Source organism: Cibotium barometz, chromosome 16 (assembly GCF_041138505.1).
Source record: "Cibotium barometz isolate CiBa-2024 chromosome 16, ASM4113850v1, whole genome shotgun sequence".
Lineage (NCBI taxonomy): Eukaryota > Viridiplantae > Streptophyta > Polypodiopsida > Cyatheales > Cibotiaceae > Cibotium > Cibotium barometz.
In genome coordinates this window covers 48,037,317-48,162,540 of record NC_141061.1, presented here as the reverse complement: position 1 = coordinate 48,162,540, position 125,224 = coordinate 48,037,317, and the positions used below count along the sequence as shown (strand labels likewise).

Below are 125,224 nucleotides of genomic sequence, written 5' to 3'. Positions count from 1 at the left end.
TCTCCACAAAGATTTGACTCACATCGCACACACCTATACTAGTCTCGCAAATATAGTAATTATTACCTTTTCACACACGGCCTTTTTCACCAATAAGGATCTTTAAACTTGAGTCCAAATGCAAGATTCTTCAAAGAATTTCACTTCTAGAAATGGGATGCCCTTTTAATCACCCAAAAAGATGAAAAATTGCAAGCATTAAACTTTGATTTCTCCCTCATATCACTTTTTGGATTGAGCATTTTGTCCTAAGCTACTCCATATGAGTTCATCTTTAATGCACATGATTGATACCGATTTTAGGTTCAATTAAACTATCAATATAGCTTTCTCTTGATATAGAAAGCTATTAGAAATTAATAAGCTCACATTAGAAATTAAGTGAAAAATCAATGAGATAAGCATAAGATGAGCTTATTGACACAAGGTGTTTCCACTAAGCAAGCACATAGCCCTCTCTTGTTTTAACAAAGAGCTCTCCTATGACCTAGGTAATGATATCGAGGGTAACAACATTAGACTTCATAGTGAAACAACCTTAGACTTCATGTCTATCTATATTAAATGCTAAGGCTTAATGCACACGTGGATGCTAGATCACATAGATCTTTCAACAACGACTGGTCAAACATCACCTTTAAGCTTTGTGGTCATTGATTATGTTCTTGATAATCTAGTAGCATTGGTTACATTTATGACGTCCTTGGATATATTTGTATTTGTATACTAATAACCTTCAATATATTTTAGTCATAGTAATTTATATTCAAATTTGCATGTATAGCTATATCAAATGTGTTGAAATATACTAACCCAACTCCCTATGTCATCATTTACTGCATACATCTCATGGGTTGTATATATATGTCAACATTAATACCATGCATAACTAGATATGTATGTTTCTCTACTATTCTCTGTGATTTATGTTTATTTTCTTTTAAAAAAATGTGACTTAAATATTAGCTTAGTGGATGACCCTATGGTTAAGTAATGCTTAGGTGCCTCACGATTTAATCCTCCTACTTAGATGGATTTTTAATCTCCTTAACATTGATGTTGGCTCTTAAAGAGAATGTGGGGGAGAGGGAGAGCTTCAAACCCTAGCAAGCAAACACACACACAAGAGAGAGCAAGATACAAGAGAGAGATGGATAGCTGAATTTTCTTCTATCTTCTTCTTCTCTACTTAATCAACATAACATAAAGATAAGAGTACACACTATATGGGTTAGTACTCTACTACTACAATATACAAGGGTCGCGGTCCATAATGTAAACCCGACTAAATGAGTTGGCGCTAGAACTATGCCAGTCTCTAGTAATCCAAAATGGCTGTTTGTCACACAACTTGTCATCCCACTCTTGTCATCCCACTGGCCAAATATCACCCATAATCTCACCAACCATGCCAGTAGTGTAGATGCAGAAGCTACCACCTAGGCGGGTCATCAATGTCCGCTAGCACTAGTTGAGCTCGATATCTCAACACTCCCCCTCGAGCTCAACTCCACACACTGCACTCCAAGTAAGCTCCTAAACCGGTGGAGCTTCTCTGTGCCCAATGCCTTCATGAAGATGTCAGCCACCTGATCCTCTATGCTGACATATACCAGATCTACATCTCCTGCTGCTAGAACCTTCTCCCTCACAAAGTGATAATGCACCTCAATGTGCTTAGTTCTAGCATGATTTACTGGGTTATCGGCCAATTGTATCCTACTCATGTTCTCACAATATATGACAACTGCCCTATCCACGGGCTCTCCCATGTCACCAAATAGCTTTTGAAACCAAGCTACCTCATAAGCTGCCATAGCAACACCCCTGTACTTAGCCTCTATACTCGACAAGGCAACTATTGGTAGCTTCTTACTGCTCCAACTCACAGTAGCACTCCCAAATGAGAACATAAACCACTGGTAGATCTCCTGTCTATAATACTACTAGCCCAATCAGCATTTGCGTACCCATGCAACTATATCTCTGTACCAGCCTCATAGAAAAGTCCACAATCAACTGTGGACTTTATGTACCTGAGGATCTGTCTAGCTGCATCCAAGTGTGGCTTCCTAGGGGCCTGCTTAAACTAACTCACAAGTCCAACAGCATAGGTCAAGTCTGGCCTTATAATGGTCACGTAGATCAAACTACCCACTATGCGTCTTTATGTAGTGGGGTCCTCTAAAAGCTCACATGTATCTACGGAGAGCTTTGTGTTTTGCCCCAATAGCATTGAAATAGGCTTACAGCCTGTCATACCATACTTGGACAACATGTCCAAGCCATACTGCCTCTGCAATAGCAAAATGCCATGAGGTGATCTCACCACCTCTATGCCCAAGAAATACCATAGCTCACCCAAATCCTTTATCTCAAACTTTTGCTTCAAAAGCATCCTAACATCATGTATGTCTACATCACTATCACCCAGTGATAATCAAGTCATCCACATAGATGACTAATAGCATGATCTCTCTATATGTCTTTCTCACATATAGTAAAAAATCTACAATGGATATCTGAAATCCAATGGTAACAAGATACTCCCCGATCTTGTTTGACCATGCTCTGGGTGCCTACTTCAAGCCATACAAGGCTTTGCGTAACCTGCACACAAAATCTGGATGTGCATCACTCTCATAACCTGGTGGCTACATCATGTACACTTCTTCTTGTAAATCACCATGCAAGAAAGCATTCTTTACATCCATTTGATGTAAAGACCAACCCTTCCCTACAGCCATCGTAATGACAGCTCTCACGGTTGCCATTCTTACAACCGGGTTAAATGTCTCCTCATAGTCTATGCCATAAGTCTGCGCACAGCCCTTGGCAACCAATCTTGCCTTGTACCTGCTCACTGAACCATCATCATTATGCTTGACTTTATACACCCACTTACCTTAGGCAAAGGCACTAACTCCCATGTTGCATTTGCATCCAATGCTGCCATCTCCTCATCCATGGCATCTTCTCAATTCTTATTTCCAATTGCTTGCTCAAAGCAAGTGGGCTCAACCTCTTGTATTGCTTTTACCATGCAAGCATAATGATGGGCTGTATATCCATCATATCTCAACTTGTCAATAGAGTATCTAACCCTCGTAGACCTGCGTACACCTGGTCACTACCAGGTGTCCTCAAAACAGATATGAGTGACTTGCTCTGACAGATCAGGCACAAAAGGTTGATCTATCTTTTCCTTCCCTTTTCGTGATACATGTGTATTTGCATCATTCCTCAACCTGCCTAACCATGGGTGAACATTAGATCCACTGCTCGAGGACTCCCTAGGTCCACTCACCACCTGTGATTGTTTGTTTCTGTAAATGTGGTGCAACATCAGCACTTCTTACATCTGCATCTTCTATTTCCTTCACTTCTGGTGCATACCAACTACTCATCTCATCGATGACAACATCTCTGCTTACCGCATCTCACGAGTGGTAGGGTTATAGCATCTATAACCTTTTTGCTCCATAGCATAACCAATGAAGATGCATTTCTCTGCCTTTGGATCCAACTTTATTCTCACTTCATCCAGGAACATGTATATATGCAATACACCCAAACACTTTCAAGTGAGACACATCCGGTCTTGCGCCTGTAAACTTTTGTTCAGGAGTCATACCATGAACAACTGCAGTGAGTGTCCTGTTCATAATGTACATGGCAGTTGCTACTACTTGTGCCCAAAAGTAATGTAGCATATTCTTTTCAGCCATCAAGGCACGTGCCACTTCTACAATGTGCCTATTTTTCCTTTTTGCAACACCATTCTGCTGTTGCGGAGTGTACCTACATGTAAATTGCCTCTTGATTCCTTGCTTTCCCAGGAAATCGCTGAACTCATTGGAGAAATATTCTCCCCCACCATCTGATCTTAGGCATTTTATTTGCATGCCTTTTTCCTTCTTGACCAAGGCTTTAAATCTCTAAAAGTGAGCAAACACCTCACTTTTCTCCTTCATGAAATAAACCCACACTTTCCTAATGTGGTCATCAATGAATGTAACATAGTACCTACAACCTGCAATTGTTGCAGTCTTGGTCGGTCCCTATACATCTGAATGTATGGCATCCAATGGCCTTGCACTGACATGTTTTTCATGTGGGAAAGCATGTTTGGCATGCTTACCAAGTTGGTATGCTTCACATACCTAATGCATACCATCAACCTTAAACTTTAGCATACTTGCAATAATATTTTGGGCCTGCATAGACTTTAGTCATTGTACATTCACATGACCAATGCACTTATGCCATATATCAACATCTGCAAATGACACATGTTCCATGCACAAACATGGCTGCCTTTATCTCAGGCATGTTCACATCCAAAGTAAACATCCTGCCATTTCTGTTAACCTTTGCAACCAAGCGACACTTAGTTTTGAAGTCTTCCACAAAACATCCTTGAGGATTAAACCTCACTTGCAGACCCTGCTCAACCATCTGTCCAATAGAAACCAGGTTCTTGTAATATTCAGAATATGAAGTACATCAACCAATTACTTCATTTTGCTATCTTGCATAGACAAATGGCACTTTACCAACATGCATAATGGGATGCACAGTATCATCACCTGTTTTTACATAACCTAGTTTTTTCATTTTTTGCATATGTCTAAACCACTCAGCATGACTGGTCATGTGGTTAGAGGCACCAGGATCCACATACCATATATCTTGAGATCCTAACACATCCCCTGTTATGGAAGTAAGCATGTGCTATATGACAAACAGCTGCTCACTTCTGTCATCATCTCTATGTTTGCTAGATGATACATAGTTGCCTTGCTGCAACTTCCCACTTTTAATGTCATTCTGCTTTTTATAGTAGTCCTTTGCCATGTTACCTGGTTTGCCACAGTAATAGCACTCTATGCTATTTGCATTTTGATTTCTTTGCCAACCACCTCGGCCTCTTTGGCTCCCCTTGTCTCTAGACTGGCCTCTTCCACCTGTGTATGATTGTTGTTGTGAATCATTGACTGTTGTTGTCCAAAATTCTGATTTTCTTGTCGGTCACCACCTTGGGTTCGACCACGGTCTCTACCTCTACCTCTACCTCTACCTGAATTAGAGTAGAAAGCCTGTTCCGATATGTTCTTACTTTGTGAAGAAGAATTCGCACCTAAATCCTTTTCTTCTATGATCAGCATAGATATCAAGTCCCAAAAGTTGGGAATATTCTCCCTAACTGCAAAGGATGTCTTGAATGGCTTGTACTCTTTGCCAAGCCTATTTAGACAGACACTCACCAAATCATCATCCTCCATTGATACATTGATAGGCCCAAGGGATTCAACAATACCCTTGATCTTTAAGGCATATTCATTGATGGATATGCTTTTATTTTCCATAGTATGCAACTCTTGCTTTAACTGCAACTTCCTTGCCTTTGTGTTAGTCTGGAACATTTGAACCATATTCTGCCATACAACTGCTGGAGTGTTTGCATCCTGTATGTGTCCTATCATAGTGTCTGTGACACTAATTGAAAGCCAGTACATGACTTTTCTTGCACCCTAATTCCAATCCTTGAATGTCTTTATATCTGCAAGAGTGGCATTCTCCTCAGATAACTCTGGAGGCTCCTCATTGTCTCCTTCAATATAATCCAGAAATCCTTTACCCATTAGAAAATTGGTCATTTTGAACTTCTAGGCATGGAAGTTATTTATCCAGCTTCTCACTAACAATCTGATTAATTTTGTCAGACATGTTTTCCTATAGTAAATTAAATAACTTACAAATAGACAACTTCTGTATACAACTTGTAATACAACAGTATCTCCGGTAATAACTACTGTAGCAAGCGATACTTCAGCAAATCCTGTGTGTCACCAAATGTGATCAGAGTACATGTACATACACCCAGTATCAACAATACATGTGCAAACCCTATCTGCAGTTCCAAATGCACTGCTTAGTGCAATAACCAGATTTCGAGAAGAAATAGTTCTCTACCAAAACTTCCGAAAAACTACCCGAAAATACCCTACAGTGATGAAACGAGCCCGTAACACGCCCGAAATGCGAATCTGGTAGAAAAAACAACTTTGTCCAGTAGGACAATATACCTGCCCTATAGCTCCGCTCCCGTGAAGACAGCTTCTCAATCGGAGATGTGTAGCTCCCAAAGCTAATGAGGCGGTGTTGTACCTAAACCAAGAAGGGGAAAGATATGATGGTGCTCTTATTTGTGTAGTACCGCTTCCTTCCTTACTTGTTCTTACCTCTTGCTTGCCTCCTTAGCTCTCTCACGAACCAGGCTCTGATACCATAAAGAGATTGTGGGGGAGAGGGAGAGCTTCAAACCCTAGCAAGCAAACACACACACACAAGAGAGACCAAGATACAAGAGAGAGATGGATAGCTGAATTTTCTTCTATCTTCTTCTTATCTACTCAATCAACATAACATAAGATAAGAGTACACACTATGTGGGTTAGTACTCTACTACTACAACATAACATAAGATAAGAGTACACACTATGTGGGTTAGTACTCTACTACTACAACATACAAGGGTTGGTCCATAATGTGAACCCGATTAAATGAGCTGGCGCTATAACTATGCCAGTCTCTAGTAATACAAAATGGCTGTCAAACAGCCTGTCATTCCACTGGCCGCATATCATTCATAATCTCACCAACCATGCCAGTAGTGTAGATGCGGAAGCTATTACCCAGGCGGGTCACCTCAATGTCCGCGCCATAGCACTAGTTGAGCTCGATATCTCAACAGCTCTCACAAAGCATATATATTGGTCTATTGTTAAATACATAAGCTTGATGGATTTATAGTCTCCTTACCATTGATGTTGCCTCTCACAAAGCATATCTATTGGTCTATTGTTAATACTTAAGCTTGATGGATTTATAGTCTCCTTAACGTTGATGTTCACTCACAAAGCATATCTATTGGTCTATTGTGTTAAATCCTTAATCTTGATTGATTGGACTTGTCTTGGCCTATGTTGAAATATACAAGTGAATAGGGTGTGTGCGGGAACAAGCCCTTGGTTAGAGGCTATAAAAGAGAATGTGTAAATGTGAGAGAACATGTGAAAAGGTGAGAAGAATCTACTGGGAGAGAATAAAGGGTAGCATGAGAAGATTTAGGAAGTGTGGAGATATTCTGGGAGAGGTGAAGAGAATCAAGCAAAAGAGATGGAGTGAATCAAGGAGAAATCAGTGGGAATAGATGCTTGGATGTAAACTCTATAAATTGAGGCATTAGCCTAATGAGAATTTGCTGGTTATTAATTATCTATGCCTACATTAAGCTATTTGTTAATTGCTCACTAAATTACGTCTTAATTATTTGCTAATCACTTTGTTAATGATGTTAATTCTAGTATTTGATCCACCATAGATCATCACATTGCTGTAATTTCAACATGGTATTAGAGCCATGCCTAGAATCCATCATTTTGTGAGCCCATTATCTTGCTAAGCATTTTGCTAATTAGGATTAGTAAAAAATTATATTTTTTCACTCTTTTTTCAACTAGTCTCTGCACCCCCAGCCAGTGGAGGAGCTCCCTCTCCTTGCACACTCAACCATTGCCCAAACCCTTCTAGCCCAAGATAGCTAACCCAATGATGCTCTAGCAAGCGCAAACCGTCGGCGCGGCAGAAGGAGGAGAAATCGTGTTTTTAGGCAGCGTAATTTTTTCTGAGAAATCTATAGATCTTGTCTTCATCCAATCAAATTGCTCTAATTTCTCATAGCTCCAGGGGTTTTCAAGCATGCTCTGCAAGCTGGTGAAGTCAGAATTTAATTTGATCAAGTCTACGGTGAGATCCAAGCTCTTCATCAAATCTGCAGGTGACTTTGGTAAAACAGAGATTAAGCATTCAATGTTTGGTCAAATCTTATGTTTCTTGGTTAATCCTCTACTAGACTCATTGCTATTGATGGCCTTGAAAGCATTTGAGCTCATTTGAAGTCTAAGGCCCCAGATCTGGGGTCCCCGCATACTCTGTTTTTTGCACACAAAACAGAGGATTACTTTGCTAATCAATGATTAATCAGTGCTAATCACTGTATTTTGGTACAATTGAGGGTTCAAATCAACCATTAGGTATCTGATACAAATCCCTATAACTTCAGATTGCAAATCGAAGTTGGTTTGATACTCCAACCATTCCGTACAAATTGGTTACCCTTGATTTGATGTAATTTTTGGTAAAATTGTGCTGATAAATTTGTGGTAATCATCATTTTGCATTTAACCCTTGGTTAATGCATGTAAATCTCACTCAAATTCAAGATTATTCATAGCCAGAGTTGTATTTGGAATGTGCATAAGAATGAATGCTATACGCATTACATATTGGGCACATTACATCAGTGTAAATATGGGATCAGACACTGTCCTTGTCCAGAATAAGGCAAGAGGTAAGACCTCCCGCATAGATTTGGGTTTGCATTGTATAAAGATACAAGATAAACATCAAAAGCCCAAAAGAACTATCAGCAAAACATTTAAACATGTTGCTCACATCATGGAGCAAGAAGACCTGAGTGATGGACAAGCTCATGGCCCCAGCCACCAGAACATCTCTTTCCAAGAGAAAGATCCACACCAAGAAAATCTAAAGGAAGCATTAAAGGAAGACATGGACACGAGAAGAGAAGCTGCCACACAAGAAGACTAAAAGAAGACATGGACGCGTGAAGAGAAGCTGCCACGACAAGAAGACTGAAGACAAGAGAAGATGTGAGGCTTCAAAGAGTGAGGAGCCATGTGAAAATCTCAGAGAGAGAGAGAGAGAGAGAGAGAGAGAGAGAGAGAGACCCCACAACCCAATGTAACCTGCCCCAACAAAGTAAAACCACCTCTGAGCCACCGATGATGTAGGCCACGTGGTAGATGTATGTGTGAACACTTTAGTCAAGGTCGCGGGCACTTGTAGTAAGCCTTGGACACATAGAGAGAGAGAGTGTCAAGGACTATGAGTTTAGGGACTTGAGGCACTGGTCGCGGGCTATCAAGTAAGAGAGAAACTTGGTACAGGGGAGAGAATCAAGCAAAAGAGGTGGAGTGAATCAAGGAGAAATCAGTGGGATTAGATGCTTGGATGTAAACTCTATAAATTGAGGCATTGGCCTAATGAGAATTTGCTGGTTATTGATTATCCATGCCTACATTAAGCTATTTGTTAATTGCTCACTAAATTACGTCTTAATTATTTGCTAATCACTTTGTTAATGATGTTGATTCTAGTATTTGATCCACCATAGCTCATCACATTGCTGTAATTTCAACAGCCTACCTACTATGAGTTTTCATTGGACATGACATTGGTTTATACTTGTACTTACAAGATGATTATTTAATTATGCATTTTAAAGCTTTACTCCCCACTTTAAGATTGTGTGTTAATCATTTTATGCAAAGTGTATAAACATGATTTAACTATTTAGAGTGAAAGTTAGTCTCTACACCATCCATCAATCTTGACTTATGAAGTTATTTCACTACTTATTTATATGTGATCTAGTATAGACCCTACACTTAACATGACAACATGAGACTTATAGTCCTTGTTACAAGACCCTTCTCTATTTATAGGCTTGATTATTGTATATCATGTAAGATTTTGATGGCTTATTCAAGGCCTTCTTGTGAACTTAGGTGGATAGTAGGTCACTAGATGATAACCTATTATCTCACCTAGTGTATGTCTATACTATGTGTAAACACATACTAACACACTTGTTCCTTTGATACCCATTTTGAACTTTCTACTCCTACCTGGCTCTCTACCAAACATGACCTTTCTCTAATGTTATCATTCGTCACTATTGTAAAGTTGAACTATAGAATTCAACCATTATCATATGGGTTCCTTTATACTCATTCATGTACACATGTCATCTTGACATAACTTATAGTTGCTTTCTTTTTGCTACCTTACGCGTGATCAAGGCTATAAAAGCACAAATAGTGTGAGAAAATGCTAGCAATGCCAAAGTGTGCGTGAATCAATGCTATCAATGCACAAAATGCACTTTGCATGTGAACAAGCCCAAATAATACATCGATACATGTGACACACCGTGCATACATGAGAAATCACCAAGGGAGCTCAAGGCATGTGAATAAAACCCATGATACGCATGTCGCATGTGAGTACCTCAAAGCAACATGCTAAATACTCGGAGAGGTATAGGACTCAAATGTGTAAAGGGATACACAAGTAAAATACAAGTGGGTAGGATGCAAGATATGGACAACTGGGTGTGGGTAGGTCAAAATAAATGTCCTAGTGTTAAAGGAAATGGCCAAGTATTTAGATGTGGGTGGGCAATAGGGTAATGTGGTTTGGACTAAAGGTGTGAAGAGACTAAAGGGAAAAAAACCTAAAGCTTAAGGGTAAGAAAAAAAACTACTATTCTTTGTTTCCTCTCATGCTGGTGGTTTCCCTCCTCTTCTACACACACAAGTGGCCAAACGCTGAGAGCTCAAAGAGCTCTAGGATGGTGGCAGCTCCTCCCTCTTTCTCTCCTCTTCTACGCACACACATGTGGACAAACCCTTAACTGTGAATCGCCTTCTCACAATAGTGTTAGAGCTTACGAGTCGACTATGATATGTCTTTTTTAATGATACTCCAAGAGTCAAGATGACCAAATATCATAATATGTCCAAAAGATATAATAGTGGTCCATTTAGCCCCCTTCTAAACTTGAGCTCATGACCAAGGTCCTAGACCTAATCTAAGGTTGTTGCTTCATTACATGAACTAAAAGAAGGCACTATTGCACTTAGCTTATTTTCAATTGAAAAAATAATAATTGAAGAAAGTGAACCTAGCATCACCAAAATGGAGAAAAAGTTGTATTAGTATCCTTATTCATACACTTAGGAAGGAAGACATGTATCATAGTGACTTCCCACATGTTATACATGTCTCACACTTAACAAGATTCTTTTCCAAATACAAACACCAGTGTGTAAGTCTCAGAAGTTACGTAAGTAATCCATGAGGATGTGTTGAAATCCACATTTTTTATTTTGGTGCTGTTAAATATAGGCAAGTTGACTTACATTAAGAATGCGTTATTAGTTAAGAGTAATTTTAAGCAAAATGGTTCAAAAGAATTTGCAACCATGTAAAGTATTCATAAAATTTTACAAAATATTAATACACTGGAATCTTGATTATTTGATTGATCCCATGTGGTAAGTATTTTAATAAAATAAGAAGCAATGTCCTTTTAATTTGGACCATGGAAACCATGATATGGAGCCACAATTTCATATGGATTAGATCAAGGATGCACCTTTGATAGCTAGACTTTAAAATTAATAAAAGCTAAGGAGAAAATTGCAATCTATAGGGAGTAGTGGTTTTTGTAGAAGTTTGGCAGACTATGACATAATGCAAGGGAAAGAGAAGAAAGACTTACAATTATGACTTACAATTGGTAGAATCATGAAAATGTCATATAAATAGCCTTAGATAGGGACCGCGAACAAAAAAAATATTAAATAGGTAGTCTTAGCACATTGTGGGCTTGTCACATATTCGGGAGATTTTGTGAGTTTGTTTACTCACCTTAGGCTTTATTGGTGGTTGTTCACATGCAACCATGGGTTGTTATTATTACTTTTAATAGCAAGAGAGTTGAGCCTTATTAGGTGCATCACGTCATATCTCTCTCTCTCTCTCGTTTTAGCATCATTTCTCTTTCGTTTTGCATTTCCACAGAGACGCTCTCTCTCTTCGTTTCATCCATCTCTCCTCGTTTAGTATGGCTACCTAGCTAAGCTCAACCCAGCAGTGTAGGCTATCACACGCATCACAGTGAGTGCTTAGCTTAGTTCAGTTCAGCAATGCAGAGTTTTAGAAAAAACAAACAACTAACAAAAGAAGACGACGAGGAAATCAACGCCTTTTCTGTTCCTAAGTCCCAACAGCGTGCGGAGTAAGAGAAAAAAAAAAGCTAGCATCGTTGAGCTAGCAAAATTTCAGCCTTCACCACTGTGAAGTTTTTTTTTTAAAAAAAAAGCATGGCCACCAATTAAAGCCATCGCTTGAGGGAGAGGAGAGAAAGAAGAGAAAAAAAATTGCTCAAAAACAAACAAAGCTGCTGCCAACGTAAGTGAAGTTTTTTTTTTATAAACTTAGGGTTCTTACTTTCTCACCTATCCATATTTTGTCCAGCCCTTACCTCTTCACACATATTTGGACCTTAGGGAGATTTAAGTGCTGGATTTGTTTGGGCTTGTTCACATGCTCTTACGTATTGTGGGTTTTGTCCACACGATTTATGTTTTGATAGGTTTGTTCATGTGCATTAATACACTATTTGGGTTTATTCACATGCCTTGGGCTTCCTTGATGAATTTTTTATTTCTTGCGTGCGAGGTGTGTCACATGTGTTGATGCATTATTTGGGCTTGTTCACACACATTGAGTGTGTTAGTTGATGTTCACAAGCTTATGTTCCTTTGGGACGTTCACACGTGATGTGCTTTTTTGTGCATTGATTAGTTTTGATTCACACACACTTTGGCATTGCTAGTGTTTGCTCACACTATTTGTGTTTTTATAGCCTTAATCATGCGTATTAGCACATTGTGGGCTGCGTATTAGCACATTGTGGGCTTGTGTCACACATTTGGGGATTTGGTGAGTTTGCTCACATGCACCTCACACTTTGAGCATTTGGATGTTCGTATGCCACCAAGATGCAGCATTGTGTATGTATGCCATGCAGGTAAGCTATATGCATATCATGATTATCAGATATTTAGTTCGAATGAGCAAGCAGCATTATCATGCTATTTTGATGAGCGTAGGGATATGTACATGTGTGCATCTTTACATCCCTTTGTATGGGATCAGACGAGGAGCTATGGTGTCTACTTGCATTTTGTTGGTGGTCGATTTGGGACCCTTTGCACATACCAATATTTTTGGAGGAGTGGTGCACGCGTAAGTATGGGTTTGATCCATATCATTTTGCCGAGGATGATGATAATGTTCGTGATGCGGCTTTGGATAATTATATGGGTGATGATGATTATGGTGATCATTTGTGGGATGCATTTGTTGAGTTGTGGCACGCCAAGTTTGGATCCTTGCAGGATACATATCGAGTTTGCTTACACTTTTGCCACTATTGTAATGGTGTTTCCATAGGCCTCGATAATTTTTACGACTCACCCATGACATTGACTAAGCCATCATCTCATTAGTTCTCATTTACCTAGACCGATTCATCGGACTTGAGCTTTCCTTTTGACCCAGGAGCTATTATTACATTGGATTTGAGGCTCCATGTTGCATACTACATTTATCCATTTGAACCAGGAGAACTCATACCTAGCACCGTCTCAGTGACATTGGCTTCCTGCATCTCCCATTTGACCTTGGGGGATATTCGGCTACCTTCTCTTACACTTTCCCTTCGATCCAGGGGGAGATTTCTTAGCTTCATCATCGACAGGAGTCCCTCATCCTTTCCATTTGACCTTGGAGGTCATACTACTCATGTTATGGTATTTGGGTCTTCCATGACAATGGCTTATGTCAAGATTTTTGGCTTCCATACATAGCCTTTTGTATATGTTTGATTTTTTGCACGACCATCCTTTGATTTCGAGGATGAAATCATTATAGGAGGGGATGGTTTGTGATGAAACAACTTTTAGATTAGGTCTATGACCATGGTCATGTGGGCTAAAGCTTTTATAAAAGGGGGCTCATGGGACACTATTGTATCTTTTGGACATCTTTTGATATTTGATCACTTTGACTCTTGGTGCCTCTTCGAGTCTCTTGGCTTTCATACTTTGGCTTATGGAAGGCTATTTCTATCCTCTTGGTGAGAGGTTAACTCACTTAGGCATCATGGCTTTTGTACGAGATTTTTTTCTTAATCTTGTATTAATCCATGGTGATTATCTCATATCTCAGGTTTATGATCACTCGATTTCAGCTTTCAAGCACAAGTTCTCATATGCAAGAGATCGGGTGGAGATTGTTGCATCTTATGTACATGTGAAAGTCATCGGTATGATCCTCACCAGGCACCCAATAGACTAGGATTTTGGGGGATAGAGATAATGTGATGTTTGGAGCCCCCTTTTCGGCACTAGACCTTAGGGAGGATAATTCAATTGTGATAGAGAGTTGATGCCTTCTTTTAGACATTGACTTTCATTGTGGATAGACATTGGCTTCCAAAGATTGTATTGGGATCTTGACAGCTATTAGAGTAGGGAGGGACATGATAGGGGGTGCGATCGATCCATATGAAGCCTATGTGAAATGGATTTTGAGACCATGGGTTGTACTCGACCATTCCACTACAATCTAGATGCCTACTTCTACCTACCATTCATTCACAAGATATTAAGCAGCTCATCCACTATGACCTATCCGCTCATCATAGACTCATGTCACATGGCTAGACCTATTTTTCAACTTCCCACAAATATGCAAATTTTTTAGCATCACACATGATGGTTTCATTCAAAAGCCTAGCTATCTTCATAGACACACGTCATATACCTTATGGATAGTGAGATTAAGCAAATCAAAGTCTTGTTACAATGTGTCACATAAACACATGATAGTAGAGATTGGGATGTTGGAAGGCATTGTAAGGGAGGTAGACTCTCTATTCTCTAGAGGTCGAGACATAGGAGCACTATCTTGCATATTATATTAAGAGACACAAAAGATGTTCCAAGGTCTCTCATCTCCACAATCTCTTTTGAGATGGATTTGGTCCACTCGCTCGAGTCATTATCTTTTCAAACCATTGTTGTTTGGGACTCTATGTAATAAAGCCATGTCAACAATAAACTATGCACAAAGGCTCTGATACAGATTCCAAATACCTCACAACTACTTATCATCTCACGAGTTTCTTTCTTATGAACTAGGATGCAGGGTCCCTAGATTCATGTGACCTCACTTGATGGACCAAGTAGCACACATCAACATTAATGGAGCCACCCTTGCCCCTAGTTGCACAAGCCCCACTCTCAAGGCCTACTTGGATGAGGCAACCCTTCCATACGATCTAAATTTGTCTACAAACATAGGCACGGTCCCCACCACATATAGTGGATATAGAGATCTTTTAAGAGGTCATATATGCTAAGCCTACACATTGATCCCCACATACAAAGGACATATACATATGATAACTTTTATGAGGTTACATATGCTGAGCCCGCACATTGATCCCCACATACAAAATACATATACCTATGAGAACTTTTATGAGATCACATATGTCGAGCCCACACATTGATCCCCACACAAACAAAGGATAAGGTACTTCATGGATTCATTATAACACATTTGATGTGATAAGCTATTTGGTCTTCTGTAGGTGTTAATATAAAACTATCTCTTTGTGTAAGGGGTTGATAGCAATGCTCACATAGAATTTTTGCTTATAACCACTAGAGAAACCTTTCATTTGAAAACTGTAGGTGCCTTCTCAAATTTTACCATTGAAAACCTTCAAAACATATTATTTCCATTTTAAAAAATAGTTAACATTTCATTTTAAAATTTGGAACACTAAAAAATATGTATTTATACTTTATAAAAAAAAGGATTTCATTTTGAATATTGAAGCTAAAAAATATGCTTATTATAAAGATAAAATGGCATACATTCTTCATCAATGTTAGAATTTACAAAGGTAAAGGACATTAATCTCAAGGCACAAAGCTTCCATTTATGAGTTCAAGAAGACCACACTTAATTAATAGCTTAAAAGGAATCATATTAAGATCCAACAAAAGACACTTGAAGAAGATAGGTTAACTAATTTCACACATGTAGTTTTAGGATTGCATATCATAAGTTTGTGCTTAATGGTTGTGACATATGTGACATATATTGACGTCTCCACCATAAAGCATGCATACATTTATAATAATCATTTAATGTTTGTGTAATGATATAATTTTGTATAAAACTCATTAATGATAAAATAGTCATATAAAAAAATAGAAGTTGGCTTGATTAATTTTATAGGTAAGTTTGTTTTTTCTTAAAAGAATAAATTAACACTGGTAAAACTCTTAACAACGGGTCAACCCCATAGTAAGGCTTTTCACATGGGCTTTGATGGATGGGATTGCAAGGCAAAGAGGCGACTCTCTCTCTCTCTCTCTCTCTCTCACACACACACACACACACACACACACACGGGGGATTGCAAGAGGCAGAGAGGTGACTCTCTCTCTCTCTCTCTCTCTAACTCTAACTGGTGTAGAGAGCATTGGAATTCCTGTAACTTACAATGTATCAAGGTCCCCTCTAGAGGGTAGATATTCTCGCAGAAGAAAGCGGGCATGGGCCTAAAGGATGGACGAGTGGAAGCCCTTGGTTTTGAAGGGCAACCCTAATATATATTTCATTTGACGTGACTAGCATTTTTTTTCCCTTATAATTTTGAAGGGCAGTGGGCATTATCATTAGCCGGTAGCTCAGATGTTAAGGTGGTTGGTTGATATGCTTGAGTTTATGGGTTCAAACCCTGCTGGCTATCGCAAATGATGCTACCTTGTATTGTTGCTGGGGCTTGAGAGGAGTCCTCTCATCAATTAGGAATTAGTTGCGCAATTTTTTTTAAAAAAAGGGGAGGGGGCACCTTCACTAATTTTTCAAATCGAAGCATTTCTTTGGAAGGGTAAATTTTTTGATGCATTTCGATTTTCCTATTATTATTTATTGTTAACAGTGCTTTCAAACCCTTCACTGTATTTAGCAGAGCCGTAGGTGTTGTGTAGCTCGTCCGTCATGATCGCTCTGGGGATTGAAGGCTCTGCTAACAAGATTGGGGTGGGGATTGTGAGGTTGGATGGCTCTATCCTGGCCAATCCCCGCCAGACCTACATGACACCACCTGGTCAGGGCTTCCTTCCGCGGGAGACGGCCATACACCACCAGCGCCACATTCTGCCGCTGGTACACGCGGCCCTGCAGGAGGCGGAACTGTCCCCGGACCACATCGACTGCCTCTGCTACACCAGGGGCCCCGGTATGGGCGCCCCCTTGCAGGCTGGAGCCGTGGTGGTCCGCATCCTCTCGCTGCTATGGAACAAGCCCATCGTGGCAGTAAACCACTGTGTGGCCCACATAGAGATGGGGCGGGTGGTAACCGGAGCTGTGGACCCCGTGGTCCTCTACGTCAGTGGCGGCAACACTCAGGTTATCGCCTACAGTGAGGGCAAGTACAGGATCTTCGGGGAGACCATCGACATTGCCGTGGGCAATTGCCTGGATCGTTTTGCAAGGGTCCTCAAGATCTCCAACGACCCCAGCCCTGGCTACAACATAGAGCAGGTAATAACGGTCGCGCGTTTTTTGCTTTGCTTACGTATGCCTGGCCAACTAAGAAATGATAACTGATTGCACCTACAACTTTTAGCACTTTCATATCTTCATTCGCTCATATGTGCACAAGAGTCTTTCCTTACAATTTCTTGTATAAGCTCGCAATCAGGGGCAAGATGCATCGGTGAACAGATTTTCATCACACCAGATAGCTTGTTGTAACTCTTCAATTTGAGGAGATATTGAAGTTCCTTCTAGGTAGGTTTTTTTTAAATTTTAAAAGTGAGGTCTTATTCCATTCCTAGTTGCACACGGGAATTTCACTCGTTACACACACACACACCATACTAACCACATACACACCCGAATACCGCAAGGTCCTTCCAAATATTGGCCACTTTGTAAGCAGTGGATAAGCCGCGGGACGAACCCCATAAGTTAGTCGCTCGATCGATTCAAGTAAACACCTTGCACAACTTTGGTAGATCTAAGGGTCGCAAGTTGAGTCACGATCTTTGATGTCCATTGTAACCATCGTCCCTGATCGAGAGTGTGAGCTTTGGACTTTCTATAGGAGGTCTTGGGTTCAAATCCTCTTGGGGACATCTTATACTAAGGGTGTGTTCCTGTGCAAGTGGGCATGTAGGCAGCCATCCACACACCTTAGGTTGTCATTGTTCGATCGTCATGGCGCTTGCTTCTGCCGTCCTCTTTGATGATCCTACGGCGACAACAGTGTGCAATGCTCCTCCTAGGTAGGTTCTTGCTTGTATGGATGACCTCAATTGCATGGGCGAGACTTGTCCTTGAATTGCTTTTCATCAAATCAAGTAGTTTGTTGTACCACACAACCCTTGAATTTGTTGTACCACATAACCCTTAAATTTGAGGAGATACTGAAGTTTCTTTTTGCAAGATCCTTGCTTGTACTGTGAATCACCTGTTGAGGCACTAATGCCTCTTGAAGACCCCTCTTCGTCCACTAGCTGGGGCTCATCTTCCTCAGGCAGTGAAACCTATGGTACTCTATAAGACTATGTGAATGAAATACCAAGTGCATCTTCCAGGTGCTTGATAACTCTAGCTTAGAATGACATGAATGAGCTGCGTGATGATGATCTTGAAAGTACTCTTTTCGTTTGGAAGAAACTTCTCCCTTTGTTTGAGCCTTATGTATCTCTTCTCTAATTTGCCACAATATTTGATATAGGTCTAGGATTACTTTATTTGCACCATAATGACACATGGAAGTCCTAAGTGCTTGGGTCATCGGGTTAACAACCACATGATTGTATATCATTACACAAGGAAACTCAGTATCTCCGGAGCTCTGACAGAAACTGAGCACATAGACCTTTGTATGAATGTATGCTGTGTGTGTGTGGTGTGTGTGTGTGTGGGAGCATATATTGATACCAAGTTCTACACCCACACTGATGACGTTAGTTGGGATGTTGTAGTATCTAGTCCATACTATGCATGATGGAGTTGATGGTTTATTGTCGGTGGATGACTACCATGAGAATATGAATTACACGAGGGTTTGAGAGAGAGAGAGAGAGAGAGAGAGAGAGAGAGAGATGAGTGTGGCGGAATCACACATACAACACACACGAGTTCTGAACTGCTGCTTTGTATTATATACAAGAAAGAATAATACGACTGAAATTCAAGTACAAGATGTGGTTGAGAATGAAGACGTCAAATCACAACCTTGTGACCTACTGTTCACTCCTGGCTAGCACCACACCTACAAACAAACGCTTTGTGAAGTACAATGTTGAGGAAAGCAGATGAATATGATGATTTGGCTAGCCACGTATATATATGCACCGATGCTCCTAGTCATCTACTAGTAGCTGTCAACTAGCTTCACTCGCATGCCACTGTTAGCATTCATCTCCTGTCTGTACCATATTACATTGTAGGGAGTGAGGGCCAGTGATGTGGGTGTGTGCACTCTTATGAGGACTCTTTGATCATGTTCTTGATTTTTTCCATTTTTTTCCGTAGTCGGGGAGGGGGGGGGGCGTTTTTTTCCTTGTCGGCCGGTAGGATTTGGCTGCTCAGGAGGGGCCCATCATTTACTGCTGGCCGACTAGGTATTTTTTTGGTTGTGGGCTGGCCGACTTGCCTATTGGTTGCCGATTGGATTTATTTCTAGTTGTGGGCCATATTGGGGCTGTTAGCTTGTTTTAGACAAAGGCGACTAGATTTATTTCTAGTTGTGGGCCATATTGGGACTGTCAGCCTGTTTTAGACAGGGCCGACTGCAGCCCCAGTCCATATATATTGGGGCTCTTGTCCTCCCACAATTTTGTATTGGATATACTCTTTCTTGTATATAGTAGAGTTCGGCACCTGATTGGAGAATAGTTGGGCTTTACGGGACGTGGAGAAGCGGGTGGAAGGCGGGGGACATTGCTGGATAGCCACCTTGCAACAAAGTGCAGCCTCTTCTTCAAAATTTTTTCCCACCCACCCTACCTTCACAAGACCATGTGAACCCCCGAGATGGCAGATTTGCTCGAGATGGCAGAGAAATATGTGAAGATCTTGTCAAATCCCCACCGGATCTCCTCGTGGAACGCTCCTGGTACGAGGCTCGAAACCTGCAAACAAACAAACAACAAGGGGGTGCAGGCCTGACTCACCTCCCAACCATGACAGCCGTGGGCAAGCCCACAGTCTTGGCTGTCCCCCCACTGAGCCACGAGCTGAGCTAACTAGGTTGACGTATTGACCAAAATCCTCCTCGCGACGTCCCATACCGCCACGAAGCTACCCTCGCGGGTCTCGAGATTGCTGCCGGCCTCGGCTGCGTAAAGTAGGTGCACGTCTGCACTAGATCCAGGCTCCAAGACCATAGAGCTCTCACAAATCTCGTGAGACTCTATATGACTAATGACTAACCTTGGCCACCCTTTTATAGGCTCTTGGCCGGTCATCGGGCGTCCACACTTGGACGCCCGCCCGTCCATACTTGGGCCCTAACTCAGCTCGCCAATCAGCCTGCCTAGCTCCAAGTTTCCCCAAACCTCGAAGCTAGTCTTGTGTGTGTGTAGCACACGGTAGATACACATTGTGCACATGACATACTCCCCTTCCTCTAAGAGCTCACTCCTGAGCTCACTAAAAAGCTAGGGTAATCTCTCTGAAGAGTAGTCAATGCCTCCCATGTAGCGTCCTCCTCAACACGATCCTTTCACTTGATCTTGTATTCCGTGAGAAGCGTATTACGCAATCTTCTTTCACGAAATCCAAGAATCTTTTCAGGTTCGTGCGGAACAAATGTCATGTCCTCGACATCTATAATTTCTTGAAGAGTAACTAATTGGTCTATTCCACCCAGCACTTCCTTAAGTTTACTGACATGAAATACAGGATGAACTTTCACATGAAATCCAATTCATATGCAACTGAACCAATCCTTCGTGTAATAGAAAATGGTCCACAGTATCTAGGGGATAATTTCGGAGATCGACCTGTCCGTAAAGTCTCGGAATCTTTCGGAACTCGCAAATACACCATTGTTCCTTCAGAGAACTCTCTGGGTGAACGATGTCTATTAGAATAAAATATGTCTCGGTCTTGAGCACTTCTAATAGATTCCTTCGCAACTTGTAACATTTCCTGCATATCTTGTAAAAAATTACGTGCTGCATCATGCTGAAGTCTTGAGAATCCTACTGTAACAGGTGATGTAGGTTGAAAACCATACATAAGCATGAAAGGACTAAAACCTGTACTCGTATGCTTAGTACTGTTATATGTAAATTCTAACATAGGAAGATAATCCTCCCATGAACTCTGTCTTTTGGATACATATGCTCGAAGCATATCATCCAAAATCTGATCCACTCTTTCAGTTTGGCCATCAGATTGAGGATGATCGGAGGAACTTAAATTCAAAGTTGTTTCTAACTTCTCAAAAACAAGTTTCCAAAAATCACTCGTAAATTTAAAGTCCCTATCACTAACTATGTCTTGCGGTAACCCGTACAGTCTAAACAATTGCTCGATAAATTGTCGTGCTAATTGCGTAGCTGTAATAGTCTTCCGGGTCGGTAAAAATCTAGCTATTTTTATCAAGCGATCTACTACAACCCAAATAGAATCGTGGCCTTGATGTGTTCTTGGCAATCCGGTAATAAAATCCATGGAAATACTTTTCCATTTATTACCTGGGATTTGCAAAGCGTTCAGCTTTATTTGCGTGATAAATTTGACACTTTAGAACATAATCTTCTACATACCCTTTCATCTTTGGCCAATAAAAAGTGTGTTTCACTAACGATAGTGTCCTGTGTACCCCAGGGTGTCCAGCAAAAGGGGCGTCGTGACACTCCTTAAGAATCTTGGACTTAATGTCCGGGATCTGTGGTACACAAATTTTGTCATTATGGAATAGTAAACCATTCCAAATCATCCATTGGCCTCCTGCAGCCTGAATGGTAGACTGCTCAGTCATTGAGTCTTGGTCAATCAATGAGCTCCCGTCCTGGATCTTTTGCCAAAATGGACCAAAATAACTATCAGTCCTGCAAAGCTCTCTCAATGACTGAAATAAGTCAGTAGAAATCTTGGTGAACGACAAAGTATTCATCTCTCTAATTCGACGAAGCGCATCTGCAACACTATTCATGGACTCTTTTCTATAACGAATCTCAAAATCAAAATCTTGCATTAACTCAGCCCAATGAGCTTTCCTTCCTCTCAAATCATCCGCATCACAAGTCAATACCACAAACTTGGAGCCATATAAATAATGTCTTCAAACGTTGAGAGCATGAATCACAGCATAAAGCTCCTTCTCAAGGGTTGGCCAACGAGATTGAGTGTCGTCTAGCTTTTTACTTTCAAAAGCAAGCAGTCTACCATCTTGAAATAGAGCAACCCCGATGGCATAGTCACTGGCATCAGTTTCAAGAACATAAGTGTTGGGTTTTATGCTGTGTATGCACCCAGAGGAGTGCTAGTGATCATCAGTAGGTTACTGGGGCACTTTTTACTTCAGTTAGTGGAGGTTTTTTCCCCCCAGTTTAGTTCAGTTTCACTTATATGCAGTTTATAAGTGTTTTGGTCCACCCGGCACATTTATGGTCGGACATGTGAACACTTATCTTTTAGGGTCACTATCATGTGGCTATTGTACTTGATTTTTCTAATCATTGAAGCATACAACAGTCGTGTTCACTCCTCTCTCTTGGTTTCCACGCCTGATTGCCTTCTGTAAACCCTAACCCTAATCCTTGAGTGCCTTCAATTGGTATCAGAGCCATTGAAGCTCTGCCTAGCACTGCCCGTACTTTGCCATAGTTGTGTGCCATATTAAGGTCTCAGAACTTGCTGCCCGTACACCCACTGTGCGCCGCCTTCAGTCGGCCTTCAGCCCGTACACCTGTGCGCCGCCTGCATTGCCTTCAGTGATTGTACCTGCCCGTACAGTCAAGCGCAGCCACCGTACAGTCAAGCGCAGCCACCATTACCAGTGCGCCTTCAGCTACACCTTTGCGCCTGCTGCCCGTACACACCTTCTGCATCTGGCGACTGTACACACCTGGCGACTGTACCTTCTGTGCGCAAACTGTACCTGCTTCGAAGACTGCGCCTCTGTACAAACCTGCGCAGGACAGTATTCAACTGCAGTTTTAGTCTTCTTCTTTCGTACATGCTTCCGTACAGCACCTCGACTGAGTTGCTGAGTACCTGCACAATACAGAAGTGGTAAGCGTAACATATTTTGAATATTGGGCATTTTTATTTTCTCTGTGAAAATATACAGGCACAACAGGCAGATTTTCTAGCAAAGAACAATACAGGTTTTTTTGCACAGTTTGGGTGCAGCAAATTTGGGCATTTTTGGGGCATTTTGGCATTGTGTACGCCATTTGCTGCTCTACTTAGTCATTGGTGCATTGAGCTGCACATTCAGAGGATTGAGAGTGCAGGCAGATTTGGGTGAACTGTATTCAGTGGAGTACAGTTATTATCAGGGTTTTTGCTATTGGGTTTCTTGGTAAACAGGTACAACATTGTGCGTAAAGCATAATGGCAAATCAACAACAAAGTGATGTATTCACATATTTGTCTAAGGAAGACAAATTGGATGGCACGAACTACTCCTTGTGGAGTTTTATGCTGAAAAATGTGCTTGTGGCAAAAGGTCTTTGGGATTTTGTTAGTGGTGATGAACCACGTCCAGGTCCATTGGCTCCAGAGACTCCTCCCCAAGGGGGTACTCGTGGACGAGGACAACAGGTACAGGCTCCAGGACAGCCATTGCCTGTTCAGAGAACAAATGCTCAAAAGACATGGGATGCCAGGGATGCACAAGCTTTGTCACTCATTGCATTGTCAGTTCAGAGGTCCATTATACCTCATATTCGTTCAGCTGGCTCTTCACATAATGCATGGGTGACTTTGGAGCAGATGTATGCTGCTCGTAATGAGGCTAGGATCTCATTTTTGAAAAGAGAGCTGGAAAATCAGAAGATGAATGAAGGAGATGATATGTCTAGCCACTTAAACAAGCTGCAGGATTTGAGAGAGCAACTCATCAATGTGGATGAGATTATTCCTGAGACACAGCTTGTGTCCACCATCTTGCACTCTTTGCCAAGATCTTACTTGGCTTTCCATACCTCTTTGAACCTCAGCATGAGGAATGCTGTTGAACCCCTCAAGTATTAGGAACTTGTTGCTCTCTTACTACAAGAGGAGCAAATGAGGAAGAATATGAACATGAACACAAATGCTGAACAAGCATTTACGACAGGTCAAAAGGGGAAAGGAAAAACTCAGCCAAAGAGTGCAAATCAAAACTCAGGTGATGGTGTTTTTTTCACAGGATACCAAGAAAGGTGATGGACAGCCCAAGAAGAAGGGCAAATGTCATTACTGCAAGAAGCCAGGTCACTACATCACGGAATGTAGGAAGAGGATTGCCAAAGAGAAGGCAAAGGAAGCTGGGATGTCAGTTAATGATACTTCTAAAGCTCCTCCAGAGACTGCTTCTTTTGTTGAGGACAGGGATTACTGTTTTTATACATGCAGCTATGATGCCTCTTGGTCTTCACAGGCACTCAGTTTGACAGAGCATGCATGTACTTGGTATTTTGATAGTGGTGCCTCAAAGCATATCACATCTCGCAGGGATTTGTTTAGTCATGTTGGCCCTGCCCCTGTTGGCAAAACTGTTCAGTGTGCCAACAATGCTTCATATCCAGTTCGTGGCATTGGGGAGATTCAGCTCACAGCCATTGATGGCTCCATTCTCCGCCTTACAGATGCTTTATATGTACCAGGGATAAAGAAGAATTTGTTGTCCATTTCTTCTTTAGCACATTGTGGAATGCAGGTCCACTTTGATGATGATAAATGCATGGTCAGAGACAAAGCTAATGCCTTGACCTTGATGCTTACTGGTACATTATGTCATGGACTTTATCAGTTGGATGCATTTCAGCCAGTGGATCAGTCTGCTTATCATGCATTCACTCTTACTCCAGCTATGGTTGATGCGGAGTTATGGCATGCTCGCATGGGGCATGTAAATTTTGGGAGTCTTATGCTTATGCAGCGACATAATATGTTTACAGATCTACCTCTCATGGAGAAGCCTCCAGATCATATTTGTGAAGGATGTATTTTGGGAAAAATGCACAGGTTTTCCTTCCCACGTGATCAGGCTCTAAGAGCAACTGCAAAGTTGCAACTTATACATAGTGATCTTTGTGGTCCCATGCAGACAAAGTCATTAGGTGGTTGCTTTTATTTTGCAACATTTATTGATGACTTCTCTCGTATATGCTGGGTCTATCCTTTGACACAGAAATCACAGGTATATGATGCATTTTTGGCCTTTGTAGCACTTGCTGAGACAGAGTCAGGATGCAAAGTGAAGACTCTCCGTTCTGACCGAGGGGGGGAATATATGTCACATGTGCTGAATTCCTTTCTTGGGAGTAGAGGTATAAAACATCAGTATACTACTCCTTACACTCCACAGCAGAATGGGGTTGCAGAAAGGAAAAATCGGTCACTCATGGAGATGGCCAGATGTATGCTAAAGGCAAAAAGACTACCACATATCTTTTGGGTGGAAGCAGTAATGTGTGCTTGTCATATTTTGAATCGATGTCCCACAAAGGCATTGGTTTCTATTACTCCTTTTGAGGCTTGGCATGGCCGCAAGCCTTCTGTATCGCATTTTCGTATCTTTGGGTGTCTTGCATATGCACACATACCCAAAGAGTTGAGGAGGAAGCTGGATGATAAAGCCACAAAATGCATTTTTGTTGGGTATAGCCGTGAGAGCAAGGGCTACAGGTTATATGACCCACTATCCAGGAAGATATTCATCAGTCGGGATGTGATTTTTGATGAAAAATCAGAAATATCCATGGCTGGTTATGAGGCAAATCAGGCTGAAAATGATGTGTTTGAAGGTCTACTACCCATGGAGTTTCATTCCACAGTTGGTGATCCAACTCATGAGGGTACAAGACAGCCAGCAAATGATGTAGGTGGTGCAGAAATTCAGCAGCCAAATGAGCCAGAAGCTGAACCAAATATGGGACAGTAGGCACCACAGGTCAGATATATATTTGAGGACATTACAGGACAGCCACTTAGAGGGTCCTCTTGCTGGTCGTACTCGTAGGGAGACAAGGACCAATGAGCATGCACACATCATGGATTTGAATCTGGTTATGGCAGCCAGTTTACAGGATGATGATGAGCCTGATTCATTTGTGGATGCACGCAAAAATAGATGCTTTTCTACTCACTCAGGGATTTGTGAACAGTCCATCAGAGGCCACTCTGTATGTAAAGAAAGAAGACACAGATCTGCTGGTCATCAGTCTTTATGTGGATGATCTCTTGCTCATGGGATCAAATGATGACAAAATTGCAGCTTTTAAGGAGATACTGCAACAGACATTTGACATGTCTGACTTGGGCCTTGTACATTACTATTTGGGCATACAGTTTGTGCAGGATAACAGAGGCATTGGGTTGTTGCAATCACGCTATGTTGCTAAACTTCTGGAGAAGTTTAAATTTCAGGATTGCAAGCCTATTAGTACTCCTATGGAGCCTGGGATGAAACTGTCACTACAAGATGACAGTGTTTCCTTTGATGCCACTACATATGCTCAGGCTGTTGGGTGCCTCATTTACTTGTGTAATACAAGGCCAGATATTCAGTATGCAGTCTCTCAGTTGAGCAGATTCATGCACAGCCCACGGTTGTCACATTGGCAAGCTGTGAAGCGTGTATTCCGTTATTTGCAGGGTACCTTGTCTCTTGGGTTGCTTTATCCTGAGGGGGGTGACATGCAGTTACACGCTTACAGTGATTCAGATTGGGCTGGTGATTTTGATACCAGACATTCCACTAGTGGAAATTGTTTCTTTCTTGGCTCTTCATGCATTTCTTGGCTAAGCAAGAAACAGACCACAGTGGCCACTTCGTCTTGTGAGGCAGAGTACAGAGCAGCCTACACTACTACTGTTGAGTGTGTTTGGCTGCGTCGTCTCATGACTGATATGGATATTTCAGTGGAGGAGCCTACACCTATCTATACTGATAGTCAGAGTGCCATTGCTGTGGCCAGGAATCCTGTGTTTCATGCTAGCACGAAACACATTGAGATTCACTATCATTTTGTTTGGGAGAGACTCCAGGCAGGAGATATCAGTCTGATCTACTGTCCTACAGATCAGAATGTGGCAGACATCTTCACCAAGGCATTACCACGTCCGAAATTTGAAGCATTCCGCAATGCTTTGAATTTGTTTCCTTTTGGTGGATGATGTACAGTGATCACATATCACTCCAGGGGGGTTTGTTGGGTTTTATGCTGTGTATGCACCCAGAGGAGTGTCTTGATCATCAGTAGGTTACTGGGGCACTTTTTACTTCAGTTAGTGGAGGTTTTTTCCCCCAGTTTAGTTCAGTTTCACTTATATGCAGTTTATAAGTGTTTTGGTCCACCCGGCACATTTATGGCCGGACATGTGAACACTTATCTTTTAGGGTCACTATCATGTGGCTATTGTACTTGATTTTTCTAATCATTGAAGCATACAACAGTCGTGTTCACTTCTCTCTCTTGGTTTCCACGCCTGATTGCCTTCTGTAAACCCTAACCCTAATCCTTGAGTGCCTTCAATAAGGCCGACTAGGATCAGGTAATGCTAAGATAAGTGCCTCCTTGACTTTATCTTTCAAAAGTCTGAAGGCCATATCCAAATCGTTATTCCAAGTGATAGGTTGATTTGACTTACGTCCACGACCTTTCAATAAGTCGTCGATAGTGTGAGCTGAGAGTACTCCCGCACAGATTGTCGAAGAAAAACAACAAAACTGAGAAAAGAACGAAGTTGTTTCACTGTTCGCGGTATAGGCCAGCAGTCCATAACCTTCTGAACTCGGTCATAGTCAATGCTCAATCCATCTCTAGTGATCTTGAAACCGATCCCGTCAAGTGGGAAAGACTCCGTTGGACACCCACACGCTTAATAGCACAACTTTAAAACCACACCAACACGCTTAATAGCACAACTTTAAAACCACAAATTTGAAATGGACAACTTAAAACAACTTGAAATTTAAATGAAATGAAATGGAGAGATGGACACCTGCACTGGGGCCGGAACGGGCCGACCCCCCCTCAATATATGATATATTTATTGGGAGTATTTAATGAATACAATGCTCCATGGGTTCCAAGAACCAGATAATGTCCATGTACATATGAAAACAGTACCAAACAAATAGGCTCGAAGTCGAATTTCGATGTAGAAGCTCGAAGCAGAACGACCACTAGTGTGGTCCAATCTCTACGGTCCTGTGCTTTCACTGGACTCCGCGGAGAGCGCCTCACTGGTGTTCCGAGACCACGCACAAACAGGCGCTCTCGTACTAACGCCTGGCTCTCCCGATCTCAGCACCTTTGGACCGAGGTTCGCCAATATAGCTTGGACAACCCGGCACCGAACGGGTGTTGGCCGAGCGGGATGAATCCCTTATCAGATTTAAACATAAAATACTTTATTGAAATCTGAAATCCACTTACTTGAAGGTTGCAGATTGTAGACCAATACCCGAGGTATTCGTGTGTGTAGCTACTTGAGTGGGATACCAAGTTGTAGCCACAACAGCTTGACGAGGAGGTTGAGAAGGAGCTTCTTGTGTAAGAGAGACACACAGCCTGTATGGTTGCCAGGCTACATGGAGAAGAGAAGACAGCTTGCAGCCACCGGCCTGTAGCGCATCGTTTGCGGGAGAGCACGCACACTTTGTGAACAGCCGCCTGCTGAAGAAAAGATGCGTTGCTACTGGAGAGGTGACCCACGATGGCCTGCAAAAAGGAACAAGCAGCGCAGCCAGCAGTGATTCTGTCGCCTGTAGGAGCAGAGGCAGCACGCTGAGTAGAAACAGTCGCCTCTGTGTGCTGCTGTAATGGCCTGGCTGCAGTATACAGTCGCCTGTGGGAGCAGCTACAGCACTTCAGTGTCGCCTGGAGAGGTTAGGCGCAACAGTTGTCAGCAAAATACTGGCCTCTTCACACGAGACACCGGCCTGGCCTCAAGTGAACGAGACGCAAAAACTGGAGATGGACCAAATGGTCGGCCAATTGGTGACAGATCTTGTGTCCCAAGTAAATGATGCCTTGTCATAAAAAACTCACATTTACATTTACTTAACTTAGCATATAGTCGATTCTGTCTTAAAATAGATAAGACAATCGTGAGGTGTCTAACATGATCCTCAAGAGTACGACTATATATCAAAATATCATCTAGGAGCACCACCACAAATTTCCCCAAATGTTCACGAGAAAGATCGTTCATCATTTGCTGGAAAGTGGCTGGAGCATTGGTTAACCCAAAAGATAATACGAGAAGACTCACATGAAAAGCATTGTGAATCTTCCAATGAGTAGGTCGAGCAAGCTTGTATGACACTTCATTGATCTTGTGAATCACCTTGAAGGGTCCACAATAGCGAGGAGAAAGCTTAGGATATGATCCTTCTCGTCCTGGCCTCTTCCGAAGCCTAGCCTTCTCAAATTTCAGCAATACCCAATCACCTTCTTTGACTTCCATGTCCCTTCTATGCTTGTCAGCAGCCATTTTATGCTTATCCTGAGATCTTGCTATGGCTGTCCGCACCTGACCAAAGGCAACATCTAAGTCACGAACATATTCATCAGCTGCAAATATCTCATCCTTTGTTCGAAGGATAGGTGGCAAGACCACTCTGCCATAAATAATCTCAAACGGAGCCTTTCCTGTGGAAGCATGGATCGTATTGTTGTAGGCAAAACTCAACAAGTGGAAGATACTTCTCCCATGCACTCTTTTGATCTGCCACATAACACTTCAATAAATCCAACACGGCTGAATTTGCAGCTTCACTTTGGCCATCCGTTTGGGGATGATAAGCTGATGAAAACTCAAGCTTAGTACCCATATTATCAAACAAAGCCCTCCAAAATAGGCTTGTAGTCCTGGGATCTCTATCCCCAACAATGGATTTAGGCATACCATGATGCTTGAAAATATTAGCAAGAAAAAGCTTTACCATATGATCAGCTTTAATGGTTTTCTTGACACGCAAGAAGCGAGCTTGCTTGCTAAACCTATCAACAATAGTCCAAATAGCATCATTCCCATGCTGGGATCTAGGCAAATCCATAATAAAATCCATCGTGATACTTTCCCAAGGTTGCGAGGGAATAGGCAATGGCTGAAGTAAACCTGGAGGCTTTTGCCTATCAAATTTCACCTTTTGGCAAGTAATACATGCACGCACATAAGCCTCAATGTCTTTACGCATGCTCGGCCAAAAGAAATACCTCTGAATCATGCGAGTAGGCATAATACCTCTATGACCAGCATAAGGTGGAGCGTGACATTCGTCCATAACCTTTGGACGCAAATCCTTTACCACACATAGGCAATTATCCTTCATGACATAACCCTCGTTGATAACATAAGAGGCATGTGAATGACCAGCCATCAAATCAATCCATATATGGCAAAAATCAGCATCCAAATGATACAAATCTCTCATAGCAGATAGATCTCCATGAGAGGCCACTGAGACTGCAGCAACATAAGGCCTCCTAGATAGTGTATCGGCCACCACATTTTTCTTTCCTGGAGTATGCACAATCTAAAAATGAAACATGGAAAGAAAGTTTGCCATTCTCATCTGCTTCTCTGAAAGCTTGGTTTGAGATAGAAAGTATCTCAAGCTTTGATGATCTGTCTTGACTACAAATTCAGCCCCAAGAAGGTAGTGTTTCCAAATCTTTAAGGCGTGAATTACAGCCAAGAGCTCTTTCTCATAGATATCCATATGAAGCTCAGCATCATGCAAACGACGGCTCTCGTATGCAACTGCATGTCCTTCCTGATTTAGTGATGGGGAGAAAACAGCAATTAGGGTTAGAGTTCATTCATGGGAGACATACACAGAGAAGCAAGGGAGAGAGAGAGAGAGAGAGAGTTGTGGGGATAAGTCAACTCATGAGGCATGAGTGTGTGGCTCCCCTATCACACATGTATATTGCACTAGTACACATAGTGCACTTAGTACATTAAAAGTACTAAGTGTACTATGTACTATAACTTATGGGCTTGTACACACTATAAGGGTGGGCATAACGCCTTTACCCCAACAACCTCCCACTTAAAGGCAAAGTGCCCTTAAGTAAAGGAAAAGAAAAATCAGCATGTACATGATAATATACAAGGCCATATCAAGGCTGAAAATGGCCTCATCCAATGCCCATCAAGTGTCTGCAATGAGCAAACCGCTCCGGAGGCAAACTCTTTGTCAACAGATCAGCCGGGTTGTCATCCGTATGAATCTTAACAAGCTGAATTTGCTTGTTCTCTATCACCTCTCTGATGAAGTGATACTTCACATCCACATGCTTCGTCTTTGCATGAAAGACAGGGTTCTTTGCCAACTGGATGGCACTCTGACTGTCACAATGCAACAATGGAATATCCCCTGTATAGCCCAAATCAACCACTAACCGAGATAGCCATAATGCCTCCTTGCAAGCCTCTGTGGCTGCAATATACTCGGCCTCTGTAGTAGATAAGGTTGTGCACTTCTGCATCCTGGATATCCATGACACAGCACCTCTTGTGAATGTAAATACATAACCGGTAGTAGACTTCCGGTTATCTGGATGACCGGCATAATCCGAATCAGTGTAACCATGCACTAATGCATCCTGTTTGCCAAAGCAAATGCACAAATCCTGTGTGCCCTTCAGGTATCTCATGACACCTTTTACTGCTTCCCAATGCTTCTTGCCAGGGTTGGCCATGTATCTAGAAACCACTCCCACTGCAAATGCAATGTCCGGCCTAGTAGCAACCATGGCATACATGAGACTGCCACAAGCTGAAGCATACGGAATCTTGGCCATATCAGCCCTGTCACTATCTGACTGTGGGCTGTCCATAGCACTGAGTTTCACATATGGAGGCAAAGGAGTACTAGCTTTCTTCCCCCCGTCCATATTGAACCTCTGCAAGACTTTGCCAATGTATTCCTTCTGAGACAAATACAACACATGCTGATTTCAGTCCCGAAGTATCCGCATACCCAAGATGTGATTTGCATCACCCAAATCCTTCATATCAAAGGTTTGATGCAGCCTCTGCTTCAAGGCATCCATCTCTTTACGAGATTTCCCGGCAATCAACATATCATCAACATACAAAATGAGAATCAAGAGACTGCCATCCAAAGCTTTCTTGGTGTACAAGCAGTGATCTATGTCACTTCTCCTGAATTTCTGAGTTTTCATGAATGTATCAAATTTATGATACCATTCTCTTGGTGCCTGTTTGAGCCCATAAAGACTCTTTTTCAGCTTGCATACAAGCTTCTCCTTTCCACTCACTGCATAACCCTCTGGCTGCTGCATATATATCTCCTCATGGAGATCACCGTGAAGAAAAGCAGTCTTCACATCCATCTGAATCAAGTCCAGATCATCATGTGCAACCAAAGCCAACACAGCTCTAAGTGTGGTCATTTTGACCACTGGAGAGAAGATCTCCTCAAAGTCCACACCATATTCCTGCTTGAAGCCCTTAGCCACTAACCTGGCTTTGTCTCTTGGCTTTGCATCTGGTGCAACTTTGAGCCTGTAAACCCACTTGCATGGCAAAACCTTTTTGCCTGCAGGCAAATGCACCAACTTCCATGTTCCATTTTTATGCAGAGAATCCATCTCTGACTTCATGGCACGCTCCCATAGAGCTTTGTCTGCCCTCTGTAAAGCCTCCTTGTAACATGAGGGCTCCCCACAGTCAGTAAGCATCAAGTAGTCAACCCCTGGAACAAACCTGTCAGGGGCTCTGGAGGGTCTAGTGGACCTCCGTACCCAATGACCATCATTTGCAGGTTGCTGTCCAGCCTGCATATCACCCATTGGTGGCTCCTGTTCCATGCCATAAGGCTGAAAAATCATGCCCGGTATCTCCTCCAACTGTGGTATATCCATAGGGATATCTTCTGCCATGTCTGGCTGTCCATTTGGACCATTTTCAGCACCATTTAAGGGCTGGTTTTCCTGCTGTAATGGCTGATTTACAGCCCTTTGTTGTTGTCCATGATGTCCATCATCATCAAAGATGACTCTGCCAGGCTCCTGTTGCCTTGCAGGCTCCTTATACATGCATGTTTCATCAAAAATGACATCATTGCTGCGTATGATCTTTCTATTCATGGGATCCCAAAGTCTATACCCCATTTCACCTCTGTCACCATATCCTAGGAATATGCATTTGTGAGACTTAGGATCAAGTTTGGTGCGCATTTCCCTGCGTATGTGCACGTACGCAACGCAACCAAACACTCTCAAGTGCTTGTATGACGGAGGCTTCCCTGTCCATACTTCTTCTGGCACTTTCCCACCAAGCCTCGTGTTAGGTGACCTGTTTATAAGGTGAACGGCTGTCATAACAGCTTCAGCCCAAAAACCATGAGGTAATGCAGCATGTGACAACATAGAACGGACCTTCTCCTGTATGGTCCTGTTCATCCTCTCTGCTGTCCCGTTTTGTGGAGGATCATAAGGAGTAGAGAGCTCCCTCTTGATGCCTTTAGCATCACAAAAGTCCTGAAACTGTTTGGACATATACTCTCCACCATTGTCGGAACGCAAAGCCTTCAGTGTTTTGCCTGTTTGATTCTCAACATGAGCAACAAACTTCTGAAACACTGAGAATGTATCACTCTTCAAACGAAGAGGATAAACCCACACCTTGCGTGTGGCATCATCTATAAAAGACACAAAATATTTTGCCCCTCCCAAAGAAAGCTGAGGCATCTCACATACATCTGTATGCACAAGCTCTAACTGAGCATCTTTCTGTCCAAGAGCTTTCTTGTGGGGGCATTGTAGTTGCCTACCATATATACAATGCTCACAAAACTGAAAACTTGAAAACTTTAGAGAGGGCAAGTAACCCAAACGAGACAATTGCTCCATTCCTTTGACACTCATGTGTCCCAACCGGCTATGCCACATAGAAATTTCCGGCAGCTCGGTTGCATTTACATTAGCATGGTGACAAACACCTGCATGCATAAAGTAAAGAGTGTCCACCTTAGAGCCTCTGGCAACAACCAGTGAGCCCTTACTAATTTTCCACTTTCCACTACCAAATGTGGTAACATAATCAGCATCATCAAGCTGTCCAGTAGAAAGCAGATTCTTCTTGATCTCAGGCACATGCCTGACATCATGGAGCATAAGCTGTGAGCCATCTGAAAATACAAGCCTCACATCACCTCTGCCAAGAATTTTGCATGCATGGTTATCACCCAAATAAACCACTCCTTCATTGCCAGCAGTATACCTGACAAACAAGTCTCTGCAACCTGTGACATGAAAGGAGGCACCTGAATCAATGATCCATGAGTGCATACCATGACCACCTGTAAGAAGTGAATGGGCATCAAGTGAAGACGTAAATAGGACCTCATCCTCACTGCCACCTGCATGTGACACATTGATTTCTTCGATCTTGACTCCACTTTTGCCCTTTGGCTTTACATCTTTGGCTTCATCTTTCTCTTTATCTTTGCCTTTTCCCTTTTCTTTTTGATCATTTTTCCATTTGTAGCATTGTTTTTTGATGTGTCCCTTCTTGCCACAATAATGGCATTCCAAATCCTTTTTGGAGCGAGACTTGCTCCTTCCCCTTTCTTGGCTTTTCCCCCTTTGCTGGGATCTCCCACGTGCATTCATTGCATTGGACTTTCCAACAGAGTTGTTTTTCCTGTTCATCTCTTCTTGAAGAAGAGCACCCTCAACATCTGCATATGACATCATAGCATGCGAATTGCTAGTGGCTGTCCTGAATGTGTCCCAACTCTCTGGCAAAGTGCATAACAAAAAAGTGGCTATGAACTCATCGTCCATTGCCAACTTTTGATTGATAACTTGGCTGACAATACCATTAAACTCATTTAGATGGGCTGTCATAGACGCCCCTTCCTTCATCTGAAGACCTATGAGTTTCTTCAACCAATACACTTTGCTTGAGGCACTTTGCTGGGCATACAAGTCCTGCAATCTCTGCCACATTCCCCAAGCTGTCTTCTCTTCACGAATGCTGAAAAGTAATGAGTCTGACACAGACAACATGATAGTAGATCTTGCCAGCTCATCCATATCTTCCCACTCTTCAGCAGTAAGAGAAGCGGGCATCACACCCCTTTCTTTGATAGGCTTGTGCTGCTTTTTCTGAAGCAACACATTGTAGCACTGGGTTTGCCAAATATCATAATTATGCGAGCCTTCAAGCTTCTTGATGTGAAGCAATGAAGAGCTCTCACCTGTGGTTGCCATAGCAAAATGCAACCTGTCAATGCCTGACTCCCTGCAAAATGTGCAAACACTGCACCAAAAGCACACAAAGTGCTCACAGTTTTTCTCCCAAGCTTTATTTCCCACTGCGGAAGCAAGAATGCAACTTTTCTCCCACTGTATGTGATGAAAACACCAAAATCTGGTTGCTGCAGATTTTGGACAGCACCTTAAATGTGCTCTTTTGCCCTTCCAAAGTACTGTACAGCAGTACTAAGTGCTCACCTGTAATGTACCAAACCTGTACCGGCAAGTACAGCAGCTGAAATTGAACCTTTTGGTCACTCAAAACAGTGTACAGCCATGCCAAAACATGCACAAAGCTGTGCCAAATCTGTACCAGCAGGTACAGTAGCAATAAATGCTCTCCTGGCTGTCCAAATGAGTGAAAATCAGACTTTTACAGTCCTGTACACTGCATAAAACAGTCCCGAACAGAAATTGGGCAAAAGCCCCTTGACTGCAAGCTGATTTCTGAGGATTCAAGGCATAAATGTCTTGCCTGCTGCTTTGCCAAGCTCAACAAGCATACGAAACTTGAAAAGCCCCTTGATTTAAGATCAATTTTTGATCATACATGGTACATTGACGCACATGAAGGCATCCAGAGTGTTCACGATGCTTCCCCCTGGCCACATATACATCCAATACATGAAAGCCCCTTGATTTACAGGCACATTGAGTGCTTGTAAGGCATCAACACATTATCCACAGCATCAAATACGATTGCCTGCATGCAAATCAACCAAATCGGCACAAAAGCCCCTTGATTTGCACTGCAATTTGCTGCAATTTTGCCCAAATGTGCGATTTCTCACATCATACAGCATGTATGAGTGCTTAATTGCACAATTACATCAAAAGCCCCAAATTTCGACATACAATTTCCTGCAAATTGATCCTGATTGTGACCAATGTCACCCAATTTTGCCAATTTTGCTCAAAAATTGAGCAATTGGGCACCTGTACCTGCTCAATTGTTGATTGTACTTGCTCAATTGCAAGTCCCAAAAAAAATTGAAGCAAAATACCTTGTAATTTTCTGATTTTTCTCTGATTTGCAGGCGAATTTGGTGCTGATGCTTGATGCTGATGCTGATGCTGATGCTGATGCTCCTGCAGCTGTGCAGGTAGGGACGGCTGGGTGACAAACTCCTGGTTTACCCTCTGCTGAAGAGCTTCAAGAGATTCCAAAAAAACCCCAGCTTCGCTACTGTTAAAAGCGAGCAAAAGAGGCAAAGGAGTAAGGAGATGAAACCCACTCGTGCTGTTGACGTCCGCCAGCTACGCTCCTACCAGTGAACGAAACAAGCTGCCATGAAAGGGTTTGGATGTGTGAGGTCTGCGAGCAGGCTACGGCGGTAGTAACCTGCAAAGCCGATGCCGCTTCTCTATGCTTCGCCTGTGACGCAGACATCCACTGTGCTAACCCTCTGGCCAGCAGACATGAAAGAGTCCCTGTCCTGCCCTTCTACGAGTCCCCTGGCCTCATCAAGCTCAACGCTATCGCTTGCGTATATTACTCGCTCACGTCGTGTTCGCCTGGCTGCTTAGCCTCTACACGCGACTTGGACTGGCTTTCACTTTGCTTCGCCGTGCGCCTTCTACATAGCTGTCGCCGACGCTTAACGCCCGCCTCACGTATTCGCTTAGCGCTGTGCGCTTCGCTCGTTGCCTCAGCCACGCTACACGCTGCCTTGTGGTTATGCGCCTTGTGGAATGCTACACGTAGCTCGCTCCAAGGGGGTTTCAGCAGGCGACCAGTGTGACCCTCACAATCTCAGCCTCACACTTCACATTCAACTTCTGCACGCATTCTATAGACTGCAGAGCCGAGCTATGAAGGGCTGCCATGCGAGGAAGCAAGGAAAGAAACCCCCCTTGTCAACAGCGAAGCAGAGAAGGACACAATGAATAAACCTGCGGCTCGCCTTCGCAAGATGCTATCCCCAGCTTCATCAATGGAGAGAAGGGAGGGAGGGATCACTAAGGGCTCTGATACCAGTTGATGGGGAGAAAACAGCAATTAGGGTTAGAGTTCATTCATGGGAGACATACACAGAGAAGCAAGGGAGAGAGAGAGAGAGAGAGTTGTGGGGATAAGTCAACTCATGAGGCATGAGTGTGTGGCTCCCCTATCACACATGTATATTGCACTAGTACACATAGTGCACTTAGTACATTAAAAGTACTAAGTGTACTATGTACTATAACTTATGGGCTTGTACACACTATAAGGGTGGGCATAACGCCTTTACCCCAACATTTAGGACAGCTCCTATGCAATCACCACAAGCATCACATTCAACCACGAATGACTTGTGCAAGTTAGGAACAATCAATACTTGACCACATATGATCGCATGCTTGAGGAGTGGTAATCATAGCAAAATGCCTTATGAAACGCCTGTAGTACGAACATAATCCCAGAAAACTACGTACTTGATGTACGTTTTGCAATTCGGGCCAATTCCGAATGGTCTCTATCTTTGCAGGATCCATTGTAACTCCATCTTTGGATACAATATGACCCAGATAATGAATCTCTGAAAGGAAAAACTCACTTTTCTTGGCATTGACGAAAAGTTTATGCTTCCGCAACTCTTCGAACACTGTGACCAAATGAGTTCTGTGTTCCTGTTCATTCTTGGAGAAAACCAAGATATCATCAAAGAAGACTCCTGTAAACTTGCGATGGGGTCGGAATATCCTATCCATCATACGATTAAAAGTAGCAGGAGCATTGGTGAGACCAAAAGGCATTACCAAGAATTCATATAATCCGAAGGCTGTCCTGAATGCAGTCTTATGGACATCTTGTGGTACCACGCGTATCTGGTGATAACCACTCTTCAAATCAAGTCTGCTAAAACAAGCTGAGCCATCAAGCTTATCCAAGATATCATCAATACGTGGAATTGGAAATCTGTTCTTGATGGTAAGCTTGTTCAAAGCTCTATAGTCCACACACATACGGAATGATCCGTCCTTCTTTTGAACAAGAAGCACAGGAGAGCAGTAAGTTGAGGAACTGGGCTGAACCAAACCTTTCTCTAAAAGCTCGTTTACCTGCTTCATAATTTCTTCTTGTTGTGCTGCACTCACTCGGTATGTGGGTTTGTTAGGAGGAGAACTACCTGGCACAAGATCTATACGATGATCTTCGGGCCTTTGGGGAGGTAATTCACCTGGCAACGAGTCAGCAAAACAGTCGTTGAATGCATTAAGAAAATTCAGCCTATCATTAGACATAGCATCCACATTTTGTTGATTTGGCACAAGACTATCACGCACAAAAACCAAGTACGTAGAAAGAACCTCTTTTTCATTGCTTTATTAATTTGGATGTGTGATACAAGTGGGATGGAATCCCCTTCTTTGCCAGCATCAATAAAATGCATGCGGCCTTTATGCATAAAAGAAATCATATTGGACTTGTAGTCTTTGCGGGGCTCAAGCCTATGATGCCACGGCTTGCCCAACAATACATCACATCCATTCAGTGGAGCAACTAAGAAATGCTCATTGTCAAGGTAGCCCTGAATATGGATACGCAACTTCCCTATCAAAGGGGTAACGTGCACCTCTTTACCAATAAATGCAGCTTCGGCTTCAATCTGAGGTCCCATGTTTTCAACCTCAATACCCAATGCAGCTGCCATTTGCATAGAGATGAAATTGTCAGTTGCACAGTCATCAAACATGAAGAGTGCGGGCTGATCCTTGATTTGCCCCCAAGCCTTGCAAACCATACGCTCTTTTGCATCATGACCTGTATTACCTTGCACATCAGGAACTGCATGTACATTAGCTTTGGTGTGCTTGTCCTTGTGCTTTGATTTGCGATCTGGGCATTGTCGGAACATGTGGTCTTTGCTACCACAAGAAAAGCATTTTCCATCCTTGGCATATTGCTCTCTTTGCTCCGGGGTTAAGCCGAATTTGTTCTTCCTTGGGCCCTGTTCTTTAGATGTGTTATTTTCAGCTTTACCACCCTTGTAAGGCTCCTGGAAGTTCTTTTTAGGTGGCTGTCCACCCTTTTGCTGATTTGGGACAGCCTTGTCCTTCCCCTTGGAACCTCCTTGATCCTGCTTGATCTTGAGTACCAATTGCTCCGTAGCAAGGGCAGAAGCTGTGAGTTGTTGCAACGTATGTTTCGGGTGCAATTCAATACCCGATCTATATGGTTGCAGTCCAGAACGAAACTTCCTCTTTCTTTCATCCTCAGTGATTTGCATGAAGGGAGTCACTTCCAGCAACACTTTCCAGAATTTGTTAACATACTGTTGCACACTTTCATTGTCTCTTTGTTCCAGCCTGTCCCACTTTTGAGTGAGAGTTTGCTCTGCATTGGGTGGCAAGAACTGAGCATAAAATCTATCCTTGAATTCCTTCCAAGTAGAAATGGGATCCTTGGTGATCTTTTCAGTGATCCACCAATGAGCAGCAGTCCCTTTCAAAAACATGCTAGCATGGCGCACCTTTGACTTTTCTGTGAAATCCTCATCGCTAAAAGCAATGTCGAACTGTGCCACAAATGCTAACACCTTAGAAGCATCATGCTCACCATGAAAAGCATCAAATTTAACAGATTTATCACCTGCTTTGAATTCCTTGAGCTTCCTGGCATGAGGCTCATGGTCTTCTCTTTTTCTTTTCCCCTTATCCAACGGGGCAGCCCTGTCTGCATGGGCTCCATGGGCCATCATAGAAGCTTCATGGGGCACGGTGGCATGTGCTCCACGAACTCGAAACTCAGATGCATGCGACTTACCTGCATATGGCATTGTCTCTCCATGAGACAACTTAGAAGGCAAAATTTTTCTGGAAGTAGACCTGTCACCATGAGATACATGTGTTGCATGCATGTGACTTTCATGCCCTCCATGAGCACTGGCATATATATATCTGTCAGGCTTAGTGCCTTGGGGAGAGGATGCATGACGAGAGGTGACTGTCACCTCTTCCTTTTGCATAAAAGATTTCAGCCTGTGGGATGCGGGATCTCCATGCTTCAAACGAGGTGGATTTCTGAATTTCAGCTCTCCGTCATCCCCCTCTTTGATATCACCTTTACGGAGGAGGTAGGCAAGTGCCAACTCCCTTGGTTTCTTGCCCACTTCACGAGCCATTGATTCAAAAGTTACATCTACCATAGCATCAGCCTTCCTGGCTTCAATAGCACTTTGTAGATGGGGATCTTCATGCAAAAACTTTAACTCTTGCTCTTGAGCCTGCAAAAGTTTTCTCATATGTTCCATTTCAGCCTTCATAGCATCAGGCTCTTGTTCAAGCATAACTGTCTTTCCTGGAGACAGTTGACCCTTGGATTCACTATCCATAACCCTTTCAAGGGGCTTGTGTCTTCCTCGCAGGGCATCAGACCCACGAGAGGCACTAGATGGACCCCTCGAATTTGGCACTTCCAAAGGGTTGCCTTGGCTGTCCATTGTGTTTTAAGTTTGCTAAAAGCGGGATGTCCGGTACACAAGTTCGTTTCCCCACTAGGAAGAGGGAAACAACCGTGCTCTGATACCAATGAAACCGATCCCGTCAAGTGGGAAAGACTCCGTTGGACACCCACACGCTTAATAGCACAACTTTAAAACCACAAATTTGAAATGGACAACTTAAAACAACTTGAAATTTAAATGAAATGAAATGGAGAGATGGACACCAGCACTGGGGCCGGAACGGGCCGACCCCCCCCTCAATATATGATATATTTATTGGGAGTATTTAATGAATACAATGCTCCATGGGTTCCAAGAACCAGATAATGTCCATGTACATATGAAAACAGTACCAAACAAATAGGCTCGAAGTCGAATTTCGATGTAGAAGCTCGAAGCAGAACGACCACTAGTGTGGTCCAATCTCTACGGTCCTGTGCTTTCACTGGACTCCGCGGAGAGCGCCTCACTGGTGTTCCGAGACCACGCACAAACAGGCGCTCTCGTACTAACGCCTGGCTCTCCCGATCTCAGCACCTTTGGACCGAGGTTCGCCAATATAGCTTGGACAACCCGGCACCGAACGGGTGTTGGCCGAGCGGGATGAATCCCTTATCAGATTTAAACATAAAATACTTTATTGAAATCTGAAATTCACTTACTTGAAGGTTGCAGATTACCATACCCGAGGTATTCGTGTGTGTAGCTACTTGAGTGGGATACCAAGTTGTAGCCACAACAGCTTGACGAGGAGGTTGAGAAGGAGCTTCCTGTGTAAGAGAGACACACAGCCTGTATGGTTGCCAGGCTACATGGAGAAGAGAAGACAGCTTGCAGCCACCGGCCTGTAGCGCATCGTTTGCGGGAGAGCACGCACACTTTGTGAACAGCCGCCTGCTGAAGAAAAGATGCGTTGCTACTGGAGAGGTGACCCACGATGGCCTGCAAAAAGGAACAAGCAGCGCAGCCAGCAGTGATTCTGTCGCCTGTAGGAGCAGAGGTAGCACGCTGAGTAGAAACAGTCGCCTCTGTGTGCTGCTGTAATGGCCTGGCTGCAGTATACAGTCGCCTGTGGGAGCAGCTGCAGCACTTCAGCGTCGCCTGGAGAGGTTAGGCGCAACAGTTGTCAGCAAAATACTGGCCTCTTCACACGAGACACCGGCCTGGCCTCAAGTGAACGAGACGCAAAAACTGGAGATGGACCAAATGGTCGGCCAATTGGTGACAGATCTTGTGTCCCAAGTAAATGATGCCTTGTCATAAAAAACTCACATTTACATTTACTTAACTTAGCATATAGTCGATTCTGTCTTAAAATAGATAAGACAATCGTGAGGTGTCTAACATGATCCTCAAGAGTACGACTATATATCAAAATATCATCTAGGAGCACCACCACAAATTTCCCCAAATGTTCACGAGAAAGATCGTTCATCATTTGCTGGAAAGTGGCTGGAGCATTGGTTAACCCAAAAGATAATACGAGAAACTCGTAATGGCCATACCTAGTCCGAAAGGCGGTTCTTTCGACATGCCTTTCATGAATACCTATCTGGTGATAGCCAGTACGTAAATCTATCTTCGTGAAATATTTCGCTCCTTCTAACCGGTCAATGAGGTCATCTGATCTAGGGAGAGGATAACGGTTCTTAATGGTCAGCTTATTCAATCTCTTGTAATCTATACACATTCTCCAAGTGTTGTCCTTCGTTCTCCTAAGCAACATAGGTGCACCCCAAGGTGATTTACTTGGACGGATCTAGCCCATCCTCAAATAATCTTCGAGTTATTTAGCCAACTCATCTTCCTCAGCTTGGCTCATTTTGTAAGGTGGAATACTGACAGGATGAGCACCAGGGATCAAGTCAATACGATGATCTACGGCCCGTTCAGGTGGTAAATTCGATGGCAGTTCCTTAGGAAATACATCTTGAAACGAATCAAGTATCTTCTGTAATTCCTTGCTTTCAAACACACTTAATTCATTTACATCCATGGAAGGGATGAGAAAGGAAGAAAGTGGAATCAATACACAATGGAAAGCGGTATACAAAGAAGAATCCGTTATATTTCCAAAATCAACTGTATTTACAAGAGGTCCCTGAGAGGGATGAATACAATCACCTAAAATACTATACTGGATGTCTCTATGCTGAAAAGAAAAAATATGACTAGACTAATCTATCTGCACTTGAAGAGTCTTAAACCACTCAATCCCTAATAACAAGTTTACATTTTCTAGGTGCATAACATAGCATTCCAAAGTATCTTTGTAGTCCTGAATCTGGATTGGAAGATCTCCACCTTTCGATCCCATACTTGCCTTCCCGCAGGTAGGCGTACCTCATAGATATGATCGTTGGGTGTCGTATCAAGACTCAATTTCTGCACAAGTTTATAGTTAACAAAGTTGTGTGAGCTGCTAGGGTCTAGAAGAATGTGAATTTTATGGCCATTCACTTCTCCATAAACTCGGAGAAGATCATGCAAGCCAATACTTTAGAGTTGAACAGACAATCAGAACATGCACTAGACCGAGAAAGTACAGTAACTGACGTACCTGTCAAAGACAACTGGTTAGCTGCCTTTGGCTTGGGTCCTGCGTTGGTCTTTGCGCCCTTTTACTTTGGGCACTCGTTACGCATGTGTCCTTTTTCTTCGCAGATAAAACATCCTCCTTCTTTCTTGAGCTTTAAAGCCCAAAGGAGTCGTTTCTTCTTCGCTGGTGTCGAACTTGAATGCTTTGAAGGTTGGTCCGAAGACTTTTCTTGAGTCGTGTTAGCCATAGGTGCAGAGAACTTTCTTTTATGCTTGTTCCTCTGCTCGGTAATGGGTTTTGACTTGGAAGAGACCATTGTATCATCATAGATACGAGTTGAATGAATGGCCTCGTCCAATGTTTTGCATTTGTTATTTTTAACTTGTAAACAGTATGAGTCTGGTAAACCAGCTACGAAGAATCCCAAAAGAGTAGTGGGATCTATCTTTGTAGCTTTCATCTGCAAGTCCCTAAACTTCTGGAGGTAGACCTCATAAGTGAGGTGCTGCGAGGTCATGGTCAAAGCTGAAAACCGGGCAACAACATCATAATCATCCTCTTTCTTGAGGAATTCCTTCTTGAAGACGTCTTCGAATTGTGCCCAAGTTGTTGGCCGAGGGTTGAGTTCCTTCCACCAAAGCAAAGCTTTGCCGGAGAGGAAACCTGCTGCTAACTCGATCTTTTTTCCATCATCATATGGATGAAACTGAAAATGGACCTGCCACTTATGTAGCCAAGTGTCCACGATCTCCTTGGTACGCTGCTTTTGCTCGCCCCTGAACGGTTCCGGAGTAATATTGGGGCCTAAAGCAGAGGCCAAGGTATCCATACCGGAAAGAGTAGAGAGGGTAGTGGTCAAGAGAGAGATGGAGTTCTGCAAGGCCTGCATCTGGGCAACAATTTGTGCCCGACGTTCCGAAGAAGAAGCTTCGATAGCTACTTTGAACTCTTGGAAATCTGATTTTGACACATAATCGTCAAAAAGATCGGCATCGGTATCTTCCGTAGCCGGCAAGCCTTCGCATTCGATAAGGGGCTCCAACTCCGATTCTCGGGTCGACATCGTGAAGAGAGCAAGTGGAGAGAAAATTCGATCTTTGCACAATAAAATTGCAAGGGAACTTGAGAGCTTGAGAGCTTGAAAACTTGAGAGATGTGTGGCAAGAAGCTCACTTAAGGGGTTTATATAACTATCCCCAAAAGCTACTTGAGCTTTTGCTTTTGTTTAAAATATATATATATATATATATGTGTGTGTGTGTGTGTGTGTGTGTATGTAAGTGTGTATATATATGTATATATATATATATATGTGTGTGTGTGTGTATATATATGTGTATATATATGTATATACATGTGTATATATATACATATACATGTGTATATATATGGATATATATATTCTGTTTTCTAAAAAAAAAAAACACCTTTAAACCTTGGAGGAGGCTTTCAAACTTTAAAAAAAAATTTAAACTAAAAAAAAACGAAAGCAAGCCCAAATCGGTGAGTGCTTTTCTTGTTTTTTTTTCCTCTTCCCTCCTGGATTAACGTTGTCGGCTTGCCTGCTGGCGTCACCCGCGTTGCTGCCTTCGTCGATCGTGCTGCCAACGCTTTTGAATCAGCCGGCGCCGCCTGCTGTAAGGTGACCATGACTGCCGGTACGTCGCCTGCGCCTGCGTAGGCCTGGTCGGCTGCCGCTGGCCGCGTGCGTGGACATGGTTGCCTACACGCCTTTGCCTACACATTCGGGTAGCCCACGACCAGCACGAGCATGCGACCTAGCATAGTCAACCTACACCCTTTTCACGGGTTTCCTATGATGAAAAACAACATACTGAATCTGAAAAACAGCAGTATGCACAGAAAAACAGCAAGCTTTTTGAACACATACCTTTCTTCGACCTCATCTTCTCTACCTACCGACTTGCTCGTTCACGAGGCACGCTCTGATACCACTGTCAAATCCCCACCGGATCTCCTCGTGGAACGCTCCTGGTACGAGACTCGAAACCTGCAAACAAACAAACAACAAGGGGGTGCAGGCCTGACTCACATCCCAACCATGACAGCCGTGGGCAAGCCCACAGTCTTGGCTGTCCCCACAGAGCCACGAGCTGAGCTAACTAGGTTGACGTACCGACCAATCTTCTCCTCGCGACGTCCCATACCGCCACGAAGCTACCCTCGCGGGCCTCGAGATTGTTGCCGGCCTCGGCTACGTAAAGCAGGTGCATGTCTGTACTAGATCCAGGGTCCAAGACCATAGAGCTCTCACAAATCTTGCGAGACTCTATATGACTAATGACTAACCTTGGCCACCCTTTTGTAGGCTCTTGGCCGGTCATCGGGCGTCCACACTTGGGCGCCCGCTCGTCCATACTTGGGTGCCCGCTTAGTCTATCCCTAACTCAGCTCGCCAATGAGCCTGCCTAGCTCCAAGCTTCCCCAAACCTCGAAGCTAGTCTTGTGTGCGTGTAGCACACGGTAGATACACACTGTGCACATGACAGATCCCCACTCTCTCGACAGTCCCGGTGGACTGATAGTTGGACGGGAACAACTATGGCATCTGGAAGGTAATGATGGAGTCTTAGGATTTGGCTGATTTCATCATGGTTGGAGTTCCAAGGCTAGATTCGGAGGAGGAGGAACTTTCACGGTCAGGGAGCTCCGCCCAGGCACAGTTGTGGGATCGTGTCAATGCCCGTGTGCGTTCTTTCATCTTCCTCAATTGCACACTCCAAGTGATCAATCATATCAAACACATGACATTGGCTCGAGGGATTTGGTAGCACTTGGCGTCTTTGTACAATCGGGTATCGCCCATGAAGAGAATTTCCTTGGAAGTGTAGATGCTTGTGAAGAATCCTGCAAAGTCTTTGACGATGAGGGTTTCTAGAGATCAGTTTTGCAGATCCAAATTTGTATCTCTTTTGGGAACGTGGTATGGTCCCATTGATTATCCTCTATGTGGATGATCTTGTTCTCATTGGCAGTCATGTGGAGCACATAGCTGTGACGAAGATTGTCTTGGGAGAGGAGTTTGAGATGGTGGATTTAGGCTTACTCCATTTCTTTTTAGGATTGGAGATTTTGCAGACCCAGAGGGGGTTCTTTGTTTCTCAACAGCGATATGTTCATGAGTTATTGGAGGCCTTTGGGATGGAGAACTGCAAGCCTATTTCACCTCCGATGGATCCGAATACCAAACTTACCGTACATGATCCTTGTGAGTAGGTTGATGCCTCTTTGTATCTGAAACTTGTCAGTTCATTGATTTGGTTGTTGAACACGAGATTGGACTTGAGTTTTATAGTGTGGCTGTTGAGCTCATTTATGCAGACACCTTTGAAGACTCATTGGGACGCACTGCGCAGGATTGCGGATCTTGTGGTATCTGGAGGATCTTGGACTCTTTTATGACACTTGAGGGGGATCAAAGGACCAAGTCAGACTCCAAGGTTGGAGTGACTCTGATTGGGGAGGAGATCGAGACACAAGGAGATCTACTTCAGGATACGGCTTTACCCTTGGCTCAGGAGCGATTTCTTGGAGTAGCAAGAAGCAACCAACTGTTGCGTTGTCTTCCATTGAGGCAGAGTATCGGGCTACTTGTGGTGCTACTTGCGAGGTGGTGTGGCTTAGGAGATTACTTGGCGAGATTGGGTTTCAACAGAAGGAACCCACGGTCATCCAGTGCGACAACTAGAGTTGTATAGCTATTGCTTGGAACCCGTTCTTCCATGCCTGGACCAAGCATATAGAGATACAACATTACTTTGTTCGAGAGAAGCTTTTGGCTGGTGACATCTTGCTAGTTTTTTGTTCGATAGAGGACAATGCGGCAGACCTCTTCTCTAAGCCTCTACCTCAGCAGATACTTCGTCAGCACTCTAGCTCACTGAGATTGGTTACACATCCAGGAGCTGAGAGGGGGTGTTAGCAGTCATCTCCTGTATGTACCATATTACAATGTAGGGAGTGAGGGCCAGTGATGTGGGTGTGCCCACCCGTATGAGGACTCCTTGATCATGTTCCTGATTTTTCCCATTTTTCCGGTAGCCTGTTTTGGGGGGGGGGGGGGGGGCTGTTTTTTTCCATGTCGGCTTGTAGCATTTGGTTGCTCGGGAGGGGCCCATCCAAATTGGGGCTGTCAGCCTGTTCTAGACAGGGTTGACTGCAGCCCGAGCCACATATATATTGGGGCTCTTGTCCTCCCACAGTTTTACACCGGATATACTTATACGCTTGTATATAGTAGAGTTCGACACCATCTCTCCTCTCTTGCTCTTCTGTAGTTTTCTGCTCTCTGATTGCTGTCCCATTTCCGTTGCACATTCCGATAGCCACGTCCCCATTGCCACACCACTAGTACCATGTCACTTGCGATGTCCAATTCTGCCTGTCGGCTGCTATTTGATGTCTAGCTTTGCCTTGCATACTGGTATTCTAATAAATATCAATAGCGATTAACGTGGGAATAAACAAGTGCTAGGTGGTTGAGTAAACTAGCACTGTATGTAGGCTTTAAATCAAGCGGTTCCAATGTGTGAACAACCGCTAGAATGTATAAGACTTCTGTGTGGGAATAGCCGCTTAGAAGGCATATGTGGTGGCATTATATTTAGCATATGCTTTAGAATATGTAATGCGGTCTCTCCTATAAAAAGGACCTATGTCTATAATGAATTAATGCTTTCCACTACATCTTGTACTCCCTCAATCCCTTTGAGCTTGCGTTGAATATCTTGTTGGTCATCATCTCTCTCTCTTCTCCCAACTAGCTGCGTGTTTGCACTCTAGGCATTTGTCAAGCATTTGTCAACATTTGGTATCAGAGCTTTTTGTAACATGTGGAAGCTCGGTGGAAGAATCGACAACCTCAATGCTCATAATTCAGCAATCGTTCACGACGAAGATAACGTACAACATAGAGAAAGATGTGGAGAGAGAGAGAGAGAGAGAGAGAGAGAGAGAGAGGAGTCGGACATAGTATTGGGTCCCGAATACCCTCTGTAGGGCTCCCACCACGAATGGTGTATTTGCTTTATTAGAATGATGCAAATCTGCAAATAAAATCTGGCTCTTGACGTGCACTCTTCACCTTGGCTGTAGGCTGTAGCACTCGCCTTCGCTATCCTGGCCCTTAGACTGTAGCAACCCCTTGTGAATAATGAGATACTTGGTGTGATATGCAGCGGAAGTCTTTGTATTGGAAGATCCTATCACACAAATGCTCACACCATACCCTGAGTTTCGTGAGTTTAGCAATCCACTTTAATACTTCAAACTTTAAAGAGAGATGAGAGAGAGATATATGAGAACTGTACACCAGATTGGGTCCCGAATTACCCACTGAAGGGCCCCCTATCCCGATAACGAGATAGTATTTGCTTTATTTCTTTAGAGAGAATGACTGTGGACTGTAGATAAGCCAAACGCAAGATCTCGGAGGATCGGAGAGTGGCTGATCTGTACACGGCTGTAGAAACACCTCGATGACCTGATCTTGAGCCTATGCACTCTTCCCAAGGGCATGAGGAAGGGCTGCACACCTGAGGCTGAGAATAGAAGAAGGTGGACTGTTCTACACTATGTTAGAATGCTGAAAACACTTATGAATGCTGTGTTACCTTCACCAGATGACTGCTGCATGTATGGATGATGCACAAAAGGCTGGACACTGCTGCAAACTGTTGATTCAGGGCTGGAAACTGCTGTGGACAGAAACGCAGACCTACAAGGATGCTGCTGGACTGAAACGCATGTGTGTTCTGATGCTGCAAACTGCTGCTGTACGGCTGGACAGAAACGCAGAGGAGCTGCTGTGCTGATTGTTGGCGTTGAACTGGGCTGGTTCGTATGCTGAATCAAGGCCTGAAGTGATGCTGAATCAGGGCTGATTGGATGCTGAAGGTAGGCGCCTAGGGCTGACTGAAGCAAGGGGTTCTCAAGGGGCTGGAGAAGCAAGCTTATGAGCTCCAAGGGCTGTGCTTCAAAAGGGCATCAAACACCAATGTACTGTGCCTTATACACCGCAACAGAATGGTGTAGTTGAAAGGAAAAATAGATCTCTCATGGAGATGGCAAGATGCATGGTGAAAGCACAAAAGTTGCCTCACAAATTTTGGATGGAAGCTATAATGTGTGCAGCTCATGTGTTGAACAGGTGTCCAACAAAAGCTTTGAAAACCATAACACCATTTGAGGCTTGGTATAGCCGAAAGCCAACAGTGGATTATATGCGTACATTTGGGTGTTTGGCATATGCACATATGCGAGAACAACTCCGAACAAAGCTAGATGACAAAGCAATTAAATGCATTTTTGTGGGCTACAGCAATGAGAGCAAAGGATACCGTCTATAATCCAACTACACGAAGGATTTTTGTCAGTAGAGATGTGGTATTTGCTGAAAATTCAGAACAGCCCATGTACAGCTTGTATAAAAGCAATGATACAGGCATACAGGACATGTTTGATGGACTTTTACCCATTGCAATTAGGGGGGATTCAGACCTGCCAGCCCCTACACAAGAAAATCCACATGTAGAACATGTGGACCAGCCAGCCATTCAGCCCTCTTCTATGGAAGAAGTGGAAGATCTTGTCAGGGAAGAGCAAACAACCATAGACACAGCCAAGTCAGTGCCAAGATGGTTGCTGAAAACTTTACAAGAAAGCAAACTTGTAGCTCCACTCACATGTAGAACAAGGGCTAGTTCCAGCCATGCTTTGAATGTACATCGTGGGGAGTCTGCATTCGCAATGGGTGGTCTCTTTGATTCAGAAGAGCCTTCTTCTTATGAAGTAGCACATGAGAATGAGCATTGGTTGCAAGCTATGCAAGCTGAAATTTCTTCTATCATGAAGAACAATACATGGGATCTTGTGGAATTGCCTAAAGGCAAGCATGTAATTGGAACAAAGTGGGTGTACAAAGTCAAAAGAAAGTTTGATGGTACTATTGACAGGTACAAAGCAAGACTTGTGGCTAAAGGCTACTCCCAGAAAAAGGGAATAGATTATGAAGAGACTTTTGCTCCTACTTCGAGAATGACCACAATAAGATCAGTGATTGCATTGGCTGCCCATAAAGGATGGAAAGTGCATCAATTGGATATCAAAACTGCATTCTTAAATGGGGATTTACAGGAGGAAGTATATGTAAATCAGCCCATTGGTTTTGTAGTTCCTGGTGAGGAACATAAAGTATGCAGGTTGCACAAAGCATTGTATGGGTTAAAGCAAGCTCCAAGAGCTTGGTATGATAAGATACATGCTCATCTAACTAGCCAAGGTTATGAGAATAGTCCAGCTGAAAGCACATTGTATGTGAAGAAAACCGATGCCGATATTCTCATAGTCATCTTGTATGTAGATGACATGCTCATTACAGGTACAAGCAAAGCACAAATTTCAGATTTCAAAGCTGAATTTGATATGTCAGATTTGGGGCCTTTACACTACTATCTCGGCATATAGTTTATGCATACAGATGATGGCATTGTTATGTAGCAAACTAAGTACATAAAAAGTTTGCTAAAAAGGTTTCACATGGATGAATGTAAGCCCATTTCTACTCCGGTAGAACCAGGTGTACGGCTTACTATGCATGATATTGGAGAGCCTTTTGAGGCCGGCATTTACAGCCAGGCAGTGGGATGCCTCATTTACTTGTGTAACACGAGGCCAGACATATCTTTTGGAGTGTCTTTGTTGAGCAAATTCATGCACAACCCAGGCACAAAGCATTGGCAAGCAGTCAAACGCATTTTTCGATAGCTTAAGGGTACCCTGGATCTTGGTTTGTTCTATCCCAAGGTGGGCAGCTTGCAGCTTTATGCATACAGTGATTCAGATTGGGCTGGTGATTATGATACCAGACAATCCACCAGTGGGAATTGTTTTTTTCTTGGCAGTTCATGCATATCTTGGTTGAGTAAAAAGTAACCCACTGTTGCTACATCTACTTGTGAGGCTGAGTACAGGGCAGTCTTTACAGCTACAGTAGATTGTGTATGGTTGAGGAGACTATTGGCTGATCTTCATGAGTGTCAGCAGACACCCACCACCATTCTCACTGATAGCCAGAGTGCTATGGCCGTGGCACGAAATCCAGTATTTCATGCACGTACCAAGCACATAGAGATTCATTATCACTATGTCAGAGAGAGGCTACATGCAGGGGAGATCAGTTTATCTTATTGCCCTACACAGGATAATGTTGCAGATCTATTCACAAAGGCTTTACCTCGAGAAAAGTTTGAAGCTTTCCGCAAAGCTTTGGGCTTACTCTCATACAGAGAGTGATCTGCTACCTTGTACAGGTTCACACTTCCACTACAGGGGGGATTTGTAGGCATATGCTCACTTATGGTAGTGCTATGTGTGAATAGGGCTTAACCAAGGGCACTTTTCCCAATGTGGTTTTTCCCCTTGGACATCAAGTGTGAAAGGACACTCTAACATATAATATTTTGTACTTCTATATTATATGGATGTGGCACACATGCAAGAGTAGACTTGCATTTTGTGGATACCACGCTTTTGGCTCTCCTCTCTCTCTCATTTTTGTGTGTGAGCTTCTCTACCCTGCACCTAACCCTAATGTGCAGGTTTATGTGTGTGAGTGTGTGAGTCCAACACCCAACACCTAAGAAGCATCCCTCCAAGTTGGACTCAAAGTCTCAGCGTATGATTTATCTTGGATATAGTTACGTGTCCAAGGCATCTTGTCTTGATGATCATCAAGCCGGCAAAAAAATTGTGAGTCGTGATGTGGTGTTTGATGAGACTCTTGCATCTTCTGAGGGGGGTGGTGAGCTGCTTCTTCCTACGTCTCCTTCTCCTTCTCCTCCTTCTTCCCCCCTTGCTTTTGTTACACCTCTAGTTGTGGATTATCAGTCAGATGATGATGACTCTGCTCCTCCTCTGGCGAGCTCGAGGAGACGAGTGCTTGGATGGTATTTTCAGACGGTTTGTAATTCTGGGTTGCGAGAGCTTCCTTCTGCTCCTCCTCCTGGTTCTCTCAGGCGATCTTCCAGAGTTATTGGGAAACAAATTCATGAGGGCAACGTTTTTGTTAACTATGCTCTTATGTCCTCTATTATTCATGGTCCTTTTAATCCCACTTCTGAGGATGAGGCTCTTTCACATGAGCCTTGGCGTCGTGCTATGTAGGTAAAGTTGGATGCTATTGAATGGAATGGCACTTAGATTTTGGTGCCTAGGCCACAATAGCGTAAGGTGATTGGTGTGTGATGGATCTTCAAAACGAAGTATTGAGTTGATGGCAGCTTGGACAAGCACAAGGTGAGGTTGGTTGCCAAGGGCTATGCTCAGTGCCCTGGAGTTGACTTTGATGAGACCTTCACTCCAACGGCCTGGATGACTACCATTCGAACCGTTCTTACTCTTGCAAGATATCATAAATGGCCGGTATTCCAGATGGACGTCAAGTCAGCTTTCCTAATTGGAGAGCTTAAACAGGAAGTGTATGTTGAGCAACCGTCGGGATTTGAGGTTCCAGGTAGACAGGATCAGGTGTATCGGCTGAAGAAAGCTTTTATAGTCTGAAGCGCTTGCCCACTTGCTTGAGTCTTTACTACATGATCCTTAAGTATATCCAATGGCCATCTTTGACTTATTTGCCTGTCTGGTGTAAGCCTCTTGAGCTTTGGTAAGGCGCTCTTTGAGTGACTCAATGATGGCTGAAAATATTTCTGATGTCTTGTTGGCTTCCAAGGAAGGACAAATCATCTGAGTGACAAGAAATGAAAATCTTCGACCAAAGGCTGTCTCATAAGGAGTTTTGCCAACACTCTCTGAGTGTGTGTCATTGAGAATCGCCTGCACCAAAGGGAGATGAAGCTCCCACTTAGACTGTTGATCATGGCAGTACGCTTTAAGCACATGGAAAGCCATCTGGTTGTCAATATTTGTTTGGCCATCATTCTGAGGATGGAATGCACTGGACAATTGCAATTTGGTACCAAAGTTGTCGAACAAAGCTCGCAAGAAGTGAGATGTATACTTTGGATCCCGATCTGAAGTAATGGTCTGCGAAAAACCACATATTGGATACCAATGTCAGAGAAAGAGCCGGGCTATATCTTCTGCTGTGGCCGTTTGTTTGCATTGTATAAGCATACAAATTTTACTGAATCTATCAACTATTGTCATACACTGAGTATTCCGAGATCCGGTAGACGCGAGAAGTGGCCCAATGAAATCCATCGAAATGTCGTGAAAATGGCCCTCAAGAATGGGCAACAATGGCTGAAGCAACCCTACCTGTTTGGTGTGAGGTACTCTCACTTTCTGACATATGGAACATGCGGAACATAGTTGTTTACATCCTTGCGCATCTTCGGCACATAGAATGATCTTTCTAACTTCTCCAAAGTATTGTTGATCTCGCGATGACCACCACCAAGTGAATCATGGGCATCATGGAGGAGTGCCTGTCTCTTCTCCCTGAGAACACATGGTCGACTCTTGTAAGAGAGCCAACCGTTCTGAATGGTATAATGACTTAGTTCTGAATAAAGGGCCATACTATAAGGAGTCCCAAATTCTGGGTAGTCTGCATACTGTGTATTCATACTATCTAAGTCTTTCCTTGTTTCTCCAACACAATGGACTCTTGTACTATCTGAATACTCTCTTTCTGATGAAGTCGTAATGACCTCGTTCTATTTGAAAGGCCGTCTTCGGGATATCGGCTTCGAAGATTCTGACTTGATGATAGCCAATTTTGAGGTTGATCTTTGTGAAGTACTTAGCACCGTTGAGTCTTTCGAGGATGACTCAGCTCGAGGTACCAGATCGATATGATGGTCTTCAGGACGAGAGGGTGGGGGTCTGGGTGGGAGATCATCTCGCAACATGATGTCTTGAAACTGCTGGAGGAGTCCTGTCATTTGTGACTCTAATGGAGTCTAGTGGATGTCGATATCTGTTGTGGGTGGACACTGGACATAGATCATCGCACACTCTACTCCCTTTTTGATAGCTCTACTAGCTTGGAGGTGGAAAATGAGTTGGGAAATGAGCAGAATACCTTAAATGCTCCGATCCCCGCGGATGATAGTGGGCTCAAGCAAACCTTTGACGGTCGTGAAGATGTCTTGCCTATATAATCAGGAATGGGTGCATACTGCCGGAACCACTGAATCCCTAGGATCATGTCGCACTTGAGGAGAGGCTAGAATGAAATCCCTATGAAACCGGGCCTTTTGGACTGTGAAGGTAATCTGTTGAGCTTTTTGGGAAATATGGGTACGCAGGGCGGGAGTGAAGCCGTCCACGTCAGGGTGCATTGGTAAGCCCAATGGGCATGACTACGAACTTGTAGTGACCACGCTTTGTCCGGAAAGGTGTTTTTGGGATGTCAGCTTCAAAAATGCGGACCTGATGGTAACCACTCTTGAGATCGATCTCAGTGAAAAATTTTGCACTGTCTAAACGCTCCAAAATGTACTCAATCCTTGGTATAGGAAACTTATTCTTAATGGTGAGTTTGTTTAATGCCCTGTAGTTGACACAAAGGCATATAGACTTGTCCTTCTTTTGGACAAATAGGATTGTTGCAGCAAATGGTGAGGAAGATGGCCGAACGAATCCGGCTCTTAGGAGCTCAAATAACTACTTTTCTAGCTCACCCTCTAAAGTCTTGTAAAGACGATAGGGTGCTAGGAAGGAGGTTTTGATTCAGGGACCAAATCGATATGATGGTCCTCAGGCCGAGAGGGGGGCATATTGGGTGGGAGATTGTCCCTAAGCATAATGTCCTGGTGTTGAGACAGGAGGTCCGCTAATCAATGCTCCTTCCGCTCCCTTGCGGATAGCTCATCGGGCTTGGAGATGAGAAATCAACGGGATGCCAAGAATTCTTCTATCCCCACGAATCATGACGGGCTCAGGAAAACTTTTACAGATAGTAAAAGTGTCCTGTCGCCAATCGGGAATAGGCTCATACTGACGAAACCACTGGATTTCTAAGATCATGTCACACCCCAAAAGAGGCGAGACAATGAAATCTCGTTGGAATGAGGCCTTTTGAACTATAAAGGAAAATTGTTGTGCCTTTTGAGAAATGTGGGTGTGGAGACTAAGTGTAAACCTGTCCACATCCAAATGATAGAGCACTAATGTACAGCTCATTTTGGTAGCCAACTGGGGAGAGATAGCGTCCTCAGAACTGCCCATGTCAAATAGGACTACAAACTGGCGGCCCTTGGCAGAGCCATAAGCTCGGATGAGGCTTTTCTTTGCAGCATCACTCTCACCCTTCTGCGTACATCGAATACCAAGGATGGCATAGTATGCATAGAAGGTAAAAGCTGAACTGCGTTGGTAGTAGTAGGTGGGGCTGGAGGAGCAAGAGTTGCTGTGGCAACTGTGGAAGAAGGTGGCTTGGAGGTTTGCTCCGTTTGCCATTTCTGACAATCCTTCTTACCATGCTCAATGATAGAAAAAACATATGTTCTAGATCTCCATGGGATACTGGTTCTGTGCTCGGAGTAGAGCTATGGTATCTGTAGGAGGAAGAGCATGGTCTTCTTTGGGAGAGACGTCTTCCTGTTGATGTGTACTCTTCTCTGTAGACATGTTATTGAAGTTGGTGGTCGTGTCGGAGTAAAGTATGACCATCCAAGGATGCTCTCACACTAGGATGTGGTGTGTGTGGACAAGCTGAATTTCATACCAACGTAACATGCAGCGGAATTATGCGTAGATCAAGGATCCTGTAACACACAGTCTCACACCGCCTTCTTTATCGTGAGTTTCGCGAGTCTTTAGCAATCCACTTTATCACTTCAAACTTTAAGAGATGAGAGAGCGAGAGAGAGATTTGTACACCTTATTGGGTCCCAAATTACCCACTGACGGGCCCCCTCCTATTGCTACGAGTATTTGCTTTATTATCTTTGAATAGAATGAATGTATGACTGACTTGGGACTGTAGATAAGCCAAACACAAGACCTTTGAACGACCAAGAGTCGTGCTGAACTATACCCGGCTGTAGAAGCACCAATGGGACTCAAAAGTAAAAACAATGAAAGAAAGCTAAATGATAAATCATAGAGCTTGCAATGCTCAATCGGAGGCTGGAGCGTGGACCAGCGTCATGATCATGGCTGCCTACATGATCATGCATAAGGTGGGCTCTCACTTTGTCTGACCTACTCGTCTGCCTATAGGGGCAAAGCTTGCAAGACCACTGGCGTGAACCTCCTCCACTTCCAGGACGGTTGGCATTAACCTCTTCCCACCATGACCAACCGTCGGTTCTTCTAGCACCACCACGACGTGCGGAGCCGACGGCTGCTTGTGAAGTAGATGCAGAGAGAGAGAGAGAGAGAGAGAGAGAGAGAGAGAGAGAGAGAGAGAGCTTAAGGCTTAAGTGGCAAGACCAAGCACCTTTGAGAGAGAGAGAGAGAGCTCTTAAGGCTTAAAAGTTAGGAGGCTAGAGCCTAGAGAAAGCTTGCGGGTTGAGAGAGAGAGAGAGAGAGAGAGCTTGCTGCGTAAGCCTTATAGGGCCTAGGCAGCTGGCCAAGAGTGAGAGAGTGGGAGAGAGAGAGAGAGAGGAGAGCTCAAGCCTTATAGGCGGCTCTAAGCACAATCCCCACGGGTGACGGCAGGCCACAGTGTTGGGTGGACAGACGCCAACGGGAGAAGACGGGCACAGCGACCAACGGGAGAAAACGGGCAGAAGCAACGGCGAAAAATGGCAGAAAAAACAGCGGGAAAAAAAGTGAAAAAATGGCGAAAAGACCAGTGAAAAAAAAGGCGAAAAAATAGAAAAAAAAAACGTTCCGGGCATCCCGTTCCAGACCCGTCCCCGACAAGAAGTGGCCGTTCCGCCATTCCCGGGATGCCATCCCCTGGTGACAAAGATGCCTGAGAGTTTCCCCCCGTCCCCTTTCCGTGTTGGAAGGATAGGTCGTTTCGGGACGGCGTTTCCGCGTCCCGGCCCTCCGTCCCCTCCGTCCCTTGTGACTATGTGCACCCCTCTTAGGGTGTTTGTACTAATCACTCATGTTTTGCGTTTAGGAGATCGGTGGTGTTGTAACAAAGAAGAGGAAGGGTGAAGGAGGAATTAGGACAATGAGTTAGACAAGGCAAGAGGAAAGGAAAGACTACTCACTTATTCCCAAGGTATAACACCGATACGATTACCTTTATGACCTAAAGATAAATGGATATGGTATGGGAGTGGACCATTGCTCCGTTTGCAAGGATCAAGGAATTTTTGTTTTGAAGTTTTTAGCAAAACATATTTCCTTTTTGGTTTGAAAGAAACTTGAAAATCAACATATCTATGCTTGGTAATAAAGGTTAGGGTTCTCTATGTGCTTGGGCATATGATGAAATGCTTTCAGTCGAAGAGCGACTCTTGATTTTTGACACTTTGTCGTTTAAGTTGATCAGCTAGCAAAGAAGGGGAACAAGTTTATTGAGCTTCCTTATGTTGTCAAAGGCATGGATGTATCATTCAGTGGAATACTCAGCTATATCGAGGCTGCTGCAGTTCAACAGCTGGCAACAAATGAATGCACCGCAGCAGACCTCTGCTTCTCTTTGCAGGTAACTTCATTTGTACCTCAGTGTCTCACTTAAAAAGACTTAAGGCAGTTTAATGACGAGGACTCGACCCAAAGTTTGTTTCATGCATAGGCAGCTCTCTAGTCTTGTCTTTAAAGTACTGTTTTGATTGTTAGTGGTGCTTTTCTTTTTCCTTTCAAAACAAGAATTTCACTTTTTGAAAGATTGAAAGCTTGCTTGAACTTTGAAGAGTAAGCAAAAGGTATCTTATCCTTGGAGCTTGGAAAGGTGAAGGCATCCATCTATTGATCACATGTACTGTCAGATGTTTTCATTTTATTTTTTCTTTCAGTTTTCCATGGCTCAGTATATCCACGGTACCATTGTATTACTTTTGGTCTCATAGGCCCTTGGGGTCTTCTGTAGACGTTAATATAACTTTCTTTCTTTCTTTCTTTCTCTCTTTCTTTCCCTCTCTTTCTTTGGTAGATGTTTTTGATATTCAGTTATTTATGGATCATATATACTCATTCTTAGTCTCATAGACCCTTTGGATCTTTCATAGACATTTAATGCTATCGTTCTTTCTTTCTTTCTCAGAGCTTGTGAATGTGTGCTGGCTATCTTGCCAAAAGTCAACAGGGCTGCAAGTTGAAGTCTTTTGCTGAACTAACTTCTTGGAGAAATTGCATGTTACCTTCCCTGGATTGCACTTGCTTGTTTACTGTATGGCTCTCCTGCTCCACCTGTGTGCAAATTCTGACTGTGGAGAAGGTACAATGTTTGACAGAATGTTAAGAGATTCCTATCTATTTGAATCCATTGTTTGAAAGTATTTTAGTTAAAAAAAACCAATACCATTTTGAGGACGACCTGTTACATCTTTGAGGATGGAAGTTGTGTGCAATGGTGCATGGGAGAGCTCACAGTTTTGGTGGAATGTGATAGACTAGCAAGACAATTGCTTGAACACAGGTATTACCCTGCCAAATGTTTGCCATCCCTGGCAGTGGACGAGCTGCAGGGCAAGCCCCATAAGTGAGTGGCTTTTTCTCTTGGGCAAACACCCTGGACAGTCTTCGTGAGAACTACAGGTCGGAGCAGAGTTGCGATCTTAGATGTTCATGCAAGCCAATGTCCCTGCACCAGATTATGACACACCTTCAGGAGCCAGATTGTACGTTATCGTTGCACACACCATGGATGAACATGGAGAATGCCCAGCAATAATTGACAATGCTCAATGAGAACCACAGGTCGGAGCAGAGTTGTGATCTTAGATGTCCATGGCAAGCCAATGTCCCTGCGCCAGATTATGACAAACCTTCAGGAGCCGGATTGCACGTTGTTGTCATTGCACACACCATGGATGAACATGGAGAATGCCCAGCAGTTGTTAGGAGGTAGTGATGCATACGATCTAACCCTTTATGAAGGTTTACGTTTTTGTATAGCATGCCACGTATGTGATATTGAGTTAGAGTGCCTTGTTTAATATGATATTTTTGGTTCCTGAGCATGGGTGAGTTGCTCAACCTATTAGACGAGCCGGGGCCAGCCCCACGAAGGGCAACTTCAAGGCAACCCCAGCCAATTCTGTCAGCCGGACACCCCCACTTTTTCCCAAGGAGGGATATGGTTTTGTGTGCAATTTGCTGACGAAACCATTCAAGCATGGTGTATCTATTGCTAAGGCCTAGGTAATAGATTTTGGAAGAAATTCCAGGCCCCCATCATCTTCTTCAGGCTTGATGCCATATAATCCAGAGACAAATATGCCTTTAGATCTGATTGATGCAGGTAAAGTGGAAGATAAATATTGGATTTTATCAAGGCAACATTCTATCATTTCTACACTAGTGTTTGTTTCAAACCCAGATTCAATGGAAACAAAAAAGAAGTACTATGAGAGAAGGATGGCAAGGATTGTTGTGAATTGCCAACGAAAGCCAGGTATTGAGATTTCAAAGATGGCAAATCTAGAATAGCGAAGTGTGATTGACATTGATCTAAAAACTTCTTTGGGCAATTTCATTTATATAATGTGAGGCCAAGGAGCATGAGGTCACATGAATGTGAGTAATCTAAACATTCCATTGGTGTATCTCTTATGACTTTCTTTTTACCATTGGAGTGGAATGGGGAAGAAGAGGAACCCATGACAATAAGCTAGTTTTTTGCTGACAGCTGTGCACATATAAGCTGCACAAATACCTATGGAATGTGCACCTGCCCTATTTCCCATGGTTTGCTCGGGTACTTTCATTGAGAAGGCCCTCCGTTTTTGCATAGCCTCAAAGGTGCTCCCATTGGCCATGAAGATGGTAAATGAGTTTATTCCACGTGGCTTAGATGGACTCAGAAGAATTGTGTAGTGGAAAACTAAGGAAGTTCATGTCACCAAGGCTCCTTGTAGGGAAGTTTGGGGTGTGTCTTTATTGCCCTTGCAACTGTACCCTAGGGGATACAATAGGTGCTTAGGTGATCTTGGGTGTACAGACAGAGGACCCTCTCCCATAGTTGCTGTGCTACTAGGGTTCACTGTAATTTCATGAGTATTCATAGAGCCTGAAATTTCTACTTTCTAGAACTTCAGAACGAGCATTTGTATTGAGCTTTTTGTGCTGATCATTCTAGTCTACTCTACCGTTATGCAGACATGTGTAGTTCGGCAGCAAAAGCACTCAATCTTACAGTCATTTGAACAAGAAGCTTACTTTCTACTAAGCCTTCAAAGAGTTTATCAAATTGTCTGCATTAGCGTCCCGAAGTATCACGGCCACCCTCTCGTAGATGCTAGTGAGGCCGCTAAGTGCAAGCATCACCATGGTCACCATCACCAACTGTCGTTTACTTGTTCTCAATAGGTTGTTAGGAGATTTACCAAACCTTCAAGATCGAGCCAAGCTCAAGAGCTTCACTTTCACACTCTGTCAAGTGGTCCTCTTGTGCCTGTCGCAAGGTTGTTAGAGGCGTTAGAGGCGTTTGGTACGAGGCGGGTATGGTACGCACCTCGAAAGACTCGTATTTTTTAGAGACGTTAGAGGCGTGTTAGAGGCGTCTGTTTTATATATATATATATATATATATATATATATATATATATATATATATATATATATATATATATATATATATATATAGATAGATATAGTGATAGATAGATATAATATATATAGTGAAAGTTGAGAGAGAGAGAGAGAGAGAGAGAGAGAGAGAGACTAGAGTGCTAGCTTGACCTTGATTTTAATGATGGAATCAACAATCTATCGTCCTCTTATGAAAACCCCTTTTGCTCTGGCTGGACTGCATCTTTCATCCAATCTTTTAACCGCAATACCAATATTATGGCTATGATTTTGTAGGATACATTTAAGAGGCTAATGGGCCCACCAATTGCCATTAGTTTGTTTATCCCCTCCTCTTTGTCCAACAATTTAACCACCCCTAGGTTAAGTGTTCATGCATTACTAATTATAGTCGTGGACCTTTGGGTACTTCAAACTTACCCACCCTGGGCTTTTTGTGCAGGAAACAGTGTTTGCCATGCTTGTGGAGATAACTGAAAGGGCAATGGCTCACTGTGAGAAGAAGGATGTTCTGATTGTTGGAGGTGTAGGCTGTAATATAAGGCTTCAAGAGATGATGCAAATTATGTGCAGTGAGCGAGGTGGCAATCTCTACTCTACTGATGATCGCTATTGCGTGGACAATGGTGCTATGATTGCTTATACTGGTCTACTTGCTTTTTCTCATGGAGTCACCACCCCAATGAATGACGCAACATTCACCCAACGCTTTAGGACCGATGAAGTTTACGCATTATGGAGAGAGAATTTCACCACAGCTTCTACAGGAAAAGAAGAGAACGGCATCACTGCGTAGTAATATAAGTTATCTAGGAGAAGCACGCTTTAGACACTTGTTATAACATGATAATGTTAGATTTGCAATGTAACTTATCCTCTCTATATTTTAATTCACACAATGAGGGTAATGATATCTTTGTAAGGCAGTTATGATGGCTACCATCCTCAATGGTACAAGGAATATCTAGCCTATTCCATGGCACAGAAGGCTTGAATGTTGAAGCCCTTTGGATGTTTTGTTTTACTGTAGGCTGCATTTGTGGATAGTTTGAGCACTTGGTTTGGAATAGAGATGATGCAGGCTGTCAAGGGCTATCTTTGTAATTATGACCCCATTGCTGAAAGTCAACCTTTTCAGAGGTCGTAAGCATTTTTTTTTTGATACATGTGTCTTCAGTTCAGCATTATGAATTCCTACCATGTCAAATTGGGACGGTTCTTTGTGTTTACATGAATGCAACTTCTCTAAAAGCCTCACTTGCCGTATCTTTTCTTTTTCCTATGATGTACATTCATGAGCTACTCGCTTAACATCTCTACACTACTATTCTCACTATTCTTGCCTTTGCCACAACATTCACGCACGAAAGAGTAAAAAACCATCTTTATTCCCATTTCAAATTGATTATATATATATATATATATTTTTTGTAAAGAGGGGACAATGTTATAGGTTGGTCACTTACATGATGAATACCTCTCTCTCTCTCTTCATCATGGTTTTAAAATTGAGCACCTGATCATTATATGTAAGGTGCATCCCTTTTGAAGGGTATAATAACTATGCACACCTTACCACACATCTCCTCTAATGAAAAAAAGAAAGCAATAACCATTTCTCTTTTTGGAAAAAAATTCTTAATGAAAATTCTACATGCATGCATGCATACACATACACTCGCACACATGCACTCACACGTGTACACATGCAAGCATACGTGCACAGTCATACACTTGTATATGCACACTAACAATTGTACATGCATGGAAAGTTACACGCATTGACGTGCATGCACACAAAATCAACATACCCAATCATCCACATGCACGTGCGTGCCAAATCTGCGCACGTGCACGACTACATACAGTTGTATGCTTGCACAAACGCACAAACATAGATGCACATACAAATACTCTCATACACTCATGCACATAGCCGTACACTTGCATATGCACATGTGCACACACGATTACACATGCATGCACATAGAATCAATACAATCAATCACCAACATGTATGTGCATTACACGTGCATTCGAATGCTTGCATACACACTTGCACTTACACTTACAATGCACGCATACACATACAAATATGTCTGCATGTATACTTGAGTGTACATGTGCACGCATGCACACACAAGCCACTAGTACAGTCAATCAACATGTACGTGCACTATGCACATGCATTCGTACGCTTACACACTTGCACTTACACATAGAAGCAATTTACACACACAAGCAATCAGTACAGTCAATCAACATGTATGTGCACTAAGCACATGCATTCGCACGCTTACACTTGCACTTACACATACAACACGCATACACATACAAATGCATATGCATGCACACACAAGCACACGTGCACATGCACATCTGCACAAGCACATAGGTGCACACTCTTGCATACGTGCACACACAATCTTCCGTGTGCACATAGAATATAATGGAGTGAGTAAAGTTGAGATTATGGGACAAATTATCATGGAAGCTACTTGCTAACCTTGATGTTTATACGGTTTAATCTTGCACCAAAAGGATGGGATAAACCTTCCATAGGTCTATGGTAGCCAAAGAATCCAAGAAATGACAATGGTGAAAATATCATAATGGTCATAAAAGGTCATAAGAGGGTATAAATAATGGTCCATAAGTTCCTTATATACTTAAGCCCGTGGCCATGGTCCTAGATCTCATCTTTAAAGTTGTTGCTTCATTACATACGCATACATGTGCATATACATAGGCACGCACACATAAGCACACATGGTGCATTGCGTACATGTGATTGGTTGACACATATAGTCTCAATGTGGGTAATTTATTACCTTCATGAAGGCTTTAATAGATAAGGGTGCACTCACACAGCCATGTACATGCACACACTATTGACACATAAAGCTACACATGCACGTACTTGCATACGCACGGACTTAGCACGCACACTCGACACACATGCATATATACACACACACACTTTAACTTATGTGCACACACAAACACACAAAATCGTTATATACTTGCACATGCACATAGAATCGACATATACATCATCACATCCATGTGTGCACACACCCACACGTGCGCACATGATGCACATATACATAGACATACACATGTATACAAACTGTTGCATGCTTGCATACACATTTGCACAACACACATACATACAAGTGCATGTAAACTCGAGCATGCACACGTATATGTATGCAAGCATACACATGCACACAAGTGCATATGCATGCATAGACATGTACATATGCACACGTACACTTACATACATGTGTATCCACACATAGCATAGATGCACACCCACACTCTTGCACACGGGCACACATAGACACGTGCATACAGACGCACACACACTCATGTATGCACACAAAATCGAATCACCCCCAATCACACGTGCGTGCGCACACCCATAGGTGCGTGCACATGATGCACATACACATTGATATGCTTGCAAACGTACAATACATGTGCATGCACACATATACACACACAAGTACACGTACACATGTAGACATGCACATGCACACGTGCACATGTATGCACGCATGTATCCGCACATGCATATAGATGCATAAACACAACCTCTTGCGTACCCGTACGTAGAGACACATACATGTATATACACATAAATGCATGCGTAATCATACATGGACATAAATTGTAATGAAGTCGGTTTGGGTGCACATGCAAATGGGGTATAATGGGGCCTAGGCATTTGGGCTTAGGGACATTTACATGTGTACTTTTAGAGTACCCTATATGAGGCATAGGGCTCATGGACATTGTACCCTTTTTTATATCATATTCACTCTATAGACATTCATGTCTTCTTGGTGCTCATGCCCAAGCTTTCATGGCCTTCTTGGCTATTGCCCTAGGATTGTGACCTACACCTATGTTGTCACTCCATGCTATCAGAGCCTTTGTCTTAGGTCCTTGCTTAGGGAGTGATTAGTGTTAATAATTTTCAAAATTTATTTTCACATAGTTTTCAGATTTGCTAATTTCTTGTTTGATAGGATTAGCAAAGAGATTTTTGTTAATCATTTTTGAATTTGTATTAAACACTATTTTTTGAACCCTAAGCCAATTTACTGTTTGATTCTTGAACTTCTTGATCTTCTTGATCTTGATTTTCTTGATCTTGATTTTAAAATTAGGGTTTATAGAGATTTTTGCAACCAAAATTGAGAGATTTTCTTGCATTCTCCTGCTTAGAGAGCTTACAGTTCCAATTAATAATCTATTAAGCCTTTATTTTTCAAAATCTTGGAGTTCTTGGAGCAGATTTAAAAGAAGCTTGGTTTCTTAAGCAGTTTTGTAGAAAATTTCATTGCAATTTCAAAGACTAGTGCAGAATATTCAAATTACAAAGTTTATGTAGAGTACAGTTTGCTGTGTAGATATCAAGAAGGCTGTGCACTTTTTAGATTTCTGTGCAAATTATTGTGCAGAGTGCAGATTGCTGTGTAGAACAGAGTTCTTGTGCAAATTATTATAACAGTTGTAGATTCTGTGCAGAAAATTGAAGATTACTCCAGTTCATTGAAGTCTGTGCAGTTTCTTGAAGTTTATTGTGCTGAAATCAAATCTTGACACAAAAACCAAAACAATAAGTGGTTTTTGATCAAATCCTTTTGATCTTGATATTTTCTTGCAAAGAAGGCAGACAAAGATTACAAATCTATTGAAATCTACACACAGATTAGCATAAATCTCAATGTATTAGAAGTAAAGGAAGCAAGAAAAGTGTTGAGAAAACATTGTTTACAATATTTTAGCACATTGCCACCAAGAAGATGTATAGCATGTTGTTCTATTACAGATCTGAGCATTAGTATTATGTAGAAAGTATACTGATAATTAGTTGATGCAAAAGTATACAAGTGTTACAATTTCGAGTGCAAGAATCCAAAAGGTTTGTTGATTAACACTGTGTTTGCAAGTATGGCCTTGTTGGGAATTGAACCCAGTTCATTGGTGTGAGCCAGTGTGCCCCATACACCACAAGGTTCTCCTAGCTTGCATACAAGGTTCCTTGAGAGTGATGATCTTCATCGTCGTCGACATCACTATGTTTCCATCTGAGACCCTGATCGTGCGATGTCTACTCATATCCTATCCTTCTGGTGTCATTGTCGTTATCTTGATTTGCCATTTCAGGTGAGGAGTTACATATCATTTGCCGAGTTCATACATACATTTGGCACATCGCGGCTTCGACTTCCTCTAGATCCTTCTTCATCGACATCATGCTATGATGACACATCATATTCATGTCACATATGGATGTTTGAGCTTCAGATGTTATTACCTAGCCAGTGTAGACATTTATTTGATGAGGAGGATGTTTGTGCTAGTAAATGGTCTAGATGTTCTACACATGGTGATTTTGTTGAGGATCCATGTGGATATCTTTACATGGATGGTTCGGCATATTGATTGCATGGGAGGATGTATGTGGGGATTTGATTGTGAGCAAAGATGACTATATACCTGAAGATGGGCATCATTATGACATGCATTCAGCTGGATAGTGATGATGATCATCATGTTGATGATGATATTGATGTTAATACTTGTACACATGGTCATGTTCATACACATACATGTGATGACATTGATGTATCACACCCACATACCTATGATGATATATCATGCACACACACACACACATGATGATATTGATGTATCACACACGCATATACATGATGATAGTGATACACGTGCACATGATGCCACTGACACATGTACATGATGATGATGTATGTGATAGTGATGGTGAGAGTGATGTGTGGGAGGTAGATCATATGGGCATGATCTTGATGGGAGGGATGGCAGCGAGCACATCGAGCATTACGAGCATCATAGAGCTACCTATCTCTATTCCTAGTGATCATAGGGATACATTAGATGACCATAGTGATGCATTACATGATCTTGATGGGCATTTGACTAGTCATGATCATTCGGCTAGTCATACATCTTAAGTCACACATGGGATTGACACTTCACATGTCGTTTGTGAGCACATCATAGAACATGAGGAGCATAGACCCGAGGTTCTAGTATTAGTAGATGTGTTAGGCTACTCCTCTAGATTTGTTACATGTGGAGAGATGTCGGATGCGACCACTACTCCTAGTTTCCATAGCATTCCTGGCAACATTCGAGTGGATTGAGGTGTGGTGATTGAGCAGTCAAGGATAGTGCATGAGAGTAGTGATGAGTTCATAGAGGTGAGACATCGTAGGAGTATGCATATTGATCATATTTCTAGCATATCCTATGACATTGACTTTGAGAGTTTTACAGTTGATGTAGGTATTTGCTTAGATCCAGTACTATTGGAGATTGATCTATCATGGGATTTAGGTCATATAGGGACACCAATGATGGAGTTGGTCTATACCTTTGGGGATGACCTTAGTGACCTTGGAGATTCCATTGATAGTAAGCTGATTGATACCACTTATACCTCTTGTGTAGACACTTGGTAAGTGCTTAGTGAGATGATGATCTTTATGATAATCCAAATTTTGTTTTAGAGGGTCACATACATATAGAGTGTCATACACATGGAGATATTGTGCATGGGTCGGATCATACTCATACATACATAGATATGGTGGATCATGCTTTTGACTTCTTGAGTGTTGCTACATATGAACAGAGGCATGAGTTCACATTCGACTCTACATGAGGTCGACCCTGAGTCGTCATGTTCATTTGGCTCCTTTGGATGTCGACACGATCGTGTGTTCTTTGGAGTCAGGACATTTTTCTTTGGATGCATTCTTTGCCATTTGAGGAGCATAGTTTGTGGATATGTGGCTTGACATTCAGGTGCATCTATAACATATTCTAGTCTTGGCATACATGATGATTCCACGACCACTTGACATTCTGGCCAGGAATTTTGAGCTTCTTAGGTGAATACCTTTCATGCTAGATTCACAGTGTGGTCATGATATGAGGATGAGCTGATGAGTTTTCCTTTTGACCCTGGTACTACTATCTCTTTGGAGAGTCGAGCTCTCCTTTTGATCCAGGAGCTACTACCATTCCAGCTTTGATGGTTCCAGGTGTATACCATACATATCCCTTTGATCCTGGAGGATACTCAACTAGATTCGTCATCAACATTGGTTCCTTATCTACTCCACTTGCACCAGATTATCATGGAGCCATTGCCTTGGATTTTGCATGCCTCGGATTTCCTTTTGATCCAGGAGGTTGCATATATAGCCTCATCATCGAACGGGAGTTCTCTATCCTTTCCATTTGACCCAGGGGGTCATATGATTCATGCATGGGTCTTTCGCTTCATTCAGTCATGGATGTGATTTTTCTTGGCTTTTGTACATAGCCACTTGTATATGTTTTTTTTTCTTTAGGCACGGCCACCCTTTGATTTCGAGGATGAAATCATTGTAGGAGGGAATGATTTGTAATGAAGTAGGTTTGGGTGCACATGCACAGGGGTAATGAGGCCTAGGCACTCGGGCTTAGGGACATTTACATGTGTACTTTTATAGTACCCTATATGAGACATAGTGCTCATGGGGTGGTCATGTCTTCTTGGTGCTCATGCCCAAGCTTCCATGGCCTTCTTGGCTATTTCCCTAGGATGGTGACTTACACCCATGTTGTCACTCCATGCTTTGAGTGGCCAACCCTAGTTTCTTGCATAAGTACGTGCAATTTTGTCAACACACGCAATCATATGGGTGCACATATAGAGTCGATACACACACTCTCAGTGTGAGGGTAACATGAGAGCCACCTTCATTAAGGTTTTAATACATAAAGGTGCGCTCGCATGGACATGTCCATGTACACACTATCGACACATAAAAGTATGCACACGTACACACGTGTGCACTCACAGAGTTGCACACACACTTGACACACATATACACATACACTTCTACGTGTATAAATAAACATGATCAACACACGCACAATCACACACACTTACACATGCACGTAGAATCGACACAAATGCATATGTGTGCATAGATACCCACCCATGCACATGATGTGTATATATATAAATACATAGGCATGTATACACACACTTATATACTTACAAGTGTGTGTGCACGTGCACACACACACACACACACACACAACATACATAGGCATACTGTCACATCACACCCTCACCATAACCATGTGAGAGAGGAGAGGAGGAAGACTTGGCATATATACACACACTTATATACTTACAAGTGCGTGTGCACGTGCACACACACACACACACACACACACACACACACACACACACACACACAACATACATAGGCATACTGTCACATCACACCCTCACCATAACCATGTGAGAGAGGAGAGGAGGAAGACTTGGCTCATATTCACCACCCAACCATAGAGATAATGTGTGTATGCCCACACACACTCACCTAGTTATGTGTAGGTCTACATGTACACTACATGTACACAGTAGCCAGTCATCCGATTGCTTGATCAACAACCCCACTACAGCGGTTGTGGCACTCCTAAACCGCACTACCGCTAGGCATCTCACCCCTAAACCACACTAGCTCCCACCGGTCATGCGCTCCAGGTCCCAGACTTCGATAGTGATCGAGCTGTGAGTGTATTACACACTACGTGACATTACCCCCCCTAAGAATATTTTTCGTTCATGAACGAAAACAAACTAGGGAAAAGTTTTGGTAAGCATTCTTAGTTGCTTCCATGTTGAGGCTTCCTCTAGCCTATCCTTCCACACTTATTAACAAGTGCCTATCGGTACACAATTTATCTTGTGTTTCAATTTTTGAACCCAATAATACTCTCTGGGTCATGTGGAAGTGATGATGGCTCCAAGAACTCAGCCAAAACTTAAGACAAACTATGTTGTCCTAATGGACTGTTCTTTGCAGTTTAATACCATGAAAACTGGATGCACTCAAGAGCTTTCCAGCAATTCAAGTATGTACGCTACGCTACCAACGTGTTGAACCCTCTCCTTATATAGCTCTAACACCATAGGAGAGATGTAGACTAGAATCCATACATTAACATGAATGGAGTAATCCAGTTAGTGTGAATGTTTGAATAGAAAAAAGCAAATTCCATCGGTGATAGGTATTCCTCCCAATTGGGTTGCTTTTTACTCCCATATGCATAAAGCATATGCTATAGCACTTGGTTGACTTTTTTTAATTTGACCATCAAACTCTAGATGGTCGATCGTACTCATACTTAAAGTAATATCTAGCTTTTTGAAGATTTCTCTTTAGAAGTGACTATTGAACTTCCTATCTCTGTCCAACTCTATATCTGTGGGTATGCCATATAGTTTGTAGAGATGTTCGATAAAGATCTTAGCAAGCTTGGATATTTTCACATCCTTTTAAGTTGGAAAAAACTTCGCATCTTAATCAACCTATTCATTTTTTCCTTGAAGAAGAGTTTTTTGTTTACAAAAACGATCAAGAAAGCTATAAGCAAGTTTTTGAATGCAAACCATATGGTCATCTATGTAGAACCTCCCTAAGAACTACGATAAGGGAAACATGAAGTACAACATGTATTTTCCTTAAGTACTACGACAAAGGAAACATATAGTGCTAGTGTTCTATTTGGAAACACTTAACCATAAGCGCTACTTGCAATGAAATACAAACCACTACTAAGGCATCGAATAACATCATGCCTTTGTATACCCGAGAAGTTCTCGAATCCTCAAAAGTTTCATGAGATGAATGTTCTCCAACATCAAAGGGATTTCTTTGCACGTTCTACGGCATCAAAGATATTTCTCTCTTGTGGTTAGAAACCACATCAAGTTCAATGCAAGTAGTTTGTGCAACTATTACAAGTCTTTAGCAAAGTATTATATAATGTGGTAAAATTCAATTGACATTACACGTAGTCTAGAGATAGCTACACTTTCCCCTCTCAAGCAAGTTCTTGCATTCTTCCAAGAACAATGTACACATCCTGCAACGAAGATGATGTCCACACTGACATTGTCTATCTGATCTATAGTGTCTACGTGTACTACTAAAAAATCAAGAGTAACGTGCAAGCAATGAGAATCATTGTTGATCAAATGATACCCATTCAACAACTATATCAATCTCTAACCTCTAAAGTTTAGTATCAAAATATGAGTCTTTCTAGGCCGTGATAGTAGCCTTAGCCTCAATTTTAGTGTGAATAAAAATAGCAGTCCTTCAAGAACTTGCCCAAATACTTTGTGGATCCACGTCAGTCATCTGTCTTTGAAGCCCAACCTGCGTGTCGGATACCAAGACGATGTCATCAGCATCTGCCATGATTGAGCATAGTATAAAAACACTTCCACCCCTACCCAAGTACACACTAAACACTCTTGGCAATTTGGCCACACCAAATTGACAAGTTTAGGGCTTTATCTAGAATATCAAGCACCTAAGGTTTGTGACTTTCCATAAAATTTGAGCTCATTGATAGTTAACACCCCATATCCATTACTACCACCTTTCGCTCTGATAAATTTATCACCCCCATTCAACACAAGGTCAATTGGGCATGAAGGGTCCACCCCTACCTTAGTACATAACCTAAGAGATTCGTTTAATCGCTTTGAATTAGGACGCACTTTTCTTCTTGTAGAAATCTCGACTAATCTCTTCGGATCAATACACCTTTCTGGTGAGGGAGATTATGATTGTTGGAAAGTGCGTGTGCATACAACAGTACCGTGCTTGAGTAAAAAAATGATCAAGATAACTGTTGGGGCAATATGTACTACCAGCAAAGCAAGATCAAGATTGTGTTGTGGAATCACTCTGGATTAACACCAATTTGTTATGATTTGTCTTTGATCTTTTCGAATCAACTCCAAACCTTGAGATTACTTATGAACCACTGTGTTCATCCCTAAACTCACCAGATATGTTAGGATACTCCACTAAGCTCTCTGACTTAGTATTCCTTTCTAACAAGCACAATTATGGTTTATAAAACACGTTGGATCTAATGATGATAAATAACCATGCTCGTCTGGAGTGAAGTACTTCTCACTTTAACCATGTAGTAGTAACCCCATCTCATACTGGTAATGGTTCACTCATTTCCTAGTGCCTTACAATTGGTAGATTCTACAAGGACAAGAACTTTGCAAAACTAAATAGCCCAAGCAAAATAAGAATTTACTTTCTTATTCATGAAAGTCATTCTATACTTCCATAATTTGTACAACAATAGCAACCAAACATGCACCAAAAATGAGCATGAGTGTTGGATATAGGTGAATCTACATTCCCTGAATGTTATAGGGCATCCCCCACATATAACAAAACCATCCAACAATACTAGTCTCACTACTCACAAATGGTTCTATAGCACTCTCAAATTAGAAACCATTTTGTTAGCACTAGTATCATGGCTATGCTACATAGAGCTTCTTTTGTTAGAGCACTAGTATCATGGCACTAATATTTTGTTAGCACTAGTATCATGGCTATGCTACACATAGAGCTTCTTTGAACTCTGTCATTGGATTTCATCCCCACCACAAAAGGCTGTCAAGTGAGTCTCAAAGCTCAATCTTGCCTCAAATTCTTGATCACTCTATGGATCAAGCGTACAACCAACCAAAGGGTCAACCTCTCTATATGAGCCTTGGTGTACCATACCACCAACACCACAATGACCTTCATGAACACTTGATGTCCCATAACATCAAATGAGCATGAAGCTCACTGTTGTGACACAAAAGTAGAATCTTTTCCTCTCCTTGAGAAATAGCTACAAAATCTCAAGCATATGGATGACTATGCACCCAAGCCTATGGGTGTTTCTAACTAGACAAACTATGCAACATCGTATATGATGCACAATTTGTTCCAAAGTTCAACATGGCTATAATTTTAAGAACTAGATCAAGTTCCACAGCCTTAAATATTCAATCTAGAGTATTTGTGAGAGAAATCTGATAAGGTCTCAATGCCCCACTACATAAACTAGCTACAATAATCAAGCCAAACTATGATCTTAAACACTAGCCACATAAGGTGAATGTACAACAAGACCTCTGCAAGAAGGCACTCCCATCCTATTGGGGACAAAAGGAGAAATGATATACTCCAAAGATAGGTAGAGTAGCTCCGTAATCTATTACAAGTCACGTTGAAAATTAGACAACTAACATCATCAACACCTAGGTTCCTCTATGTTCGGTAAACTCTGAACTCAAAGATTACTATGGACCTCACTCTAAGATTACTACCACTCTTAGAATCAGTTGATCTCTTCAGACCTAAACAAATTCATTTGCAAATAAATGTGAAGTAGATTTAGTCTTGAACACCACAGTCTGGCCACATAACTCAATTAAACTAGACCCAGGGACATTTCTTTGGCCAAATTAAACCCATCCAGGCACATTCTCTTGGCCAAACTTTGCAAAAAAAAAGCAATGTATAAAAACCAATTGACAAAAATATTAATTAAAATAAAGAGACTAAAAGCGCACTAGGATATCCATCCTTTCAATTTACGAAATCTATGTTCACATACACACAAAATTGTAATAAGTCACGAAAACTTTTTGGAGTAGACCTGTCACCCCCCCATAGAAGAGAAATTTGGCAATTCCAAAGTGCAAATGCCCACCCAAAGGTTCCGACCATTGTCGTGGATGCTGTAGGTGAGTTACGGCCGCCCGCTAAAATCTTTCTAGACTATGCCAAAAACTTGCACTTGCTCACTTGTATTTTCTCGGATACCCAAATGCACGCACATGGGAGGCAAGAATATTCAATTCCCACTCAAACCCTGCCAACACATGGCTACATGTGCATGTGTAGCAATAGCGCACACACACACACACACACACTTGCATGCATGTGTACATAGAGTTGACACACATAACCACACACACATAGTCGACACACGCACAGTCTTAGTGTGGGGGGTAGCATGAGCTGCCTTCATTAATGCTTTACTACATGACGTGCACTCACACAGACATGTGCACACACACTATCGACACATAAAGTCACACACACTCGCACATACGTGCACACTTAAAGTTGGTGTGCACATAGTTGACACACATAAGCACACGTATATACACAAACATAAGCACACGTATATACACAAACATGTCACACACACACAAGAATAGACAAGCACATAAGAGCCGACCCAACTGTTTCTGGCTGCCATTCACAAATCTGAGCATACCAGCGTGCTCCCAATTGCCAAAAACCCCCAAGTCTATGAGGAATTAGACCAGTTCGTTCACCAAACGTCTAATTTTGCTCGATTTGCCCATTTTTTCTCTTGTGACCTAATCGGCGATGGCGGCTGGAATGCTTGATGAAGTGAAGCATTGAGGTAGTAGCGGGCTATACCTAGGCCTTGACAACATGCTCCTTGAATGGCTTCAGCAATGGTGGACTATGTGGACTGCTATCAAACTTCCCATGGGGGCTAAAAGGTATGAAGGAGGGAGAGAAAGGTTTCATGGCTTTTGGGGTTAAGAACCTAATTAGAGTTAACAATAATTATCCTAGATATGGTAGTAGACATGGATAGATGAATAATTGCTCTTGTTAACATGTTAGAATTAAGGAGACATAAGCAAGATGATGGAGATCATTGTGTTAGCATTATAATAAACTAAGAGAGAGAGAGATTATTACTGATCACATGATAATCTAAGTAAATAGCATAATGACACAATGAGTAGGATAATGGAGGTGTGTCCTCATGTATTAGATGTGAGCCTCTTATATAGGCTGGAGTACAAGAGATTAGGGTAAGGTCAACCCTTAAACAAAACCCTAACAAAATCTTCAACAAGTGAGCACCCAATGTCTAGATCTGGGTGCAACCTTGATCCTTCTCCCACTTGTTCTAGGTGCCTAGAATATTCTCCCTTGGATACTACATTGACCATAGTTTACCAATTCTACTAAGGCTAATAGACCATTGAACCTTATGCCATTGTCCCCCCCAATGTCACATGGATGATATTTTGGTGTATTGTTTCAATAGTCTTGTGCCTGTTGGTCGGCTCCATAAACTCAAGCTCAAGATGTACTTGTGCTCGTGGTTGTCTTGCGTTTTCTCTAGTGCAAGTGTGTGCTGGTGTTCGTGTTGTTTCAACTCCTCCAAGGGCTTTGAGGTTTGTTTATTTGAGCTAAAGATAAGAACCATCATACAATTCAATCTCGGGGATAGTAAATGGCTTCTCGTTTTGGTGTTGGTGATGGTAGGATCTTGGGGATTGGAGGCTTGGGAAGACTCCTCTTGCAAGGGTTTCTCTTTTAGTATAACTGAGTGGGCGACTCTACGATTTCCACTAGAGGGATTGTACGGCTTGACATGGTAGGGTCCTAGTCCTTATGGTTAGTAACACCAAGCAAAAGCCAAAATTGAGTTTGGATGCTTGGTGTGACTATGAGAGCCAAACGTGGAGGCTCTTGAAGCCCCCTGGAACTGCACCTCCCCCCCGGACAAGGTCAACTTGATTGGGCCACAACTTTTGACTTCGAACTTCGATTGGGGTGTTTAAGTAGTATCTACAAAAAACAAGGAATCCAAATCTGTAATAAAGAGTGTGTAGAACTGGATTCTCTGTCAAAAGTTATTGCAGTTCAAGGGACTGTAACTTTTTAAGGGTTTCCCTTGTTTTTGTTTGACCCTATTTTGTACTAGCGCTGTAGCGCATTGCGATTGAAGAAAGTGAGGCTTAATTTGACCTATGGATAGGCCTAACTATGGTCAAGCCTCATACAAGGACTTGTTTAATATGGTTGAGTGGTTTGTGAGATAGAGCCAAACTTCAGCTTCTCCCATAAGAGGTTTTTACACTATCAAAGCGTGTCCGAGAGAGAAGTTTAAGTGCAGTCTTAGCTCACACTCCAGGTAACTTTTCATAGGATTGATGTGCTACATATAGTAAAAAACAACTATAATACACTCTCAGAGAATGCATCCTACTATTATAAACACATTAAAGAAATACAATACTACTATATATAGCATAAAATAGCTATATAGATATTTTAAATAATGCAACCCAGTTTTGAAAACACTATTTACAAACAAAGTACTATTGCTATATAGCAGAAAATAGCTATATAGCACTCTTAGAGATTGAAATCTAGCGTTATAAACAGAAACAAAGTATCACTATATAGCAGAATACAACTATATAGCACTTCCAGAAAGTGCATACAAAGCTATTTATGGTAATAAATTAGTATGCTATATAGCAATTTTTAGGCTTTTAGCTATTTAAAGTGTGAAATTATGTCTAATTTAAATTGATAATAAATTTTAAACTTTCTTTGGATGATGTAGACAAAGTTCAACGGTTGAGAAGCTGAAACTATGCTTTGTATGGAAACTCAAGGACAGAAACACTTGTTGCAAAGCTCATATGCAAATATTATACCTGAAGGAAGCCCTTAATTGTATAATATTAGAGAGCTTTAGATACCATGGCTTTGCATTATGCAAGTGTAGTGCACGTTGCAAGCTCTATTTCTTTGTAGGTTTTGGAGGAAAATCATGGCTTCATAGTCAACATTTAAAGGCGTCAATAAAATGTGGGAGTTTTGTTTGTGCCTCAAACCAGAAGACAACACTTATCATAAGTTGCCTTGCCTTATGGGTAAATGTAGTAGGTGTGTTGTGAAAAAGTTACAAATTTGTCACCCATGAGCACACAAAGAGCAATATATTATGTACCGTCAAGTTGTTTGAGTACATTGAGAATGTGACCAAGATAGGAAAGAGGACAAAGCACGTTGAGGTGTTGCACAAGGAGCTCCTTGTGTGTGAGGTATTGAAGACAATCAAACAACATACACAGAAGTTTATCATCTACAATTTCAGATACAAATGGCAACACAATCAGAGAAGTTTTGAACATGCATAGATCATTTCCTAGAAAATATGATTGTTTTGGTTGTGGATTTTGCAGAGAACTCAATCCAAGTGTAGAATGAGATTCAATCACAACATTGGCATACTGAGCAATGTACCATCTTAGTGCACATCTCGTATCGTAGTCACAAAAACAATGAAATAGCCAAAGAAATGCATTTCTACATCTCTAATGATACAACACATGACACATTATTTGTCCAACATTATTTCATACTCCATTTCCAATGGCTACAAGAAAAGGGGGTGACTTTTGCAAGGCATTGGGTATGGTCTAACGGTGCTGCATCACAATTTAAAGCATCCAAACCATTCTACTTTGTTTGGCAGGTATGAAGATTTCATTTTACATATGAAATAAATCCCTCTTACTTGGTCTATAAAATTTGATTCCAACCTGTTTTGATTGCTAGGTACATCAATATGACGAGTTGAAATGACGTTGAATTTCTTTGGCTCTGGACATGGTAAAGGTGAGCACGATGGTGCAGAAGTAGCAGTAAAGAGAGCTTTGTCACGATGAACATCTTTACTTTCTATTATTGTCACACCTATGTGGTGATGAAATTTTTGTGCCCTCCATACTCTTATGATGTCATCTGAGAGGCATACCTTTTATGATTTAGCATGATTGGTCATCCGATCACATTTATTTACAAAAGAAATCCCAAACTCTAAAGGGCATGCAAGACACATCCAATGGTGTGACAGAGACAGCTACCCATACCACCTCAATAAAAGTGTGCAAATTTACAAAAGAGCTAGAATCAATCTCAAAAGAAGAGCAACTACCTTGGGTGGCAAACTTAATCTCAAAAGAATTTTTTTCCACACAATATAGGAAGGACACCCTTTAGCATAAAACTCTACGCATAGAGCCCACGTATAGAGCTTTATACATAAAGCTATATGCATAGAGCCTTATGCATAAAGCTCTATGCATAGAGTCCTATACATAAAGCATGGGCATAGATACTTATGCATAAAACTCTACTATGCATAGAGTCTACGCATAGAGCTCTATACATAGCCCTATGCATAAAGCATGGTCATAGAGCCTACGCATAGAGCCTTATGCATAAAGCTCTATGCATATGGCCCTAGGTGTAGAGCCTACACATAGAGCCTATCCATAGAGCCTCTGCATAGAGCCTACAAGTAGAGCTCTATACATAAAGCTATGCACAGAGCTATGCATAGAGGTAAACCTAAGCTAAACCTAAATCCGGCACCTAAGGGTGCAATAAAGGTAGAGCTTGCATAAGCAACTAAAAGAAAAAGAGAGCTTATCTCTTTTTTGTGAAGTCAAGGAGAGGATTAGTGCAAGAGCTACAAAACAAAAGATTAAACAAAGTAATTAAACAATTAAACATAAGCTGTATGCAAGCCTATGCATAGAGCTTGCAAGAAGCCTATGCATAAAGCTTGCATAAATATGCATAGAGCTTGCAAGCCTATGTAGAAAGATTTATGCATAGAGCTTGCAAGCCTATGCATGCAAACCTATGCAAGCTTGCATAAGATCTTGCAAGCCTATCCAAGCCTATGCATAATCTTACAAGCTCTATGCATAAGCTTGCAAGAAGGCTATGCATAGAGCTTAAGCCTAAGGGTGCAATAAACAGAGAGAAAAGCATAAACGATTAAAAGAGTCTATGCATAAAGGTCTATGAATAGATCTTGCAAGAAGCCTATGCATAAAGCTTGCAAGAAGCATATGCATAGAGCTCTAAGTCTAAGGGTGCAATAAACGGAGAGAAAAGCATAAATGATGAAAAGAGGCTATGCATAAAGGTCTATGAATAGAGCTTGCAACAAGAAGCCTATGCATAAATCTCTATGTATAAAGTCTATGCATAGAGCTTGCAAGAAGCCTACACAAGATTTATGCAAGCTTGCAACAAGAAGCTCTATGCATAGAGATTGCAAGAAGGCTATGCATAGAGCTTGCAAGAAGCCTATGCAAGCTTTATGCAAGTTTGCAAGAAGACTATGCATAAGATTGCAAGCCTATGCGCATAGAGCTTGTTGCAAGAAGCCTATGCAAGCTTTATGATGCAAGCTTGCAAGAAGCTCTATGCAAGATTTATACATAAGCCTATGCAAGCTTTATACAAGCTTGCAAGAAGCCTATGCAAGTTTTATACATAAGCTTTATGCAAGCTTGCAAGAAACCTATGATGCAAGGTTTATGCAAGCTTGCAAGAAGCCTATGTATAAAGCTTGCAAGAAGCCTATGCACAGAGCTCTAAGCCTATGCATAGAGCTTGCAAGCCTAAACTAGACCTAAACGCAGCACCCAAGCGTGCAATAAACGTAGAGAAAACCATAAATGATTAAAAGAGCATACCTTCACCTCTTTTTTGTGAAGCCAAAGGAGAGGATTGGTGAAAGACTTACAAAACAAAAGATTAAACATAGTAATTAGTAGATTAAACATCTATGCATGCATTGGGAGCTCTATGCTAACCCTAAGGACATAAAACCATAAAAATACAAAAGCGTAAAAGCTCTATGCATGCATTGAGTGGTAGATCTATACATGCATTAGGAGATCTATGCATGCATTGAGAGCTCTATACAAACCCTATGGGCATAAAACCCTAAGAAATACAAAACCCTAAAAGCTCTATGCATGCATTGGGAGCTCTATGCATGCATAGAGAGCTCTCAACATACATAGAGACCAAAAAAAAATCACAAAACCCTGAAAGCATAAAACCTTAAAGAGCCCTAAAAACATAATAGAAAAGAGGGAGCTCTTACCTCAAGAAGCTAGAGTTTAGGGTTATTGACTTGAATTTATGCCTACAAAATAGAAACAAAAAGTTAAAAAGTATACTTCATTTTAACATATAAGAAAGCAAGATGAGAAGTGAAAGAGGAGAAGGAGAAGAGGAGAAAAACAAGGTGAGTTTCTTTAACCTAACCCTAATGCATAAATGATTAAAAGCTTGTGGTTTATGTTGCCCTAACCCTAGCTTCTACATAGAAAGCATAATAGAGAGATTTGATGGAGAGCTCTCCATCAAAGCCCTCTATTAGCACTTCTATGTAAAAGCTACGGTTAGGGCAAGGCAAAAAGAGGGGAGAAAGACAAAGAAAAGAGAGGGGAAGGAAAAGAAAAGCTCACATAAAGAGGAGCATGGTTGAAGCTTTCCATGAAAGCTTGGAAAACAAGAAAGGAATGATGCTTTCCACCATGAAGCTTGACAGAAAAGAAGAAAGGAATGAAGAATAAGAGAGGGAGAGAGCTTTGATGGAGGGAGAGGTTGAAGGACTTGGGTGGTAGAAAGAGCTGCTGCATTCGTCATCTTAGCATGTGCAACAAAGGGGATAGGTAGAAACAAATCGTGGTGGCACCAATTTAGGCAGGAATACCACTTTGCAAGTCGCTGATCAACAGTGATATTTCGCTACTATAAATGTTGCGTGGCAGCAAAACCCTGGGTAACTTTCCACCTGGCAGTTCTAAATAACTCGTCTTTTTATACTAATACATATTCATTTTTGGCCTGATTTTAGATGTCTAACAGTGATCAAGGACTGGATGTTGGTTCCGAATCATAGTTGAGAGAAAAAATATACCCAATGTTTCATGCTTGCACAAAGTGCATTGAGATATAGTATCATTATGTGTGTGAGCTAATTATGTGTGTGAGCTAATTATGTGTGGAGAGGTGGAACTTGTCTACTGCTCGAAAACAAAGAATTATGCAGATATTTTCACAAAGGCTTTGGGTAGAGATTTGTTAGAGAGCTATCTTCATTGACTTGGCATCATGGACCAAAGAGGTAGTTTACCTATGGGTGGGACATTAAGGGGGAGGGGGGTTGGAAAGCATTTGCTCAATGCGCTACCCTCATGATGTTTTTGTGGGTGATGGATGTGCTTTATTTTGTAAGGCCCCCTTTATTGAGTAGTAGTCATTGTTGTGAGCACTCGGGGACCTACAAATTCCCAATTTAGACATAGGATGGTGGCCAAGTCTGGCCAAATGGCTAGGAGATGGCTTATATAGAGTTGGCACTTTTCCACGTAGGATGCATGCTTGTGTAGGCTATGTGACCACATTAGTGAGTGTTGGATATCAAACCGAGGACACACTATTCTCGGGTTACGAGGCCTATTGTTTGAGAGTCCAAATAGTCTTAGATGGTTGTGGGAGCTATACATGATCCCTATGGGACTATGTTGTAGTCCAATATGGTCCCAATCAAATGATGTGGTCAGTTGGCCATTTTGAACCAAGTCGCGGGTTGGCTGGCGTCACTGACCTACATCCCTATCGACCCTTGGTCCTATATATAGACTCACTTGGTAGCCTTCATTCATCATCAAGTTCATTGTGTTCAAGCACTCTTGTAAAGAAAGACATCCTTTGCCTAGAGCTGTCTAGATTGTCATCAAAGCTCCTTACCTCTAGAGCACACGGGTGGGTAGATGCTCTCAGGTAGTATATAATCAAGTTTTTACAAGTAGTAATATTGTTTATCCTCCACTTCTTTCTAGAATTTAGTTGTGTTGTGTTGTGTTGATCTAGCTTCTACTATTGTGTATTCTTATAGGTTCATGGGATACCTATGAGCATGTGTTGGACTATGAGGAGCATAGGCCTAAGTGTCTTGTGTTAGATGCGTTAGGCTACTCTTCTAGGGTGTTCACATGTGGTGGCATCCATCATTTGTTCACTATTCCTAGTTCTCATAGGTTTCTGATAGCATTTGGTGGATATAGTTCATGCGTTTGAGTAGCCAAGGATTCTATATGAGGGTAGTGATGACTTTACTGAGGTGAGGCCCTGTAGGAGAGGTGAGCTTATGCACATGGATCTATGCACATGGATCTTGAGTGCTTGATATTTGATTTAGGTATTTTCTTAGATCTAATGATTATGGAGGTTGACCTATAAGGGGATATGAGTCATATATGGGCACCATTGATGGAGACATACCATGCCTATGATGGTGAATTTAGAGACTATGGAGCTTATGCACATGGATCTTGAGTGCTTGATATTTGATTTAGGTATTTTCTTAGATCTAATGATTATGGAGGTTGACCTATGAGGGGATATGGGTCATATATGGGCACCATTGATGGAGATAGACCATGCCTATAATGATGACTTTAGAGAGTATGAGGGCAACATGGTCGGTTACTTGATGGATGATACTACTTATCTCTCATGTGTGGTTACCTTATTAGCCTTTAGTGATGATGATCCTATTGATCATGCTTTTGCTTGCTTAGATGATCATTCATATATAGATGGTCTTACACATGAGGATATGTTACATGGTATGGATTATGCTCATACATATGATGATGCAATGGACCATGTTCAAGTGATGCTACATGGGCTAACAACATTGGTTCACATTTCTTCTTGCATGATACTGACTATGAGTCATGTTCATTTGTCTCCCATGGATGTCAACACAATCCTATATTCTTTGGAGCTGAGAAATTTATCTTTAGATGTATTATATGCCACTTGGGATGTATGGTACTTGATTATGTGGCATATCTTATAGATGCACATCTTGGTTTTGGGCTACACAGTGATTCATTTATGCTAGGATCACTTGACATTCTAGCCATGAGTGATGGGTTTATTTGGTGGTACCTTGGATACCACATTTACACTTTCCCTTGACCACTCGAGAGCTATTATTATATTGATTTTAGGGGCCTATGATGTGTACCTTGGCTATCCATTTAACTTGGGAGGATATATAGCTATCCATTTAGCTTGGGATGATATATAGCTAGCCTCATCATCGACGATGGTTTTCTACATTTTACTAGCCTCATCATCGAACGATGGTTTTCAACATTTTGCTAGCCTCATCATCAATGATGGTTCTCTACATTTTCCATTTGATCCAGTTCATGGAGCCATTATCTTGGACTTTGCATGGATTTTCTTTGATCTAGGTGGTTCCAAGGTTAGCCTTGTCTTCAATAGTGCTTTACCATCCTTTCCATTTCATCCCGAGGGCCATGTAACTTTGGCTCAATCCACGTTTTGGCACTTTGATCTTATTTTTGGCCCTAGCATCGATACCTAGTTGTGGGTCAATTTTTAGATTTTCTATGTAGCCTTTTGTATATGTTGTTTGTGCATGACCACTCTTCAATTTCGAGGAAATCATTGTAGGAGGGGATAGTTTGTAAGAAATTGATTTTAGGTGAACATACATATGGGGGCAATGGGCCTAGGCACATGAGTGCTTAGGACCATTCATATATGTGGGTACATGGACCTTGGGATTATAAAAAAGGCACCCCTAGGATCATTGTATCATCTTTTATATATTTTGACATATTATACATTATTACCTTTCTTAGAGCTCATGGCCCAAGATTTCATAGTTGATTCATGGCATACTTTACACGTCTAGGTGCTACTCTCTATGATAAGTGGGACATGTGTGTGTTGTGAGAGATGAGATGAGTGTTAAGGGGATCTAAGTGCTTTGGTCTACTTCTAAGGATGCAGACTTGAATGCTTGGATTACTGGTCTCATCTTGCCTATGAGTTTACATTGGATAGGACATGGGTTTATACTTATAATTAGTGATTACCACCTCTTTAAGAGATGGTTATTTTTAATATATAACTTAAAGTTTTGTCCCACTTTTTAAAGTTGTTGTTGTTAAACATTTTACTCATAAAACACCTTAACAAGGTTTGGCTCTTCATAATGATAGCGAGTCTCTACACCATCGCGGCAGTTGGTATAGACTCAACACTCTTAATATGATAAGATGAGTCTTATAATCTTTACACAAGACCCTTCTCAACTGTGGTAGGCTTGATTGTTGTATTACTTGAGATTATGTTAGGTTTGACTTCTTTATTCATGGATTCACTTTACCTTAAATTCATTAAAGAACCCCTTTATCAATGTATACCTTCCTAAATCATTGATAGTTTCATGTTATATATCTACATTGATTTACTTAATTATTTATCCCTATATCTTCTTGTAGAGTTATTCCCAACTTACTTGATGTTCATCATATATAACTAAACACTTAGCTCATATATTATTTCATATATAAATCATTATTTTCCACAAGCATTCAACTTTTATGAATCCTTTACATGGTTGTAAATTCTCTTGAGAATCTTCTTAAGAGTGGCATCTATGACATGTGAGAAGTCACTATAACTCATTATATCACTAACTCATTATAACTCATTATATCACTAACTCATTATAACTCATTATAACTAAATAATCACTCTAATGTAAGAGTTGAGATTAGTGTTATAATAAGTGGACTAGAGAGCCATGTAGTAGACTTACACTCACTCTTATTGCTTAGGGTGCATGTCTTTATAAAAAAAACTCATTAAGTGTTACATTTATGATATGTGGGACGTCACTATGACACATGGATTTCTAAACATCTGAATTTGGTTACTCATATAACCTTTTTTGTGTTTAGATGATGGTAATCGTATGGTGGTATATATTAGTTACTTCATTTCATTATTATGAGAATGTATTTTAAGCCCTTTAAAAATATTATTCTACCCTCTTAGATAATACGTGTAAGGTTCCTCCCTTTTAAAAATGGGAGAAACACTTAAGATAGTCCGCTAAGTCTTATCTTGGGAAAAAATTTCCTATTCATCGACACCTTGACCCTGTAGAGATTCAAGGATACGATTCATAGGTATGACCTAGCTCTATCCCGCAGGGGAAGCGTGATTTCCTAAACATCAAATCACCCATAAGGTAATTGATCAAAAATTGGGCAACTACTAGACTTGATGTCTAGAGACAACGCTTTTTTCCTCATCTTATGCAAGGCACAGCCGCTGACCTAGTTTTCTAGAATAGAGTTGCCCAAGAACCTAACTATCTAACGTAGGGCTTTCACTTAATCTATTGGAAAGCTACCCGACTAATCGGGTCCACCCATCCATAGGATGGTGCCGTCAGGGCATTCCATCCTCCCACTTTCCACCCTACTCACGCATCAATTTGTTTTCTAATTAATACTACCACACTGTTTAACATAAATAAGCATATTCCTTAATTAGGGCCCTTCTTCACAAGGTTCGTTATAACAGCCTTCTTACACAATACCATCATACCAAAGACAAGATGCAATTATATAAAAAGTTTATACATGAATCCATTTCCATACAAGCCAATCCGGCTCTCTTATTCTTATTCTGCCCCGATGATCTAGAATTCGCCTTCCAGCCTCTACATGCTGGGTGTAAGATTCCTCTCCCAACCCCTTTTTGATGTCTAGTATATTCCCCTGTAATCAATTCCTTTTCTAAAATATAAGAGATCTTGTTTGTGGCTGTTTTAACCTAGAGAGAGAAAATATTCTAGAGAGAGAATATTCAGATTTTGAATATTTTTGGATAGAAAAATATCTCTTATAATTCAGATGAGTTTCCCTGAAACTGAAATTTAAAAAGAATTTTCCAATGTGCAATTGGAATTAATTGGAAATAGGTATAAAGAACCTTAGCCTAAGGGTCTAGATTTTCAGAAATCTTTAGACTATGGTCCAATTAAGGTTTCTATGGGCCAATAGCATCAATCCATGTGTAGGGAGGAGATAAATCCAAATTGTAAAAAGAAAATACCCAAAAATGAGTAAATGCTCACATGAGGTGAAGAGTTGAAAATGTACAAGGTTTATTAGTAAAAAACTATGAGCAATATTAAAAATATGAGATATTTTGGGAATAAATGATTTTATTATGACACATATGTAAGGAAGGGGAGTCCCTTAAATGCTCACATAAGATGAAGAGTTGAAAATGTACAAGGTTTATTAGTAAAAAACTATGAGCAATATTAAAATGATTCCATTATGACACATATGTAAGGAAGGAGAGTTCTTTAAAGAAGGTGCATATTTTACATAAGATGAAGAGTTGAAAATGTAGAAGGTTTATTAGTAAAAAACTATGAGCAATATTAAAATGATTCCATTATGACACATATGTAAGGAAGGAGAGTTCTTTAAAGAAGGTGCATATTTCACATAAGATGAAGAGTTGAAAATGTACAAGGTTTATTAGTAAAAAACTATGAGCAATATTAAAATGATTCCATTATGACACATATGTAAGGAAGGGGAGTTCTTTAAAGGAGGTGCATATTTCCCTTAAATGATTTTATTATGATACATATGTAAGGAAGGGGAGTCCCTTAAATGCTCACATAAGATGAAGAGTTGAAAATGTACAAGGCTTATTAGTAAAAAACTATGAGCAATATTAAAATGATTCCATTATGACACATATGTAAGGAAGGGGAATTCTTTAAAGGAGGTGCATATTTCACATGCTTGAATGAGTTTTAAACTCATAAAAATTAAGATATTTCATCTCTCCTCTCTCCTCATTCAAGTCTAGTTCCAAAAAGTTAGCTTAATTGACCTAAAAATGGTCAAAAAGTGACCAAACTGACTTGGAAAATTCTAGAATCAGTTTGTTTTGTTAGGAGCTCAAATTTTCCTATAAATAGAAGCCTCCCCTTGTTGAAAAAAACATAGTGTCTTATGCTTTGTTACTCTACTCCTCCTAAGCCAAAATAGATAGTGTCTTATGCTTTGTTACTCTACTCCTCCTAAGCCAAAATAGATAGTGTCTTATGCTTTGTTACTCTACTCCATCTAAGCCAAAATATATAGTGTCTTATGCTATGTTACTCCACCTAAGCCAAGAACTGTGAATTCTTTAATAATTCACTAGTTTTTGACACTTCTCTCTTTCTTCAATCCCCATTGGTGGCTCCATCAACATACTAAACCAATTGATTGGTTGGGGGCCTCTACCGTGAATAAAGAATCAAGCAAATTATAAGGTAAGTATATTGAATTTTGATATTTCTATAATTACTCAATGATTCTCTCTTCTCAACCCCTCTCAAGCTTGAGAAGTTTAATTGGTATGGTTTTTTAAATGCTATTGAAGTTAATTGGTGAATAGTAGTGAAGAGTTACATAATTTAATAAATGCTATAGAAGTTAATTTCCATTTATGTTTAAATTCTAATGGTTTTTATGTAATTTCTCTCTCTCACTCAAGAAATGGTCATACTCATGACTCATTCTTAATCCAAATGAAGCTTTTCATAAAGCTTTTCCTTAATCAAGCTATGCTTGAGGCCAAATTAATGGCTTTTTGCTATGCTTTTAGTTTATGCACATTGATGATTCAATCCATTATGGATTGATGACCCAATTAGAGACCATTCTAATTATTTCCTTAATGATAAGCTTTATCCCTTAGAAAAAAATTGAGATTTATCAGTCATAGTAGCGGAGCTATGGCAAAATTTTTATAGAAATCACGCATAAAATAAATTCATTCAAAGCATAAAAAGAGGACTTCCTACCATATCCTAGGAACTATCATCCTAGATTAATTAAAAGAATATTATTATGCATGGAGATATGGATGTTTGCATGTAGATGTAGAGGTATGGATGTGAGTGTGAATGTGGAGGTGGATGTATGCATGTAGATATAGATGTGGATGTGGAGGTGGGTGGATGCATGTAGATGTAGATGTATAGGTGTAGGTGAGAATGGAGATGTGGATGTATACATGTAGATGTAGATGTATAGATGTAGATGTGAATAGAGATGTGGATGTATACTTGTAGATGTAGATGTATAGATGTAGATGTGGATGTGGAGGTGGGTGGATGCATGAAGATGTAGATGTATAGATGTAGATGAGAATGGAGATGTGGATGTATACATGTAGATGTAGATGTATAGATGTAGATGTGAATAGAGATGTGGATGTATACATGTAGATGTAGATGTATAGATGTAGATGTGAATGGAGATGTGGATGTATACATGTAGATGTAGATGTATAGATGTAGATGTGAATGGGGATGTGGATGTATGCATGTAGATATAGGTGTATAGACGTAGATGTGGATGTAGAGGTGGATGTATGCATGTAGATGTAGATGTATAGATGTGGATGTGAATGTGGAGTGGATGTATGCATGTAGATGTAGATGTATGGAGGTGAATGTGAATGTGGATGTGGATGTATGCATAGGGATGTAGATGTATGCATGTAGATGTGAATGTACGCATATAGTTGTGGATGTATGGATGTGAATATACGATTGTGATGCGAGGGAATCTGAAGTGATGAGATGGAAATGATGTGATGGGATGAGAATACTTATAAATGGAATATGGAATAAGTAATGTAGATTGAGGAGGGATAATGTGGAAAAATGAAAGTTAAAATAGAAATTGTGTTGTAAACTGTTTGTAAATGCTGTTTGTAAATGCTGTTTGTAAATGATTGTTTTATGTCAAGAATGCTGGGGGGAGCATTTTGACCGTCTTGTGATTAAGGTCGTGATGAGAAAGTTGCAACTGCTGACGGGGAGTCAATGAAGGACGTCTCGCGTAGCAAGGTCGGCCGAGGTCTTGACCAGCCTCGGTACGATTAAAATGGTGAGCTTCCGGTACGGTGGATGAGGGGCCAAGGAAGCGGCCTATGCGTGAAGCGCTAGGTTACCTGCGAAGGATCCTAGAGGGTGCTGACCATACGGTGCTCGGGCTCTGGGTCGCCTAGGATACCCACGCGTGCGTCGAGGAAGATATTAGAACAGAGTTGGAGTTGTTTTCTGAAATCGAGCATGGATCTGGTTGATTGACCTTGCTGGTCTTCAATGGATGAGTCCATGGCTCCTTATATGGATCTATTGGTTGATCTTGCTGATCTTCAACGAGAGTCCATCTTGTTAAGTGATTATATTGCCAAGTATTATGGGCTAGGAACTATCGAAACGGCTCCTGAGCGTTCTAGTTGCCAATGATGCCATAGATACTCTGATGAAGGAATGATGGGAAATTAAGAATCAATTGGATAAATTGGAAGATGGTGATCAATGATACTAGGGTTTTATTAAAGGATTGTTTTAAACTGGTTGAATCTGGTTGAAAAAGGCAAATTCATATTGGGTGTGTGAGTGGTGTGACTAGTTTTATTTTGCATGAACATCCAGCTAGGGGGCCTTGGAACTCTTTTCCTTGGTACCCGGGACAAAACCTAACCAAATTCTTAATTGGATCCCATCACTACAGTGGTTGGGCGGTTGGCTAACCCAGGGGATTGGATGGGGTTAGGCTGGACTGATGGATCCGTAAATCGAGACTCAAACTTTTGTTTTTACGATAGAAAAAAAAAAAATCCCGGACAGTAACTGTTCTATGGATAGGAATCAACGGCTGTGCCTCTTGAATGGGAAAAAAAGCGTTGATCCCAATGATCCAAGTGCAAGTTTCTTCCTTGAACTGACTAAGTATCTTATAGATGTAATTGGATCATCTCGATCAGAAATGATCTTGACTACGTTAGAGTAAAAAGTTATCCTGGTGGAATCGCCCGTGCTTCCGGTTAAGAAAGTTTTTCCAGGTTCGATTTTGGAACAACCGACGGATTAGTCTCTTATCCGGATATCCGTGGGCGAGGCCCCGAGTGTGGGACCCCTGTCCCGCGCGAGAAGCGCTACTTCCGCTGCTGCCAGTACCCCGAATCCGTTGCTCGGTGGGAACAGGGATCTTACACTGGGCAAAACCCTACGGGACCATACACCTCATCGTCGGCCGCTAGCGAGGACTCAAGCCGGCCTGTCGCCCTCTCAGGCTCCATCGCTCGATCCTCCCGCCCCTCAGAGGGATGTCTGCACACTAGGGTGGGCTTATTTACCGCACTAGCCTGGGCCCTCAGAATTAGGCAGCCTCATAATCTCTCGCCTCAATCGGCGATCCTTATTCTCCCAAAGGTATGAGGGATACCTTGGGCCATTCCCGGGCTTTGCTAATGACGCCGCCCGGCTACACAAGCACGAAACGGAGTTAGCGTTGAAGCCAAAAGAAATCTTGAATTCCAAAGATAATAACTTCAATGCAATTTTCTAAGTATAGCATTCACAATTCATGAAGATAGCAATTTCAACGCAATTTATCGAAAACAACATCACATAATTCGTAATTTCATATAACTTTTATGTCCTCCTTTTAAAAGAAAAAAAGACACCATTCATTAATACTAATTTAAGGAAAATTCTCTTCTTTTGAAAATTAACCAAGCTAACCTGGCCACCGTTTCCTTGAGGGACTTGAAAAGGGAGGACCGGAGCCGCATTGGGCGCATCTCCCTCCATCTCGTTGTTACGTGCGTCTCTTGAGGCAATATTTTGCCGTCTCCGGGATGAGGCCATCTTAGGCGTCGCCTTGTAGAGCTCGTTGCTGCGATCGAAATGCTTCAGTCGGATCTGAATTCCGAGCTCGTTTGCTCACCGTATGAGCAAAAGAATATGGCGCACGAACCCTCGCTTGAGCCAAAAATCCCTTACTAAAGTCTACGCAAATGGGGGGGGGATTGTGAGATGTCCTTAAGGCCAAAGGCAAAAACGTGGAGAGGGCTGGAAGGGGTTGCTGCAAGCCTCTCTGTAAGTCTATTCACACGGGGGGAGGGGGGGGGGGGAAGAAGAGTTAAGGACACTGGTCCATGGCAAGAGGAGGGTGGAGGAAAATTGGCTTATCTGAAAAGAGCCAAATGAGGGGGTGTGAGAGGGGTGGCTGCAAGGGCGGCTGTACTTGCAGCAAGTACGCTACGGCGGTACGGACGGTGGCACAACAGGGCATACGCTACACAGAAGTGCGTGCCGACCGGGGGTTTATATAGCTGAGGGGTGAGGGTATGGGCGCTGCGCAAAGCAGGGACGAAAGGACGGTGTACCTTCAAAGGCTATGGATCAGTGGCCTGCATGGGTCTACGGGAAAGGTACGGTGTCGGTTGCCTGTGAAAGGAGTGGTACGCATGTACCTTATCCGGTCTGGGTGTCCACCTAAGGGTGCGCGTGGACCATACAGTGGGCGGCCGTCTTTTGGTTCTTGGGCGGCCATTGTACGGGCGCCCTAGTAAGTGTGTACGGACCAAATTTTTGGGGCGGGGTACCCAAATTTGGGACGCCCGTCTCGATTTGCGTGCCGGACCGCCCCGGGGGGCGAAATTTTTTTTTGTCCGGGAGGTTCTCCTGGTCGCAGGGGTTCAGACCGTTCGTCAATCGGACGTGCGGTCGTGCATTTATTAAGGTTTAAAGGTCGTCGTTTTTTAACTAAAATGATTAAAATTAGCGTATAGGCTTGATCCGGTGTCCGTTTTGGATGCTGTAAAATCCTATATTAGGGTAAAATCACGCGCAGATTCCAAATTTGGGCTCAGAATTTGAAGATTCTAAGTAGAAATGACTCAAATAATAAAATCATTGATATTTATACCATAAAAACTCATAATTACATGGACATTTCTTTATTAGTGAAGATGGGTACGTTACATCCTTCCCCCCTTAAAGAAATCGAGATGTCCTCATCTCGTCATGAATTGGGGATAATCCTTTAAGAGTGTAGCTTCATCTTCCCAAGTTGCATCCTCTTCAGGGTAATCTTTCCACTGAACTAGATGTTCTACAAGAGTTCTATTTCGGAGTTGCCTTTCCCTAGAATCTATGATGCTACTGGGCTGTAATTCAAGGACTCCTTGAGTAGGGATTAAAACTTGTTCGTCATCAAGAATATGATCGAGACTGGGGACATATGGCTTTAACAAACTTACATGAAATACATTATGGACTTTGATATGGGCTGGGAGTTGGAGTTTATAGGCACTTTTACCTAGACACTTGATAACTGTATAAGGACCACAATACCTAGGGCTGAGCTTCTTATATTTCCCAAGTGATAGAGAACTTCGTTTGGGTCGCACCCGTAGAAGAACTTTGTCTCCTTCCTTGAAGATCCTTTCAGACCTCTTGTTGTCAGCATAATGCTTTTGTCGATCTTGGGCAGCTTTAATATCCTTTTGGATAGCCTTGGTTTGTTCCTCCATTTCTTCAAGCATTTTCCTGGATGCCTCAACTCTTATGGTTGGATTAGAGAAATTTAGAGGAGACAAGCATTCTTGCCCATAGAGTGCTTTGAATGGTGACATTCCTATGCTTTGATGATAAGACGCATTGTAGGCAAATTCTACCAGAGGAAGGTATTGAATCCACCTTCTGGGTTCCCGTCCACAGTATGCTCTGAGAATGTCTTCAATTACTTGATTGACTCTCTCAGTCTGGCCATCGGTCTCTGGATGATAAGCTGTGCTAAAGCAAAGTTGAGTCCCCAGAGCTTGAAATAGAGACTGCCAGAATTTTGAGGTGAAGTCAGAATCCCGATCACTTACTATCCTTTTTGGGAGACCATGAAGTTTGAGGACTTCCTTGATGAATATTCGAGCAACATCAGAAGCTTTGAAGGTCTTCTTTGCTGGTATAAGGTGAGCTACTTTGGTAAGTAAGTCCACTACTACTAGAATGGAGTCATATCCTCCTTGAACAGTGGGGAGACTTGTGACAAAATCCATACTAATGCACTCCCACTTCATTTGGGGAATATCTAAGGGTTGAAGCTTTCCAGGCATCTTGACCCTTTCAGCCTTGATCCTTTGGCATGAGAGACACTGTTTCAAGTACCGAAGCACATCATTTTTCAAGCCTGCCCAATGAAAGCTCCTTCTTACCGCATTTAATGTTTTTGCATAACCTGGGTGTCCTGCAGCAGGGCTATCATGAGCTTCATGGAGGATTAGTTTCTTTAAAGCAGGATCCTTAGGGATACATAGCCTGTGATTGAAGTAGAGGCTTCCTTCATGAGTGGAGTATCCCTTGATTAGATTCTTCTCTTTCTCCGAATGTCCCCCTTCTTCTACTAACTTTATCATCCTCTGATAATCTGGGTCATGAGATGAGACTTCTTCCACCTTGACCAGTATGGGATTATTTGGCATTGAAATTGCATTCAAGAAAGATTTGCGGCTAAGTGCATCAGCTACCACATTATCTTTTCCAGGGCGGAATTTGATGTCGAAATCATATTCTTGTAGAATTTCAATCCATCTCCTTTGCCGCATGTTGAGGTTAGGCTGGGTGAAGATCCACTTTAGACTTTTGTGGTCAGTTACAAGCTGGAATTTGCCTCCCAAGAGATAATGTCTCCATAATTTGAGGCAATGAACAACTGCTAAGAGTTCCAAATCATGGGTGGCATAGTTTGCTTCATATTGCTTCAGCTTGCGGGAAGTATAAGCGACTGGTCTTCCTTCTTGGCCTAAGACACCACCAAGTGCTAGACTACTAGCGTCGGTAACCACTTCAAATTCCTTGGAGAAATCAGGAAGCTTTAAGACTGGGGCAGAAGTAATAATGACTTTCAGTTGATCAAAGCTGTTTTGATGGATTGGCAGCCACACTATTTTGCAATCCTTCTTAAGAAGATCTGTCAAGGGTGCAGCTACCAAGGCATAATCTTTGATAAAAATCCTATACCAACCCGTGATTCCCAAGAACCCACGAACTTCACGAACTGATTTAGGGGGTGGCCATTCTAGAATATCCTTGACCTTGGCGGGGTCTACTGAGATGCCATCTTTGGAGACGATGAATCCAAGATACTCAATTTGATGAGTAAAGAAGGTACATTTGCTCTTCTTGGCATAGAGTTTGTGTCTGCGCAGCAATTGCAGAACTCTACGCACATGCTCCTCATGCTCTTCCATTGATTTGGAGTAGATTAGCATGTCATCAAAGAAAACAAGCACAAACTCATCCAAGTACGGGCGGAATATATCTTGCATTAGGCGGTTGAAGGTTGCAGGAGCATTGGTTAACCCGAATGACATTACAGTAAACTCATAGTGGCCATAACGGGTATTGAAGGCTGTTTTGGGTATATCTGCTTCCTTGACTTTGATCTGATAGTAACCAGACCTCAAATCTATTTTTGAGAAGACTTTGGCCCCATGAAGCCTGTCAAGAAGTTCATCGATGCGAGGGATAGGATACTTATTCTTGACAGTGACTTGATTTAGCCCTCGATAATCTATGCAGAGGCGGAGAGTCCCGTCCTTCTTTTTTTGGAAAAGAACAGGTGCTCCCTACGGAGAGCTACTGGGGCGTACAAATCCTTGTTCAATGAGTTGGGAAAGTTGCTCCTTAAGTTCAATGGCTTCAGGAAGGGACATTTTATAGGGAGTTTTTGAGACGGGTTGAGCTCCAGGGATCACCTCGATTTCATGGTCGACTTCTCGAGGAGGCGGTAACCCTGTAAGCTCGTCAGGGAAGATGTCAGAGAATTCTTGGCGCCAAGAGGGTTCTGTCTCCATACTAGGTTCAATGACTTTGTTGAGTTTGACTAAGAAAACTTGCTGACCCTTACGTGTCCCCTTGAGAAGATGTTTTGCCTTGACTACCCTAGACTTAGGTTTTCCTGTGATTCCCTGAACAGATATTACTTGGCCATGCTCATTTTCAAAAGTGATACTCCCCTGGTTACAATGAATGCTAGCTTTGTTTGCAATTAACCAATCCATCCCAAGGATTCCATCATAAATTCCTAGTGGCAAGACTCTAAAGTGACCATGAGTTTGCTCATTACCCAGCTCAAAATCAAGGTTTCCTATAGAGTGGCGAGATACTACTTCTTTCCCACTGGCTAACTCTACAATCATTTTTCTAGCTGTTTTTTGACTCAAGTTTAATTTTTGCAAGCACCTAGGAGAAAGGAATGAATGGGTACTGCCACAATCAATCAAAAGCTGAAATGGCTTACCGTGATGAGTGGCGGGGGCTTGGATTACACCAAATTGTTTATTCGGACCTTGGTGTTCTACTGCCGCATGGACGGTGGCGCGCTCTTCTTCAGCCTCTTCCAAGGTTGGTTCTTCACTTATAACACAGGCAGTTCTAGCAACTGTTCCTCCGCGGCCTCTGCCACGACCACTGCCTCTTGCACCTTGGTGGGTAGGGGTTCCACGGCCTTGATTTCCTCTGTTACCTTGGGGAAATGATGTTGCCATCTTGGGACAGTTGGCTCTAAAGTGTCCCGGCTCATTGCACTCAAAACACAGAGGGCCTTCTCTGGAAGAAGCAGCATACGAGCGGGGGGCAAAAGAGTTGCCTTGTCGCCCTCTATTGTAGTAGGGAAAATTCTGTTGAGGTTTCTTGTAGGGTTGATCTCTAAGGTTTGCCTCAGGGTAAGATCTCTTTTGATTCTTTGGTTTGTTAGCCTTCATTTCCTTCACAAGGGGCTTAGCTCGTATGAGAGCATCCTGTAATGTGCTTGGCCTCATTGCTTCAAGGCGGGAATCTAGGGGTTCATTTAGCCCTTGGCAGAAACGAGCCACTTGCTGGGAAGTAGTCATAGCTGGGGCATACTTCCGAAGGGTAATGAATTTGGAATAGTAGTCCTCAAGAGTTAAGCTGCACTGTCTAAGACTAAAGAACTCATTCATCTTTATGGATTCATGGGATGGAGGAAGATATCTTTCCTTCACTGCCTGCTTGATGTCTTCCCACGTTTGAGAATGCTCGGTGACTTCCTTGTCACGGCACCACTGTTTCCACCAGAGTTTAGCATCTCCAGTGAGGCAAAACCGTGCGAGCATAGACTGATTTGCTACTCCAGTACCGGCAGCAGAGAAATAATCGTCCATCGCCTCAATCCAGACTTCAGCATCCTTCTCAACCTTTGAACCTTCTCCTTTAAAGGAGGGAGGTTGCATTTGCTTGAGCAGGAGCTTCTTCTCCTGGGTATCGGTATAAAGCGCATTGGGAAGTGGAGGGTGGTCATCCTGGCCATCATCGTAAAAACAATTTTTAAGATTACAAGATTCATATTTGCACAACGCTTAATTTTTGGAGAGCAAAACCATTGAAATTATTTTATTTCCAAATATTTACAAGGACAAGTTTTATTACAAAGATCTGAGACTAATATAATTAGTCTTATTTGACATCAAGGGAAATTCCTAGGCTTCACTGTGACATAAGGGTAGAGCGGTCCACATATGTGAAATATGGGGGTTCTGCTGTAGTTTCTAAGACTCTAAAAACTGATGGTAAGGGTGGTAAACTCTGGATTGGGGTAGGTCCCAACACTGCTACTCTATCAGTAGGTAAGACCTGCATCACTTTGTCATACACCCAACGATCCTGAGGTATGCGAACCCCATCTATAGTCACCGAGGTGTCGGCCCTGGGGGTACTGACGAACCAAAATAAGCGGATCATCTTCAGCTTCTCAATCCAACGAATCCGCTTAAGGTCGGTGGTAAGGTTCCCAATCTGATCTGCTCGGATGATGAAGTATCTCGGCCCACGACTCTAGAAATCTCTACCCCATCCTCTCTGAATGCGAGAGAAATGAGGGAGGGACATCTTCTCTAATATCTGCACCATGGTGTTGCGGAACTCGAAATTCGAGGAGTGACTAGCAGTCTCGAAGATGCATTGGAAAACTAGAAATTTGGAGTAGGCATCTTCCTCTTCCTACAATCATTCAAACATTGATTTAATTTATTTGCTTTAGTAGGATGTCTTTACTAATTAGCATTATGTTAGGTAAAACATTTATTACAAAACAGTCCTTAAACTGCAATTCCTAGGAGCCAAACTTGCTCTGATACCAATTGTAAGGTTCCTCCCTTTTAAAAATGGGAGAAACACTTAAGATAGTCCGCTAAGTCTTATCTTGGGAAAAAATTTCCTATTCATCGACACCTTGACCCTGTAGAGATTCAAGGATACGATTCATAGGTATGACCTAGCTCTATCCCGCAGGGGAAGCGTGATTTCCTAAACATCAAATCACCCATAAGGTAATTGATCAAAAATTGGGCAACTACTAGACTTGATGTCTAGAGACAACGCTTTTTTCCTCATCTTATGCAAGGCACAGCCGCTGACCTAGTTTTCTAGAATAGAGTTGCCCAAGAACCTAACTATCTAACGTAGGGCTTTCACTTAATCTATTGGAAAGCTACCCGACTAATCGGGTCCACCCATCCGTAGGATGGTGCCGTCAGGGCATTCCATCTTCCCACTTTCCACCCTACTCACGCATCAATTTGTTTTCTAATTAATACTACCACACTGTTTAACATAAATAAGCTTATTCCTTAATTAGGGCCCTTCTTCACAAGGTTCGTTATAACAGCCTTCTTACACAATACCATCATACCAAAGACAAGATGCAATTATATAAAAAGTTTATACATGAATCCATTTCCATACAAGCCAATCCGGCTCTCTTATTCTTATTCTGCCGATGATCTAGAATTCGCCTTCCAGCCTCTACATGCTGGGCAAAACCCTACGGGACCATACACCTCATCGTCGGCCGCTAGCGAGGACTCAAGCCGGCCTGTCGCCCTCTCAGGCTCCATCGCTCGATCCTCCCGCCCCTCAGAGGGATGTCTGCACACTAGGGTGGGCTTATTTACCGCACTAGCCTGGGCCCTCAGAACTAGGCAGCCTCATAATCTCTCACCTCAATCGGCGATCCTTATTCTCCCAAAGGTATGAGGGATACCTTGGGCCATTCCCGGGCTTTGCTAATGACGCCGCCCGGCTACACAAGCACGAAACGGAGTTAGCGTTGAAGCCAAAAGAAATCTTGAATTCCAAAGATAATAACTTCAATGCAATTTTCTAAGTATAGCATTCACAATTCATGAAGATAGCAATTTCAACGCAATTTATCGAAAACAACATCACATAATTCGTAATTTCATATAACTTTTATGTCCTCGTTTTAAAAGAAAAAAAGACACCATTCATTAATACTAATTTAAGGAAAATTCTCTTCTTTTGAAAATTAACCAAGCTAACCTGGCCACCGTTTCCTTGAGGGACTTGAAAAGGGAGGACCGGAGCCGCATTGGGCGCATCTCCCTCCATCTCGTTGTTACGTGCGTCTCTTGAGGCAATATTTTGCCGTCTCCGGGATGAGGCCATCTTAGGCGTCGCCTTGTAGAGCTCGTTGCTGCGATCGAAATGCTTCAGTCGGATCTGAATTCCGAGCTCGTTTGCTCACCGTATGAGCAAAAGAATATGGCGCACGAACCCTCGCTTGAGCCAAAAATCCCTTACTAAAGTCTACGCAAATGGGGGGGGGGGATTGTGAGATGTCCTTAAGGCCAAAGGCAAAAACGTGGAGAGGGCTGGAAGGGGTTGCTGCAAGCCTCTCTGTAAGTCTATTCACACGGGGGGAGGGGCGGGGGGGAAGAAGAGTTAAGGACACTGGTCCATGGCAAGAGGAGGGTGGAGGAAAATTGGCTTATCTGAAAAGAGCCAAATGAGGGGGTGTGAGAGGGGTGGCTGCAAGGGCGGCTGTACTTGCAGCAAGTACGCTACGGCGGTACGGACGGTGGCACAACAGGGCATACGCTACACAGAAGTGCGTGCCGACCGGGGGTTTATATAGCTGAGGGGTGAGGGAACGGGCGCTGCGCAAAGCAGGGACGAAAGGACGGTGTACCTTCAAAGGCTATGGATTAGTGGCCTGCATGGGTCTACGGGAAAGGTACGGTGTCGGTTGCCTGTGAAAGGAGTGGTACGCATGTACCTTATCCGGTCTGGGTGTCCACCTAAGGGTGCGCGTGGACCATACAGTGGGCAGCCGTCTTTTGGTTCTTGGGCGACCATTGTACGGGCGCCCTAGTAAGTGTGTACGGACCAAATTTTTGGGGCGGGGTACCCAAATTTGGGGCGCCCGCCTCGATTTGCGTGCCGGACCGCCCCGGGGGCGAAATTTTTTTTTGTCCGGGAGGTTCTCCTGGTCGCAGGGGTTCAGACCGTTCGTCAATCGGACGTGCGGTCGTGCATTTATTAAGGTTTAAAGGTCGCCGTTTTTTAACTAAAATAATTAAAATTAGCGTATAGGCTTGATCCGGTGTCCGTTTTGGATGCTGTAAAATCCTATATAAGGGTAAAATCGCGCGCAGATTCCAAATTTGGGCTCAGAATTTGAAGATTCTAAGTAGAAATGACTCAAATAATAAAATCATTGATATTTATACCATAAAAACTCATAATTACATGGACATTTCTTTATTAGTGAAGATGGGTACGTTACAATACGCGGATGCCTGGATTATCTTTATGTCATGCCAAATTATGCTAATATTGTGGGTGATGCCATTTTAAATATTAATACATTTGGTGCACATTAACGTATGCTTGTAACTTTCTATGTTTATTACAATTGGTTTGTATGGCACGATGATTCCTGAAGTACTTACGCTTGATGAACATGTGTGTGCTGATAGTTTGTATGTTTATGGAATAATTATTTACCAATGTATTGTTGGATATTGTACAGTTAAAGAGGACTCGAAAGATTAAGATGAAAGCACATGAATTAATATTTTTGAAAGACATTCGTTATTTTGGACAAGCTGTGTATATATATGCACATCCATTTATTTATTTTTACAAGCTTAGACTTGAAGCATAGACTTGCAAATATTTATTTTGTAAAGCTTAAAAGCTTTTCCCTAGCCCCAAGTAATCTAATATATAAGAGCTCTCTATTTTGGACAAAGAGAGAGCAAAAGCACAACTTTTATATTTTTGGAAGCTATGGTCTATTTTAGCAATTGAATGCTTAAAAAAGTACTCATGTGTGGGGAATAGGCCAGAGGGAAGATTACACTCAATGTTTATGTCATACAAGAGCTAAGTATTTTTCATGTATTTTCGTGTTTTATTCTCTAAAGTTTGGTTTATGTTAGATTTGTAGTAATAGCTTAAGTTGAATGGTTGAATAATTATTTTTCTTGAGAAATTATCTTTCACAAATTTCTAGATGTGGATCCTTGTGTGTCAATGGTATCAGAGCATGAGCTAGATCAATTTGTGGAAGAAATTGAAAAGGATTGAAGAAATCAAAGGCTAAAGGTAAAGGTTGAAGAGTAGAGATTTTTGTGACCATTAGGCAATAAGCAAAGGAAAAAGGAAGGTGAAAAATTACTTCAAAAGAAAAAATAAATTTTTGTCCCTTAATCCTCTTCTTAATCAGACACCATAGATGTATTTACTATGAAATACATCTTAGTAAATCAAGCAACTTCATCTTCTCGACTTCTTTAAGGGCTGTTAGTTGACTCACAATAAGCTCTCTCTCTCTCTCTCTCTCTCTCTCTCTCTCTCTCTCTCTCTCTCTCTCTCTCTCTCATGCCTACTTTCAGCTTTTGTGGTTTTGATTCATTGTGATTAAGCTTCATAATCTCAAAAGCCTAAAAAAGGCTTTTAAAAGGCTCAAATCCTCATTTTTAAGAGTTTTTGATAGTCAAATGAGTTGCCATAAATTTTTGGTGGGTACTTAGACGTACCAACAATTTCAAAATTTAAAAATTTTGATGATTTTTTGATAGTTTTTTGGGACCCAAAACTCAATTTTTTGTTTGTTTTGAGCATAAAAGGCCAATATAGTCAAAAATACCATAAAAAGGCCAAAATAGCAAAAAAAACCATAAAGGGCCTAAAAGTAGCGAAAAACCATAAAATTCTAAATAAATCCTTTAAGAAATTTGCTTTTAGCTTGAAATTTTCAAGCAGTGGACAAAGTTCAAAGGTTAATTTTGACTATATTTGACGTACGCTTAAGCTCGTATACCTGCATAGACTCTATCGAAAGTATTGTGTGAAGCAAGACTCGAGTTCGACCTTCAACAAAAAGTTTTTATTTAGCTTCAACACAAATTCAAGCCATCTCAGGAGTATTGAGCTAAGTCAATTTGGGTGCTTTATTTAATTATTTATAAATTATGCATTACATGTTCTTTATTTATTTATCTGTTTGCATAAAATGGCCAATTTACCTGTAAACCCACAATGCAAGAGAAAATTGTTGAACTTCAAGAGTAAATAGCAAATGATTATGATCATAAGTGCGAGTTAGTGCGCCATATTAAGTGTTCTAAGCGCAAACGTGATTCTTTCGTTTCTGATGAAGAGGAAAGTGATCAGGTCAGATGTATTGTTAAGGCTACATATGCCCAGAGTTCTTGGAAAGACTTAGGATTAGCCAAAAGGGATTCATTTTTCATAAATAATGGAAAGAAAGATGCTCGTATGCTTATTGCATGGTTCAGCTAGATGATTATTTTTTATGTGATTTTTTTTTTAAAAAAAGAGACAAGATTAAATGTGCTTGTAATCATTTGATTGAAAGTACTTTATGGTGGAATGCGAGACAAGAATCAACCTAGTATTAGCAAGACAAGCATCAACCTACTACATGGAAAGAATTCCATAAGCTTTTAAAGAAATATTTTCTTCCTTCACAGTACAAGACTAAAGCTCATCAATGATGGAATACTTTATGCCAAGTGGAGAAAGAGAATGTTCAAGCTTACATTGATAAATTATGGAATATTCTATTATAGGTTCAAGTAATTGAGAAGGTCAAAGAAAGAGAGCAAAGAAGGAAATTTATTACCACTGTCAAACCAACCATTAGGGCAGATGTTAATATGTTTTATACTTTTAATCTCAGTTAAAAAGAAAACTTATTTTTGATCTCAAACCAACCATTAGGGTAGATGTTAATATGTTTCATCCTTGTAATCTCAGGTTTGCTATGGATCTTGCTCTCAATTCTGAATACAAGACTTTTACTTTGAGAGATTCTAGAATGTAGGATAATTCTTATGCAAAGTCTTCTAAATCCTCTTTTCCTTTAAGTATTTTTATAAATCCAGAATGTAGAAGGGTAAACATGTAGCCAAAGACCCTTAAATGGTAAGCCAAATAATCATATCATCAAGTGTTTCAAATGTTACCAAGGAGGGGCACATTGCACTAGATTATTTAGAAATTAAAAAGAACTACGCGCCTATGGCTCGCATCAACATAGTTAAAGATGTCGATAAATCATTCACTTAAGCAAGAGCATAATTCTAATCCTAACTATTTGGATGAAGGTAAGGTTCCTATTCATGCTTTGCTGAGAATTCACAAAAAAATAAAAATAAAGAAAATTTATATTTTGTATGATGATAGTGGTTTTCATGATTTCATTTCTGTAAAGACATTACAAGCACTTAACTAAGATGCATCGTACTCTACTTATAAAGTGGAAGCTGCATGTCAAAGAACTAAGTACAATTGCACTAAAGAGATTAAGGACCTTAAATTGAAAATGAACTCATTAAAAGAAAAAAGAACATTTTTTTGTTGCTCCTTTATAAGGTCTTGATGTTATTGACTATTGGAGACATGAACATAACCCTCAAATTGATTATGATACTCATACAATATGGTTAATGAAAGATGATAAAGAAATTTATCTTTAAATAAGATTATTATGAAGAATCAATATCTGATACCATGAGTGGATGACTTCCTAGATAAGCTCAAGAGAGATTAAGTCTTTAGCAAAATTAACCTCAAGTCTAGTTACCATCAAATTTGTATAAATGAAGGAGAGATTTTCAAGACTACTTTTAGAATCTAAACCTATCAGTATGAGTTTTTAAATATGTTGTTTGGTTCGCCAACAGCAGCAGCATCAGCGGCTACTTTAGAATGATGAATACAATATTCTTGAAACATCAAAATTTTATTACAGTGTTTTTTGATGATATCTTAGTTTTTAGTAAGAATCATCAAGAGCACAAACAAAATTTTTAAAAAGTGTTCTCACTTCTTCGAGAGAATTAGCTCTATGTCAATCTTGATAAGAGCAATTTCTGTCAAGAGAAAATTGAATACTTAGGACATTATTTGATCAAAAGCATTGTTAATTGGCCCAAACCACATGATATTCACGAACTTTGATCTTTTCTTGGTTTCTATACATTTGATCAAAAGCATTGTTAATTGGCCCAAACCACATGATATTCACGAACTTTGATCTTTTCTTGGTTTCTATACCTACTATAGGTAACTTATTAGAAAATTTTCATATATTGCACATCCTTTAACCAAACTTCTTAAGAAAGCTAGATACTTTGATTGCACTAGTAGACATAATCATTCCTTTTTTGAGCTTAAGAAAGCTTTAAATCATGCATCAGTTTTTACACTATCGAATTTTCAACGACCATTCTTTATAGTAGTTATTAATGCAAGTGGGTAAGGTTTTGGTGCTGTTCTCATGCAAGATTAAACACCCCATTGCCTGGGAGAGTCGTAAGCTTAAACTAGTAAAACCAAACTATAGTATATATAATAAGGAATCAACTATTATTATTCATGCTTTGAAACTTTGGAAACATTATTTAATAGGATCTGAATTTTTAATCAAAACTGACCAATAGAGCATTCATCATTTGTTGACCCAACCTTTAATTTTTGACTGTCATATCAAATGGGCTGACTTAATTTACAGGTTTACCTACTACATTCGATCATAATAACATGATTTAGACTATAGTGGACCATCTAAGTAAGCAAGCATATTTCTTACCTTGTAAGAAATCATTGACTTCTTAGCAAGCTGCGAATCAATTTTATCAAACAAATCTTTGTGCATCATGGTTTGCCAAAAATCATTGTTTCTAAAACAGAGACTCTAGATTTCTTGAACTTAGGCACTAAGTTAGATTTCTCCACTACCATCCAAAAATAAATGGACAGATTGAGGTTATTAATAACACTATCTTGGATCTACTTAGAGCCTATGTTGCCTAACAACCTAGTTCATGGAATAAGTGCATTCATCTCTTTTGATATTTGCATACAATAATAGTACTCATTCGGCCTACTACTACTAGTCGACTACCTTTCGAGATCGTATATAGAAAATCTTTGTCTGTTCTGGCTACAAGACTTTTCCACAAACTCGAAGCTACTAATCAATTCACTATCGATTTTAGATGCATTTTGAGTGAGGTAAGACATTTTATTACACATATTTAAGAGCAATATGTTAAAAAAGTAATCCACTAACGTAAAGATATCTCTTTTAAAATTGGAGATTATGTACTTTTTGAGAATTGAGAAATGCAGACTTAAGAGTGTTGAGAAATTCCCCACTACTATTAAGCTCGCTCCAAGATTTTATGGATTTTTAAAGGTGGATCACAAAATTAATGATGTTCCTTATATATTAGAATTTCCTTCTCATCACTCATTAACAGATTCATAATTCATTTTATGTTAGTTTGCTTAAACCTTTCATGAGATTACTTTCCCACTCATCTTCTTGTGTATGAGGATCCACCTCTTATTGATGAGGAGGGTGAGAAAGAAGTTTTGATTCTAGATACTATCATTGACCAACAGATTACACTGATCCATACTACTAATCGATATATCAAATATTTATTAACTTTAAAAAATCATGCTCATGAAGATGCAAGATGGGTACTTGACAAATATTTTCGTGACTTTCTTGAAATCCTCCATTCTTTTTAACAAACTTGTAATTGAGGGCATTTGCAAACTCAAGCAAGAGGGAATGTTATAAGAATATGTTTTTAGTCCTCGTAAAATATTATTCTACCCTCAGATAATTCAAGGACGGCTGGATTTTCTTTGCGTCATGCCAAATTATATTAATATTGTGGGAGTGATGCCATTTTAAATATTAATACATTTGGTGCACACTGATGTATGCTTGCAGCTTCCTATGTTTTTTTAATTGGTTTATATGGCAAGGTAATTCCTAAGGTACTTACGCTTTATGAACATGTGCAGTGGTGATGGTTTTGTATGTTCATGGAATAATTTTTTTACCAATTTATTATTGGATATTTCATAGGCAAAGAGGAATCAGAAGATTCAGGTGAGAAGATTCAGGTGAAAGCATATAAATTAATCTTTTGGAAGGCATTCATTATTTTAGACAAGCTGTGTATATACGTGCTAGCTTGCACACATCTATTTACTTATTACAAGACTTGAAGCATAGACTTGCAAATATTTATTTTGTAAAGCTTAAAAGCTTCCCCTGTCCCTAAGTGATCTCTATTTTGAGTAAAAAGAGTGTCATTGTAATAAAGTGCTAAAGGACTATGGGCCTTGGGCATGGGGGGCCAATGTGAAGGCCAAGGTATTAATAGGTGTGAAAAGGGGCCAAAGGTATATAAGACAATTATAAGGCCAAGGTATTAATAGGTGTGAAAAGGGGCCAAAGGTATATAAGACAATTATAAGGCCAAGTTGTAAATAATCACTTTTATCACTTTTACTCAATATCAATCAAGTTTTTCTTATGCAAAATTTCATGGTGACCTTCACCCATGTATACACTCTATGTAAACGATGTCTTGTGTTCGTGACTCCACATTAACAAGTCTCTCTCTTCCTCCCTTCTTTCATTGGTAATAGCGCTATGCCTTTGATCCATTTCTTGCATTTTCTTGATTTTTTTTTAATTTTCTCACTATTTTATGTGGCTGGAAATTTTTTCTTGGCATGGAAGAGTGATGGAGACCTTGGATTGAGTCCATTTTGGTAGATTTTGATCAACTTTTGGTAGATCTTGGCCAAAATTTAGACAGTGCACCAAATTTGAGTAAATTTAGGGTACCCTAGGACCAAAATTGTAGGGATTTTTTTGTGCCTCATATTTTTGCTCTTCTCCCTCTTCTTGCTTGGTCTTGTTAGTGCTATGGAGTTTCACTCTTGAGCTTGAGGCTTGCCATAGCTTAGGGTTTGTGTTAAGCAAAACAAGGGCTTCACAAAGAGCTCATATGGAGGTGGCTTTGTTCACGATTTTTGCCATGAGGTTGCCGCCGGTTGCACACTTTCTATAAGCATTTGGAGCTCTTGATTCACAAGTATGGCTACTCCAATGTTTAGCAATGACTCTCTAATGTGTAAGCTTTGCATACATACCTTCAATGCTTCAATCTTTCAAGTTTCTTGGCATTAAGTTTTCTCATAAAAATTAGGGTTTCACCTCATATTTTGGAACAATTGCTTCAATATTCTTCTTGTTATTGCTTTGCTAAACTTATATATGTGATTAGTTGATGCAAAAGCATGAGATTAGTTGATGCAAAAGCATGAGATTGCATGAATTTTGGCCTCTTCTTGAAAATTAGGGTGTCTTAGAAAATTAGGGTTTACACTCATACTTTGGGTATCCATGGCATTAGACTTGTGCATATGGCTCTTCTCTACTCATCCATACCCTTATTGCATAATAATGGGAAAGAAATTAGGGTTTCTTGACAAGAATGGGATTTTTTAGAAACCTTCAAGATTGGGGTTTCTTTTGGGCATTTCATTGAAGCCAATGCATAATCTCATTCCTCTTAATCTCCTTAATCTTTCCATATATTGCTTGACATCTTGGGAATCTCATATATGAAGATATGATTATTGAGGCCAATTTCTTTTGATTTTGGGCATCTTTATGCATAAGTGCATGTGCATTTCATTTCAAATTTGCATCGTGTCCTTGAAGAGATCAACAAAGCAATGGAGTCAATATGGATGTGGAAACCTATCGAACCTCATCAACAACATTAACTTCTTATATTGGATCTTTCAATTGGGCATGCAATTATAAGTGCCACATGTAAGCAATCTTGCCAATCCTTCATTTGAAGCTTACATATCTCACACACATTGTTCCTAAACATTCATTTGTAGAATCAAATTTGCGTGAGAGTACCCTTGGCATTGGAGGAGAAGCCAAGGGGAGTGTGTCATGAACTTTTCGTGCCGTGAGTGCTATGGGAAAGCGGTACAGAAAGGGATCTAGGTACAAAGTGGTGAAGACATGGCCTCAACCCTTGCCTTAGATTAAAACTTGGTAAGGGGTTAGAAGTAATTGGTCGGGAGAGTGGCAAGCATTAATCTGCTACATCGAATTGATCATCACCAAGTGGCAATACTTATATTAACAAATACAAATGCAAGGATTGGCAATGGGCACATGCATGGTTTTGCAATGAGAAATTGCTAAAATTGGGCAAATTTGTGACAGTGGTTAGATGCATTTACCATGGGAATTGGATAGTCTATGATGCTATGCTTTTGGCTATATGATTTGATGCTTTGATTCATTTTGCGATTTGGCAACAAATACAAAGGAGGTTATGCCAAAATTTTGGGTGGCTAGAATATATCATAATCTTCCCAGCAAACCAAAAACCACTTCATTTGGAAGTCGTTTTGCTAGGATAATCAACATAGTTGACTTTGACCTAAAAGTCAAAACATAGAATATCTAGCCTTTGACTAAAGTAAAGTGGTTTAAGGGGTGGGTATTACTAGCCATTAGCAATCCATCAAGCCAATCCAATCAAGATTCTGACCTATATTCAAGGTTTTATGGTCAATTCTTTATTTTCACCAATGTAATACAAACCCTCAAACAGAGAATATTAAGGCATATATGAATTCTACTGTTTTGGTATAGTTGGGTGGTATACATCTAGGGCTATCCATGGATCTCAAGATCTCCAATTTCCAACAAATTTTGAGCCTCCTACACCCAATTTTCCATTTTCAACCAATGCTAAGGGGTAGACCTCGAAAGGCAAAAGAGAGGTCACGTGTTGAAGAAATGGAAAAGATTACAAATATGGGTGATGTGATTGCACATGAAGAGGGATTGGAGCATAACTATGATGAGCCGGTCACCAATGCTCATGTGAATGCAAGTGGGCATGCTAGCCTAAGTGAAGTGTGCAAGTGACACCGACACACAATGATACACAAACAATGCTTGGAATGATGTGTATGATGCTTTAATAAATCAACCGAAATCAAGCCCAACAAGCCAATGCATTTGGGAGCTTAGTTGAGAATATGAACAAGAACCAAGCTACTTTGATTAAAAGCATGAATTGGAATCACGTGTCATTGCTTGAAGCTTTCAAGGGGGATTCCATCCACCACAAGCAAAAAGCTCTGGTGAAAGAGTTACCTACACAAGGCAATGCAAAGGTGATGGAACGGGGGAAAAGCTTGAGTCCTTCACACAACAACTAGGAGACTTCTTCAATCAACACATGAACTTTCGAGAAAAGATTCTTAGGAACATAATTCTGAGAGAATTATTGGTCAAATGGAAGTTCTATACTTTTGAAGATGCCACCTGGGAGAAAGAAGCCGATCTGTTGTTACGAGATTACCCCCAGTTTGCGAGATGAGGACATCTTGCGTTTTTCAAGTGGGAGAGAATGTAAGATTCCTCCCCAGCCTCTCAAGATGTCTAGTATCTTCCCTTGTAATCAATTCCCTCTTCAGAAATATAAAAGATCTTGTTTCTACCTGTTTTAGTCTAGAGAGAGAAAATATTTTAGAAAGAGAATATTCAGATTTTGAATATTTTTGGATGGAAAAATAACTCTCCTTATTAAAATAAGTTTTCCCTAAACAGAAGTTCAAAAAGATTTTGAGAAGGTGTATTAGAAATTAAGTATAATCTGTTCAAGAGGCATTATCCTGGGGGTGAAGATTTTTTTTTAAAATTTTAAATTAAGGTTCCTATGGACCAATAAGATTCATCCAAATGTAGGGAGGAGATAAATGAAGAAATAAAAGAAAAATCTCCCAAAAATGAGTAAATACTCACATAAGATGAAGAGTTGACTAAGGGGACAAGGTTAATAGTTAAAAAGGGGAGATATTTAGAAGTAATGATATATTTTTGACACCTCTGCATGGGGGATTTTCCCCTCATGAATGAGGCACCTACTTCACATGTGCAATTGAGTTTTAAATCTTTAGGAATTGAGATATTTCATCTCTCCTCTCTCCTAATTCAAGTCTAGTTCCAAAAAGTTAGCTCAACTGACCTAAAAATGGTCAAAAATTGACCAAACTAATTTGGAAAATTCTAGAATCAGTTTGTTTGGTTAGGAGCTCAATTTTTCCTATATATAGAAGCCTCCCCCTTTGTTGAAAAACAATAGTGTTTATGCATTGTTACTCTACTCCTCCCAAGCCAAGAACTGTGAATTTATTAATAATTCACTAGTTTTTGACATTTTCCTCTTCCAAAGATTGGTGGCCACTCTTGTTACAAACAAGAGTTGAACCCTCAAACCATCAAGCCAAAGGAAAGCTCTAAGAAATTATGTAAGTAGAGATTCTTGTAGTTTTCTTTATTGATTTTATGTTTTTTTAATGTTTATGATTGTTTGAAGAGATAAATGGATGCTATGCCTTGATCAAAAGGCTTTTCCCCTCTCTTCTTAGAATCAACCCTTCTTTATCCTAGTTAAGTGATAATTGTTGGAATTAAACTTTTTATAATGATTTCTCTTTTATAAGTGAATTTTGATTAGTATAGATTACTTTAAATCAATTAGAGTTAATTTTTAAGACAAAATTAAGTAGAAAAATTTGAAAAACGGTCAGCTATACAAAGGAGGTTATGGTAAATTTTTTGGAAATAAGAATTATCTTTTATTATGCTAAAAGAGAAATTCCTATCAATTCTATGCTCTAAAAGTGTCATTTTCATGCATAAAAGATGCATATTGATTATTATTATTTTTTATGCATAAAAGAATAATCTTTTTATTATGAAAGTGTTACTTTCATGAAAATAGATTTTTATGTATAAAGGAATAATTTTCTTTTTATTATGAAAGTGTTACTTTCATCAAAATAGATTTTTATGCATAAAGGAATAATTTTCTTTTTATTATGAAAGTGTTACTTTCATCAAAATAGATTTTTGTGCATAAAAGAATTTTTTTAATTATAAAAGTGTTACTTTTATCATTATTGAATTCTATGCATAAAAGTATGCATAAAAGATTATTTTTTTATTATAAAAGTGTTACTTTTATCATAATTGATTTTCATGCATAAAAGTATGCATAAAAGATTATTTTTTCAATTATAAAAGTGTTACTTTTATCATAATTGAATTCTATGCATAAAAGTATGCATAAAAGATTATTTTTTATTATAAAAGTGTTACTTTTATCATAATTGATTTTCATGCATAAAAGAATATATTTTTTAATTAAAAGTGTGATTTTCATCATAAATGATTTCTATGCATAAAAGATATTTTTTTATATCAAAAGTGTGATTTTCATCATAAATGATTTTTATGCATAAACATATGCATAAAATATATATTTTTATATCAAAAGAGTGAATTTAATTATAAATGATTTTATGCATAAATATATGTATAAAAGGAATTCTTTTATATTAAAAGAGTGATTTTTATCATAAATGATTTATATGCATAATATGCATAAAAGAAACTCTTTCATGATAAAAGAGCGATTTTCAACATAAATGATTTTTATGATGATAAAAGTGTGACTTTCATCAGAAATAGATTTTATACATAAATAGATGCATATAGAATCTTTATAATAAAATAAGGGTTCTCCTTAATCCTCTGTTTAATTTCCACAAAAATTAAAAAAAAAAGTAGATAATCTGTGAGAAGAAATGCTACCGTTTCATAATCACTAAGATGGTAATGAGAAAGTTCAATTAAACTATCGAGGTTAGAGATCGAGATAAATGATTATTTTATTCCTCCTAAGAAATTCATGTTTTAGAAATCTGTAAGTAAATATTCGTCGAACGAAATTTAGAAAAAGAGAAATTGAAATAGTACCTTTCGAGAAAGATAGCTCAGGAGGAACCTTTACAGACCCAAACTTTTATTCAGACTATTGACCAAGACCTAATTTGTTTGTCAATTTCAATCAATGAACGATGTGCCTAGTTCACGAAAAATGTACTCAAATTTTCCTCCGAATCTGAAACTAAATTAAGACTTTGATTTTGAACTGAGAATCAAGTTAATAGAATTCGAGGAATTCTGTTTGGAATTCAGACCTGGATCTAGAAGTATTGGGATAGGGATGTAAGATTTATTCATGGTATTCAAACAAAATCAAAACTGAAAACTTGCATAGAAACCTTGTTTTCTTAAAAGGACTGTCTTACGCCAGAATGCTGGAGGGAGCATTTGGCATTTATATTTTCTAAGGCTAGTTCGGTTGCAACAACTGGCGGGGAGTGTTCAAGGGATAGCTCACACGACAAAGCCTGCCCAAGTCTTGACCAGCTTCAGTATGGTCAAAATGGTGCGCTTCCGGTACGATGGACGAGGGCCGATGAAGCGGTCCCTGAGTGAAGTGCCAGGACACCTAAGGAGGATCCTAGAGGGTTCTGACCAGGAGATGCACGGGCTCACGGTGCCGAGGACATCCATGCATATGTCGAGAAAGATATTATATGCTGGACCTATTATTGTAATCTATCATTGGATCTCGTTGTTAACTCGCTGTTCTCAAGGAGAGTCCAGAGTGATACTGTTTTGTGAGAAACAAAGACTCAATGAAAATTTTGAAGTATGACGTGTGTAACCCGTAAATTGTTTGTCAATGGATTGTTTTATAGATTAAAGTTTTAAAGAGGAGTGTGTGCGTATTTGTTTTCTAAAGCTAAAGTTAAGAATGGCATTTCAATTATGGGTGGGTGAGTACTTGTTTGGATCTACCGATCCCAGTCTGGCAGGGTGGTGGCTAACCCATGGGCCGGATGGGGTTAGGCTGGAATCAGTGGAGTTTTAATAATCAAACTAAAACATCTTAGGATTACGCTAGGAATTGACTAGCTAGTCAATTCCCTGATAAATTTCTCAAATGAGTGGATCAACGGCTGTGCCTGATCTTGATCAAGAAAAAAGTGTTGAATTTACTAAAATGATCAAATTATATCAGTGATAGTTTCCTTCTATCTGGTTTATTCAGTTGAAGGATAGCTTAGAATTGATCACGTTCGAAAAATTCGTTAAGAAAATTCAAAAAGGTGGAATCGTCCACGGTTTTTGGGCACGGGGAATTTTCCCGATTTCAGTTTTTGAAGTGACCACCAGCCTAGTCTCATGCTCGAACATTCGTGGGCAAGGCCCCGAGTGAGAAACCCTGCCCCGCACATGAGGGGCATGCTTCTGCTGTCAGCTAGTACCGAGAGTCCGGTGCGCGAGGGACAGAGGGATCTCACACACAATGCATGTGAAAAACCACAATCACTGCTCAAAGTGTGAACAAGCTCTATAAAACCCCTAAAGTGTGCCTTCAATGCCCTAAGTGTGTGAATAAAGGCTAGCAATGCACAAGGACTCACACTACATGTGAACAAAACTAGGAATGTGGAAATTCCTGCAAACAAGCCCCAATAATACTCAATTACACTCATGTCTAAATGACTCAATCACACCCAAGCGTGTGAATAACCCCAACCTAAATAGGCAAGGTAGATGGGTAGTGTAAGTGCATAAGGTCCAGGTTTCAATTGTGAATTGGGAAAAAGTGCGGAGAGGTTTTAGATAGAGAGGGTTAGGGTGGACAAGATGTGTGAAAGATTAAAAAAGGAACCCCTAGGATTTTCAAAAGTTATCAAAAAAATGAAACCCTTCTCTCTTTTTCTCTCACACTAGCAGCCTTCCTTGTTTTTGTGCAGGCTATTCCCCCTTAACCAACCTCTCTCAAGTGAAATATGCCCTCAAACACATATCCTCTCTCTCTCTCACCACCCAATGGCCAATTTTAAAGACATCAAGAGAAGTTTGAGGATTTTCAAGTCTAACAGGTTGGTGTAGGATATTTGTCGATAATTCTGCCAAAGTTACTGCCCCGATCACAAGAATATTCACTCAAGAAGGATCCGCATTTTTATTGGACCCATGATTTGTACAATAGCTTTGATAAGTTAACACCGCTGTATTGGTAACCTTTCTTGTTTTAAGGGCTGCCTGATTTTTTGAAACCTTTTGAGATATAAGTTGACAAAATGGTTAAGCCCTTGGTGGATTTTAATCCAAGAAAGTCATCCCATGGCTTATGAATCCAAGAAGCTCTGACCACACAAAAAAATTATCCCATCCTACACATGATTTACAATGACTAGCTATGATTCATGCTATCAAGATTTAGAGACGTTAACTTTTAGAAAGTAAATTTCAATTAATGCCTGACCACAAAAGTTTAAAAATGGCTCTTTACTCAACCACAATTAAACATGAGACAAAGATGATGGATCCAAATTTTGTATGGATATGATTTTGAGATAAAGTATAGGCTAGAAAAAGAATAGGCTAGAAAAAGAAAATGGATCTTTACTCAACCACAATTAAACATGAGACAAAGATGATGGATCAAAATTATGTATGGATATGATTTTGAGATAAAGTATAGGCTAGAAAAATAAAATTAGTTGCTAATGCTAGGAAAAGGAAATGTAGCTGATGCTGATGCTGTTTAGCAAAAAATCATTTGTTGTTGTTATTTTTATTATGCCTTCAACTACTATCTAAAAAGGTATCAAAAAATCAGGCAGCCTTAAAGCAAGAAAGGTTACCAATATAGCCGTTAGCTTATCAAAGCTACTCGAAAAATCATGGGTACCATTATTGCCATCTTTGGGCTTTATGTTTTGTAGGTATTAGTCCACCTCATTTTCAGCTTGCCAATATGCATCCCTATTCTTGAATTGAATAATAAGACATCATCACCTTCTTCAAATATTTTTTAACATGTTGTTCGTGTTCACCTATATCTTCTTCCTCTTTTGCATTATCTTAGTGATCCAGGTGCTAAGTCCTCTTTCTTCATCCAGTTCAATCAACCTAAATTCTATGGTTCTCTGAGTCTTTTGGACTTGACCTTTCTGTGATAGTTTTTCTAAGACTAGGCACTAAGAATTATATGGGTACTACTACCTTTCCATACCATAATGAAAAGTGTGTGAGGCTAGTTGTGTCCTTGTGGGCTATCCACAAAAATCCCATAATGTAGAGTGTAGTTTCCTATCCCAATAGTTCCTATTCTCATTCACCATTTTGATTAGAATTTCTTTTCCAGTAGGACTGGTTGTGACTTGGATTGGCCATTTTCGTAGGGGGAATATATGGATTAGAATTCCTCTCAAAATCTTATGGGTTCTCACTAGGCTTGGCCATTTGCCTAGTGAGAACTACGGGGGACAATATATTGGGGAATTTTTGTGCACGACCATGTGCTCTTCCATCAGTTTCCTGATCACCTCATTTAGAAAGTGGGTGTCTTGATCACTTTACTAGCTTAATTGGGAGACCCAAACCTTGTCATGAGATAACCTCATATAAGAACTTGGCAATTGAGTCGAATTTGCATTCCCTCATTGTCTCTGCCTCCACCCATTTGGTGCAATAATGTGTTGCTATCGAGACGTGCTTGTTTCCTATTTTTGGGCTACAGGTTTGAATGGTCACCCAAAGTCCAAGCCCCACTTCTAGAATAGGTCTAGACGTAATACAGTTTGGTGAGGCATCTTATCTATTACACTGGGTGGTCCATCCTCATGAAACCATATTGGTGTAGTAGACATCCTCAAGAACATAATCATGATGACACAAAAGTGTGGGACACTCAATCATATCAAAATAAAAATCAGCCCATGTAAACAGTGCCAAACCATCTTTGTTGATGTAACAAAGCAATGAAGTCTCCATGTGCCATTCACTTGGACCATTTGGCACACATCTCCTCCTCATTGAACAAATGTCCCAAATGACTAGGCATCAAACTCTGAAGCTTGAACAACTAATACTGACATGAATATGTCACCTCATCACAGCAAGAAATCGTCGGTGAGTGAGATGTACAGGTCTAAGCCTCAAAGTGCCAAAGGCATGTGTGAATGCAGCAAAAGAGAATTGATACATGACATGAGATGGCAAATCAAACCAGCAATTGTAGAGCCATGACGATAATACATGAACAATGCTCTTCTACCAATCACAAGTAGAAATGCTATTAAAATGATGTCAATGATGAGTGAACTCGCACCATGGGGATCAGATGAAGGATAAAAGTAGTAAGCCAAAACACGATACACAATGCGTGTGAAAAACCACAATCAATGCTCAAAGTGTGAACAAGCTCTATAAAACCCCCAAAGTGTGCCTTCAATGCCCTAAGTGTGTGAATAAAGGAGGCTAGCAATGCACAAGGACTCACACTACATGTGAACAAAACTAGGAATGTGGAAATTCCTGTTGTCAACATTTAGAGATGTTATCTTTTAGAAAGTAAATTTCAATTAATGCCTGACCACAAAAGTTTAAAAATGGATCTTTACTCAACCACAATTAAACATGAGACAAAGATGATGGATCCAAATTTTGTATGGATATGATTTTGAGATAAAGTATAGGCTAGAAAAATAATAGGCTAGAAAAAGAAAATGGATCTTTACTTGACCACAATTAAACATGAGACAAAGATGATGGATCCAAATTTTGTATAGATATGATTTTGAGATAAAGTATAGGCTAGAAAAAGAAAATGTAGTTGCTAATGTTAGGAAAAGGAAATGTAGCTATTGATGCTGTTTAGCAAAAAATCATTTGTTGCTGTTATTTTTATTATGCCTTTAACTACTATCTAAGAAGGTATCAAAAAATCAGGCAGCCTTAAAACAGGAAAGGTTACCAATAACCGTTAGCTTATCAAAGCTACTCTAAAGATCATGGGTACCATTATTGCTATCTTTGGGCTGCTTTAAGTTTTGTAGGTATAGTCCACCTCAAATTAGCTTGCCAATATGCATCCCTATTCTTGAATTGAATAATAGGACATCATCTCCTTCTTCAAATATTTTTTTAGCTTGTTTTTCGTGTTCACCTACATCTTCTTCCTTTTTTGCATTATCTTAGTGATCCAGGTGCTAAGTCCTCTTTCTTCATCCATTTCAATCAACCTAAACTCTATGGTGAGTGAGATGTAGAGGTCTAAGCCAACAAGGACACAACTAGCCTCACACACCTTTCATTATGGTATGGAAAGGTAGTAGTACCCATATAATTATTAGTGCCTAGTCTTAGAAAAACTATCAAAGAAAGGTCAAGTCCAAAAGACTCAGAGAACCATGGAATTTAGGTTGATTGAACTGGATGAAGAAAGAGGACTTAGCACCTGGATCACTTTGAGGCTTAGACCTCTACATCTCACTCACGGATTTTGATAGCATTTCTACTTGTGATTGAACTGGATGAAGAAAGAGGACTTAGCACCTGGATCACTAAGATAATGCAAAAGAGGAAGAAGATGTAGGTGAACATGAACAACAAGCTAAAAAAATATTTGAAGAAGGAGATGATGTCCTATTATTCAATTCAAGAATAGGGATGCATATTGGCAAGCTAATTTGAGGTGGACTAATTATATGGGTACTACGACCTTTCCACACCATAGTGAAAGGTGTGTGAGGCTAGTTGTGTCCTTGTGGGCTATTCACAAAAATCCCATAATGTAGAGTGTAGTTTCCCATCCCAATAGCTCCTATTCTCATTCACCGTTTTGATTAGAATTTCTTTTCCAAGACGACTAGTTGTGACTTGGATTGGCCATTTTCATAGGAGGAATATATGGATTAGAATTCCTCTTAAAATCTTATGGGTTCTGATCAGGCTTGGCCATTTGCCTACGTGATAATATATTGGGGAATTTTTGTGCACGACCATGTGCTGTTCCATCAGTTTCTTGATCACCTCATTTAGGAAGTAGGTGTCTTGATCACTTTACTAGCTTAATTGGGAGACCCAAACCTTGTCATGAGATAACCTCATATAAGAACTTGGCAATTGAGTCGACTTTGCATTCCCTCATTGTCTTTGCCTCCACCCATTTGGTGCAATAATGTGTTGCTACCGAGACGTGCTTGTTTCCTATTTCTGAGCTATAGGTTTGAATGGTCACCCAAAGTCCAAGCCCCACTTCTAGAATAGGTCTAGACCCAATACATTTTGGTGAGGCATCTTATCTATTACACTGGGTCCTCCATCCTCATGAAACCGTATCGGTGTAGTCGGCATCCTCAAGAACATAATCATGATAACAGAAAAGTGTGGGACACTCAATCATGTCATAAAAAAAAAATCAGCCCACGTAAATAGTGCCAAACCATCTTTGTCGATGTAACAAAGCAATGAAGTCTCCATGTGCCGTTCACTTGGACAATTTGGCACACATCTCCTCCTCATTGAACAAATGCCCCAAATGACTAGGCATCAAACTCTGAAGCTTGAACAACTAATACTGACATGAATATGCTACCTCATCCTAGAGCAAGAAATCGGTGAGTGAGATGTAGAGGTCTAAGCCTCAAAGTGGCAAAGGCATGTGCGAATGGAGCAAAAGAGAATTGATACATGACATGAGATGGCAAATCAAACTAGCAATTGTAGAGCCATGATGATAATGCATGAATAATAGGTATTAGTCCACCTCAAATTAGCTTGCCAATATGCATCCCTATTCTTGAATTGAATAATAGGACATCATCTCCTTCTTCAAATATTCTTTTAGCTTGTTGTTCGTGTTCACCTACATCTTCTTCCTCTTTTGCATTATCTTAGTGATCTAGGTGCTAAGTCCTCTTTCCTCATCCAGTTCAATCACAAGTAGAAATGCTATCAAAATCGGTGAGTGAGATGTAGAGGTCTAAGCCTCAAAGTGATCCAGGTGCTAAATAAGTCCTCTTTCTTCATCCAGTTCAATCAACCTAAATTCCATGGTTCTCTGAGTCTTTTGGACTTGACCTTTCTGTGATAGTTTTTCTAAGACTAGGCACTAGTACTTATATGGGTACTACTACCTTTCCATACCATAATGAAAGGTGTGTGAGGCTAGTTGTGTCCTTGTTGGTTATTCACAAAAATCCCATAATGTAGAGTGTAGTTTCCTATCCCAATAGTTCCTATTCTCATTCATCGTTTTGATTAGAATTTCTTTTCCAATATGACTGGCTGTGAGTTGGATTGGCCATTTTCGTAGGGGGAATATATGGATTAGAATTCCTCTCAAAATATTATGGGTTCTGACTAGGCTTGTCCATTTGCCTACAGGACAATATATTGGGGAATTTTTGTGCACGACCATGTGCTGTTCCATCAGTTTCCTAATCACCTCATTTAGGAAGTGGGTGTCTTGATCACTTTACTAGCTTAATTGGGAGACCCAAACCTTGTCATGAGATAACCTCATATAAGAACTTGGCAATTGAGTCAACTTTGCATTCCCTCATTGTCTTTGCCTCCACCCATTTGGTGCAATAATGTGATGCTACCGAGACGTGCTTGTTTCCTATTTCTAGGCTACAGGTTTGAATGGTCACCCAAAGTCCAAGCCCCACTTCTAGAATAGGTCTAGATGCAATACAGTCTGGTGAGGCATCTTATCTATTACACTGGGTCGTCCATCCTTATGAAACCGTATCGGTGTAGTCGGCATCCTCAAGAACATAATCATGATGACACAAAAGTGTGGGACACTCAATCATGCCATCAAAATAAAAATCAGCCCATGCAAACAGTGCCAAACCATCTTTGTTGATGTAACAAAGCAATGAAGTCTCCATGTGCCGTTCACTTGGACCATTTGGCACACATCTCCTCCTCATTGGACAAATTTTCCAAATTACTAGGCATCAAACTCGGAAGCTTGATCAACTAATACTAACATGAATATGTCACCTCATCCCACAGCAAGAAATCGGTGAGTGAGATGTAGAGGTCTAAGCCTCAAAGTGCCAAAGGCATGTGCGAATGCAGCAAAAGAGAATTGATACATGACACAAGATGGCAAATCAAACTAGCAATTGTAGAGCCATGACGATAATGCATAAATAATGCTCTTCTACCAATCACAAGTAGAAATGCTATCAAAATGATGTTTATCAAAAAAATGAAACCCTTCTCTCTTTTTCTCTCACACTAGCAGCCTTCCTTATTTTTGTGCACACTATCCCCCCTTAACCAGCCTCTCTCAAGTGAAATATGCCCTCAAACACATATCCTCTCTCTCTCTCTCTCACCACCCAATGGCCAATTTAAAATACATCAAGAGAAGTTTGAGGATTTTTAAGACTAACAGGTTGGCTGTAGGATATTTGTCAATGATTCTGCCAAAGCTACTGCCCCACTCACAAGAATATTCACTCAAGAAGGATCTGTGTTTCAATTGGACCCATGATTTGTACAGTAGCTTTGATAAGCTAACAACGCTGTATTGGTAACCTTTCTTGTTTTAAGGCTGCCTGATTTTTTGAAACCTTTTGAGATATTAGTTGACAAAATGGTTAAGCCATTGGTGGATTTTTAATCCAAGAAAGCCATCCCACATGGCTTATGAATCCAAGAAGCTCTGACCACACAAAAAAATTATCCCATCCTACACATGATTTAGAATGACTAGCTATGATTCATGCTGTCAAGATTTGGAGACGTTATCTTTTAGAAAGTAAATTTCAATTAATGCTTGACCACAAAAATTTAAAAATGGATCTTTACTCAACCATAATTAAACATGAGACAAAGATGATGGATCCAGATTTTGTATGGATATGATTTTGAGATAAAGTATAGGCTAGAAAAAGAGTAGGCTAGAAAAAGAAAATGGATCTTTACTTAACCACATTTATTGCTGTTATTTTTATTATGCCTTCAACTACTATCCAAAAAGGTATCAAAAAATCAGGCAGTCTTAAAACAAGAAAGGTTACCAATATAGCCGTTAGCTTATCACAGCTACTCTAAAAATCATGGGTACCATTATTGCCATCTTTGGGTGGCTTGATGTTTTGTAGGTATTAGTCCACCTCATTTTCAGCTTGCCAATATGCATCCCTATTCTTGAATTGAATAATAGGACATCATCTCCTTCTTCAAATATTTATTTAGCTTGTTGTTCGTGTTCACCTATATCTTCTTCCTCTTTTGCATTATCTTAGTGATCCAGGTGCTAAGTCCTCTTTCTTCATCCAGTTCAATCAACCTAAATTCTATGGTTCTTTGAGTCTTTTGGACTTGACCTTTCTGTGATAGTTTTTCTAAGACTAGGCACTAAGAATTATATGGGTACTACTACCTTTCCATACCATAATGAAAGGTGTGTGAGGCTAGTTGTGTCCTTGTGGGCTATTCACAAAAATCCCATAATGTAGAGTGTAGTTTCCTATCCCAATAGTTCCTATTCTCATTCACCGTTTTGTTTAGAATTTCTTTTCCAATATGAGTGGTTGTGACTTGGATTGGCCATTTTCGTAGGGAGAATATATGGATTAGAATTCCTCTCAAAATCTTATGGGTTCTGACTAGGCTTGGCCATTTGCCTACAGGACAATATATTGGGGAATTTTTGTGCACGACCATGTGCTGTTCCATCAGTTTCCTGTTCACCTCATTTAGGAAGTGGGTGTCTTGATCACTTTACTAGCTTAGTTGGGAGACCCAAACCTTGTCATGAGATAACCTCATATAAGAACTTGGCAATTGAGTCGACTTTGCCCATGCAAACAATCCCAAACCATCTTTGTTGATGTAACAAAGCAATGAAGTCTCCATGTGCCGTTCACTTGGACCATTTGGCACACATCTCCTCCTCATTGAACAAATGCCCCAAACAACTAGGCATCGAACTCTGAAGCTTGAACAACTAATACTGACATGAATATGTCACCTCATCATAGTAAGAAATCGGTGAGTGAGATGTAGAGGTCTAAGCCTCAAAGTGCAAAAGGCATGTGCGAATGCAGCAAAAGAGAATTGATACATGACACGAGATGGAAAATCAAACTAGCAATTGTAGAGCCATGACGATAATGCATGAACAATGCTCTTCTACCAATCACAAGTAGAAATGCTATCAAAATGATGTTAATGATGAGTGAACTCGCACCATGGGGATCAGATGAAGGATAAAAGTAGTAAGCCGAAACACGATGCACAATGCGTGTGAAAAACCACAATCAATGCTCAAAGCGTGAACAAGCTCTATAAAACCCCCAAAGTGTGCCTTCAATGCCGCAAGTGTGTGAATAAAGGCTAGCAATGCACAAGGACTCACACTACATGTGAACAAAACTAGGGATGTGGAAATTCCTGCAAACAAGCCCCAAGTGTAAGATCCCTGTTCCCACCGAGCAACGAATTCGGGGTACTGGCAGCGGAAGTAGCGCTTCTCGCGTGGGACAGGGGTCCCACACTCGGGGCCTCGCCCACGGATATCCGGATAAGAGACTAATCCGTCGGTTGTTCCAAAACCGAACCCGGAAAAACTTCCTTTACCGGAAAGCACGGGCGATTCCACCAGGATAACTTTTTACTCTAACGTAGTCAAGATCATTTCTGGTCGAGATGATCCGATTACATCTATAAGATACTTAGTCAGTTCAAGGAAGAAACTTGCACTTGGATCATTGGGATCAGCGCTTTTTTCCCCATTCAAGAGGCACAGCCGTTGATTCCTATCCATAGAACAGTTACTGTCCGGGATTTATTTTATTTTTTGTTCTATCGTAAAAACAAAAGTTTGAGTCTCGGTTTACGGATCCATCAGTCCAGCCTAACCCCATCCAATCCCATGGGTTAGCCAACCGCCCAACCACTGTAGTGATGGGATCCAATTAAAAATTTGGTTAGGTTTTGTCCCGGGTACCAAGGAAAAGAGTTCCAAGGCCCCCTAGCCGGATGTTCATGCAAAATAAAACTAGTCACACCACTCACACACCCAATATGAAATTGCCTTTTTTTTCAACCAGATTCAACCAGTTTAAAACAATCCTTTAATAAAACCATAGTATCATTGATCACCATCTTCCAATTTATCCAATTGATTCTTAATTTCCCATCATTCCTTCATCAGAGTATCTATGGCATCATTGGTAACTAGAACGCTCAGGAGCCGTTTCGATAGTTCCTAGCCCATAATACTTGGCAATATAATCACTTAACAAGATGGACTCTCGTTGAAGATCAGCAAGATCAACCAACAGATCCATATAAGGAGCCATGGACTCATCCATTGAAGACCAGCAAGGTCAATCAACCAGATCCATGCTCGATTTCAGAAAACAACTCCAACTCTGTTCCAATATCTTCCTCGACGCACGCGTGGGTATCCTAGGCAACCCAGAGCCCGAGCACCGTATGGTCAGCACCCTCTAGGATCCTTCGCAGGTAACCTAGCGCTTCACGCATAGGCCGCTTCCTTGGCCCCTCATCCACCGTACCGGAAGCTCACCATTTTAATCGCACCGAGGCTGGTCAAGACCTCGGCCGACCTTGCTACGCGAGACGTCCTTCATTGACTCCCCGTCAGCAGTTGCAACTTTACCATCACGACTTTAATCACAAGACGGTCAAAATGCTCCCCCCAGCATTCTTGACATAAAACAATCATTTACAAACAGCATTTACAAACAGTATTTACAAATAGTATTTACAAACAGTTTACAACACAATTTCTATTTTAACTTTCATTTTTCCACATTATCCTTTATCAATCTACATTACTTATTCCATATTCCATTTATATGTATACTCATCCCATCACATCATTTCTATCTCATCACTTCAGATTCCCTCACATCGCATATCGTATATTCACATCCATACATCCACATCTATATGCATACATTCACATCTACATGCATACATCTACATCTCTATGCATACATCCACATCCACATTCACATTCACCTCCATACATCTACATCTACATGTATACATCCACATCTCCATTCACATCTACATCTATACATCTACATCTACATGCATCCATCCACCTCCACATCCACATCTACATCTATACATCTACATCTACATGCATACATCCATATCTCCATTCCCATCTACATCTATACATCTACATCTACATGCATCCATCTACCTCCACATCCACATCTACATCTATACATCTACATCTACATGTATACATCCACCTCCATATCCACATCCGTATCTATACATCTACATCTACATGTATACATCCACATCCACATCTATACATCTACATCTACATGCATACATCCACATCTCCATTCACATCTACATCTATACATCTACATCTACATGCATCCATCCACCTCCATATCCACATCTACATCTATACATCTACATCTACATGCAAACATCCACATCTCCATGCATGATAAAATTCTTTTAATTAATCTAGGATGATAGTTCCTAGAATATGGTAGAAAGTCCTCTTTTTATGCTTTGAATGAATTTATTTTATGCGTAATTTCTATAAAAATTTTGCCATAGCTCCGCTACTATGACTGATAAATCTCAATTTTTTTCTAAGGGATAAAGCTCATTATTAAAGAAATAATTAGAATGGTCTCTAATTGGATCATCAATCCATAATGGTCTCTAATTGGATCATTAAGAAAACAATTAGAATGGTCTCTAATTGGATCATCAATCCATAATGGTCTCTAATTGGATCATTAAGAAAACAATTAGAATGGTCTCTAATTGGGTCATCAATCCATAATGGATTGAATCATCAATGTGCATAAACTAAAAGCATAGCAAAAAGCCATTAATTTGGCCTCAAGAATAGCTTAATCTTGGATTAAGGAAAAGCTTTATGAAAAGCTTCATTTGGATTGAGAATGGGTCATGAGTATGACCATTTCTTGAGTGAGAGAGAGAAATTATAAAAACCATTAGAATTTAAATATAAGTGGAAATTAACTTCTATAGCATTTATTAAATTATGTAACTCTTCACTACTATTCACCAATTAACTTCATTAGCATTTAAAAAAAACCATACCAATTAAACTTCTCAAGCTTGAGAGGGGTTGAGAAGAGAGAATCATTGAGAAATCATAGAAAAGATCGAAATTCAATATACTTACCTTATGATTTGCTTGATTCTTTATTCACGGTAGAGGCCCCCAACCAATCAATTGGTTTAGTATGTTGATGGAGCCACCAATGGAGATTGAAGAAAGAGAGAGGTATCAAAAACTAGTGAATTATTAAAGAATTCACAGTTCTTGGCTTAGGTAGAGTAGAGTAACAAGGCATAAGACACTATATATTTTAGCTTAGGTGGAGTAGAGTAACAAAGCATAAGAGACTATATATTTTGGCTTAGGGGAGTAGAGTAACAAAACATAAGACACTATATATTTTAGCTTAGGTGGAGTAGAGTAACAAAGCATAAGACTCTATCTAATTTGGCTTAGGTGGAGTAGAGTAACAAAGCATAAGACTCTATCTAATTTGGCTTAGGTGGAGTAGAGTAACAAAGCATAAGACTCTATCTAATTTGGCTTAGGTGGAGTAGAGTAACAAAGCATAAGAGACTATATATTTTGGCTTAGGTGGAGTAGAGTAACAAAGCATAAGAGACTATATATTTTGGCTTAGGTGGAGTAGAGTAACAAAGCATAAGAGACTATGTTTTTTTTCAACAAGGGGATGCTTCTATTTATAGGAAAATTTGAGCTCCTAACCAAACAACTGATTCTAGAATTTTCCAAGTCAGTTTGGTCACTTTTTGACCATTTTTAGGTCACTTAAACTAACTTTTTGGAACTAGACTTGAATTAGGAGAGAGGAGAGATAAAATATCTCAATTTTTATGAGTTTAAAATTCATTCAAGCATGTGAAATATGCACCTCCTTTAAAGAATTCCCCTTCCTTACATATGTGTCAAAATTGTATTGCTCATAGTTTTTTACTAATAAACCTTGTACATTTTCAACTCTTCATCTTATGTGAAATATGCACCTCCTTTAAAGAACTCCTCTTCCTTACATATGTGTCATAGTTTTTTTTTCTAATAAGCCTTGTACATTTTCAACTCTTCATCTTATGTGAAATATGCACCTCCTTTAAAGAACTCCCCTTCCTTACATATGTGTTTATTTACTAATAAACCTTGTACATTTTCAACTCTTCATCTTATGTGAAATATGCACCTCCTTTAAAGAACTCCTCTTCCTTACATATGAGTTTATTTACTAATAAACCTTGTACATTTTCAACTCTTCATCTTATGTGAGCATTTACTCATTTTTGGGTATCTTCTTTTACAATTTGGATTTATCTCCTCCCTACACATGGATTGATGCTATTGGCCCATAGGAACCTTAATTGGACCATAGTCTAAAGATTTCTGAAAATCTAGACCCTTAGGCTAAGGTTCTTTATACCTATTTCCAATTAATTCCAATTGCACATTGGAAAATTCTTTTTAAATTTCTGTTTCAGGGGAACTCATCTGAATTATAAGAGATATTTTTCTATCCAAAAATATTCATAATCTGAATATTCTCTCTCTAGAATATTTTCTCTCTCTAGGTTAAAACAGTTAGAAACAAGGTCTTTATATTTCTGAAGAGGGATTGATTACGGGGGAAGATACTAGACATCAAAAAGGGGGATTGGGGGAGGAATCTTACATTCTACCCCACTTAAAAAACGCGAGATGTCCTCATCTCGCAACTTGGGATAATTTCGCAAGATGCACGAATATGAGACTTAGAGAAAATTTTTAATCAAGATTAACCACCAAGAAAAGTCTTAAAGAGAGAAAGATTCAAAATAAGAACAAGATTTAAACTTTATTCATTCTCGGAACTTATACAGTAAAGATAGAGAAACTCTTTACACTTCCATAAGCCCGTCCATCATATGGTCACAAAAGCAGTCCTCACAAGCTGCACAAGTATAGGGTAACTCATCTATGGGAATGATTCTGCTGGTTATTGCCGCACCTATCTCAGTGGTATGA

The 125,224-nt window shown here is 40.8% G+C and overlaps 1 protein-coding gene across 1 annotated transcript; it reads left to right on the top strand.

Annotated features, from left to right (window-relative positions):
- Positions 1-16,728: 16,728 nt before the first annotated feature.
- LOC147630679 (Actin-like ATPase superfamily protein) lies at positions 16,729-62,063 on the top strand. The gene is made up of 3 exons (XM_086810625.1): positions 16,729-17,349; positions 57,697-57,852; positions 61,342-62,063. Exons 1-3 carry the CDS (start codon positions 16,804-16,806, stop codon positions 61,693-61,695), a joined length of 1,056 nt encoding a protein of 351 aa, XP_086666751.1. The 5' UTR covers positions 16,729-16,803; the 3' UTR covers positions 61,696-62,063.
- The last annotated feature ends 63,161 nt before the right edge of the window (positions 62,064-125,224 follow it).

Coding starts and splice junctions, on each gene's coding strand:
- LOC147630679 (XM_086810625.1), top strand. CDS start 16,804: ATGATCGCTCTGGGGATTGAAGGCTCTGCTAACAAGATTGGGGTGGGG. Junction 17,350..57,696: donor CTGGCTACAACATAGAGCAG/GTAATAACGGTC, acceptor TAAGTTGATCAG/CTAGCAAAGAAGGGGAACAA. Junction 57,853..61,341: donor ACCTCTGCTTCTCTTTGCAG/GTAACTTCATTT, acceptor CTTTTTGTGCAG/GAAACAGTGTTTGCCATGCT.